Source organism: Takifugu flavidus, chromosome 13, assembly GCF_003711565.1.
Source record: "Takifugu flavidus isolate HTHZ2018 chromosome 13, ASM371156v2, whole genome shotgun sequence".
Taxonomy (NCBI): domain Eukaryota; kingdom Metazoa; phylum Chordata; class Actinopteri; order Tetraodontiformes; family Tetraodontidae; genus Takifugu; species Takifugu flavidus.
In genome coordinates this window covers 11,748,798-11,888,971 of record NC_079532.1, presented here as the reverse complement: position 1 = coordinate 11,888,971, position 140,174 = coordinate 11,748,798, and the positions used below count along the sequence as shown (strand labels likewise).

Below are 140,174 nucleotides of genomic sequence, written 5' to 3'. Positions count from 1 at the left end.
GAGCAGGAGTGAGTGAGTGAGGCGGCGAGAGAGCGAGATGTTGACTCCACTGTACGCCTTTGACTGATTATGCATTTTTTTTTCTTAAGCTATTCATAGAAGATAGATTCATCATTCCAATTTGTCAAGGTAGCAAAGATTTCAATTAATTATGTGCAGCCAAAGACTGGGTGTATTAGCCCTCTCTGTCAGCTCCAGTCTGAGCCCCCATTTACCGGACTCAAAATAAAGAGGTATCAGAGAGGTGCTTGGAACCACCAGTAATTAATTTGATGAATGCCTCGGCGGCACAAATAGTGGCAGCCGCGCATCTTTTCATCAGACACCAGCAGCAGCCGCCATGCTCAGTGCTAATTTGAAGGGGGTTGGGGGGGGTTGGAGCTCATCTGTGTAGTGGATGCATCTGCGGCTGGGTCTATTCTTCACCCCGTGTCCAGACAGTGTGCGGGGGTCTTATGTTTGCTGTCAACTTTGTCCTTGTGCCCAGCAACTCGCTCTACTTAGTGCCCAGTTTTTTGACTTTGTGGCCTGAACTAGATAATAGAGGTGGGGGGTGGATTGATGGTGGTGCAAGAGCGCTCCTTGTTTACCAGAACCATTCTTTTGTGGTAAGATGACCCAAAGCGCCGAATATTTTGAGTCAAAAATAGGCTGACGAGCTACCGATAATCCAGGGAAGGAATAAAAATCAGACCGGAATCTTCACAAAAAGAGCTGCGGACATCTAGTGACGAATGACGAAGGTAACGTGGACAGAGGGGCGACCGGGCTGGTCGAAAATGATGGATCATATTATTGTTATTAGGTGAAAGCCTATTTGTGATGCACGCCGTCAACGTCGACAGGAGTCTCTGCCGAACAAAGAAATAATTGGACTGTTGCCATGTAATTCCGGTTCATATTTTCACGAGTGGGGGGACCTCATTATAAATCAGGTCAGCCCCCGATACCAGACCATAAATCAAAGAAAGACATAGCTTGAACAATTAGATAATTACTTGACCGACATGTCACCGTGGCTGAGAGGCTTCCACGTGAAGTCAAGACGAAGTTGTTGCAGAGCCACAAAACAAATGAAAAGAACATCCAAACTCACCTAAACTGAAAATATAGAGGTGCGATTAAAAGGCAGAGCGATGTCAATCCTTTCAAATCAAAGGTTCAAGTTGTCTCTGGAGCGTGCATGTGATCGCACGGCCTGCCACTGACCCCTAGTGTTCCAAGGTGGTTTGGTTGCACTGCTGGCACAGTACGAAAGCCTGTTACTCTAATTACATCTGCGGCTCTTGATCACCCTTGGGGCAGAATCTGTCTGAAATCCAGGGGCAGGGGTCCAATTGACCCCAATTGAAAGTGTCATTTCAGTGCACGGGCGACGTGGAGATGCTGTTGCAGGCTGGGACGAGCGGATGCTAATTCAACGTCCGTCCTCAGGTTCATTGTTTGATATTCGAGCCGCATTTCCACTCCACCGACCTCTGCTCAGCTGGGCGGGTGCGTTGCGTTGAACCGGAGCGCAAGGAAGCTCCAACAGCACTCGAAAATTGAGGTCACGGTACAAGAGCGAACCAACTGGAACAGATTGTTTTGGAACCTCCAGGCTTTCACTGACACATGTTGAGCCCAGCACATCGTGTCTGGGCTCTTACCTCCACAACCACTTTGTGGGACCTGATGGATGATAAGAACTTTGCACCTTTAGCTGCAGAGCCAATACCTAATAATCAAGAACGGCCATGCGGGTTCAAGGCCGTCCTGACGTATTCCAAAACCTTCCAAAATTAGGTTTTGTCCCGGCATGACAAGTCCATCAGCAGAAGATTTACCGCTGCTTTCATCTACGCTTTCATCTCGGCTTTCTGAACAGTACAAAATGTAAACGTCTCATTGGATGAGTGTCTCTAAAGAGCTTTAAATAGGTTTCAGCACTGCTCTACATGAGCCCCATCTGTTACACCGCTCTCCCTATGGAGAGGAGCCAGTGTTTTAAGGCACAATTGATCCTTTTATAAAGTCATGACCAACGTATGACCCCGTAAGCTGGGGGGGGGCGGGTTGTCATAGGTGGTCGCGGCTCAGAAGAAGATGGACGCACATCACATTCGGCGATGCAAAAAGGCAAAAGTTGACGGGAGGGGGAGGTCAAAACGAGATGTGGAAACGTTGCTTAGCGTTTGCCTGACAACATCTGCGACATTATTGTCACTTTACATGAGAGCTGGGACAAAAAAGGGAGCGCGCTGACAGCAGATTGACCCCAGATGCTGTTCATTTGATTGATATCTCTATGGACAATGATCCTTTTTCCGCGCTACATTGGTGGTTACATGGGGAGGCGTCGAGAGGGGGCGAGTACAAGAGAAATGTCACACTAGTGAAATCAGCCAGGCGTAAGGCTCTGCCTGACGAGTGCAGGGTCACTGGCTCCTCTCTGCCCTCCTTGTGCCCCGGGTAAAATGATCTAAGTGGCTCTGGACCTCTGCCACCGATCTGCTGGAGTCAACCGTGTAGGCATAACGCAGTGGAAGCTGGCAAAGACGCCGCTAGTAAAGCTGTACAGTCCGTGCTATCGTCAGGAGGATCCTCTAATTGCTGCATTCCTGGTGGTTCTGTTATATCTTTCCAGCTTTGGGAATTTTTCTGATTATAGTTTCTCCCTATATTGTAAACCTCTAAAAAAACAGAACCATCATGTTCCACAAGATGCAGCAGTGAGGGTGTTTACTATATATGTCCATTGCTAAGATCAAATTTTCCCGCCAAAAATTGGTAGCTGGTTGATTTAGCTTCTTTGTGCGAACTTATGAGTGGAAATCTGCCGTCCTTTTTAGATTAAAGGCGATCAATTCGGGATATTTTTGAGACAGATCGACCATTCGCCTAAAATTCTTGTGTTGAGAGTCAGAGGGAGCAATTTCTGTGGCAACCTCGTCACTGTTTGGGGTAATAAGGTCAACGCAAAAAATAACCCTGAGGCGCGTTTGCCGGGAAACGTGCAGATTGCCCCCCCCCGACCCCACCACCGCCGCCGCCGCCACCACCACCACCCGATACACACGGACGTGCGTGCACACACCACTGTCCTGGCCGTATGTTGCAGAATCCAAACCAATCGAGTCAATTGCCAGAAAACATGACATGACCTTTCAGATTCACTGAGCATCAACTGTGAGTGGGACTGGCGTGCTTTCCGTTTCAGCGCACCCTCTGCCCCCCCCGCCCACTCCGTCACCCCCGGGGCCCTAAACCCTCTACAAATAATTACTCTCGGTGGAGTCTCCACTCTACAAGACAGAGCCAAAAAAGCTTGACTCTGATCTTGACCCGTACTTAGGGTACTCGCACTATTAAATCATCCCTCACAGGGGTAGAACTATTTGAACAATTCCGTCCCCATAAATTGAGAATGAGCGAGGTCAGGTTCATGTGTACGAGCATCCTGCTTTAAATATACGGGAAGATTTACACCATGTTTAATAAACAAGGCTGAGGTGCTTTAAAACCACACTTCCTCCACCGCTGATACCGGGAAAGATTCGCTGAGACCTTTGTCGCGGCTAAAGCGTGGACGTGCGCACACGCACTTCAAGCTTTACAAAAGAAATCACTTGTAAATTTTTGTTTTATGCTTCAAGTGTCTTAGCATCCCAGTACGCAAAATGCAAGCTAAAGAGATATTTGCTAAAGAAAAAAAAAGCTAGCAACGCTAACCAGCTCCAGCATGCATGATAAATAAGCTTTTTTTTTTACTTTCATCAGTGGTGCACAAGTAAATACACCAATGGATTGTGGGTAAAAAGCGGATGGTATTGATGCACAACACTCAAATCACACCAAATCTGATCGTAGTAGTAATTAATTAAAAATAGGCTAATCAAAAGATAAAATGTGAGATAAGCTGGTTTTGCTTTTATATTCTTTGCTTTTTTTATTTCTGATCTTTTCTCATCTAATCCCAAATGCAGCGGAACAAACTTGACGAAGGATTCTCCTCGTTAAAGAAGTCGACCATCGCCGGGTCAAATGATGAGACGTGATGAGCATCATATGATGAGAAAAAGGGAAATCCCTGAATCTAGACGTTCATTTATTCCTATAGGAAATTGCACCCCGTCACCTGTAGGAGGAGCACCACTGGGGCTTGACCACAAACACATCCTGTTATTAATTCGTCACAATAAAGTAAAAACCACCAAATCACCAATTAATTTTAATAATTCAACACACTGATGGTATATGTCATACACCACTTGCTCATTTGATGTAGCATCAACTCCAAGTGATTGAAAAGGGTTCATCCAATGTAGCGTATCTTATATTTGCTAAATACACCCATTCGTCTTTGCCGCCCTGACGAAATGTTGCGATGGGGAACGTGACGACCCCCCCCCCCCCCCCCCTTCCGGCTGTTGCAACTGATTCCGATTGTGCCGTGTCGCAAGGTCGAGCAAGTTTTACCGAAAATATTAGCCTTATTTCACTGTCACATCTGCATCATCAAATTAGCGTCAAGCTACAATCCACCCCCCCTTCCCCCTCAAAGGGCAAACCTCAGTGACACGCAGCGGGGAATGGGAGGGGGCTCGCTATTCATTTACCTCCAAATGAGGAAAGAAGAGCGACGAGGGGCCAAAAGTCTTAATAAAACAATCTTATTTCATGGGTGATGCTGGCCGCTCCCCCCCCTTTGTGCCTGTGAAGATGATTTGAAGTCACGCTCGGCCCTTTTGAGGCCGGGTCGCACCAATTTGCCACCTGGTGAGGAGAGGGAAACTGGAGAGGAAGAGGGGGGGGGGGCGTTTTTTAATTGTCAGGTCACTTGGTGCAGGGACAGACGATCCTTTGGGCGCATTGTCTGCCTTTGTGCGGGGGGCCGGCCGTCTGAAACTCCCCACCTCATTAAGAGAAAGCCAAGATTAATTGACAAGTTCAGTAACTGGCGGCCTGAAGACGGGATCAAGTCAGTGCTGAGACCCCCCCAATTAAGGCTGGACCACAGCACCTTCTCCTTATAGGAAAAGTAATCATTCCTGAGCTCCAGAGTCCTGCGAGGAAGATCAAGGCTCCGTCCTTCTTGGCCCAAGGCCCAACCCCCCCCCCCCCCCCCCATCTGCTTCATTTTAAAGAGGGAAGAAACATTTCAATTATGAGGTCCAAGATTCTCCGTCACCAACTGTAACAAAGAAGCTTCCACGTCGCATGGAAACTCTTTAAATCCTAAAACTGGGAACACCCCCCCGTGTTACAAGGATGATGTGTCCCGACCACAGAGGTGTCAGTAATCTGGTGCCAACACCTGCCGGTCCCACGGGAGATTACATCTCCAATAACAATACTCGCTCTGACACCAGGCACCACACACACACACACACACAGGGCAACACACACACACTCTCCGTTCTAGTTTTGTGCACATACAAATGCTTTGAGGGGGACCAGAGTGCTGACAAGATGTCATCATCACTCACTTCAGGAGGCCATTATAGAAAGGAAGCTAATACACTCGACAGATATGCCGGCATCCTTTTTTTCTCCCTCCGAGGGCTGCGCATCCCCGGTGGGTGATCGGTAAAATTGGTTGACATTTTCCTGGTTCCAATTAACCTTTGATTTGACTCTCTTTTTTTGGCTGTCTTCTCTTATTGTCTTCTACAAACAGAGGAAATGCAGACGCCGTTTCCTGTTTTTTCTCTTTTTATTTCCCTGCGGACGGCCGACAAAGGGGCAAAAGGTAAACGTCATGAGTCAACTGGAGGTGGCCAACGTGCTGTTTTTTCATAAAAATGGGGGGGGGGGCATTGTTTTTATGAGGCATCGTTAGCTATTTAAAAGTGTCCCGCCATTAGGAATAACGTTATTTTAAGAGACACATCGGCAGCATTGGAATGAACTTTTTCAGAAGGTTGGATAAAGTTTTATGGACAGCAGTGATTTTTTTGTTTGTTTTTTTACATCTAATTATCACACAACCACAGTTGAAGTCCCACAGGGTTCATGTCTCAGATCTGTTTCATTCATTTATTCAGTAGCTATTTTTCAAATTTTACTATTAAAAATTAAATTAAACCTCTGCTGTTGCTATACCAACTTTCTTACATTGCTAGCAGCTTATAGCTAAAACTGCTAGCTCCACTGTTATTTATACCCTAATCAATATTTCAATGCATGTGGTTCAGCCCATCGCCAGTGATTATTTAGGGGCAGGAAAGTTAAGGTTATGTAGAGTGTAGTAGGTCCCGCGAAGGCTTGAAGGTCCCTCTGTGCTGCCTGAATGCAACTGGTATCCATAATTAATGTCCACTGGTCACGTGGAACATCATATTCTATCCTGCAGTATTATTTAGCAAAGGTTTTGAAGCTTGAACTCAGGCAGAGGTCACAGATCCTGACAGGACGGTCCTGTGTAGATGCCCCTTTCCTCTCCCTCCACAAAGACCAGCAGAGACCAGTAACACGCACACTAAGTGCGTTTCCATGCGCGTCTAAATTCGTCTACACTTCTAGCTCGATTGGCATGAATAATTCACGCGACTGGACTTTCTGTCTACAAAGCGGTTTGTTAGTCAGATTATGGATCAAGTCAAGTTTTATTTTATTTTCTCTGGCCACGACGGTTGACCTTCTACATCCCACCACAACGATCCATAAAGGCGTTAGCAAGGTAGCAGCCACAGCTAAATTAGCGGCAGTGGGATGGTTACACGTCACTACGCATTATCATCAGCGGCGGTCTCCGAGTCGCTCCAGATAGGGGGTCTTAGTCCAAATAAAATAAAGGGAGTGTGGGACCTGATTAACGAAATTAAGAATTGGGGTCCTGATGTCCACATTTGTCCAGTCATGAATCTATAAATGGCGACCTTTAGCATTGTGTTGTCAGTTTGGCAGCAGACCGCTAAAGCGCGAGATGAGCTAGCAAGAGATAATGTCCGAGGCTTTGACACCATTGCTAATACAGGAAGAGCTTTGTCAAAGCCTGAAACACAACACCATGGGGTCAACAATACTACGTTTTCAGGCAGCTGATCAATGTGACAGTATTTGGCTACCGTGTTATCATATCTGATGATAAATGATAATTCAATACACTGACTGAAATATACTGGTTTAAAAAAAACTGTTGCAAATAAAACTGTTAACTCAAGTTACAATGCACATTCTTGAAAACACTTTCCTTTAAGTTCACGCACAGGTCCTAATTTGTCGTATTTCTAAATACCGTATTTTCTGGACTATATGTCGCTCCGGAGTTTAAGTCGCACTAGCCAAAAAAATGCATAATAAAGAAGAAAAACAGATATATAAGTCGCACTGGACAATAAGTCGCATTTTGGGAAAAATTTATTTGATAAAATCCGAGACCAAGAACATACATTTCATCTTGAAAGGCATTAGCATGGATTAGCAATCGCGTTACGGTATGCTAACGTAACAAATTCAGCTACATGTGGTTGTCAGTGTGAAAATAACGAACATGTGAAATTCTGTAATAATGTATTTATATAAGTCGCTCCGGAGTACAAGTCACACCCCCTGACAAACTATGAAAAAAAGTGCGACTTACAGTCCGGAAAATACGGTACATATTATTGATAGTATTTATTGTATTTACCATGTTACGTGAATGGCTAATCATGAGATGGTATTTTTTAACAGTTTCAGGTGATAACAACGGCTGCTGTTGCCATCCCACTCCAGCGCTATAGGGGGCGCAATAACATGGCGTGAAGCAGCGAAAAAGCCGACACAACCGCTGCACGCGGTGGGCAGACTGGCGTTACTGGTGGGACCATAAAAACGTAAATATAAATATCCTGATGGGAGGAAAAACACTTTAGACAAAATTTAGAAATTAGAAAAATCCCGCCATCCTGAATGTAAAGTCTTCCTGTGTGTCTGAAGCGCAACAGTTAACTCGTGCCCTTGTTCGGCATCGCAGACGTTTCCGTGCGCGCTTGTCTGACAGAGGCGCGAGCCAGGGGAGGCACAGATGGCGTCGGGGCCGGGCAGCGCACCCCGAACGTCCTCGCCCTGGTGCGTTGCTAGGGCGAGGTTATCCAGAGCCGCGGCTCTCGCAGGGCCGCCTCACCGTCAATCACAGTAATGTCGGCTGACACGCTGGCGAGGGTGGCGACAGGGCAAGGTCATGTGTCAATGTATGCTTATGGCCTGCATGAAGACCAGGACCACCGTGGGGGGGTGGGGGGGGGGTCACCCTCAGGGGTCGGGATGCAAATGAATTCATTGTGCCGATCAAAACCCAAAGTAAAACTCCCGAGACTCTTAAATCGGCCTTTTTGGACCCTTCAGTGGGATTTCTGGCCCCCTAAAGCCAGAACACGGCGCCGGTTCTGTTCCGCTCGCTTACGCTGAAGCTAAGTGGCTTTACGGGTCTTTATGGGTCCTGACTGTTGCTCACCTGAGCACCACCAGCCGGTACCGCCCACCGCCGCCGCAGGACCCCCCCCCCCAGCTGACTTCAGCGTCACAGGCGGGATGTTTTTACAGGACGGACACACAGAGGAAATTCACCCGTGTCCCGACTCCCCAGTCGTGTCTTTAGCGAGCTGTGAGGCGGCGTTGGCGGTGGCGGTGGCGTTGGCGGTGGCGTTGTTGTGGTGGTGGTGGTGGTGGCGGTGGCGTTGGCGTGGCGTTGGCGGTGGCGTTGTTGTGGTGGTGGTGGCGTTGGCGGTGGCGTTGGCGTTGGCGTTGGCGTTGGCGGTGGCGGTGGCGGTGGCGGTGGCGCTGGCGGTGGCGGTGGCGGCGCCCGTGCCTGTTTAGGGCCGGGCTCATGATATCATGTGGCCACAGCAGAGTTCACGCTCGTGTCATCCATGAATCTTTCACCTCCATCAATGTTTCAGTGCTGCTCTGAATCATTTACAGTGGAGCTTTTCCTGTTGTTCTCTCAGCGACGCCCAGGATTGGACACAGTTCTAGGCCCACTTCATCCCTCCATCTGTTCCCCTGCTCCCCCCTCTCTCTCACTCGCTCCCCCCCTTGTCCCTTTTTGGCCTCCTCTCTCATTCTCCCCTCTCTCTCCTTCTTTTGCTCTCGCTCTTCAACACCCCCTTTCCTCTCTGCCTCCCCCTCTTTCTCTCTCTTCCTTCTCTCCCTCTCTCCCTCTCTCCTTCAGCCTCCCTTTCCCCTCTGCCTCCCCCTTTTCTCTCTCTCTTCCTTCTCTCCCTCTCTCCTTCAGCCTCCCTTTCCTCTCTACCTCCCCCTCTTTCTCTCTCTCTTCCTTCTCTCCCTCTCTCCTTCAGCCTCCCTTTCCTCTCTGGCTCCCCCTCTTTCTCTCTCTTCCTTCTCTCCCTCTCTCCTTCTGCCTCCCTTTCCTCTCTGCCTCCCTCTTTTTCTCTCTCTTCTTCTCTCCCTCTCTCCTTCAGCCTCCCTTCCCCTCTGCCTCCCCCTTTTCTCTCTCTTCCTTCTCTCCCTCTGTCCTTCAGCCTCCCTTTCCCCTCTGCCTCCCCCTTTTCTCTCTCTCTTCCTTCTCTCCCTCTCTCCTTCAGCCTCCCTTTCCCCTCTGCCTCCCCCTTTTCTCTCTCTTCCTTCTCTCCCTCTGTCCTTCAGCCTCCCTTTCCCCTCTGCCTCCCCCTTTTCTCTCTCTCTTCCTTCTCTCCCTCTCCTTCCCCCTCTCCTTTCTCTCTTCCCTCCATACCCTCCTTATTTCCCTCTCCTGTCTCTCCCATTCTTTCTCTCCTCCTTTCTCTTCCCTCCCCCCCCCCCCCCCTGCTCAGTGGCCCTGAAACACGGCTCATCATGCCGCTCTGTTGCTCATTGCTCAGCGTTGCTGCCTGGATCCGAATGCGATGTAAATGATATGATGATTTCCTCAAAGGCAACGTTAACTTGAGTGTTCGGGAGGCTCCCCCAAAGCAGAGGTTGATTTTGGGAGACAAGGAGGCAAACAGCCAGGCGCTATCATCCAAGCCGAGGACAAACCTCCACAAGCATCCGACAGAGCGACTGGTTTCATGAAGGCTTCGGTTCTCTCGGTCTCGGGTGAGACGAGTCTTCACTGCTGACTTAAAGGAGTCAACTGGAGGTCATGTGTGATTTCCAGCTGAAGAGGGAGCACATGTGGACGGACCTGCTGGAAAGATGCATGAGCGAGGTCACCTCCATGTGCTCTGCTGGTCCTCTGAAAGTAGAACCAGACCTGGACCTGCCGGAAGCACCATCCAGACACACACCAGCTCCATGTTGCCAAAGGTCAAAGACACAAACGTGGTCCCACAGTCCCGTTTGCAGGCTGGTTTCAGGTGTTTCATGACACCAGTCATGTTATGCGCAGCCCAGTTTGCCCCCACTCAGGAAATACTGCTGTTGCACAGGAGTCCCACAGGTGGCGGGTTCACCCTTCCAGATGTTGGCTGACAACAGATGTGCCCGAGCTCCTGAAGCTGAAGTTATCTTCAGATGTTTGTGTGACCAGTCAGGAGTTTCCTCTCTGTCCCAACTGCAAAATGATACTTTTCTTTTCTGCCCGACATCGTTCACATCTTATATCACTAAATACATGTTTATTTGTAAATTGATGGACGACTTTTTCCTCCACCCTGACAGTAAATATCACATATTTGTAGTGAACTTGCCAAACCAGCTGTTTCCAAGATGAGTCTAAAGAGAATAAACTGGCTCATCAGTTCCAACATATCATGTTTATCTTCTAAAATGGTATATTTCTCATCGTGTTGTTAAAGGCAAATTTTCCACATTATCCGTCTGAAGTGGAACTACTGCACATGCAGTCATGTCCCAGGACCCAGTGACTCCTGCAAAAACAGTTTTCCTTTTTGTGACTGTTTCAGAAAATCTTCCGTCAACATTCGATCCAGCAAACAGCTTTTGCATCGGTTCATACAGATTTAGACCAGCAGGGGGCAGCAAATAGCATGAATAGGGCGGATCAATGGCCCCATCTAGTGGTCGGAGATGGTATCTGCAGTTATCCGGAGTAACGTGAAGTTACTGAGCAACTGTGTGTTCTCAGCCTATTTACAATTGTACAGTACCACATGTTTTTTAAAAATATACATATATACTAATTTTTATTCTTCATATCATAAAAAGAGTGTAAACATTAATGAATACAGTACGCTCATAGCTGTATATTTAATGCACAGATATACGCTCATAGCTATATATCTAATGCACAGATATACGCTCATAGCTGTATATTTAATGCACAGATATACAGTATATTCATTCATTTATTTATTATTTTATGGCTACGGTGGAAATAACGTGACGAGGGAAGGAGGAAAATAATTATGTATATGCACTAGTACATAAGCTTAATCGGTATACTCCGGTTTTGTTAAGAGATTTATTTAGTTCAGATAATTAGCGTATCTGATAAACATGGAAATCGAGTATTTAAATGTAAATGAGCATTTGTATTTATTATAGTATGCGTATTTGAGGATTTAGGAACAAAGACTAAAGTTTAAGACAAAGATTAAACACGGTATGCAACTGAATATGGCTTTATGATGAGGTATATGTCTTTATACATGTGTCCTCCTGCCCTCTAGGTGGCGACATAACGCGTTGAGTCATTTAATTGGCACAGTAGCAAAACACCGCGAAGAAGACAGTAGAAGCAAGAGAAGAAGAAAACGAAGGAAAACAATAACACAACTAAAATCCATGAATTAGAAAGCGATAGTCACGCTAATGTGTTAGAGAAGCGTGTTCGTGGAGGCGGCGGATGAGGTAAACACAAATAAACAGCGCATTTAGTCAAGACATCATTGTATCGAAGTGACGTCTGAGGCGCACGAGGTCGCCCACGCTTCGATTAGCTAATAGTTTTCTGACTTTAGCGTTGAAGTTTACAAGCTAGCATGTTAGCTTTAGCTGCCACCAGCCACTGAAGGATTTGTTAAAACTTGTTTATTGGTCGGTTCAAAGTAAGCCCTCAATCCATCAACCTCTTGCGTGCAATAAAAGTAACCTCGGATGTGGAGAAAACTGAATTTTAAACCAAATCTTAAGCCGTTAAATCTTTCAGGAGTGTCACTCGAGGATTATGGAGAGGTCCTGATTGCTGTCTGCACGATATGAAACTTGCTAAGATGCTCCGGTGTGACTTTTCCTTACCTGTCTGTTGGTCTTCTAAGGCTGGTGTGTCATGATGCGGCGGGTCGAGCACGGTTCCAGGGCTTTCCAGGCTCCTGTGGATGTTCACGCCAGTGCAGACGGCCAGATCTACCTGTTCAAGAGGAGGCAGAATGAATCTGCTGTCTCTTCAGACGACGAAGACCACGTTGTCATGGACAGAAAACCGCAGGTTTGCCAAAATCTGGAGAGAAATATTCAGTTTTTGGAGCGGGAGGTGTTAGACGGAGACACCCTGAATAAGCTTGCACTGCAATATGGCTGCAAGGTACATATATATGTTTAGATATTTGAATCTGTGTTGATCGCTGTGGCGTGTGAAATGTTGACTTCTCTGCCTGTTTCTGTCAACAGGTGGCGGATATAAAGCGGTTAAACAATCTTATGCAGGAACAAGATTTCTATGCACTGAAATCGGTCAGAATACCCGTTCAGAAACACAGCTTTTTAGGGGAGACCTCCACGATCCTACGTGACCATAAAGAAGATTTTCTTCATTCAGCTGCCAAACTGAAGCCTCTGGACACTTCTAGAACCCACAGACAACCAAAAGAGGTCTCAGACTTTGTAATGGACGTGGAACAAGACACAGAGAGGCTGATTCAGAGCGCGAATGATCCAGACGAGACGAAACAGCCGAGGTTCATCGTTAGGGAAGGATCCCTGAGCAAGGCGGACTGTGGCGCCCAGTGGTGGAACGTTGTGGTTGCTGTGCTCGTGATAGGCATCATACTGCCCGTCTTCTTTTTATTGTTTTTCAAAATGAAAAACAGCCACGTCCTCTCCTCGGCCGACACGACGACACAGCCGTCCGGCAGCTTTTCGAACGCCTCGACCCTCACCCCTGTGACAGCTGCTGGAGGAGACTGACCACGAAGAAAACCCCAACCCTGATCCTCTGTGAGACGCTACAACTGTACGAACTGAGCCCAAAAATGACGGCACACTGTTTAAGCAGCTTCTGGTTTTAATCTATAGCCTCGATGGTCTTGGTGTGTTTATTGGGAATACAGTTTCTCAGGTACTATAGGGGTGTTAAATGGGGGGTCAGCTGTGTGTGTGTGTGTGTGTGTCACAGCTTCCCTCCTGCAGAATGTTAGAATCACCTCCAAGTGAGTTTTGGTGAGTGTTTTATTGGTGACAGGCTGTTTTCTGTGTTCACTAATGGTTGTAATGACTATCAACCTGCAGTGTGATAGCGCGAAAAGCTACTTTTATTTTTCAAATGAATGTTTACGGCGGTACGAAATGACATCCCTGTATAAACTAAACCCTGTCCCTGTGGCAAAAAGGTGGGATTTATGAAGAGTCTTGAGTTGTCGGGACTGTTTGGGGCTTCTTCGGGCCTTTGGATCATGTTTTCACCCCTGTGGACATCATCACAGCGGCTTAAAGGGTTTTTACATTTACTGTTCCCAGAGAAAATGCACTTTGTTTCTAAAGTGGGAGGAGGAGAATCAGCGACACCACGGCGGGAAACTCTGCCAAAAACCCGTGTAAATTATTGATGTGGGCGTGAACTTTTGTGAGGAGCTAAAAAGAGCTGCTGATGTGTCATGTTGAGGTGTGTTTCTCAGGTTTGTGTGACTGGTTTTTTGTGTGTGTGGTGGCTGTTGGCTTCCTGGTAGCAAGAGTACTAGTGTGTGTTTACATAAAGATAACTTGGTGCCATTACTGTACAATGTTGTGTTTAAATTCAAGGTTCCTGCCTGAGCTGAGACAGTAAAGTGCCTTCAGATTGTCAGCTAAAACATTTATTACAAGCTCTGTTACCTTTGAGTCTTTTCTACTGCACTTTTTAATGTGAGACTTAAGTCAGGAAAAATATTTTGTGATTATTTTTTTCTGTATTTAATTACAATTTTAGATGGATAATTTGATAATGATTTCTTGTGCCAGGATGTTTTATGGGGTTCATATTGAAATAAAATCTTGTTGTGTTCCTTTTATGATTGATTTTATTTAATATAAAATCACATTTAACACCACTGTTCTATATATTAAGAAAAAACAATACAAAGTACTAAGGACTAATTTTACAAATATACATGTTAGGTTGTTAAAAGTCCATAATTTAATGGAAAACTAATTGTACACGCGTGTAATACTCACTCTCGCCAGAAGGTGGCAGCGTTACCCTGGATTTGACAAATCAATCCAGACTGATCACGTGACGGCCTCTGATTCAGTTTTCAGAATGGTACATTTTTAAAAATTATATTTTCCCAAGTACCCCCAGCTGCACACCGACAACGCGGAGTGACACATTAACAACATTAAACTGCTGCAAAACACCGTTGAGTAAGAACACGGTTGACTTAGAGAATGTCACACTAGTGGGAAAACTTTAGATTAATATTACGTCACACGGCTGAGATCTGATTTCCATTCAGTAGAACATCCATCTGCTCTGTTTTGCTTTTGGTATTGGACAGTTGGTATTTTGTTGATTTGGCGATAGCTAGTGGTGAGATGTATAGATGATAACATTTATCTTAAATCCACGTTTTGAATTTACAACTGCTGGTTTGTTTTTTTCCCTTACTTATGTGCCAACTTTTGTTGTTGGTATATTTAGAAATTAGCTCTGGGAGCTAAAAGTAGGCTTTTATTGTGTGGATAATTTTTTTTTAGAGATATTTATCTTGACTTTTACATCCACACGAGCTTGTGAGATGTGTTTCAAGGATTTCAGGGACGCGTTTGTGGAGGTGGGCGGCTGGAGCGGAGGGGTGGGGGGTGAGGGGGGGTTCAATCCTGCCATCTTGTGAGGGTAAACTGAGTGGAGAAGGATTCGGGGCTGAGCCGAAGCTCTGCAGCTTTAAGAAGTTTGCACACTTGAGCAGCTGGCAGCGGGCCACTTGGCCAACATAAACAGCCATAATCCTTTTTCCAAGGAGCTTTCAGCACTCATCTCTCCGGCACATTGGCCCCTGACTCACTCTCTGGGTCGGCGGGGCGGCCGCCAGGGGCCGCTGTTTCCGTTGATCGTTATTCACTGCCGAGGTATGCGCCTTCCTTTGATTCCCCCCCCCCCCCTCAAGCAAAACAGGTCTCAGCTTTCACTCTTCCAGTGGAGGCTTAGTTTCAACAATATCACATTATTACGTCTTATTTGTGCTGTTGACAAACTGGAAACCTTCATCTCTGTTCGTCACCTCCTGGCAGCTAATCACATGTTGAGGTCAAAGCTGTTTTTCCACCTTTGGTTCTACATAAAAACACAGATGGGGAGTCGAGCTGAAGTTCAGTGTGGAGCGACATCCAGCTCCCGGTGTGGGGGCAGGAAGGGCCAGGCGGCTGATTTGCTCTGCTCTCGGGGGGGATTTGCTACAGCCGGAGTAATTTGTAGTGAAATTTGCGGCGCAGTTTGTGTTGCAGGTGGTTGGGAGTGAAGACAGGGCGTGGCTGTGAATGTGCAGCATTGTTGCCTGGCCCAGAGTGTCACGCTGGGCAGCACGTTTCAACACAACCGCTTCATAAACGAAATTTACACTCTTGCTACGCTGAAAACGTGTTTGCAGATAAGCTGCAGCTAGCGTGCTGGGGGATTCTTCTGAAGCCTCGCGCCTGGACACATTTCAGCCTCACGGAGTTCTGAGTGGAGTCGATTAAAAGCTCCTCTCTTTGAATCCCCGGCCAGGACTCGATCCACGCCAGATGTGGCAGCGTCACTGAGAACACACAAGGTGTTGGGGGAAGAGCTCCGAATGCTAACGTAGCTCTGAGCGGCTCCATCTGGAGCCTCTGAGGAGCACATGTGGGGGTTTTCTGGTGTGGGATGAAACACGGAGCTCCTTTTAAAGCCTGTGTGTGTGTGTGTGTGTGTGTGTGTGTGTGTGTGTGTGTGTGTGTGTGTGTGTGTTGTGTGTGTGTGTGTGTGTGTGTGTGTGTGTGTGTGTGTGTGTGTGTGTTGGAGAATGTGATGTTCTGGGGCAGAGGTATCAATAAAGAGTGATTGTTTTCTACAATCACTATCACTATTTTAGTTTAGTCTTTAATCATTTATAATCTGTCTTTCTGTTCTCATTCTGTTCTTGAATCTCTCCATGTTTTATGGTTAGGTAGTTATTTGTGAGGACATATAGAATGTATTTGGTATGTATTTGGTATATGCATGTCTTCACAATGATAGAAGTACAAACGTGTGTGTGTGTGTGTGTGTACGTGTCCTGGGGTGTATTCCTGACTCTCACCCAGTGAATTCTGGGATAGATTCCAGCTTCCTGACTGGTAGAAGCTGCAGTGGATGGATGGATGGATGGATGGATGGATGGATGGATGGATGGATGGATGGATGGATGGATGGATGGATGATCAACACTCTCAGTGTTCTTCTTCTGTGGTAAAGCAGTTTGTTTTTAACTCCGTTGTTCCTCTGTTGTATGCGGAGAATAATGTCGACTGTTGGCAGGAAGAAGGAATCCGCTGAGAGGAGGAGGAGGAGGAGAGGAGGAGGAGGAGGAGATAAAGGCTCGGACACACTGGACACAGCTCCAGAACCTGCCGGGCTCAAACTAGCGCAGGGATGCTAACGGCAGGAGAACACTGGATCTCAGTGGTGCCACGGTGGTGAAATCTACACACACACACACACACACACACAGAGATAGACAATCTGTCCTCACTGAGAGTTCTGCTACTAAATATGGAGCAAATACAGGGCGCCGTGCACAAACAAAGGCTCCACAAATGTTCTGAGTCATTCTGAGTTTGATAGAAGAGCAAATCAGGTGAAAACTGCTTAATAAATGACAAGTGGGAAGGGGCCGGCGATAAGACCGGACCTCTGGTCCTGAGCTGCAGAGACCAGGTGCAGCCAGACTCTGGAATCATTTATTCACCACTCCCAGTTCGCTCTGCTGCCTCGGGAATGTTTCACAGTGTTCCTGGAACTCCGACTGGGACTCCGACTCCGACTCAGTTTTAGCCCTGTGGTTTAATGTGAGATGAAATGGAGTTTATTAAATAACGCGCCTTGATTCAGCTGAAGAATGATTGGGAATGGGAATGATTCCAGGAGCGTTTATTCCAGGAGTGCTGAGATCCGCTCCGATGGTGACGAGGCTAATGAGAACCACTCCACGCGTGACTTGGTCACATGACTCACTATTCTGCTCATGAATGACACGCTCACCAATGCAGAATTCCCTGCCGTTCCCAGATGCTGCGCAGATGAAAGAAGACGGTCAAAGGAAATGAGAGTGTCCCTCGTAACCCTCGTGCACATATCGTCTAAGACTCGTCAGGGGCAGCGCGGCCATTTTGGAACCGCGTCCAACCCCTGCTAGCGCTGTATGATTAGCATTAGCTTTCATCAGCGTGTTTTTGATCATAAATGACCCGAGCGTTTGCTAAAACAAACATTTTACAACATATAAAGGAGTTTTTCTCTGTAAACGTTCTCATGATGCGGCTCCGGCGAGTGTTAGCTAAGCTAGCGCAACGAGCCTAGTCAACAAAATAGGCTGTAACACAACGTGACGCTATGATGGAGAAATTATATTAATATTAAATTTGGAAGCAATAGTGACACATCTCGTTTATTATTATTATTATTGTTATTGTTATTATTATTAATGTTGTTATTGTTGTTATATTATATTATATTATATTATATTATATTAATTATATTATATTATATTATATTATATTATATTATATTATATTATATTAGCGTCCCATCAGGCGTGACAATAAAAGAAATTCACTGTTTCATATTTTACAGAAAAAAACCCTCTTTTTCTTCCGTACATTTTTTCTGAATAAATGAAATGCAGAGGCTTTCAGGGACTCTGCTCTTTTCTTTAATGTCCTGCTCAACAGCTACATCGTCTACATGAATTCAAATGCTGAATTATTCCATTTACTCTCCACTCATCTGCCGTTATGTCGACATCTCAGAAACCTTTGAACTTTCCCCGGCAACATCAAGCTCAGGCCGATCGTGTGGAATTTGCCCACATGGGCAGGTAATTTAACCCCGTTAGACACAAGAATAGCAAATGAGCAGACCTCCTCCTTCTCCTCCTTCTTCTTATTCTCCTTCTCCTCATTCTCCTCCTCCTCCTCTCTCCTCCTCCTTCTCCTTATTCTTCTCTTTCTCCTCCTCCTCCTTCATCTCCTTCTCCTTGTCCTCCTTCTCCTCCTTCTCATCCTCCTTCTCCTCCTTCTTTTCCTTCTCCTCCTTCTCCTTGTCCTCCTTCTCCTCCTTCTCATCCTCCTTCTCCTCCTTCTTTTCCTTCTCCTCCTTCTTTTTCTTTTCCTCCTTCTTCCTTCTCCTCCTTCTCCTCTCCTTCTCCTCATTCTTCTCCTCCTCCTTCTCCTCCTTCTCCTCCTTCTCCTCCTTCTCCTTCTCCTCATTCTCCTCCTCCTCCTTCATCTCCTTCTCCTTGTCCTCCTTCTTCTCCTTCTCCTCCTTCTTTTTCTTGTCCTCCTTCTTCTCCTCCTCTTCTCCTTCTTCTCCTCTCCTTCTTCTCCTTCTCCTCCTTCTCCTCCTCCTCCTTCCTCTCCTCCTCCTTCTCCTTCTTCTTCTCTTCTCCTCCTCCTCCTTCTCTCCTTCTCCTTTTCCTCCTTCTTCTCCTTCTCTCCTCCTTCTCCTCCTCTTTTCCTTCTCCTCCTTCTCCTTGTCCTTCTCCTCCTTCTTCTCCTCCTCCTTCTCCCCTTCTCCTCCTTCCTTCTCCTCCTTCTCCTCTCCTCCTTCCTCTCCTCCTCCTTCTCCTCCTTCTCTCCTTCTCCTTCTTCTTCTTCTCCTCCTTCTTCTCCTTCTTCTCCTCCTCCTCTTTCTTCTCTCCTCCTTCTCCTCCTCCTCCTCCTTCTCTCTCCTCCTTCTCCTCCTCCTCCTTCTCCTTTTCCTCCTTCTTCTCCTCCTTCTCTTCTCCTCCTCTCCTTCTTCTCCTTCTTCTCCTCCTCCTTCTCCCTCCTCCTTCCTCCTTCTCCTCCTCTTTCTTCTCTCCTCCTCCTCTTCTCCTTCTTCCTCCTCCTTCTCCTCCTCCTCCTCCTCTTCTTCTCCTCCTCCCCCTTCTCCTCCTTCTTCCTCCTCCTCCTCCTTCTCTCTCCTCCTTCTTCTCCTCCTCCTCCTTCTTCTCCTCCTCCTCCTTCTCCTTCTCCTTCTCTCCTCCTCCTCCTTCTCCTCCTTCTCCTCCTCCTTCTCCTCCTCCTCCTCCTTCTTCTTCTCCTCCTTCTTCTCCTCCTTCTCCTCCTTCTCCTCCTTCTTCTTCTTCTCCTCTCCTCCTCCTCCTTCTCCTCCTCCTTCTCTCTCCTCCTCCTCTCCTCCTCCTCCTCCTCCTCCTCCTCCTCCTCCTCCTCCTCCTGCCTCTGCGTTGCCGTGGCCTCCTCCTCCTCACCCTCTGGTCCTGAGGTGTCTGGGGAGCTTAATCAGGTGAGATCACTGAAGCCTCTCTCAGGCCAATGAGTGAGTGACAACAGCCCCCCCACATGAAAGAGAGACGCGCATGTGTGTGTGTGTGCGTGCACGCATGCAGTGATGAGTGGGGAGCAGGCTCGGGGGGGAATCACATCATCGCAGAGATAGCCGGCCATCGCCTAGCAACCTCAGCCCTGAGGCTCGGTGGCGGAAGTGCGAAGTGAAAGCTGATCCTGCTCAGAAATGTGCTAATAATGGAGCTTTCATCCGAGCCAGAACCTGATCCCGATCAACATGGGAGCTGGGCTGAGCTGGTGGGACTGGTGGCATGCTGGGGAGTAGCGGCACCAACAATGGGCCGGCCCGGGACCACAATGGAGCCACAGAGGGCGGAGTCAGCTGATTTTTTATCTTTTTAACGATTTAAAAAGAACATATATGCTCCCAGTGAACGCGTCCCAGCGTGGTTCATAAAGCCGGCTCGTCCCTCGGCCCCCCCACATCCGGACTCATTTCAGTCGTATTACTGGACAAATTATTGTCTTCCTGCCCGACGCCCCTGACGAGACACGTCAGCGCTGCAGGTGCAGCTGGGCCTGAAATTGCTCTGTTTAGACTTGTCAGGCTGGAATGAGGCTTTAAAAGGAGGCCGGCGGTGCACGACGCCGTGCAAACCTGCACAGGCGGATCCCACAAACTGCTGTCGGCCTTGGAGAAACAAACATCTGCGGAGTCTGAAAACTCATCGGAGCTTTATTTTAATGGCGCTTACTAATGATACCGACGTGTGTGTCCTTCGTTTGCAACATTTGGAGAATAAAAATAGCGCGAGGACAATAAAGTGAGGACATTTTAACTCATTGGACGGCTAGTTAGTTAGAGTGTGTGTGTGTGTGTGTGTGTGTGTGTGTGTGTGTAACTGGCTTAACAGTGCTTCGATCTTCCTGTTTTGTGTTCTAGATCGAGCACGACGGACACAGCGAGTCCCCGATAAGCAGATAACGCCGTTTGTGTTGCCTGTTTAAAAGGGACCGTTAGCTTAGCGCTAAAGGCTAACGGCAGGAAACGAAAGGCGCTCTTCAGAGGCCCGTTTCTCAGACGTAAAAATGCACGCGAGGAAAATAAAAGCCAAAGAAGGTGGCCCTGACCTAAAGACGGGCTGTATCTACCCACCAGCTGAAGGATGGAGGGGAGCTGCCGCCCCCGCACGGCCGCTCCCCTCCATCCTTCCATCCTTTCCATCAGACTGGGAGTGAGGCCTCGGCTCTGGTCTTCACCTCCTAACTGCATCCAGCCCCCCCCCCCCCCCCCGACTGCTGCCATCTGATTTACTTCAGCTCCCTTCAGAGTGATTTAAACTCATCTGCTAGGCGTCCCACCCCCCGAATATTTCCACGCACGTCTCCTTGACGCGTCGATTTGCTCCGCCGCTGGCGCGTCGGCCAACAACGACCCACATCCTTCGGCTCCAAACGTTCCTGGCATTTTCACAGGCGTCAAGATCGGGACGGACCGAGTTTGACTGCTGCTTGAAAAAGGAAAAATAACCTTTAACACGCGGATCAGGCCGGCCCGAGCAGCGTCCCCCCCCCCCACACACACACACAATTTGTTCGGAGGACAAAGGGCAATGATGCACATTCCTGAGAGCAGCCGTGGAGAAACATTCCATCCACTATTTGTAATTGTTCCCATCTGCCAGGAGTCTGCTTCACATTTGTCACATTCACGGGTCGAACTCTGCCGCGTTCTTCATAATCGCTCAAACGACGGGAGGAAAAGGACAAAAAACATGGTTTATGTGTGCTTTAACTGGAGAAAACTGTTAGCGTCTCACGCTAACGGGTGTCTCCCGCTACCATCGGCACGTCAGGACTAAACTGGAGTTTTAGCTAACGACGCGTTATCTGCTGATGTCAGGACGTTGGTCTGGAATTCCTGAATAATGCAGAAATTCGAGGAGCTTTTTGCCGGTAAGAGCGCTCTAATGCGGTTCAGCTGCTGCCGGAGCCGCGTAATTAAAATGTTTATTAAGACTGAGAGGACGCACGTTTGCACAGATCCAAGAAATTCCTCTCTGCCATTAATAAGTCTGCGTCTGCTTCACAGACACCAGGACGGCGTCTCCAGACGTGCAGTCGTGCATCGGCTGCAGCACGAAACTCTCACTCACCTCGTGCAGATTTCTCTGCCCGAGCCACAAAATTACAGCGTCTCGGTCTGCGGCCAGCGAAATGTGAGCGACGGCCTTTCTTGTGGACCTTGGCCTTGTTTCCCGTAACCACACGCAGGGCCGCCCTCCGCCTGTAGGGGGCGACATAGCTGCTGCAGCTCCAGGAAGCTTTAAAAAAAAAACAAGCTGTTGTCACCAGCTTAAATATAGAAAAGTACAGCGTTAGCCGCGCTCTGATACACCCGCTGGATCCAATCTTGGCGGCGGCGCCTCATCCATCGCGGGGCTTCGCCGAGCGACGATTCCGACGCACGATCGCAAACTCCAAACGATGTTGACTTTTATGGTCGTTTCTAATCTGCTCCATTGGGTTTAATGGCGTTTAATAATTTTCTGCACATCCTTCCTTTGAATTCCGTGCGTGTGTGACGAGCTGCAGCTCCGTGGTTTGCAGCGCTGCCCCCCCCCCCCCCACCCCACCACCCCTGCTGAACTGAAACAGCTGCCATGCCGCTCTGCCTCCAGCTGCCTCTAAAATTGCTCCGCCATTAAGCCATTATATGTTTACAACCGCAGCACCGGGCGAACCCGCAAGGTGCGAGAAATCCCGGTGATCCGTCTCTGCTGTAATGGATCATTATCCTGGTTTCTTATTGCCGCGGCTGTAATTAGCCTTGCCTGTGATGCAATTAGGCGCAGCATCGTGACAGAGCTCCGGAGGTATTGGGCGATACGTCGTGCCCTCTAATGGCCCCGGCTAGGTCATTTTGACCAGATTAAAGAGAACAAAGCTCTGATTGAGTTTGTCTAATCACTCATTACACCACTGGTCAGACATGAATTTGATAACTGACGTCCTGCTCGCACACCAGCACACACGGGGGGCCCAAACAAGCAGAACCGGAGAAGAACTGCAGCAGAGGACAAGCAGACAAGTCTGACGCAGTCTGGAAAGGTTCCAGAACGTTCGCCGCCTTCTTCTCCTCTTCCCAGCGCTAACATTTAGCATACATCTGCGCCGCCTCGCTCCGGCTAGCAGCGAGATCGTGCTATACTAAAAAAAAAAAAAATGAAAAAAACAGCCTGAAAATACATCTGGATTATGTTATGACAACGCCGCGCTCCAATGGACCCGGTTGGCAGCTTCCAAGAATCGGAGGAATTCGCATGTTTCTCATTAACTGCAAACACGGAAAAAATATTCGCCACATTCTTCTCTCGCGAGGGCTCGAACGCTTTACAAGGCAGGACGACAGGAAACGGAATGAAACGGACGCGCCGCGTCTGTTCGCCATTTCTGGGTTGCTGATTTAACGCCGCCTCGTGACTCCAGCTAAACGGGGAACGAGACCTCTGCGAGAGTCGTTAGCGTTCCTGACGTTGGTGGCCGATCCAAGCTGCTGATCCGGGGCTTCTGGCGTGGCTCCGCGGCGACTTTGCCCGTTTCCAAGGGCGACACGATGCCAAGTCGGCAGACGAATCCACAATCTGTCTATTTACAGCATTTTAGAAGAACACACAAAACAGATTATTGCGCTAGTCTGATTGAAATCAGGCTTTAAGAAGACGTCTAAAGCTAACAGACATTCCGATATTCAGACTAAAGTCAGACTAACAAAGAGTTGGAAGGCGAACGATGGAGCTGGAGCTCAGCTCCAGGCTGGTGAAGAAGAATTTCATCAGCATGAACAGGCCAAAGAGGAGGAGACCAGGACCAGAGCAGGAAAGAGGGAACAACCGATTCTGGACTAAAAGGAAGCCGAAGTTCCCCTTCGCCACCGTCTTTGCTGTAAAAAACCCTGAATATGCTGAAATAAATGCATCAAAATGGTGGCAAAGTTCTGTGTGTCACACTACGAAGGCTCCTTGTGTGATTCTCTTTGATTTTCTGCTCCACTTTAAAGGTTCACCTGCACAGGTGAATCCATGGAATTGTTGCCCTGCTGCTTCATGGGATCATTTAGGGCCCTCAGCTCCCCCTCCCCCAGGTAAAGGTGATTCTGGAGGCCGATTAACATCATTTATTAGTCCTCAGGGTCATGGACGGGGGCTGGAGCATCACCAGTCAGGGTGACACACACCATTCACACACACACCGTCAATGTGCACGCCCCAGCAGTCAGTCTGGGCAGACCCCGGTCTGGCTGGAGGGACTGCGTTTCCCATCAGCCCCTGGAGGAGGACGTTAGGCCGACGTTAATCTGGGTCTCATTAGTAAGAGACGCAGATGAGAAGACATAAAAATGAAAATTAGCCTTTGCAGCTGGCAGGTGCCCGTTTGGGTTTCCTCCACTAACTCCAGAAAAATTTAAAGCCGGAAAAATGTGATGGAAATTCACACCGTGGCACCTTACAACACGGACCTCGCGGTCCTTTGAGAGGGCTGAATCTGCCCCAGGAACAAACTGAAGCAACAAATAAAGGAAATAAATGATATGTGTGTGTGTGTGTGTGTGTGTGTGTGTGTGGTGTGTGTGTGTGTGTGTGTGTGTGTGTGTGTGTGTGTGTGTGTGTTAACGCTTTTCTACTGGATATTAAATTAGGTGACATCATGTGGAGCTCAAGGTCAGTGCTGCGTGCTACAAACGACCTTGTTTAAACGACCCGATGAGATCCGGATTTATTTAACCAAACTGCAAAGTTAATATCTGATATGGAACCGCATAAGGAATTGATCTGTTATTGCTCCCAAAGTTGTCAAGGACACACTGGGAACCAAAACAGGGTTCCAACAGACTCAGTGTTGTCATTGAGCCCAGCTGGTTTAGCAACCATTAGCGCCCAGGGAGGCATTTCTGTTATCATCTTTATTTTCCTGTTATAATCTTTATTTTTCTGTTATAATCTGCACCCGACCTAAACAGTGAAGCACTTCCACCGGTACGTGATCCATAAACCCCTTTTCTCCTCGTCTAACGTCTAAACAAAGGGAGAATTTTGGAGCTAAAAGTTGAAAACCGGTTGGAACCACTTGGGCGTGCCGTCATAACCATCCTGCTCAACCCAACCGGGGTGCGTTCGCCAGCCTCCCTTCCAAACATCTGGACCCGGAGACCCATTTATCTACGATGTGAGCGGTCAAAAGCGAACTAAAGGAGCTCTTTTTGCCGAATAATAAACGCGACTGTCTTGTGATGGCGAAGCCGTAATGACACCCAAGCGGATCGGGGCTGGGGGCCGGACAGAACGTGCGGCGAGCGTGGGTGGCTGCTGCGTGAAGGTCTGACATGTGTGTGGTATTTATGACTCCTCTCAGGCTAGACTTGTGCAGCGTTCAAAACTTTGACGCAGCCTTTTTTTCCCCTGTTTGTTCAACCGAGTGCTAAAATGTGCAGCAAAGCTGGAATATAACACATATGTTGGCACGTTTGAGTGTGTGTGTGTGTGTGTGTGTGTGTTGGGTTAACGTGTGTGATGTGGATTAATGGCTCTCTTGAGTGCGGTTGACGCCCTCGGTCGTGCCCAGAAAGCTTCTAAGTGGACGATATTCCTGCAGCGTCTTATGATGAGAATATCTAGAACATTTAAATGGTGTTTTCTTCTGCACAGACGTTGGCTCGGGACCGCTTGTTTAGAGTGTGAGCGCTCTCCTGTCTCCCCCAGAAATATCAGATGTTCTCCACCACCATCTCTGTCATCTGGCCAGAAAGATGCTAATCGGGCAGCTCGCGCTTTTCCTTTGTCACCGACTCTACTGTCGCTCTTTTCCCGTAGAGAAAAGCTCGTGTGTAACGCCTGTCACTACTGTGAGGAGCAGAGACAGGGCAGAAATGGTTCAGACAGAGAGAGACAGAGGGAGAGGGTGAGAGAGAGGGTGTGATTGGTGTGTGTGTTAGGGGGGGTTGTATTTGCTACACAGTGAGTTATAAATTACTCACTCTACTAGCAAAGTGGGGACATTTTTGCAGAGTGGGTCCATTTTGGCTGGGCCCCACAACTTCAACTGAGGACTAAGACACTGGTTTAAGGTTGAGGTTAGTATTAGGTTTAGGTCAGGATCAGGGCTCGGATTAGGGGGTTAGTTGGGTAATGTATGATGTCTATGCAGGTCCTCATAGAGTGATGAAAGCGAGGATGTGTGTGTGTGTGTGTGTGTGTGTGTGTGTGTGTGTGTGTGTGTGTGTTGTGTGTGTGTGTGTGTGTGTGTGTGATGGCCTCCTCTGCCTCCTGCAGTAGATTCCTAAAGACATTTTATTGGTTTTCAGGCTTTACAGCTTCACTCGGCTCTAAAGTCGAATTTGGGCTTCGTTCAGGAAACCGCTCTGGTCAAGTAGAGCGTGTCGTCCTTTAAATCGCCGAGCTTTATTGCTTGTTTGTCTCCGCGGTGATGGAGGAATCCATCACGCCTCTGTTTGCGTAGTTCCAGGCTGAGGCCACTCAGAGCCTGAGTGTGTGGAAGGCAAAAAAAAAAAATGTCCTCGTGATTTTATCAACGTGCCGCCACACTGTGTCGAAGATGGTGTGAAGAGCGAGGATGAGCGAACGATGTCGAACATGGCGGCTTGTTTAAAGCAGGTCTGATCTGGGATAACCAGCTGTTTCCAGCCGCCTGCTGACGACAAACAGGATGGCAAAGCTAGAAATGCTAATTGGCTCCGCGGTGCTTTCAGGACGTCCGACCTGCTTCTCTTTTTTGACCAAAATTGTGCATCCTGTTTCACGGAAGGTGCCCGAGCCTCAGGAGGGCTCAGCTTTACACACTGGTGTGTGTGACCTCAGACCTCAGACACTGAGCTGGATTATGAGATATCCCGTAACCATAACAACTGTGGGGCTTCTTTAAAAAAACAGGACGATGCGTGAGGTTTATCACCACTAACACTGAGGGGCAAACAACACCTATAGCCCAGAAATGCCCCAGTTTCAGCGCAGAGCAGCACAAAGGCGTCACCAGTATCCAGTATCGCCTCAGTCATGTATATCGAGCGTTTGCCAACAAAACGTCCTCAGTTCGAGCCTTCAGGCGGGAGGGTCCAAACCCAGACTGGTTTGGAAGAAATGAGTCAAAGTCGCCCTCAGAGAACAAGAGTGTGAAAGGAAAGAGGACAACAGCAGCGGCGCGTTTAGGTCTCAGATTCATTGGGCTCGTTTCCAGGATGAGACGGACTCGCTGTTTACGTTCTGGTTACGTGGCGGTCCAAGCGTCACTTGGCGGTTGGTGCAGTCTCTCTCTCCGACTGAGAGTACCCATTACCACAGGGTTTACAGTACGACATCATTTAGCTTCCCCGCTAGAATAAATATTCACGTAATCTTTATTGCTGCTAAAGCGAAACAGCTTAACGCGGGAGCGTAAAACCGTCCTCGCTAACACCTCCTGCGCGGTGGAAGACGCCTCAGTTTGAATCAAGCACCACGTACAGCAGCCAGTCGGACTCACAAACAATACATCACATTACTCCTGCATTGACCTGCACTATTTCTTACTATTTATGTATATACTGTATATATGTCTTATTTTATTTTATTTATCTTATTCTAGTGTTGTCTTCTTTATGTTGAATGTCGCAGCGTCACACCAAGACAAATTCCTAGCTTGTGTAATACTGTGTATTACATGAACAATGGCAATAAATCTGATTCAATTCAATTCAATTCAATCAGGTTTGGATTTCGGCTGAAGGGACGTCTGTACAAGTTGTTCCAGTCTGTCCACAAACACAATCCACATCGCTAAGCTAATCTAAACGTCAATAACAATAAGAAACTGGACTAAAGAGTGTAGATACTCACCTCCCGTGCTAGTAGGGTTCTTAAGACATGAGATGTGTAATATTACACATTGAGGTTAGAAATGGAAGGATTTTTGATTTAAATGCTTAATTCTGTCAGAATAAATATCAGGCACAAGGATAAAGAAGCAAACAAAAACATAGACTGAGCTCCCTGCAGTTTATGTTAATTAGCGCGCCAGAGAGCCGAGCCGGCTTCTCAAATGTCGTCGACGTTTGCCTCATTTGCTCCGCAGGCTCTTATCAAACGTGATAGACCCGGCAGGATCAAAGCGAAGCCTTGTGGTTTCCCCCCCCCCGGCACTTCTGGACGGGGCAGGCCAGCTTTTAAAAAGACCTGCGAGCACCACAATGCCTTTGAAGCGGCCGCGCATTGTTAGCGTCTCCTGTTGCACCGTAACAGCGTAGCGTCCCCAGAAGTTTACGCTCGCCGGCCGGCATGTGAAATATCTGTTCTCATATTTTCAAAGCAGCCCCCTGAGCCCTATCGAGGAACATTTTAATCATCATGAACGGCACCTCCACGGGCTCCGGGAAAGCTGCTGCTCACTGGCAGAGCTCGTCTCCAGTCCCCAAGGTTAGATTGATTGCACTAACAGCCTCTTAATATAAGTATATTGTCTCCCTGCAGTGATATAAAATGGCGCTCTGAAGAGCAGCTTCAGCGCTTCATCAATAGAAACCGGATCAGAGGCAACCCGAGACTGGAGGATGTTAAAAAAGTCCAGCAGCTCCAACATGCCTGACTAAAAAAACGCTTCCCCAGCGTGCATGTCATCACTGTAAGTGCTGCTCTGCACGGGGAGCAACTACTTCAGACAATAAACAAGCTCAAACAAGCCAGACTCAATTCAGTTTAGGCATTTTCTCTCCAATTAGTGCATATTAGTGCAGCGCTGATAGTTTTAGTATTAAGGGTGCTACAATTAAGGTTAATGTGTTGCTGGTTAAAATATTCATTTTCGTTCTTGCTAACTATGCTAATTTAGGTAACAAGTGTCCGTTTCCAGGATTTTTAATGAAGCTGAGGCACAATAGAAAAAAACAACGGAAAATCATTTAATAGCAGTTCTGGACAAAAGGTACATGGCAAGAATCGACTTGATAAGAGATCAGAGTGATCTCTGATAAGGTTGCTATTGTGAAGTCTAATTTGTCTTCTCAGAACTCTTTTCCCTCAGATATTATTCAATATGAAGCTCCGAAGGATGTCTGGGAAGCTTAAAAGTCGCCATTGCATCCGTAGATTCCCATCGGATTGATTCAAACCTCCTCTTTTCCAACAGAAAACCCCTTTAAGTTGGAGCACGGACACAATTAGATGGAGTTGAAATTGACGAATGAAGAGTCTCCGCGCGTCCCGGCACTTCGAAGCTCTGTGAGCGAGGCGGCGTCTAGGATTAACAAGGACAGGTTGAATTACAGCTTGAGTTTGGGGGCAATTCAATAGGAAGTGAATCAATCTGAGGATTAATTGTTGCACCACATCCTGAGCTGCAGACACTCGATACAGCCAGAGGGACCTGCTGCTATAATGGAGGTGAAACACAGACAGCTCAGCCCTCCGCGCCTCCCAGTGCTTGTTTAAGGTTTAGAGGGGGTTAAAAGTGAGCGGCTACAGTCTGACTGTGCAGGCCCACACATTTGTCTTTGTCTTGAAGTCCTGATGCTTTCAATTTGTTCTAATTAAGTGACTTATTAATGCTTATTTTAGCCACATCCGAGGCCCTCTTGGAACGGCTCCCTCGGTTTGCTGGGACCAGTCGGAGGAGCTTCTCCGGTTGCAGCATCCGTGATGACCTTCAGGCGTCTGGGGGGCCTCCCTAAAGGTCTTCTTGCATGGACATTCACAAATATCTCCATATATATTTGCTCATGATAGATTAAACTGACCAGGGATCTTTTCTCATCAGCCTTTTATCCTGGGTTTTTCAGGTTTTTCAGGACACTCGTGACCCCATCCACACGCTCCAGTCCTCGCACACTGATGAAATACCACCTCCTGTTAGCTTAGCATCTTTTAGCGGAGTGGATGTCTACGCCAACATTCATTCTGGTCCATCTATTTTTAATCCTCTTTTGATTTTGGTTGAATTTGTCCCTAATTTATCTTCTGTTTGCTGCATCGTCTCAGATTAAAGGGATTTGAACAAGCGTCCTCTTGAGCTCCTCCAGGTGCGCCTCATCAATATGGATGAATCCGAAGCGTATCATCCACTGCGGCGGGTCATTTGTCGCGCCCGCGTCCGAGCAGATCGGGATCTGTTTGAATGAAATCGCGCTGTAATCTCACACACAATTGCTCGGCTTTTTTCAAAGCGTGGGTGGATCCGACCATTGTCTGTCCGTGACAAAAGGTATCTCCGACAAGGCGTTGGGAAATATAGCCGTCTTATCTGGGCGCCTTTCAGATAAAGACAAATGGGTCAATTTATTATGTAATTAGCTTCCCTAAAACGGTGTGTGTTTCCTGAATACCTGCCTTTTATCACGGCGTGCGCGGGATCGTGCACTTGGCTTTTGTTCTCTGTAAAAGTGATTCTGTTTGGACACGGTGGGATTGATTGATTCGCAGGTTCAGCCATTACTGGAATAGCTGTTCCACATTAATATGGAGGCAACAATGGAGGGAGAGGATGGAGGAGGACAGACGGCTGTGTGAGGATCTAAATTACTGGAAGAATGCTTAAGAAGTAATGAGCCACAGCAAGTCTATAAAAGGACAGGACACACACACACACACACACACACACACACACACACAGTGGATGCTGGAAGATTAACGGACTTACTGCATCAGTTTGTACCCAAAGAAGAAGCTGGTGAGAAAAAGACTAGAATAACAGAATGCAGGAAGAATAAATCTTATATTTTTAAATTGTGCTGTTAGATGGCAGCTTACCTGTCCCAGGCAATCACCTGTAAGCAGGTTAAAAAGAGGCATTTCATTTATGTTGCTGTTTCTTTAAGGCCAATAACACCCCGGGCGCAAGATCAAATTAGCTGGAGAACTATAATTTGCCAGAGCAATAAATCTTTTATTTTATCAAGGTGTTTCACCGAGGAATCAGAGCTGATAACAATAGTAAGAGCAACAATAACGTACCTTTTATTCCCTATAATCAAGTCCGCTTGTGTGAACTGAGGGCTTGGCTAAATAACTTCTAAAGCGTGCAATTACCTGGGACATAATTACCAGCGCACGCATTGAAGGGAGTTGCTTTGAATCGCAATTATTGTTCATCTCCAGCGTCGACGAGGAACCCAGCCGAGAACCCGTGATTGCTCTGGAGTACAGATGGAGTGTTTGTTTCCTCTGAGTGGCGACCCGCTGCCGCCACCCGCGTCAGCCCTCGCGGAGAATCGCCCCTGATGAGATCCTGCCAGATGATTGCGTCTAAAAATCGGAAACAAGGTGTCGTCGGCGTACAGGCGCATCACAAACTCCAGCAAAGGTTGCACACCTGATGGGACTGTAAAGCCTTTATACTATAACAATTATCGTTAAGTATAGATAGAGGGATGTGCGTCACACGTACGTCCAGCTAGTTTTTCCTCCCCCTTTGAGTGGCCCTCGAGCGGCTCCCCAGCTTCCCGTAATCATCGGCTCGGCGTCCCCGCTGTCGGCCGGAGAGCACTCTAGAGAGATTACAGGAGGTTTTTTTCACCTGGGTGTCTAAAATGGCGCATTCACGACGTCCTGGGGAGCGTTTCAACGCACGCTGGGATGGATTTGATGCTCGGCTGGGTGAGATCTCGGCAGGCGTCCGAGCCAGATTCTGTGCGTTCACAGCGAACTTCCTGCAGAGTGAGAATTAAATCCCACCAAAGCCCTTTTACACTCGCTCCAGTGTCACTGTGACACCTCTATATACATCTATATACATCTAATCTCAACAGAATATGTTAAAAACAGGCGATTATCTCCACTTAGTCCTTGTAACATTCATTAAAAATTCCATGTTTTATTCTCAAAGACCGTTTGTTGCCTGGTTGAACGTGAACAGGAGGTTTGTGGCCCGTCTGTATTCCCACCAGCTGCATTTTACTGGTTAAAGAACTTTATTGTTCTCTTAAACAGTGACCTTTGACCTCTGCCTTTACCCCACCTCTGAAGAGCAGAGGGCATCTACCAGATCCTGGGTTGGGTTGCGGTTGGTTCAGCATATTGAGGCATATTGAGGTTTTCTTCTTGGTAGCCCTCTGCGTGGCCACAGGCGACCTTCTGTGAGCCATGAATGGACTCCACAGACCCCCTAAACCTGTAAGTTACTGATCTCACACACCAGCCAGTCCTGGAGATCTATAAAGCTCCTTCTCTTTACTTTCCATGTTTGATCATTTAGACCAACCCATCTCTGTTAACAGGAAACCCATAAGAGATCCGTCACCCTCTATAATTACTATATGGGCTTCATCACTACACATGGGGGCATTCGAATCCTCAACTCAGTCACATTAAATCAACTTAAATCAGATGGAGCTCCGTTTTCCTCCCCCTGCAGTCACAAACACACGGACGCCGACTCTTTAAAGCGGTAATCACTTCACATATTCAATCAACCCAGCGAGGCGTCGGCAGCTAAAGAGGTCATTAATGCCGTTAAGCGGCGTAAGGCGTCTCACCAAGGTGCAGCTCATGCAAATGAGGTTCCGGATGAACTGATATGCTCCAATGAAAGTGAGTTTATGGCTCGTTAGAATGATCGGAGGGGCGGACGAGTGATGGTTCAGCCTTTATTTTCAATTTTCTGCCTGTTTCATCAGCATATAATAAATCCCGCTCCCTTTTCTTACGCGACTATCGACCCTCGTTCAGGCGTGCTTGTGATTACCTGCCAAGTTAGTGCACGCAAACCGCATCAACCGGCTCATTTTGCATAGTTTTGATGTCACATTTGCTCCCCCACCCACTGCTGAGGCCCATTTAAGATTGCAAATCCTTTTTCTTTTTTTCTTTTTTAGAAAGACGAGACAATAATCAAACACAAAAGCAGCAGATTAATACGGTCAATTACGCCAGAGCAGACAGGAATTGGTCTTCCTTCTTGTGGAAAACAGTCACTTCTGACACTTCTAGCAGGATGAACAGGTCGTGGACCCCTACGCTCCCAAAGCCCATGAAGAATTCATGGCGCCCGTTTCCTTCTGACACAGTATCAGCCACTCTAGACTCCATCAATACAATGAAATTAATACCACTTTAAGTATCTTTAGAGCAATCTCTCTTTTTCAGAGGCAATTAGATTACACGTATCTGTATTGACTGGGTGTTATACAGTATGTAAGCGATCTATTTTAATGGGATTAAAGCTTGTTGTTTGAGCAGGATGGCTCTCAATGTGTCAGCAACAGTGTGTCCGCTGAGCTTTAACATCTGAACCCTCTGCTTTGGGATGCGATCGTGTCTCCGCGCCATCATCGCGGCTGAAGGCAAGCGCCAGGCAGCAGATCCAATCACACGGCGGTAATTAACTTCCCAGCCCGCGCAGGGTTGTTTCCCTGCAAATCCCTCTGTCGCCTATCTGCCGCCTTTCCGCCGTCGTCCCCTGGAAGATTTAAAACCAAATTGAGTTTGCGTGTAATCCACCTCAGCCGTCCGCAAATGCTAATTCACTGTCAAGGGGTGCAAACCAGCTGTGCAGCAGGGCCCAGCGGCGACGCCGGTGTGTGACGGAGACGGAGCAGCAGCCAGGTCGTGCGTGCGTGTAGATTTAGCATCTGAACGTCAACACTCGCCTCTTGAAATCTACACTTAAATCTATCACAGCGGCTCTGACTGGCGTGAGAGGACACGAGGGACAGAAAATATGCTAAAGAACTCATCCTAAATGCTTGGTGGTGGTGTTTACAATCCGGATATTAGGCGATCCTGGACTTAGGAGTCAGAAAAAGAAGATGGCCAGTGCACTTTAGCCGTTGCTTTGGCGACTGAGACAAGCTTTACTGCTCTCAAAGGCTCAGCTCTCCCCAAAAGAACAACATGCAGGTGCATAAAATCTGATACTCTGATACGCTCTGTGAATGGTGGGGGGCTGTCGGTGCGACGGCTCCTATGAATCCTTTAAAGAGATGCCTCATTTGCAGACAGATTAGCAGGGAGCAGGAATACGGCTGTTTTGGTTTCCCTTTAAAGCAGCAGGACAGTGTGACAGAGCATCCTGACCCCCGGTTAAGCAGCAGCGTCTGAAGACTTAATTAAGGTCACAGCACCGGAGCCCAGAACGTCCCGCCTCCCAGCCCATTAGCATTTCTCTCCACTCAATATGTTGATGTGAGCTAATGATTTATAATTAATCATGTTCCGAGGATAACATCTCTGAAATAAGGCTGGAATTGGATTTTCAATCGTATGAGCGAGCTCCACAAACAAACGGTAAAAGCCCCATCGCTGCCGCCTCCATATGAATTCGGGCTGCTTCCTCCGGCGTGCTTTTACCTGTAAGGAGAGGAGTGTGCTGCAGGGATCGTTTACCGACGCTGGCGTCTCCGGTTTTGGAGATCAGAGGGCGAATCCCGAGGGGGCGCTGATGCAGACTCACACTTTTGGTTTGAGGATATTACGTTGCCCCGTCATCCCCTCTTCCATCAAGTTCAGAGAAACAGAGCCCGCGTGTCATTGAATATTTATCATGTATCTGATTTGTGAGGGGGGGGGGGGATTCCTGAGAACCCACCACCCCCGAGGCCTGCAATTCAACACCCTGTAATAGAAGCCAGAAAATGTCTGTCATTTTCTGCCTCCGGGACATGGTTAATTAATTACAAGTTGGCCTGTGCGCTTAAGTCTGCGAAAACCTCTCTACATTACTTTACAAATGGATGCCAGCTCTGCCGGGATGGGGGGGGGGGGGGTACAGCACCAGACTGAGTTGCAGCTCGGATCCTTAGGAGGCAGCTCACTATCTTCTTTTGATCGTTTCTCTGCGGCATTCTTGTCTGCGTACACACTCCCATCACATCGAGACACACACCCACACTGGAAAAGGCTGGAAATATTGTGGTGGAACACAGCATATTGGAAAATGTGTGTAGCTAATTCAGCAGGTTGTTTGGGAGGTCCCTGTGACCCACCCATGACAGCATGTCTAGTTAGCAACACAAACGCTAAAATCAGATCAAGAGACGTTTGCTGCTGCTGCTGCTGATGATGATGATGACAGTGAGGAGGAGGAGGAGGATGGTGGTGGTGATCAGGCATTATTTACTTTAAGCCAGAAATTAGAGGTTTGCTCGCTGAGACGCTCCTGATCAAGCATCTTCGGCGGTGAGTGGTGGACTCTTCTGATAGGGAGTCTTTCATAAGACGACAAAGACGAACTGTAGCCAAAATAAAAATGCTGCTTAGGCTCTCGGTCTGGCCCTCAAGCTCCTCAGTCTATTGAAGCACAGACATCATCACCCAGGTCCTGGATGCACCCACTACAGATCACAGAGATTGTCTGTTTGGAAGCAAATACCAAAATGACCATTTGTGTTATTTACTACAAACCAAGCTAGTGTGTGTGCGTGTGTGTGTGTGTGTGTGTGTTCGATGTCTCCAATCTTCCCCACACAGCTCAGTTAGAACCACTCCAACGCAGAGGACATTGATTTTCTGCAACAGGAGCATTAGCGATCCTCGAGTCCAGGGTATTAAACTCAAATCACCGTGTTCTATTGTTTGGCATGTCGTATCGATTGTTTCCCAGGTTTCACCGTCAAGAGTGAAAATCTGTAGCCCCAACAACCTTACATGCACGGGAGTGGATCATTTGAAAACAAATGAGTTGTGCAAAGTGATACAAAATGGCTGTTTCCATTCCGCCTTCTGGTTTTTGGGGGGTTTAAACGTGAGATTTAAGCAGCTTCTATTACAGTCAAACCCAACTGTGGGTGAGAAGAACAGAAAAAAGTGGTTCAAAGGCTGAATTTCTGGTCATCATTGTGGAGGTTTGATCAAAACTGGAGTTTTAATTAATTAAAACATGATGGTGAGCGACTCACCTGCGGGAAACGATAAGCATGTAAGCTCCCGTCCTCTCTGGAAAAAAAAGAGGCTTTATTTAAAACAAAAGATAAAACAATAAGCTTTCTACACAATGCACCTATTGGTGGGGGTCACCTTGGCTCCGGTCATTTAACACGCTTTGTTTTTTGACTGACATTTACAAAACAGACCTCATCACACGACTCACATTGTTTCGAACCCAGGCGAGTTCACGCCCCCGATCGTGCGTATCCGACGGTCGACGTGGGATTTTCTCGGCGAGCTCCGAGCTGCGGGAGAGCGGCGAGGAAAATACGGTTATTTGCCCTCAATTCAACTGCGTGGCTAAGCCTTGTTTTGTTCCGCCTGTTGGATTCTACGCTGAAGAATGGAACCTACCATTATCCTCCGTTTCCCTGGCTGAGTTATTCATCGCACTCTCCCGCTGTGTGGACTAAATAAAAAGGCCTGCGGTGCCTGGATAACCTCCCCCTTCATCCACCGTAGGGTCCCTCGCAAAGCTAATGGTCACACTGAGGCCTGTCAGCCCCCTTCCAAGCCCGTCCTTTGTGCGGTCTCACCCCTGCTGCCCTGCACCATCCTACAAATGTCAAAGAATATTGATTTGGCTTGGAGTGACTTCTCTGCGACGCTGCCTTTGTGCTGCTGTCACAAAGAGAATATCCTGACCTTCATACCAGCCATCAGCTATCAATATTTGATTGCAAACCGCTAAAGTTCTGCTTGTGTCTTGCGTACGTAAAAACACCACAGCCGACCTTACCTGCAACAATACCACCCCCCTCCCTGTTTATCGTTTTAAGACAGGGCACGAATGTTCGCTTAAGACGTTGCTTTTCTGAGAGGAGCACATCGACATCGCTCCTATTTCAGGCCGATATTTGCTTCTTAGTGGCGAGACAAACCAGGGGAGGGACAAAGGAAGGACAGGCGTGTAGTGTTGTGGTGGCTACGCTGGCGGAGATCCTTTATGTGAAATCCTCGGCGCGAAAATGCGACACGGCGACCGATAAATTGCCCCATTATTCGCCGGCGCGAAACAACAACAGTGGCTTTTATCGGGAGTAATTGTTGCGCCGTCTCGCCGTGGCACGCTGCCCACCTTCGTGAGGTCTTGCATGGCTGGCATCTAATTGTTTCTGCAGAATAAAAAAAAAAAGTCATTAGGAGTCGGTTGACTGGAAAGACTTGGAGGAACGTGGCGGAAGACACTTGATAACCCCCACGTTCCCGTCAGGGGAGTTTATTTAGAATCCTCTTCCAGAGACAGCCAGAACATCAAGCCCCTTGATTTCCCCGAGGTGTAATGATATCAGCTCCCGTGATTATCTTCTCGCACAAATACACTGAGAGGAAGTGCACGTTTGCGACGTCTAAAGGAACAAACCAAAGGTGCCGATCAAATCGGAGGGCAGAAAACACCTCTTTCATATCTATCCGACAGTCATGGGTCTGAATCCAGGGGCGGTGTGGACCCTCTGCTCCTGCCCTGCTCACTCAGGGGAGCACTTCCCTGTCACTCCCGATCCATCCGTCGCATCTCCGTCCCTCATTCATTCCTGCTTCATGATCTTTGCTGGAGACAGGAGATGGTGGGCTCAGAGAGAGACGCTTGACTCTTCGCTCTGCTCAGACCAACCTCGGTTAGAGGGTCTTCCCCTTCTGAAGCCCCGCCCCACACGACTGCAACAACAGCCAGGTTTCATCCATGGGACCAGCGAGACTGGTCCTCTTCTAATGCAAATATTGAGAAAATGATAGGTTGCTCCAGCTCCAGCAGATTGGAAACTGCTTTTCTCGTGTTTTCCCTGCCGTCACATTCAGCATCTGTTTCAGCAGATGCATCGCAGCAGCATCATGGAGGAGGAAGGTTAAAATGAAACGGAAGCTCGGGTTTTATTCCCCACAAAGACCTCAGCATGTTTACTAAAGAAGGACAACACGAGAGAGACGAATCTCCTTGATCATCCTGTTTTGTGTGGCTGAAATACTCATTTGCTTTCTTAAATTAGAACATGTTACATTTAATCTTAGAAGGAGCTTACCAGATGCTGCTGGTAGCTCAGTCTGTTGGGAACTGAACACCCTCAGAGCACTGCCGAGGTTCCCTTGAGCAAGGTACCAAACCCACAAATGAGAAGAAGATGAGACGAGGTGCTGACCAAGTGGTTCCTGACTCATCTCAGGGACTTTAACAGGGTCAAACAGACAGACTCCGACTCCATCGAGACGCTTTGGGCTTTAACTTTTGTTTGTCTGGAGAAAGTGAGGCAACGTCGACCATCTCAGCAGCACATCGGGCGGAGCGTGCAGGATATTAGGTTACACAACCACCAAAATGATTAAAGCCTTTTGGAAACCTTTGCAAACGTTCTTTTAAACCTAAAACCAGATGCAGTCGAAGCTGCTTTTCTTACATCTACTTTAGCTACTGAGGGATCTGCTAATGTCTAAACCTCCAGCCTTTAGCTCTGTATTTTTTTTCAAATCCTCCCCCACTTTTCTCAGAAGCTTTCACTCCTCTGTGAGCCACTTTATTGCTTTTTCTGTTTCATTTAAGCTGAAAGGTGAATTAATTCTGCGTGTCTGTTCTATTAGGAGAGTGTTGAAAACTATAAATAAATGATCACACTTTGACAGATGATCCAGGATTATTCTGACAGAGCAGAATTATTTGCTCACTCAAATGAGTGCTGGTTTAACACAGGTGAGGATTAATCAAACCTCGGAAACAAGGAAAAGGAAACCGACGTCCGCATTAGATTGATGAGCGGTTTGTCCATTCATGTTCCTGTCAGAACTTCCCTTGGGGTCACATGACGACCTGTGAAAAACACCAAGTCATTTCCTGCTTTAGATTCAGCTGGCGTGTCACAGGATTTCCAGTCGTAACCCCAAAGGTTGCATCAGGTGGTTAAGCTGTGAGGTAAAAATCAATACAGCATTAAACAAATGACGTTAAACCAAAGGGGCGATAAATAAATGCCATCACGTGTGGCGTTAAAACGGGGCCTAATCTAAGCTGACGCACTCACCCTGCAGCTGACAAAAATGGACGAGCTACTGTGTCGCTAAAGCCTCGTGTTGTTCAGCACCTTCGTGTTTTTGATGCACACTGAGACAAAGGGTCTCTTTCTGAAACCGCGTGACCACCTTTCAAGACGGAAAGGCTGCAGGTTGGTCCCCCTTTTAGGCTGAAATGAGACCACGCTGGTCATCTGCCCTCCTGGACGGAGCTAAATCTGGCCGCCTGGTTGGTTTCCGCGCCCATTTCCTCTAGACAAGAGGTCAGCACACCACAGCACCATAATTACATTTCCCCCAACAAGATTAGGTCATTTTTGGCCGAGAGACTTTCAGAATTGCCCCCTGATTAGTCGTTGCCATCACGGTGTAGAAAAAAGGTCACCGAGGCTGCCATTTAGACGCCATTTGCGCTCGTAATCCCTCGACGCCCCACGTCGGTGTCGTCCCCGCACCTCTGAGAGCAGAGCAGGCGGATTGTCACCTCTGTCTCATATTGTCTGAATCCTAATTGTCCGTGTGTTCCCTTCAACGCACACCAAATTGAAAATCGCAAACAAAGAAACGGCGGCGCGTTTTACCTCCCTGCGCGGGTTTTTTCCTTTCAGCCTGCAGAGAAAAGGGGAAGCTAATTATCTGTGACTGAATAAATGTGACTTCATTTGCTGGGGAAGAAAAATAGACGCGGAGATGGTGCATTGTCTGGCAGCCATTGTGTCTTTCTCATTCTCACCTCTCATTAAGCTTCGAAGAGGCTTTAAGAAAAAATCCATCAAGCTCTGTCTCCCCCAACGGACGAATCCTCCTGCTGGTTTTTAGCTTTAGCTACTGCAGAAGCTGTTTGCTATCTTGAGAAGACATTTGAAAGCCTCATTGCAAAGATATTTTCACTCAATTGGAGTTTCTACCGTATATGCTGTTGGGGTAATAGTATATATTGCATGCATCTAATCTAATTTCTAATTTCAGCTGTTTCCACTGCAGGGACTTTTATCATTACCCGGGACTTTGAAAAACCTCGGCCTGTTTCGAGCAAAATTACCCAGAAATTAAAAAAAAAAAAACTTTCCCCCAACCACAAAATTTTCCTGAAAAAACTACCCAGTAGGAGGGGAGGACCTTATTAGGTGGACTAATGTTCTTGAGGGGCTGAGCTGTGCTGAGGAACATTGATTAGTGGAATGTTCTAGCAGAACCCCCCTACTTCATTGTTCGCCTGCCCTGTTAAAGCCAGTGTGGGGCTACAAACTTATTTGTATCATTTAAACAAGCTTTCTGAGGTATGAGCTAGGGGGGGTAGACAAGAAGGCGAGTCTATGGAAGAATAGCCAGGGACAAAAGTAACCACATTGATTGGAAGCAGTTTCTTTTGCTACTTCCCCCATTTGTCTTCAGCCTGTTTTAAATGCAGTGTTTTTTTTAACCCCAGGTAAATCAGTTTCTGTACGTTACTCTTCCTTGGAAATATTGGTAGAAAAGGGTCAGTAAATAGAATCTTACTCATGGCTAACACGAGGATCTTTGCTAAAATTTGTAGTCTTTTCACGAAGTCGCCCCGCTCATCTTTGATGAGTTTGTCCATGTTAAAGCAATTTAGCAGCTTTCGGATGGGGGCTTATTAAAGACTTATGTTAGAAAAGCGTCATCGAAGTATCGCAACATGTGTTTCATTGTTCTGTGCTATGCACGAGCCAACCCGCCCTGAGGTCTTTGACATTTCACATAACAGATGATGTGAATAACCCCGTGTGACTGTTGGTCCTCCAATTTGTTCTGCCGTTTCTCTGGTTCCAGAAGGTGCCTCTGGCCTGAAGCGGCGTGTGCTGTGGAGGTGGTTGAAGTAAGATTTACCCACGTCTGCAAGGCGTTCTGGTCATCACTCCGAACTCCCCTCACTCATCCTTTAAGCAGAAGCCTAGAACCGTGTTCAAACAAGTTCTTTTTCCAGGTTTTTTTTTTAAACCCTTCAATCCTAGCAGCGTTCTGTGTGATAAACAGTCAGGATAAAAAAGTCATTCAGCTATCAGCGCTTATACAGAATATCTTATTTACGTGGGCCCGAGTCCGAGACTATCGCAACAACTGCCACTCCACCTTCATTTCCTGTCCAGTCCCAGTGTTGGTTCTCCCTCAGACGACCTCTCACACAGTGAACCCCATGAATGGACAATAGTGCCCTTCAGCGGGGCCCCATGGCCACGGCAGAGGCCTGCAGCTGGAGCCCAGAGAGAGGCTCGGCTGGCCCGAGGCTGCGCCAGCAGCTGAGCGAGATCACCGGGCCGCCACGGGGAATTTTGGGAAGCGCTCAGGGAGTTCACAGATGTGAGGGATGAAATGTGGAGCCGGTGCCAACCGGGATGATCGGGATTTGGAGCTGTTTATTAGATGCAGCACAGAAGTGGCCTTTGACAGGTGCACAGGGGCCGGTCGGAGGATCCGGCGCTGACCGGTGTGAAGATGGACCACAGGAAAGCTCTGGGGTATCTTTCATCAAACAAAGGAAGCAGAGGATTAGACCAGCTGCTACGAAATCCTCTGGATTACTTCCCGGGTGTCCACAAAAGTTTCTAGATTTTAAGGTTTGGGGTGACATATTGACAAATAATATGGAGTCTAACAAGCCTCATGACTAGAAACAACTTCTCAGATTGGAGCGCTCATGCATGTCGAGGGATCTTTAAAAGAGAAAATAGCAGGTATTTGCTGCTGAGTCAGGAAAAATACAACTTCTGTTCCCCTATTGTTGCGACAGCTCCATGTTGTGAGTGTAATGACGTCCCCCCACTCACAACGCAGAAACCATACATGAAGAGGCTGTTTGGTCTTCTTTCAGTAAGATTTACAGTGAGCAGCACTGATTTAAAAAGCAGATGAGTTCCTCGCATGTACATCTGGGTATTTACCTGCTTTGTATCCATCTGAGACCTGCAAACGTCACATCTGGATACACATATATGCAGACTGTTAGCAGCTTCAGACGTACAGTGCAGGTTACAGCTTGTCGATGAAGGCTGCAGATTTTCGGTCCAAAGTGGAGCTTCAGTCCAATGTTCTCCCCACTTTTGTCGAGGTAATGTACTCCTGCAAGACGAAAAGTCAGTGAAGAACCAAGTCCGACTGAACTGAAACATCAAGGCGACTGAAGGAGGCTAGCTGACAGCAAGCACACGCTATGTAATTACAGTTATGTAAATGGGAATTATAGTGTTGTAATGTTGTTGGTATCGTTAGGCAACCGTCTTTCAGCAGGTCTTTATGGATAATCCACCACTTTTAAGATAACACATTAAATGAAAGAATGCTTGAAGCGTGCCTGGATTTAAAAATTCAGCTCAAACATCCCCAAAGCCCCCTCCCCCTGTTGGCAGGATCCGGTACTGGTGTTATATTCCCTTTTTTCCACAATATTCATAAAGTGAAATCTGAAACAGACAAACACTTTTCACAAGCTTGCTCTCCATCTTAAGTGCTGTGACAACGGACCTCTAAATTACTTGGTAACAAATTAGATGTGTGTTTTTAACATGACAGCATATCCGTGTGTTCCAAGAAGAAACAAGGAGCCACCAAAGCAAACAGCCACTTGGCATGTTTGACTTTGGTGTCTTCGTCTTTTTAATTAGAGGAGAAAATCAATTATGACTAAATCACTCCAAACGCATCTTATCTTTGCTTGCCAGGGAGATACTTAGTAGTCTGTATCTGCGGGGTGAGGGCGGGAAAATATATATGCTAATGAGAAGCTGGGAGGGAATAAATCTCAAGTTTCGCCATCATCTTCATCATCATCTGCTGTCCAGGACGTCATTTCCTTTCAGAGGTTTCACAGCAAAATCATCCAAGTACTGCTCCTCCAAACGAGAGGTTCATTAGCATAATGGTGCGTGCTCCTGCCCAGCAAGGTCTTTTAATCAACCGCAGAGTTGGTGTAATTAGAAACAGGCGACTAATGGGTTCTGATGGACCCTCTTGGCGTCCCGTGACTTACAGTTGGCTGGTCTGATAAAAACGAGGAATGTCAATAGCAGCTGCGGCTGACAAATGCGGCCCTGTCGCGGGATCGTGGAAAGCAAACGAAAATAGGTTGACATCAATTTTAAAGCAGCTGCCTGGTGATGAATTGAGGACATTTTGATCTCCGCTCGTACCTCTGCCAATGGCGCTCATCGCAAGCTGTCATCGGCTGGCGTTAGCTTCCTGGATGTCAGACAAAGGCCTAATCTTCAACCCTCTGGAGGAGGAAAAAGCCAACCGGAAGGAAATCAACATTCTGTCTGCTGTTTCCATCTCTAACGACGTCTCTGTATTTTTTTTTCCCCTCCACAGGACATGTGGTGATTGGAGTGCTGCAAGGTAATAGGAGGAATCACATCCTGCAGAGCAGAGACGCAAGTGATCGGCTCTTTGGTTCCACTGAATAGGGGGAGAAAGATGTTAAAATTCATAGGATGGGGAAAGAAATCAGCTCCGGAATATATTACGCGGCATCAACTGTTCCAAGGGCGGGAAAGGTCAGACTGCTCTTCTGGCACACGGTCAAGCAGTCAATGGCTCTGTTGGAGGCACATCGCAGGAGTAACATCAGGGATTATCGCTGCAGAATAACTCCAAATAACAAACCTGCGAAGGCTTTCCTGGCCCTCCCATCACATACCTACGCCACCACATCATGTGTGGGCTAGATTCTGAGGCACAGGGGGCCTTGTCCACCACAGCTGCTGACCCGTTCCCTCTGTCAAATTTACCAGCCGATGCTCACCCACATGCTCAGGACTTCGATCGAAAGGGGTTAGCAAGCGTGTACCCCGCAGACTCAACCCTAATCTGTCCTCAGGCTGAGATTAATGCAGCCCAAGGCTTAGGGAAGTTCAACACAGACATGTTCTTTCAAAGGAAATTCACCGGGATACGTCACGGCAGGACTGCGAACTGCCCGACTTGTTTAATCGTGGATTGATATGAACAATAGTATCCAAGGAGACTAAACTAACACGCGCTGGTATTCCAGACAGGCAACCTCCCAAACATCAATCTTTGACGTTCTGTTTGCTTATGGACCTTCTGCTCCTAAGACACGTGAAGATCCCTCACACCCACACACACAGGAACACGCACGGCCCAAACACGACTTTCCGCCCTTCGTCATTTCACCTCCTAGCTAACAGCTCAACTCACTTTTCGCCCTCCCTCTTCAAAGGACAGCAGATTAAATTAACACCGCCGCCCCACCCGATCAGGCTCCGCCTCCTCGCGAGACCGGTTTCCCCGTGATTCAGTGTTTCAACACGGTGCGGAAGGGTAGGAGCGCGTTAGCGCCACGCCCCGCAGCTGTGCACCTGGACCTGCTCCCATTCCTGAATGGCAGTGAACCCACACACCTGTTCACACCTGAGGCCTACACCTCTGCAGGGCAGGTCCCCTCGCCCGCTCTTGTTTCATCCATCACCTCCTTTGAGTGACAGGGGGGCGAGGTTCCCAGGCAGCTCATACAAAATAAATTTGTCAGGACCGTCGCGCCAGGAAAGGTTTGTTGTGTGAGGTCCTGGAAGGCTTGATCGGGCGTAGTAAGTGTACATGCAGTATATTTTTAGCAGTCAAAGAAGGAGGGGTCGCATGTGTCAGTGGTGCTTTTGGGAGGTCTGCAAAAATGCTAGGCTATAAATATCAATCGCACGACTGGACTGTCGCGACCTCGTTAAATCAAAGAAACATCGACAAAAGGAGGAATGCAAGTTGACGAAGGGTAGAAACGAAAGCGTATTTGACAGGCGTAAGAAATGAACCACTTTGGTTTTGTGAAAGAGTCCCTATGCTGAGCTCTCTCATCGAGACCACGTGGGTGTGTTTTAATTAAATTTGAGTGACAGCGTTATCTCCCGCCAGCATAAACAACAGAACCAACACATCTCCTCTGGGTTTTCCAGTGTTAAAAATGATCACATTATAAATACATCGGCTCGGCTTTTAAACAAGTCCGCACCTGCTTCCTGAACGAAGCAAACTGGTATTTGGATGGCAACATTTCCGTGCCTTCACTTTCAACACTCCAGACAAATGTGCTCAGGTCCTCTCCTTCGCTGGGATCACGTTACACTTCTTTGTTTTTCCTGTTTACCCCGGCAGAGTGAGAAGATTTCACAGGGAGCGCTGACATCTGGGACCACCAGCGTTCACTGAGGGCTCTTTTCAAACCGGGCCCGCCCACTTCCACTGGAACACTCGACATTAAAAATGCCTCGATTCCTCATAAACATCTGTACGTATAGTTTGTGAATGTCTGTGTGTCGGTATGAAATAGCCTTAAGTGTAAAATGGTGAGAGGTTATGCTCTCTATTGGGGGGGCTTCTAGGCCACGCCCACTAGCAAGGGCCCCATTAAAAGTTCCTGATCAGTTTACTACATGTCCCAGAATGCCTCTTCCTGTTGATTTAGAGGTTGAGCTGAAGGACTGAACACTGTAAATGTGTCTTTTCTTGGAAAAGATAGAGAAAATATTTATATTTTAGCTTTTTACCAAACCTGCAATGATACAACGTCTTCATAAAAGCTTCAATGAACGATCCAAGAACCCAATGCTAACGGCATTTGTTCTCTATTGTCTTCATTTTCCAAGGACACGCTGGTTTAATTATCACCTCGTTGTAAGTTTGTTGGCGAATAAAGCCCCGTGTCTGACGGGAAGGCCGAGTGAATGGGCTCTGTTGTCGCCAGTTTGTGCTGGGAAAAGATTTATCTTTCCAGTTTGGCCACAGTCCTATTGAAGTACCTCCAAAATAAGGCTACCTTTCACTCTCCTCAGTCTCTCAGAATAATAAACATTCTCCTTTTCTCTCCATTTGTGTCCAACCGGTGCTCAACATTTGTCAAGGCTGCCACTGCTGAGAGCCCAATTAGAGGCCTGAAACCGCCCAGAGGGCTTACTTTTGGCTCTGTGATTGGGGCGACGAGTTGCCAAGTGCTGCCATGTGTACTGAAATCATTAGCAGCGCCCTGGCGCGTCACTCTGGGGCTCTAAATACTTAAAATCTCGATGGTTGCCTTTAAATTGATTAATCAGTCGCCTCTTAAAGCTGCTAATAGTGGAAGCTTTGGTCCGATTTTTGAATAACAAGAGGTGATTGCGTCAGTGATGGCAGCATTTCTGCAGACAGCTGGACGGTCCAAAACAGCCCGGGAACGCTCCCGGCCTCCTGCAACAAGTGTTTACGGTGTACGGAAGACCACCCACATACCGTCGACAACCCAGAATCACACTTTTCCTATTATTCCAGTCCAAACACTTCCCAAACCGTTCAGAGAGGCGGGGAATCCTTCTCCGAGGTCAATAGTAAAAAAATATAGAACTCCCCGAGTATGAGCAACAAAATGTGCAACAAAAGCAGAGATATCGGAACTTTCGTGGGATTTTTTTTTGTCCCAGCAACGATTCGCTGATCAGGAAATGAGCGAATATGCAAACCGAGGCAGCAACGCATGAGCGAAATAGGTTCAACACATCAAGGGTATGAAGCACTGGGGGTGGAAACATATCAAGGGCCTCAGCCTTTAAGGCGGGGGGGGGCTGACCTTTAGTTAAAAAGCAGCCCCGGACTGCATCGCCTTTGAACCCGGCTCCTTCAGAGGTTTTCTCTGTGATGCGACCACCCTGAGCAGCTCACTGCAAACGCTGGCGTCGCCCAGGAAACCGCCCCTCTGTGCCTCTGCCAATGGGCTGTCGCTGCCGCTCTACCAGAACCCGAGTCATTCAGCCTGTCCTGTAGGCGCTCCGTTCATATGTAAAACACATGTTTATCTCTCTGTCTGTACACACAAGCACACACCAAACACAAGCGTCAGCCCCCCCCCCCCCCCCCCCCCCCCAACACACACACACACACTCGTCACTTCACATTTGCAACAGTTCTGTTTCTATTTCATTGATGCTGCAACAGAACTTCTACCAACTCATTTATGTATTTGGGTGGTCCTGACTAAATCTTCCAAAATTCCACCCTATTCCCTGTTTGACTGGATTCATCTATCATCGAAATGGCTTTAAACAGTTTAAAACTCTTATCTGCTGGCCGTGTTTGCCCAGCCTGTATCCTCCATCTTGGAAGCGGTCGGTGTTTTTGTGATTCCTATCAGGTGTGACAGTCTTTACGCTCCGTAATATCTTCGCTGCAGCTCCTCTTCGAGGAAAACGGAGATGAAAGGGATCGTATCTGCACGCTCGGTGGCAACAAAGGCTGATACGTCGTCCTCGCCGCCTCGGACGGCCCGATTAGGATCTCGCCACAGCACGTTTCCGCACTTTCATCCCGGACCTGCGCTGTTATTTCTCCGCTCCACTGGGGGAGGCAGAGCAGGGCTTGGTGTAAACACCTCGCGAGGGCTTTCACTCCCTCGCTCCCCGTGCAGGTGGAACGCTGCGCCCCCCTCCCCCCCACCCCGGTACGAGTGTCTTTTCAGCGGGTTCGGGGGGTCACCGTTTTCCCACCAGGGAAAATCTTGTTTCAGCACCTACATGATGATGCACGACGCGCTCTGGGCTTTCAGACCGGTGGCTTTCAATGAGAATTCCTCTGTTTCTGTTCTTCCAGAGGGCCAGTGAATACAAAATCAGCATCTCTATGAAACGCTCCCACCCTGCACAACACACACACACACACACACACACACACACACACACACACACACACACCCTAAGCTCCAAATAACCCCGGCTCCCTTCCCCCCACCCAGCCACTATTCTGTGAAGTTAGGAATCCATAGGAGGTTTATTTGAGATGCAGGCACAAGTGTGAGAACAGCGGGCTTGGGAAAAACCCCTTCCTCTGGCCTGAATGGAGAGGGCTTGAAAAACCGGACGTTTTCCAGGAACTCCTTCAGCGGCGGGGCCTCGTCCTCTGTCAGCCGCTTCCATTCGGGGTGGGGAGAAATAAAGCTTCATTATTGCCTTATTTGTCTGAGTTTCATTTAAAGTCCTCCCAATGCTCCAGTTTCCAACCAGAATAATAATGGTGACGGTCCAGTCTGCCCTCAGCTGGCGAGGTCACAGATCAGATGCTTCACCCACAGCCGAGGCTCTGCTTAGCTACTGCTGCTCCTAATTGAAAAGAAAAAGTCAGTCGCCGTGGTACCCAGCTGCTCCATTCAGCCCCGTTCCCATTTACGCCGCCTGAAAACATCAAAGCGGGTCACTGTCAGAACCCAGAAAGCCTTTAGACTGGGCTTCACCGGCAGCAGTTCAACCGTCAGGACATGAATAATTCATGGCATCGATGAATTACAGGCTCCTCATGTGGTTCCTCGTGTGAAAATATGTCACAGAGAAGACTTCCTCCTTTCCCTCCTCACCGAACGGAATTTAGCGGCTAACTCGCTCACGCGAACCTCACGTCCGTTCTTGTGTTGAGTTTGAAAAGTTGTGATTTTCCCACCACTGATGCAGAGAAGACGTTCTCAGAAGCTTGACGACCTGCATCATGAGGTCTCGCAGCTATTTTTCTTTAATTTTAAAACCCCTTGATCAAAAAGAGAAATTCCCTTCGGTGTCTTTGTTCTTCCGTCTGGTCCGACTGCACTCGAATAGGAGCCGATTTTGACAAGTAAACACTGAAAACGTGCTTGTGTTTTCCTTCCAAACCGACCTGGAGCGCTCGGCTGGCTCGTGGCGGAGTGGCGTGATTGATACCGTCTTGCGAGTGTTGTGGCTTTCTGGGAACAAAAATCCCCGGAGAGGACGCTGACGCAAGCGCAGCTCTGCAGAGACATTCCACATTTGTGTTCCATTCAGGCTGCTGCGCTTGATTTGTGTCTGCATGAGTGGGGGGGGGGGTTCGGCACGTTGGACTGGTGACATGAGAGGAAAATCCGTTCCATGATGGAACGACCTCGATGACAACATGAGCCACAGGCGCACACGTGCGATCCCATGTCCTCCAAGAGGACAAATCCCATGACGTTTGTGTCCGTAGGTGGTATTTGGAGTCAAGAAATGCATCAATAAGTCGGAGCAAATGATTTTCTAGTTAGCAGTCTAGCACTACTAGCACTACTACACCTGCGGGGATGTGGGGGAGGGGGGGGGCAGAAAGTTTGGGGTTCACACCTGCTCTGCTGCACATGCAATGATGTTTTGTAAAGTTTTACAGCATTTAATGTTTTGCATGTACAGATTTAGGAGCAAAAACAGGGAGATTATTACTACTTATATCACTGTAGATTATGCAACGCTATTAACTAGCTGCTGTCTAACACGTTTATATTATATATTATTATAATATATTTATTCTCTTATTTATAATAAAGCACTAATACACCTTATTCAATGTGATGGTTAATCAATATATGTTGCCTAAAGTGTTCCATGATATCACTCATATGTATCAATTAACATTATTCGACATGATAGAGTAAATATGATAATAATGTTTATAAGCGCATCAGGAATTATTTTATCCTCCTCCCTCGTCTCCTTTGTAGCTAATGAAAAACGAACCAGTTGGGGGAAACGGCTTTTTGGGAGGTCTGCGGCTTTAATTAACACCGAGTTTGGGGCGGACAGCTGTGATGGCGGCGGACGGGCCCGTCGCAGGTGCTGCGCCGGCGCGGGCGGGAATGCGCAGGGAGGGCTTGACAGAAGAGGCCATGTGCAAAAATAAAACGACAGGTGGTTGGTCTGAGCCGACGCCAGGCTGCCAAAAGGAGTTTGCCTTGGGGAACCTCGTGGAAGCGCGACGGCCTGAATGGAAATGGCAGCGTTTAAATCCGTTCGACGTCGGAAAACAAGGGGAGCTTCTTTACCTGTTCTGGGGCTTCATGAACGGGCTGAAAATGTGGGTGTGTGCAGACTTTAAAAGGGGGGTTTTAAGAGGCCTTCTCTCTGTGATGTTTTAAACACGTTAGCTGAAGATTGAAGCGAGTTTTAGAGAAGGGTCGGCTCCTTTGTGCAGCTGCGGGACACACAGGAGATTTTGTGTATTTTCTGTGTGCAGAAACGTGACATCGTCCGTGACTGTGGCAGCTGTGCTCTAAACCTCACAGCTTCCAGCTGAAGCAAACATCCCCAGGTGCGCCGCAGCGCTAACGCTGGAGCGCTTTTCTCTTGGAGGTGCCTGCAAGTTTAGGAGCAGAAACATATTTGATTTTACTCAGCCCGCTCACACACGAGTGTCAGCCAATGAAAACATGTTGGACGGAGCGTTCCTGCCAGGCTGGAGTGGTGGGAGAAGTGCAAGACGGCTCAAAATTAGCAGAAGAAGCACAATAATTCCTTTCATTTTGAGCGCTTAGCAAACGCTCAATGAGCGGAGAAGCCCTCTGCGACTGCGGTGCGTTTATTGTTTTATTACTGTACGGTAAAAAGAATGACACTTGGGTTTATTGTGGTTGAGGTGGGGGCATCTTTGGTGGTCTAGCTGTACTACTTTATTATTGTCTAGTTTGCGCTCGGTCGGTTCTTAAAACAATAAATCTACGGAATCAATACAACATTTCCTGAATTTTGCTGTGCTGGGCATTTTTAGGTTCACCTTTTTTGTCCAGTCAGGGCCTCCGTTGTGTAAAAACAGGGTGTCAGATCATGACAGGAAGAGAGTAGTTTGCAGTTTGCACCCAGAAATTTAAATCCAGACCCTTTTTTTCAGCTCAGTTCTGTATTTTTTGCCCCAATGTTTTAGTAAAGACAACGCTCCACAACAGGAACAGATGGAATGTGTGTTTGTCTTGTGGGTGTGTGCTCAGGTGCGTGTCTCGCTCCACTGCATCACGCCGGCCTTCCTCGGCGTTACAGCGACAGGTTTCCATCCCCGCGCCTCTGTGCGAGGAGCTCTGCGTGCCGGGGCCTGTTTCTTAAACCCACCATTCTGACGTACACAACGCGCTGTCAAAACTCATCCAGGCTTTGTGTTAAAGATTAGCAGAGCAGATACGGCGCAGCCACGGGGGGACGCGCTCACCCTCGCCTCCTCTGAGATGATTCTTTGGGTTCTGACGCGAGGTGGTCAGCAGCCGTGTCAGAGGAGGCGATGATGTCAGAGCTTAGGGGAAAAAGAATGAAATCTGCCCATAGCAGCTGTGATTAGCGAGTCGCCATGAGGGTTACAGCAATAACCTCAAGGGTTATTAGCAAACAAAGTAGCCTAATTTAACCAGCCTGACAGGTTAAGGGTTTGGGAACTGGGCTTAAACCACAGCACAATGGGCGCCCAGTTATTTCCAACTGTTTCTCAGCCTGAGAACTGCACGAGCCATCATGTCCAATTAGTGCTCCGCTCTTATGTCACAACCCAGAGGTTCAGAGCGGCGACTCGCAGCAGCATGAGGGTAGCGACGGCTCCTGGGGAGGAGGAAATGTGCTGCAGGAACGCATTCCTCTATCAGAGAACGCTCTTCTGTCTGCGATCCAGCTGCCATTGGCATTAAATAAGCCAGCTCTTAGCAGGTAACTACGTTTTTTTTTACAAAAAAAAAAACACTTTATGGCCAATGGATCATTTTTGGCTCCCTGGTTTTCAATGGAAAGATGGAATGTTTAATATCTGCACCAAATAAATCTGCTCTGAGACGCGTCTGCTCGTCTGCCGCCGGGTGACGCTCAGCTGCTCCATTTCATCTCCACGTTTGGACTGAAAGAGCATCAACGGTCCGAGTACTCGGCCATCCTTACTGTTGTTCCTCTGAGCGGTGGGTGGCATCACTATTTTCGCTCAACTCTAAATATAAAAGTTCCAAACCTCCCTTTAAGTTCTCCATACGCTCCTCTCCTCTCCGGGCCGGTCTGGTCTGGTCTGCTGGTGGTCCTCACAAGCCTGACCCATCAATCGGATTCTGCATTTACAGGACTGAGAAGCGCCTGGACCACCTGACGCTGGTCCACCTGACGCCTCGCCGTCCCTCCATCTATCACCTGCTAACTGCTGCTTGTTATTAAGGGGGGGGGGAACCTCCACCCTGGGCAGGTCAGAGGTTCATAGCAGGGCACACACTCACTCACACACTCCCAAGTAGGGGCAATTCAAGTGGAGAACCAGGAGAAAACCCACTCAGATTGTAAAGTAGGTTTGGATATTCAGTCAAACCCTCCGTGCTCTTCTGAAGAGAATTAGCAAGAATGTTCAGATGATCTGTTTGTTCTTGTGTACGAGCTGCATTCTTGGCTCTGGGACCTGGCACAAATGGACTTTCTTATCTGAGACGACAGAACGATTCCACTTTTCTCCTCCGCTGAGGCTTCCCAGCTTATACTGAAGGCACAGAAAAAGCACACAAAGGCTGATTTTTTAAAGGGGCAAAGGTGATCAGACTGAATCTTTGTCCTCCCGGCTCAGGATAAAGTCGGGTTTTCGGCTCACAATGCAGGTTTGACTGCTGCTGCTCTGGAATTTGCCGAGCTACAGCTGGGATCGTAAGTGCGGATCACCTTACTGTGAAAAAGAGACTGATAGCAGCTGGAAAACAAATGAGCATGTGTCAGCCATCTGGAAAAGTCACCCAAAAAAACACCATCCACCCCCTGTGCTCAGACAATGGCGCCGTTTTCCTGCCCTGAAAAGACTCGCTCCCCTTTTTTCTGCAGCAGATGAAGCAGAACGCTCCTGTTCCTACCTCGGATGTCACAAATTCGGGGCTTTGGTGCCCTTGAAAGTGGAACCTGTAATCACCCCACGTTCCATTTTCCGTGCAGTCTCGTCGTGCACCTGCTGGCGCTCGTGACGCACCCGCTAAATTTGTGGAAATGCTAAATGTGTCTACGGGTCCAACAACAAAGGGCTCTTAGATGGTGGAGCTGAGGAGCTTTTATGCAAATGTGTGGGAAAAGAAACGCAAGATGTGCTCTTCAAATGGTAGGAGTGGATGCAGCTCTTCAGAACGCCACGCTAGAAAGAGGGCTGCTATCAAGGGGAATGTTGTGGCGCGTTTATAGTGTTTTTTTGCGTCCACAGTGAGTTTATGTGTGATTTTATGGCCTCTTGATTGATAAAATCAGAGCAGAGACTCTAAGGTTGAAAGGGTTTGGACAGAAGGGAGGGATGAATAAACAACACATCATCTGAAGCTCTCTGAATACGTTAAATTAAATCTGCGGGCCAACGTTACGTATGGGATGGTTGATGTTTGCCCTTGATTTGAGCATTTAAGGGTGGAATTTAAGGTGAACTAAATAAACCTTATTCTCGAAGCTACCAACCTGATAGTGAGACCACAAGACCGCCGATTGGGTTTGGTTCTTTAGGACCTGAGACACAACAATCGACCTTTGTGAATTCCTGGAATGTCTGCGGGTGTCAGGTGCGCTGCACGCCATCGGAATTTACTGCTCCGCCTGGCAAAGCGCTGCACAAGAATAGACGGGACAGTTTGGGTGATCGGGCTGCTGCACAGTCTGCCGATTCCCCATTTATGGATCGTTTTTTTACAGCCGCCTCTTTTCCCAAAATTCCCGCCTAAATCCCGATGACGCCGCAGTCACCGACCAGACGTGAGAGATGGAACCGAACGGAGTGACCGACGGTGGATCAAACGATGCTTAAATGTCAAATCAACGTGCAGCTATGAAAAGGGAAGTCATTTTCATGTTCTTCCGCGGTTACAAAGTGGTCCTGTGGGCTAAAAATAGCAGCCCCGGCGACTCAGCGATTATTTATTCAAAAATTTCTGCTGTGTGTCACCAGCACCTGAACGAGTGAATCCATCCGAGGCTCCTCTGCTTTCTGTTTCCCCGTTTACAGAGCTGAGCTGATTTACATGTCCTGACAGCTGCAGAGAGATCTCTGTCAGGACATGTGATAGCTGCACGTCAATGTTTCCCTGCCGTGTGTCATTTATCATCTCATTCAGGGCTCATCACCCAGAGGTGCGCGGACAAGCAGCAGCACACCTCTGGTTGTGAAATCCACCGTTCATCCCAGCCTCAGAGAGGCCAGAGATGGTTTTCAGCACCATCTCGCCCCCCCCTCAGGAGCATCAACGGGGGCCCAGTCGCAGAATCATACCACATATTATGCTAAGGTTAAATATGCGGCGATTCCCGCTCAAACATTAATTTGAGTGAAGCGGGCTGCGTGTCGAGGCAGAGGAGGTAAAGTCAGAGTGCCCTGAAGGGAACGCGGCGTGCTGATGTTATTCTGGCTCATCCACTGGGGCTTGCTTTCTTTCTTTCTTTGTTTTGTTTTTTTTTTGTTTTCTTACTGGAGGGTGGGGGCGCGCTCTGCTCCAGTTTCACAGCCCTGCGAGAGCTGTCAGTTAAAGCTCAGCAGCTTCCATCGTCGTAGCGCTGCTCAGCAAACACCTGACCAAACACTCCTGTTGGACCCCTCACGCGTGCTGGCCTGGACCAGGAGCCCGAAAGCCCCCCCACCCCACCCCACCCCATCCCACCCCGTTCTGCTGAGCATTAATTAACCTCAATGCATATTAAGCACAGTCCTCCAGCGACGAGATCTCACGAATCAAACGGTGCGGTTTGTTCAGCTTCAGCCACGTGCTTTTGCTCCTGATCCAATTAACCCGCCCGGACTTCAGCAGACCAGACAGAGAAATTGCAGGATCATTTTCCCTGTTTCGATCGATAACGCCATCGTCAGGCCCGGGGGGGACCGCCGCAGCGCTCCGCCAGTCCTTTTCCTGTAATTAGACGTCTTCCTTGGCTTCAATTAATGCGGACCCAAAGCGGTGACATTTCCAGAGCTGGTTAATGAGCAACAGAACCGGTGTCGGCTACCAGCGTTGCCACTCGTCGTAGGTGGAAACTGGGACTCTGTTGTCTTCGGCAGCGACGCACGAAGCGTTTCCAAATGTTTGCGGGCGTCTAATGAAGAAGAGCTCAAAGATGGCGCGCGTCTCGATAATGAGTTTCAGACGAGTCGCTTCGAATTCCCGCTCTCCGTCCTTTTTGGAGAAGCTATAAATATTTCAGCGTAGAAACGATCTTTGTCTCTGCCCTAATTCTGGGGCTCCATTTCCCTCTGAGCTGGGGATAAGCCGGACGGGCTGTAGCAGGACGACTGAGCCTCGATGACGGTTCAGAACGCCAATTTATTTTGCAAGTCTAATCTGCTGCACTGCGCAGACCTTGAAAGAAACGACATCCCATCACATAAATGTCTGCGTTTCATCCCAGCAGTTGGGAAAAACAAGGGGAATGGAAGCAATAACTTGAGATGGGGGAGGGGGGGATCGCAGGTACGAGGTCAAAGCAAGAGAAGAAGAATCCTGCTCCGCTGTTGTTGTTTGCCGTCTCCATAGGAACTCATAATATGTTGCATCAACAGGTGGATTTTAGCTCTGTTCCGCTGAGCTGGACTGATTTATTGCGTAATAAACGGGCTGTTTGTGGGAGCTGGAAGCAAATGCGCGTCGCATTCCACGTACAGCTTGAAGAATTGGCCCAATTCTTCCTGCTCACAACTGGCAGAGCATAAAAGATTCAATCGGAGTCGAGGTTTCGCATAATTTGCTTGCACCTGCAAAAACTGGAGCTTTTTTCCCCCCTTCCTCTCGCTGTGGCTATTGTGGTAAGATGGGACAAAGGGAAGGGCAGGACGAGGTCCCCGCAGCTGTGCACACAGGACACCGAGGCCAGATGAAGCCAAGTCGTAGCGCGGCCAAGAATTTAGGATGGTCGAATTCAGGGGGAAAAAAAACACACATTGGAAACACGGTTTTGTTCCGTATTTACTGGGGTTTTACGCGGATCAAGGGTGGACGTTCGGAAGAAAGACAGGACAGGAGAGGACGGCAACAGTCGGAGCAGGTTTTCCTAAAACCAGCTGACAGGAGACAAAATGGTCGCACCCCCGATTCATTTCTCATTATTTCTAAATAAACGCTTATCTGAAGCTGAATATATACGGTCGATCTTCTGCTTTTTGCTCAGAATTTCAGACAGGAAATTAAAAAGGCAGCTGTTTGATTCAGATAAGCTTGGATCCATTTACGGCACGTTGCATACTAATGTAGCTCTAGCGTGTGTGTGTGTGTGTGTGTGTGTGTGTGTGTTTTACCCTGGAATCAAAACATTCCCTACGCTATTTGTCTCTATATGTGAGCTCTGTGCATTGTTCCCTGCACTGAGATGAGCTGTAAATACCATCAGAGCCAATTATGTGTCACACACTCCAGTCTGGATCGGACCATGCCTGGAATTAAACACTGTGCATTATTCTCGCTGGATTTCAGGCAGGCTTTTATAAAAAAAAGGGGTGAAAAGGAAGGAGCGCACCTTCTTTGGTGGAAATGAGAAAGGGGAGTCTGTAATGAGGCTTTCCACATTCAAGCCCATTCCTCTGTTTGCACGGATGGACCAATTTGCAAGCTCCAGGCATTGGGATTGTTCCCCGAGTGCGGGGCAGTAATTCCACGCAGCGTCTGAGCCCCACATATCACCTGTTAATAGAATTTTTTGAATTCATGCTCACACCTTATTACCACAGAATGAACTGGCCCCCTTTTGAAATGTCAGTCATGCTCCGAGGACACACATCTCAGTCCATTTGTTGGCACCACTGACGACCGAGTGGCTTTCTTCTGGTTAACTGGGCAACATTTTCTCATTTGACAGCCTTTAGAAGGAGAGAAGCGGGTTTTTTTTAACACCTAAACGCATCTATAAGGCCTCCTCATCTGGGTGTGTGTGAATTTGTGACACACAATCCATCTCAAACATAAAGATGGATTCTTTTTACACGATTATGGTGTGTAGGCAACACACGGCGTCGCTGTGACCTCATTCAGGAGTCGGTAATCAAAAGATGAGACGTTATTGTAGAAATTTGGATCGGATTTGAACTGGAGAGGAAAAAACCATTCATTTTAATCTGCCGATTAGGCGATCGGCTCGATCCTCTTTCCCTCTCTAATGTGCACGTTTCGACATTTGAAGGCAACACGGCGTGATCCATCTGGACAAGATGTTGAATCATCCCAGTCTAAAAGGATCCAGAGGTTTTAGGCTGAGTCTCTCCAGGTCAGGTGGTGCTGCTGCACGTCTATTCCTCTATTTTTAAAACTGTGTGTATTTTTTTTTAGAGCGCCAAGAGCTGCGGCATATGTGCATGTTGCCTGTCTGTTCGGGTTTTCGTCCTCGTGAGGACGTTTCTGAAAATGTAAAAGGGGAGTAAAAACACCTGCCTGGAAGAACGTGGTCCTCGGGGAGGCTTCTCAGATTAACGAGGCCTGATGCGATGCGACAGGCTCATTGCGATGCTGCGGGGCTCCAATAGCAAGAGGAAGGTCAATAACAACACGTGTCCCCGTCCCCGTGCGTCTCCTCCTCACGTCCCAAAGCTCGTCTGCTCCGAAACGTCCCTCAAACGCCTTGAGGGACAATCAACGTCTGTCGGAGCTTTGAACTCTGGGAATTGTCAGGGAGCCTCGGCCGTGTGGATCTTCGTGGTTTGTAAAGATGAACACACACACGTGTGTGTTTATGTGTGTGTGTGTGTGTGTGGGGGGGGGGAGTGTGTGTTATAGCTCTGATATGTAAAGATCATAACGTCCCAACGAGGCAGCGAACGCAGCAGCTGTGTTTGAAACGGGCCCGGCATCCGGCACCTCTAAGCCCGCTCCTCTCACTCCGGGGTGTCCCGCTTTCATGTTCTAACGTTACATGGGTGTAAAATGTGCTGCCTCTCGGCGGCCATCTGGGAGGGGGCAGGTCTGGGGGCAGGATGGTAATCGGGGTGGATTACGGGGGTCAGTCTCTGGATCCACAAAGGGGTCGCGACTGTCGCTCCTGCGACATCTCCGGCATCGATCACCGGCTCGTCAGGAACTGGTCCTGTCAGCTCCGCGCTTGTGCCCCCACCCCCCCCCCCCCCAACCCCACTCTGTTGAGGAGTCCGGGGCAGCTATGATGTAAAGGCTTGGCGGGGGTGGGGAGATGTAGGAAGAGGTCTGGGTGGGTTTCGAGCTGGTGGGGGCGGTGGCCATATTTTCCTGCATGCACTCTGATCCTCGAACACAGGTGCAGCCCCCGCTCTCTGTGGCGGGTTTCTCCAATAAGTTCTGACCCCCCACCCCACCCCCCATCCAAATTTTGCATGAAGAAGAGGCTGATCCTCTTCCTCATCTTCAGGCGGATCAAGGAAACTTTTATTCCTGACCTTGATGCATCCCAATAAAACCCGAAGTTGAAAGTCAACTGCTGCCTCTAATCTGAGGGGTGCATCAGGGGGAAGTTGGGGGGGGGGGGGGCTTCACAGCTGAGATGCTGGGCTCCCAGTGGCGTCACGCAGAGCCGATCATTGTCTCTCTCACACTTTGTAACGAGGCATTTCACCACATCCAGAGAGCGGATCAGGCTGTGCGCAGCGGCGGCGCAGCAGCATCGCCCCCGGGCTCCTTTCCCCCCCTCTCACTCCCGTCCCACATTTAACCAGAGTAGTTACTGGACCTACCCGCTCAGAATGTTTCCCTGTCCGGCGGGTTTGATAGTCAGGGGGAGGCGAGCGGTGGTCGCCCTGCGGGTGCGAGGAGCGCCCGTTTAGATGAGTCCCGGTGGCGTGAAGACGCGCTTCGATCGCACAGAGGAGCAGATCTCTGGACACCACGCGCGGATCCGCGACCTCTCCGAGGGCGTTGGGATTTGGGATTACTGTGGAACCGCAGCTGTTTGAAAGGACTGGTGGGGGATATATTTTTGGAGTCTTCTCTCTTTTTTTTCTGTCATTCGCCGTCCGGGTTCCTGCAGGACTCCAGAGCCGCGGAGAGCTCATGCATTCGCCAAGGTATGTTCAAGACTCCTCTGCGTTTATGCCGTGCGTGGTCAATCTATCCTCCGGGGGATGCAGGTTGTTGGGAACTTCGCACATGATGTGTTCCACGCACAACCTCGCGCTGTCACTGCCTGAGCGCGCCCAAAGCCGCCGGAGAGGTCGGCTGTCTGCAGAGCCTCGCCTCTTCCGAAAACCCCACGTTGCATGACAATTAGTGCACCGACCGGGCGGTGCGCGGGGCTCGCGTTTAATGACAGGTTTGGTTGTCCTGGTCGTGCCATGTGCGTGTGCGTCATGACGGGAGGCTTCGCGATCACGGCCCAGAGCAAGCGCCATCTGTTGGAACACCACGCCGAATAAAAACAGGGAATAACGTGGGATAAAGCCCAATATGCGTGAATGTGACACTTGACAAAGGAGGCCACGTTCCTGACATTATGTAATGCGGGCAAATGGCCTCCGATGACAGCTAATTACGTTTCAAAGAGAAGCACCATAAAATGTGACTGGATGTGATGGATTGTGGATTATTGTTGGTGTATGATCTTTATTGCCTAATTTAATAAGCAGTAAAGGTTTGCAGACGTTTAAGTGACTGCTGACCAATTTTTTTGATTTATTAATGAAATCTATCCCCTCCCGCCCTCCAAAAAATATAAATACATTTTTAAAAAACAGTCCATGTTTTTTTTCGTTTATTTTTTTTAAAATAGCTCCTGATTTAGGTTTGCTAATTAGAGCTGATAAAATGAATACAAAAAGATTGAAATTTGAAAAACAATGCATGATTATGGTGCCATTTTTCCTTATCTAGTTAGCTGTCTGTAGCTATTAGCTACCCATCTTTATTTTTTTGTGAAAGACTGAATCAGGCAGTCTTGGGTGTTAAATGCCCGCATCAGAGCAGAAATTCTCCCGTATTGACCCAGATTCATGTCTTTGCTTAAATGACACACTGCACACATCTCTATATTTAAAAAAAAAAAAAGAATTATCATAACCAGAAATGAACAAATGTGTCAGACATCTTTAACTGAAGGCATATTTCTCAGTCATTTGAGGCAGAAACAGCTTAAATAAACGAATGGCTAAAGCGCCGCCTGTCAAATCGGAGCGGGTTTGCATGCTAACGGTGTCTGCTTCGCGGTCATGTTTCACCTTCATGCACATCTAATTGTCACGTGTGATCTGCAGTCTAGAAACAGGGACAGATCCCAGTTAATGGAAGAATATCGTCTGTGGATCCAGAGGCCAGTATCAACTCCATCAGCAGCGCCGCCAAAGCCAAACCGAGCCCATTTAAACGTATCTCTGACCACCTCTCAGCCCATTTAAACGTATCTCTGACCACCTCTCAGCCCATTTAAACGTATCTCCGACCACCTCTTAGCAGCCATTCTCCTCAGACATGGACCAGTGTAAATATGTTCCAGCTGTGGGCTCACCCTTGTGGAAAACATGCAGGCTCAGACCTCATTCGGCACCAAGCATCCATCATGCCGGAGAGAGACAGCCGTCACAAAGACGCCCTCTGCTCTGTGGAAAAATACTGTACAACCACCCAAAACCCGCGCTCGCATGCTGCCTGGGCTCAAAGATAACATTTTAAACATCCCAACTGGAGGATTTTGGTGCTTGATGGCCTCGTCTGCGTATTGGGGTTTAAAATCTAGCGCTTCTCCATGTTTAATTCATGTGATCGGTGCTGCTTTACTGATCAATATTTTCTTGGAAGGGCTCAATAAGGAGCAGCTCGCGGTTTCATCTCTCCTCTGGGAATTTGGGTTGACTAGCAACAGGAGGGTGCACGAGGTTACGTTTGTCTCTCTACACTGGGTGGTAAATGATTGATTTTTTAAAAAAAATCCATTTATCTTAAGTTTAGTGTTTTCTTTTTTACTGAAATTTATTTATATTGTTTTTATTTTTTATTTTAGAGATATTCGCTCCTTCCCAGAAGTACATCCGACACCTGACATTTAATTATCTTTTTTAGTTCACTAATTTTTACTTAAATGATTGGACAGTTCCGTATATATTAGATAAACCGAGGTTAAAATAGGAGGCAGAAAAAATGTAAATAAGGTATTTATTATTTGTGGTTCTGGCCCTGACAGTTGGGGGGGTCTAAAGATGACTTGTTAATGAATTTGGCTGGCAAATTTAACCTTCTCTAGTTCCTCTCTAGTTCCTCTCTAGTTCCTCTGAGATGCTGGTGCTGTTCACTAGACCAAAACTAGTCAGCAGATCAGTCAGCCGTGGATAGACAGCACCATTAAAACAATAATTAAAATAAAACCAAAGCTCTGTATGGTGTGTAAATGTCACATAATATCGCACAAATTAATTCAACGTTTTTAGTTTTTTAGGGGGCAGAAGAGTGTTTGGTGGATTGTGATGCGTTCACGGACAGGGTTCTCACCGCGTTCCTAGTGAGGCGTTCACGGACGGAGCGAGCCACCGCCGGTGAGGCGTTCACGGACGGAGCGACCCACCGCCGCCCGGCGGCTCCCCCCAGAACAATCGCGCACCACTGAGGTGTAATTTGAAGCGTCGGGAGGGGGCGTTCAGGGTCGGGCTGGCCGCCGCGATTGGCTCCGTGTGTCGGCCGGGTCTCGGAGGCTGCGCCTCCTCGACACTCCCCTAAAAGGAAGAGTAAATGGTCCCGCACTCTCAGCTCGTTAAGTCCGCCGCAGTGAGCACCGCCCGGCCAAAACCACCACGTCCCCCCCGAACAACCAGGCGTTCGTTATGAGTAAACGGGAGCCACTTCAGACCTCTTTTATGGACTTTTTTGTGTTTTATCCAGAAGGACTCAAAGGCTCTAACTGCTTCTGTTCTTCCTTAATCCGGGTTTGACCAGGGAGAGGAGTAAAGTGCTTCCCCGAGCTGGATGGATGGTTATGGGGGTAAGAGGAAGACCCTCGGCGCTTGAAGTGTGCAGAGTCCTCGCCGTGTTTCTGCTGCTCTTCCCCGGCGGTAAGAAGTGTCTTTTTTACCCTTTAAACCAGTTGTGAAGCCCTAAATCGGTGGTTTGTGTCGGTTTTTCCGATGACGGAGTTTGGAAGCCAGCACAGCTAAACTGGCTCCGGGTGCGGAGTCGCCACGTTTCTTTTTAAATTATTAACCCACAATCACGTAAAGTTCGACTATTAGATGTGGAGTTACTAAGACCTGTTGAGCAAACGTGCACAAATGTTTAAATTTGCTGCGACGTGCGTGCTGGAATCCCCCCCAAAACCCAGCGCAGAACAAATGGACCCCCTTAATATCCAGGACTAACAAAGATGTCAAGTCTTGATGGATGGAACATCAGCTCCTGCCTTTGGCCGGTTTGAGGCTCCACACCGAGGTATTGATGTGTTTGGGGGATGGGGCCCAGCTCAGAATCTCCCATTATTCCTTTTCTTCTCCAGCCTCCTGCAAAGAATTCCCAGTGCGTGTCTTGGAAGTTCTCTGCCTTATCTTGGGATGATTTAAAGGCCACCGTTCTTTCCAGTTCTTTCCATCCCATAAACTCCTCGTGAATATTAACAACGACCTATACGTGCGAGCCAAGACGGCAGGACGCCTGTTCTGGGTCCTGCTTTGGAGCGAGCTCCTTCCACGTTTGCCAGATTCTTATCGGGCGCCCTCGTGTGTCACGCCAACAATCGGGATAAAACGCGGATACTCGAGATCCAGACGGGAGCAGGCGTGGGGGTCGTTTTAAGGTTAACTAGGGCCGATGTGGCGCGAGAGGAGTCGAGGCCCTTTCAAACGAGTGGATCCTGACCATTTATCCCTCTCTCTCCTGACAGCGAGCCGGCCGTGCAAGATCCTCCGGTGCAACTCCGAGTTTTGGGCCTCCACCTCCAGCTCTGGTCAGGAGGAGGAGTTCTGCACGGCGCTGCGCGCCTACAACGGCTGCGTCCGCCGCACGGCGCGCACCTGCCGGGGCGACCTGGCGTACCACTCCGCCCAGCATGGCATCGAGGACCTCATGAGCCAGCACAACTGCTCCAAAGAGGGGCCCACGTCGCCGCCGCGCGCCCGCACGCCGCCGCCGCCCCTCCCCCCGCCGCTCCAGCCCGACAGCCAGGAGCGCTCCGACAGCCCCGAGGCGTGCCACTACGAGCGCAGCCCGCCGCGCGGCGCCGCCCAGCCCAACTACACCCACTGCGGCTTCTTCGGGGACCCGCACCTGCGGACCTTCGGGGACGACTTCCAGACGTGCAAGGTGGAGGGGGCGTGGCCGCTCATCCACAACAGATACCTGTCCGTGCAGGTGACCAACACCCCCGTGGTGCCGGGATCTCTGGCCACCGCCCCCAGCAAGGTGAGGGTCCTCCGCTAGCGTCGGTGGAAGCTAGCCTCAGCGAGGCTAATCCGCGGACCAACGAGGCTCTCGGCGAAGCAGACGGCGCCGCGTCGCTCCAGTTTGTAGTCTTGTGTGCGTTCGCCCGACGGCGAGTTGTTCTGTCGGACCGGTTCGGCTTTGGAGGCGTTCCATGGCGACGGATACGGGAGCCAAACCCCCGCTCAGCTGCAGAGATCTGGATAAGCTACGTCAATAGCGTGCTAGCGCCGCCGACAGCCGCTTCCTGCATTATGGGATGCTTTGGGTTCTGGCTCCTCGTGGCGCTGCCGGGTCGCCAGCGGATAAAATCGCCGCTGCCGATTTTCTTTTCCATCTTCGGCAAAAGTTCTCCAAACAATAACCGGACCACTTAGCGGACAATCCGGACCGGAGCATAAGAGCACTTTGTCCTTAATGACGCTGGTAGAAAACGTAATTTTCTGTAATCAGGCATTCTTAATGGGAGCCTATTAAGTATTTTTGCTCTATTGGGCTTTTAAAGTAATGGCATTTTTTACGTCGCTGTTCTTGGAATCAAAAGAAACGGCTCTTTTTTTCCCCGTCTTTATTTCGGGACAAAGGCAGAAGGAGGCCGGGGCCGGTTCCACCTGTGTAAACAGGGCTCTTCTGGTAACGGATCCACATTAGCGCAGCTCTGCCTCTGGTATGTTGCTCTTGTGAGAACAAATAAGACCGTCTGGTTATTTCCACCGTCTTTGTGAAGGACGATAATGTAGTGGGGGGGGGGGGGGGGGTTCAGAAGCAGGACAGAAATAGAACTCAATGTAGGTGGGGGGGGGGCACCGGCGAGGGGGTTGGACTGTTAAGCTAATGGTGTATTTTGTCTGTCCCGGGCTAGCGAGCAGGAGGGTCCGCGCTGGTATCGGGGGGGTGACAATGGCCCATTGGTGGGGGGGGGGCAGCGTCCAGAGTTCTGACCAGCCTCATTTAATTAGCCCGGCGTATATCGCTGCGTCCTGGCCCGCCGCCACTCCCCGGAGCAGAGTTCAGGGGTTCACGGGCAGGTTTTCCAGCGCCATGAATGGATCTTCTTTGTGTCTGCGCACTGAGGGCCGGTTTCACACGGCGGGGGCTCGTGTTTTCGGAGGGCGTTTACCTCGGCCTCCCCCCGCGCGGAGCCCAAACGGGACACGGAGCGAGCCGGCGGATCCCACTGGCGTGTTTTACCGCCGATATTTAGCGTGTTCATAGGAGCAGCGCCTCCACGCTGGGAATCTCTGGGTCTAATTAAAGGTGCCCCCCTCCCCCCCCCCCTTGTCTTTCTGCAGCTGACAATCATCTTTAAGAACTTCCAGGAATGCGTGGACCAGAAGATGTACCACGCGGAGACGGACGAGCTGCCCTCGGCCTTCGCGGACGGCTCCAAGAACGGCGGCGAGCGCCACGGCGCCAACGCCCTGCGCGTGGTGGAGCAGGTTCCCGGGCAGCACGTGGTGATCCAGGCCCGGTACATCGGGACCACCGTGGTGGTGCGGCAGGTGGGCCGCTACCTGACCTTCGCCGTGCGGATGCCGGAGGAGGTGGTGAACTCGGTGGAGGAAGGCGACGACCAGGACTTGTACCTCTGCCTCCACGGTTGCCCCGCCAACCAGCGCATCCACTTCAGGGACTTCAGGGCCCGGGCGGCCGAGGCCCAGGGCCCGGGCCGGGGCAGGAGCGGCGCCGGGGGGCGCGGCTTCACCTACCAGTCGGCCAGAGCCACGTGCAAGGAGCGTCTCCCGGTGGAGGACCTGTACTTCCAGTCCTGCGTGTTTGACCTCCTGTCCTCGGGGGACATCAACTTCACCATGGCGGCCTACTACGCCTTCGAGGACGTCAAGATGCTCCACTCCAACAGCAAGATGTACCACCTCTTCGAGAAGGACGCGTTTAAGAGCCGCGCGGCACCGAGGGACGGCGGGTCGGTGCCCCTCCTGGGCGTCCTGGCCGTCTTGTTCTGGACCCAGTGTTCCCCCCCCCGTCTTTAGTGGCCGCGTCCGTCCGTCTGTCCAGCAGCGACTCGCACCCCGCATCTCATTTCAACCACGTCGCCGCGTCCTGACCTCAGCCTGAGAACAAGCCCCGCCCCCCCCCACCTCTCATCGCACCTATTTAGCCGATGTCCTGACGACCGGGGCCACAGTGGAGCTTTGGACGTCCCCCTGGGATTAAATCCCACATTCCCAGTGGGGTCGCATGCCGATGGGAAACTGAACAAGATGATCTTTTGCAGAAAGAGGAGTTGGCTGATCCCCCCCCCCCCACACACACACACACCCCCCCCACCGGGGGGCGAGCCAGTGAATTTGCGGCTCATGCGGCGAAGCAGGAGGACCTGACGGGGGCTTTTGTTAACCAGCTCCGGGACCGTAGGATGTTAGAGGGACGTCTCCATTTGTGCTGCTGCCTAGATCCATCAGAGTGTGTGTGAGTGTGTGTGTGAGAGTGTGTGTGAGTGAGTGTGTGTGTGTGTGTGTGTGAGTGTGTGTGTGTCCCCGGTCTTTGACGCTCCAGGGTCGGATCAGTGCAGCGACTCCCAGAAGGAGCCGACAGAACCAGGAACCAGGGTTTAATCAGTAGTTTGCTCCTTCAGCCATCGTCTGAGCCGTCGCCCGGTTCTGGCGGCGTTTTAACGAACGCCCGTCCGGCGCCGGCACCTGCGTTGGCGTCTGTGCTGTGCCGGGCCGGGCAGAACCTCTGGACCCGGCATTCCTGACCATTACGGTCATTATGGGACCGGCGAGGCCGCAGTGACGCAACAGGAAGTGGTTGGGCAACGCTGCACTTAAGGCGGCGTTTATGACTCCACCTGTGCCTCGGTTCTGGGATAACGATCCGGGGGAGTTCTGTTCCGATGTCCTGGGCGTTTGTGTCTGGATAATGAGCGGGCGGTTTACGCCGGGGCGCCGTCGTTCGCTCAACTGCCGTTCCCGAGTAACCGCGCCGACATGAACGCAGCGTCTATCTGTTGCTCCTGAAGGTGCGTTTGGGTCCTCCTCGCTGCGATCTGGCCGTTGCCGTGGTTACCGTCGCCCCTCCATTCGATGGTTTACACTGAAGTATTCGGGCAGGCCTTACTACTGCTACAAGGAACAAGTATCGGTGCGACCCAGGCGATATCCGGACGATTGTACCGATGGTTCTCGTGTTCATCCGTGTGCTTTGTATCGTGACTTTTGCAGTATCCGGTTCTACGTGTTACACGTGAGATGGTTTCGTGAGCTGTTGAGTTTCAATTTGTACAGTAACAGCTGTGTTTTTTTGAATTTGTTGGGGTTTTTTTTTGTGCATCTTATGTGAATGTGAAGCGTTTGGTTGTTTTTTTTCCTGAAAAGGGACTTTTACAAGAACGTGAAGGCCGCAGGAGGACCTGGCACACATCTGTCACGCAGCCCGTCCTGTCCAGAAAAGGGGACGGAGGAACTTCTGGGGCGTTCGCGTTTTTGAGTCTGAAGCACTTTATGTTTTTTGGGGTTTTTTTAATTTGGTTTGACATTACGTCAGGATTGTCGGTTCGAAATAAAAGGGGGAAAAAATGGAAAAAACGTACCCAAGAGCTCAAAATTGTCTGTAGCAAAAGAGCAAATGTCATACAACAGCTGTTTATAATGTAAATTATTTATTGAATAAAAGAAAATGTCTTGGTGATGGCGTGTTTGAGTCATTGACCGCGGACGAAGCGCTTTTGAAAAGTCACGTGATCGCGACTGAATTACAGTGCTCGACTGCCACCTGCTGGGCAGATCAGGAACTGACTAAAGACGCCAACAACCGTGTTAATTAACAATTTGGGTTCAAGTTTTTGAATTTATGCCAAATTAATTTTGCAAATGCGTATATTTGGAAAAAAAAATTAAGGGTATTTGCAAAATTGTGGACAATTACCTGTCTGATCAGACTCAATTCAACCATCAGAAGGGTGTTCAAAGCAAATAAAGACAACGTGTCTGTAACAAAGTTTATTACATATGTCCAAACATATGTACAACACGTTTCTTTGAAGTGGTTTTGTCACAAATATAAATTAGACTTTTTTTTTTTTTTTTAAAGAACATATAATACAGGAACTGTAGCTTGATTAAGTGGAAGAAAATGTGTACTGGCATCTCTGTTGGGACACACAGGCCTTCTGTACACGTTTCCATCATATGTTCTCATCATTAATACCAGAATTTATGATCCCTTCACCCGTTCGTTTCCCGAACATGTCTCAGTAATACTACACATCCTCTCAGTACTGTCCATGGAGCAAATATGCAAGTATGAAGATACAGACAAATAAGGCACAAATGAGTAAAAGGAACATAAAAAACAACAACAACAGGGTGGGGAAAAGGAAGTTTTGGCACATAACAGTGGAAAAAAAGGCAATGGAATTTCACGAGCAACTTCAGTCCCAGCAAACAGTTCCCAGGCTTCCGGCAACAGCGCGACCTCTGAATCATCCAAAGGTCAGGAAAAGGTTTCCAACCGCGCCATCGATGTCAGACATGATCCAGTAACACGCAGGAGACGGATGGAAACGAACGCGATGCCGCTTAATACTGAGCGGTAAGAATGAAGGAGCGTTCGTGCTGTGAACCCGCGCCAGCTTTTCCAAGATAAATACAAAGTTTTCCTTTTCATTAAGTCGGTGGGGAGGAGAAATAGCTAAAACCTTCGCCGACTTCCTGTTGAACGTGTGGAGGCAACAGGCCGGCGCCGCTGATCGTTCAAGTCCAGAGAAAGAGGCCGTGGCAGCTCAGCTACGTGGCCAAAGGTGCGGATGATAACACGTCACAAACGCTTCTACTCAACTCATTTAGAAGACGCCACTGGCAACACTTAACGCTGACACAAACAGAAATGGGAAAGTCCGCGCACATTTACATTTAGCAGTGAAAAAGGCTGAATTCTTCAGGCACTTTCAGTATCGGGATGAGTCGCCAGTGTGAGCGCGTGTCCGGAAGTCTTTAAAGGTAATAGTCCATGGGACTAAGCATCCATCGGGGTTCCACTGACTGAGAAACGCTTTTTAAATAAAGAAGCTTGTCTGTCATTGTTTTTATTTGGAGCACAACCGGAACAAAGACTTTACCTCAGGGTACAAACTGCTTTCAGTCTCTCTCACCGGGGGAAGAGTTCTGCTGGTAAAAGGGTACGAGTTCGTTCCTTTTCCAACTGCTAGCTTATGATTGGCTAGTCCGGACTTGTCAATCATGCGGCTTTTGACACTGGTCACGACCCAGCACGGGTGCCGGTTTAGGTTTTCCTGCTGTTCCAGCTGGGATCTGCTGCAGCGTTCTCCTCCACTGGACGCTCGGGGGGAGAGCGGGAGTCCTGCGGAGACTTCTGGGCCTGAGAGGAGCGAGGGTCCAACAGTGGTACGGGTTTATCCGAGTGGAAAGGTCTGCTGTAAGGGTCCGGGCCGGATGCACCTCCCCCTGACCGATGCTCTGGAATCCTTCTGAAGTCCTGGAGTGGTCCTTCTCTTCCCTGATGGTAGTTGGGATAAAATTCATCCCGTCTCCTTTTATTATCTGAATGCCTGAAATCCCAATTAGAAGATTAAAAGCAGGTAAAGCAGATATGAGCAGGGGCTCGGGGGGGGGGGGAGCTCACCTGTCATAGTACGGCCTGTGGCCCCTGTGGTCCCGGTCATTGTTGTACTCGTACGAGCGTTTTCGGGGGGAGATGTTGTTGCGGTAACCACCGGAGCTGCGGTACATGTCTCCGTGGGAGCGGCGATCGTAGTGGTCCTTGTAGCGATGCTGTTCGTACTGGTGGTGTCGGTCTCCTTGCCAGGACTGGTGGCTGTTGCCTGGATACGGGTATTTACGGTCCCTCGGCCAGTCCCCCCTCTCTGTAATGAGACGGGAGGCAATTATCCAATCAAATGCTCATTGCGACCCAGCGCGCTCGTTATGTCCCGCCTACCGTCGCTGCCAAAATGGCGTTTATTGGCTGCGTTATAAGGCTCTCGGTGGTGCCCGTGGGGGCCGGGCTGGCCGGAGTGCGATGCAGATTTGGAGGATAACTGAGTACCGGTGGAGTCTCGGCTGGAGCCGGACGGCTCCGGTCTGAAGGCTTTGGCCCTCCCCGCAGGATCCTCCTTCCTCCTCTGCTCCCTCTAGAAACACGACAGGGCGGTTTAAAGGGCCGCCGCTAACGTATGGTCACGCACGCGCTTCCTAAACTTGCCTCTTCCTCGTGGGACCGTTTCTTCTGGGCCATTTTGTAGAGCTTGTGAAGCTTCCTGGCTCCGAACTCCGTAAACTTGGACACGAATATCCACAGGTTTCTGCCGAGGGAAAAGGTCAGAAGCGGCATTAGGACGGGACTGGCCGCGGATCTGACGGCGCCGTGGGCGAGTCAACCCACCTTCGCCACAGTTTGACCTCTTCGGGGTCACTGTAGGCTTTAAGGCACTCTGTGATCCGGTCTCCGATCTTCAGCAGGCACGTGCGCGTGTGCTGAAGCTGCTCCTGGTCGGACAGACCCTCGTCGGGTTTATCCAGCTGCTTCAGGGCCTTTTTCACCGGTCTCATATGCTCCTTGCACTGCACACAGACATCAGAGCGGCGATAAACCCACGCGCCTGCGTTAGGAGGGTCGTTGCCATAGCGACAGAGGCAGCCACTCACAAAGCTGAAAGTCTCCTGGTCGAGGTAATCGTCCTCCTTTCCTTCGATGGGAACGGGCTCGGAACCAGCAGTGATGTGAACGGGACCCTGGCTCTTCTTCTTTTTGACTCCTTTAGCCTGAGGGGTGTGATTATTATATGGATGATTAGGATCTTCGTTACACAGGCAACACGTTAGAAAAGAAAGATAAAACGACCTGTGAATTTCTTTATATTCTCTAACGCCATTAAAAAAGAGGATTACCTTTTCTTTCCTGGTTTTGGTACTCTGTTTGTCCCCGTCCTTGTCCTTTTTAGGAGTTCCCTGTTTTTCTTTGTTCTCTTTGTTGTCCTTCTTTGGTCTTTTCCTGTTGGGAGACTTCTCTCTTCCATCGTCCTGATCAAATAATCCAAAACAAATGGTTGTATTTACCATTAGTCTGAAGCTAAGCGGCTAAAACAGCTAAATCTTGTGTGAAAAGTGGTGAAACCAACAGTTTAAGGCCCGCCCCCGGTAATTTCGGGACTGTTTTTATGGTTTCACTCACCACACCACTAAAACTCAGCGATCCAAGACAAATTTTAAGCAGCGACACCAACTCGTGGTTTTTGTAAATGTAACCCCTGTTTACTAGTAACACCCAGAAAAACCGCTGTGTTTCTATATGCTGCGGTGGCTCCAGACCTTGACCTCGCCCTCCTCAGACGGGTTATCTGAAAGGCGAGGGGAGGCAACGTCATTGCCCTGCTCATCCTTCAGGATCTTCTCCTTTTTTACCGGACGTTTCCTCTTCTTAACTTTAGTCTTTAAAGAAAGAAATGCTTCATGAGTAACGGGTTCCTTTGTGCAGATTTCAGGGGAAAGATCATAAGGGAGTACCTCCTCTCCTGTTTTGGACGGCTCGCTGCTCTCCTGCTCCTTTTTCAGCAGCTTGAGGAGATACTCAGCTCTTGCCTGCAGCTGCTTGGATTGAGGCTTCTTGCTCGGATCGTCTGGTAGAATCTGAACACAGACATGTTGTTAAAAACAGACATTTTCTCCTCCGTTTATTCCTGAAACCAAGAAAGGCATTTGCCTTATCAGCCAGTTTGAGGTCGGGATCTGTCTTGATCAGATCCCAGTTTCCGAAGCCGTGCTCGTAAACCCCGAGCAAGAGGTGGACGTCGTCCTGCAAATCCCAGTCCACGTCGAAGTGCGCTATCTTGACCCTGCATGTCAACGTGAACCTGCGGGGGGCCGATGGACAGCGGTTAATCTCCACCCTCAAACACGTAAACGTAGGCTTTTGTTGGCTTACTTGTTTCTCTCTGCGGCGTTGGAGGGCACGACTTTGTGCAGCGGCTCAAACTCTTCTTCATGTTGGATGATGGACTTTGCGTTGACTTGGACACCAGAGATTTTGATATTGATTCCTCGCCGTTTCCCAGGACCTTTGGCTGAATCCGTGATACGCACGATTCATGAGGAAGACGCTTGTTTACAGACGTTCAGGATAAGAACTCAACAATACCTTCCACCGGCTTCTCCTTGAGCTCCTCCTCGTGCTCCTGCACTGCAGTCACACAGCTGCTGTGAATCAGCTCCCCAAGTCTCTTTAGATCTGCTATAGATTTGTCCACCAGCTCTGCGTCTCGGGCGATGGCCTCCAACCTGGGCGCCGTGGCCGAAAACACTGGGTTGGTCACGTGGGACTAATCAAAAGGCTTCGATGCTCGAGTCGTTTACTAGCTTACCTTTCGAGCGGAGCGCCAAATTTTTTGTAGGCTTTAATGAACCTGTTAATGATATTGTCATTAGTACGGTCCCGCTTGACTCCGCCCTGAGCGGATGAAGGGCGAGTGGGTGGCTCACCTGCGGATCTCAGCATCGGTGAAACCCTCCACGTTGTTTTTGCGTGCCCTCGGGCGGCCTCGCTTCTTCGGCTTCTTGTCGTCGTCGCTGTCGTCCGTCTCGCTCTCCGAGCCGGACGTGCGGTGCTTCTGCTTAGAGGCGTCGCTGTCGCTGTCGTTGGCCCGAGCCTGAAGGGAGCCGACGTGGGAGCGTTAAGATCTTCGCTGCTCAGGATGGGCAAAGGTTCCCCCTCCCTCCCTCCCCCACGTACCCGCTTGTTTGAACTTCTGCTTCTGGGCAGCATGAAGATGTCCTCCATTTCCCTCTGCTTCTCCGCTTCTTCTATTTTGCGTCGTTGGTCTTCGGGGATGATGTTGTCCCACTCGCGCACGGACTTCTCCTCCAGCTCGGGGGTGCTCTCTTCCATGGTGGAGAAGTTTGCTACCTGCACCAATAAACACAGACTTGTTTAAAGGGTTTAAAGGTTCCAACCATTGTGAGACGAGAGGCTTCTATCAGAGCCGACCTTAAACTGAGACAGGAGCTCGTCCGTAGCACTTGAGCCTGGGTCGCTTTCACGGGTCTCGGCCAACCTCAGGATCTCGTCGATATCCATTTCCTGCAGAAATGAAGAGTTTCTGGTTTCATTTTCTGACACTAAAGTGAAAGACAGATATTTTGGTGTTGTTACCTGTGGCTCAGACTCTTCTCCTTCGGCCTCTTTGAAGAGCTCCTCTGCACCAAACTTGAGGATGGCGGTCAGTTCTTCTTTATTAAATGGGTTTGAGCTGAAGTGAAGAAACGGCTGTTTTCACTGTGTCGCGATTACATTTAACAGCTTCTCGCTTTTCAGACATCTTACTTAGTGTTTCTGGAGCTGCTGTCTAGAACGGTTCGACCGGTCGTGTCCATTCTCTGAATGACGAGATGATCTAAAACCATCTTCTTCTTCGCCCTCTCGATGATGTCTTCCTCCACTGTTCCCTTGGTGACCAATCGATAAATGTTGACCTGTGAAGTAAAAAGAGATTCCTTTCAGTCCGAGGACCCTGTGGGCCTGAGATTCAGCCGTCTAGTAGATTACCTGTTTCTTCTGGCCAATGCGGTGAGCTCTGGCCTGGGCTTGCAGGTCATTCTGAGGGTTCCAGTCAGAGTCGAAGATGACAACAGTGTCTGCCGAGGCCAGGTTGATCCCCAAACCTCCAGCTCTGGTGGACAGCAGGAAGCAGAAGTCCTGCCACACAGATGACAGGATTCATACACATCTGACACATGGAAACACTTCAAAAGTATCTCATCTGCTAGTGGCAGCCATGCGACTTAATAATGAAAGTGATTTGCTAAATATTCTGCATTGGCATTGAATTAGCAACTATTAATGTGCCGGTACAAACCTCCGAGCCTTCAGCATTGAAGTGGTCCAGAGCTTGCTTTCGGATTTCTCCCTTTATGGAACCATCCAATCGCTGGAAAAGACAATCAGATGACGAGGCGATTAGATTCTGTCCCTGTGGCCCCAGGCCAGACGCTTAGAGCTTTCACAAGCGTCTCCAGACCAGGTTTGCAAAAACAACCCGGGGCATGTGATTAACAGTTCAGCTGGGCATCGGGAAGAAAATAACCACGATATAAATAACCACTCGAAGACTGGGCCAGGCAGGACATGTAGGCAGCAACAACCGACATTCGATCTGGGGCAGGAACCTAATAAAGCTGGGCAACTAGCCAAAAAGGTGCCAATAAAGGCAAGAGTGCAGTGCAGACGGGCACTTTCTGCAGGAAACTGCACGGTCAGGCCCATTTAATGCTGCAGTATTTGGACATTTTAATCTAACCTCTCAATGGTCAATCACAAAAATACGCAGGGTTTCTGCATGTGAAGTGGGGCAGAAGCACGGACGTGTTATCGTCACCTGGAACGGGTAGCGTTTCCTGGTGAGGTACTCGGCCAGAATGTCCAACATCCGGACCATCTGAGAGAAGATCAAGACCCTGTTGCCTCTCTCTCTGAGCCTGGTCAACAGCTTGTCCAGCAACACCAGCTTCCCGCTGCCTCTTACGACGCCCTAAAACGTACAAGTTGGATTGTAAAAGTCAAAAGCACTGGATCAGATGTGGGAACCGTTGCGGTTCATCCCAGATATCCTGCAGGGTAGCTGGGAGCTGGAGATACTCCCTACCTGCAGTTGCTCTTGGTAGGTTTCGGTTTCTCCATCATCCGGCTGTTTAATGAGGAAACTGTGGTTGCAGCATTTTTTCAGCTCCATAACGATGTTTAGGAAGCCAGAGGAGCTGCCTCTTGTGCCTTTAGATAGCGCTTTGTAGTTCCTCGTTAAAATCCACCTAGAAAGGTTGAGACAGATTTTAAATAGCGTGTACAGGCAGCCTAATATAAGTAGTGAGCTTCACTTTATGAACCAAAGATTATGATCAAAGCCAACATCTTTTACAGTTCAAAGGAAAAGTTTCACCCGTAAAATCCACAAGCTAAAAGAGGAACCTAGTTGGACTCACTTGTAGAACTGCTTCTGCTGTGCAGACATATCAACACGGAGGATCTGTTCCACCTTGGCGGGAAGAGATTTTTCCACGTCTTTCTTGACGCGCCGCAACAGGAAGGGTTCAAGGACTTTGTGAAGACTGTGATAACCATTATCCCTTCCCTTCCCGTGATCGTCCTCAAAATCCTCCCAGGAGTCAAACCTGCGAGCAGAGTTAACAGACATCCCCTTTAAAAGGCGCCGCTGTCACGCGTTCACCTTAAATCTCCCCAGTAGGACATACTTGTCAGGCATGAGGAAGTGCAGCAGCGACCAGAGCTCTTTGAGGGAGTTCTGTAGCGGAGTGCCAGTGATGAGGAGTCTATGATTGGATCTGAACTCCATTAGTGTTTTATAAAGCAAAGAGTCATCATTCTTTAGTCTGTGGGCTTCATCGACACCCAGGAAGGCCCAGTTGATGTTCCCAAGCACGCCCTGCAGACAAGATAGAACACAATCAAACTAAAGCTAACTACTTGTAGCCTCTTATAACATCTAAGTGAAGCTACCAAATAATAACCAGCGTGCACTTGAGAGTTGGACTAATCAAATACCAACCTTGTCTTTAAGCAAGATTTCATAAGTGGTCAAGAGAGCGTTAAAGCGGATTCGTTTTGTTTGATGGTTCACCCACTCGTAGTCCCGGATCTGGACAGAGTAGAAGCGCCGGTGTGAAAGTATGTTACTCTGGACATCCCATCACCGCACACGGAGAGACCTTTACAGACTGGGCCTACCGTTTTCCGGCTCATGACGTCACCGAGATAGACGACCACGTTCATGTCTGGGGCCCAGGTCTCAAACTCCCTCTGCCAGGAGGTGAGCGTGGACAGAGGCACCACCAGGAGGAACGGCCCGTACAGCTGGTGCTGGTGAAACAGGTAGGACAGAAAGGAGATGGTCTGAATGGTCTTTCCCAGCCCCATCTCATCGGCGAGGATAACGCTGTTGCACCTGAAGGAGAAAGCAGACAAATGCGTTTCAAACAACGTCCACATCACATTTCATGGGACAAAACCAACAAGGAGTCCAGGTGATGACCTCACCTGCACCAGGAGTGAGCCAACCAGTTCAGGCCGTCCAGCTGATAGTCTCTCAATTGCAAGTTGTCGTCTCCAATGAAAGACGGTTGTTTCTTGAGAGCCACAAACCTCGGCCTCTGCTTCAACACCTACAGTAATGGAATAAATGCTGGTTTCACCATTACCACACATCCGACGTATAGAAAGACCCAGCAACATGATACTTTCCATGCTCCTACCTTGCAGTCTTTAGAGGGGACGGTTTTACTGGAGTTTCTGTTCATGAAACTATCTATACAAAGCTGGAACTTCTTCTTGACCAAAGAATCGTCCTCCCAGCTGCACTCAGAATATGGCAGGCCCATCCACTTGCATAGGTACTCCGGCTCGTTGGACGATGTGTTCTTGTGACTATGAGCTGTTTTTTTAGAGCAGACAGATCAGGAATTTACATTTCACCATTTGGCATTGTGAGAATGACAATATAACAAATACTAAACTAAAAAAACCTACAAGGGAAGTCAGAGGATCCTGATGCCTTTCCTGTCCGTGTTGCTGAAACATAACGCAAGGTGTTCAGTAGGCATGCAAATGGAACTCACGGTAATCTGGATGTAAATAAGGATAATCAAAGAAAGATCTCACCAATAACACGCTCCACAACCTGAAACTGTTTGCTGAGTTCAGCCGTGAGCTCCTGTTGGCAATTATGGAACTCAACATCCTCTGGGGAGGCTTTCCTCAACCTACAGGCAAGGTTAGAATGAACAATGAGGACGCTTGAAGGATGTACTGAAATGTAAAAGTAAAGAAAGAATTTCACCATGAATCGAGTTCCTCGTGTTTCCTTTTATAGTTGTCCAGTTTCTTTAGCCCCTTGACCTTCTGCTGCATCAGAGAAGCCATACTCTCCCAGGTATTGTGGATGTAGGACCAGTCTTTCCACTTGATCAGATACTGAGTCTCACCTTCGTCTTTCTCTGGGTCAAAGCCTTCATTTGGGTCACCATTTTCCTCCACTGCATACATGGTAGTTGAAGCCCCAGTGGCTGAGAAGGCAGAGAAAACAACTGTCCGCCTGTGTTGATCGTGATGGATTTTCATCGGGGCGACTTACCTCCTTTCTTGCCGGTCCTGGTCTCCATAACCCTCTCGATCGTCTCGCTGTCGTCATCCTGCTGCTCCTCGCCCGCATCCCCCGTCATTTCAATCAGGTCGTCGGAGTCCGTTTCAAAGTCATGTTGGTCCTCTTTGTAACTGCAAACCAACAGAGTCCACGTAAGGGACGGAGTCCAAAAGCAAATCTGAATTACCCATCGAGACAACAGTTCCTCGGCGAGGCACCTTTTGACCTTGGTCGCTCCTCTTCTCCGGCTCTGTCTTTTAGGAGTGTCCTCTTCATTGGTGTCGTCGTCATCGTCGTCCTCTTCTTCATCCTCTTCGGCGGAAGTGTCCTGTTTCCTGGATTTCCTTCCCTTTTGGGACAGCTGCTTTTTGGAGGTTGACTTTGTGTGTGATCTGCCAAACACACAGTCAAGCACAGAAACACACCAAAGACTTAGATTGAAGCAATCAGCCTCCAGGTTGGTGGTTACAGTGACTCAATGATGGTCACAGTTACGCAACAGCTTCAAAGCAGATCTCCAGAATGCCTCAGAGAAGAGGACAGAAGGGTCCAAAGAGCTCCGGATATTCTCCCATAACAACAGCCCACCGTTCTTTTTAAAGTTGCCCGTTAAGTTACGTCAACTCTAATCCATCTGTGGAACGCAATCAAAGGAACGTCCACAACTATTGTGTAAAAGCAACTTGACTTCAAAGTGGCATTTTGGTATGTGGTCGCAAAAGGAGAAATTATTATTTTGAAAAAGAAATATGGAAAAAATGAAAAGTAGACATACACAGACAATATGAAATTGTTGGACCCGTGGGTAGCTGTCTGATGGCCAGGCCTCGCTACACTCTTACCTTCTAACAGGAAGCCGTCTGGATCTAACTTTTTTCTCTTCCTGTTCACTGTCTGAAATCTCGGACTCCTCCTCGTCCTCCTCTTCATAATTTGAGTCATCTTTCCAGATATTTCTTTCAACAAAGAAATATCACAAGTTCACCCTCAAGGCCCATCACTTCCATAACCAATTCAAATTGTCATAACCAATTCAAAATGCAATGGAATGTTGGCCAAAGGGGTGATCGCCACAAGCCAATCTGATCAGGGACAGACCGCTGATCCGACCAATTCGATTTGATCACCTGGCTGACTGAATCCACGCTCATTCTGAGCAGACGCCACCGTCACAATGACCAACAGATGAAGATGCTGTATGAACTGAATAACGCTGCTATAAAAAAAGGCTTTAAAAGGAATGTGGTGGTATATAAGAAATAAATTAAAGAAAATGTGTCACTTATCCTTATCTTCTATCGCTTATCCTACTTACTCTTTCTTCTTTGAGCGGGATATTTTCCTTTTGGGACTTTCACCCTCCGAGTCACTGCTACCCTGTGAAAGTGCAATGCAGAACCCGTGAATAGCCACTAGAGGGCGGATGAAACTAAAGAGAGATTCCTCAATCCGGCTTGTGGCACTCATGTGTATCATTTTCTCTTAATATTTGTTCTAAATTCTTACCTCTGCTCCGATATTCAAGCGAGCTGGCTCCTGTCTACTGCGATTCGACCTTCTGACCCCGTACACATCCGGGTGTTCATCCCACATCTGTAAGCACAGACAGACTTTCTGCACTGTCCCATTTTTAGGATTCATTTTCTGTTTAGATTAGGCATTTATTTAAAGATTTCTAAATTCTAACATTATTTTTGCTGGTCTAGCTATGAGTCAACATGCACTTCCCTGTTGTAAAGGGAAAAAGACTGCCAGAGAGCATTTTAAAAACTATACAAGTTCAGTAGTCGTTACCTTCTTAACATCTGCCAAACGTTCCTTCTTTCTAACTGGTTTGTTTTTGACTTCTGATGTTTGCTGCTGTGATTTGGACCCCGCAGACTCGCACTCGGACTCAGAGTGGCTCTCTGACTCGGAGGAACTGTTAGACTCAGAATTGTGAGATCTCCCCCTCTCGCTGCCATGCTCGCTCTCTGACTGACTCCCAGACTCCGACACAGAGTGGTTGGATTCTTCTGTGGCTGAATTGCTACAGGAACAAGAACAGGTTTAATCTTACTGTTGTAGTTGCGTGAAGACTTCTGACAAATATGTAGTAAGGAGGGAAACACAGTTGGTAGCATTTTGAAGCTGATTATAACTAAACCACATTATGCAGTGTGTTCCCTTTTTTTAAGCCATAAGCTTTGCCTTAAAAAAACTGCATTCTCTTTGGAGTATTCTAATCTGCTTATAGCTGTTTTTAAAAGGCCTATGATCAGCTTTCATCTCTAGCATAAAACTGTATTTGTCCACTTGCACTGTAGGTGAAGAGTTACACACGCTATTGTTATAACTTGGGCACAATTTAAAAAAAGATGGAAAAGAAACCGCAACATGAACAGCAAATTAAAAGAAAATAAGTCAACAATAGAAATTCAATGAACACCTGAGTTTATTTTCAAACGAAAGCACGTTAATGAAAATACATTTAAACGACTTCTTGCTGTATGAGCAATACTCAATCGAGACACATGGGGGCGCTCTACGCCGATAACCACCAGGCGTGATAAAATAGAGGACACAGAGGTCGATTGTCTTTCAATCGTAACGAAAACGATACTTATTCTAGTTCTTTTAAAATAGCCTGTAATTATGTTTAAACTAGTGGCAAAATGTAATACGGTTTGTCTGCCATTCATATTACACTGACAATCAGAAACAAACATCATATTTAATAAACTCAGCATATTCGCGCATGAGTTATTAAAAAAACGTAGGAGGAATGTTTGGTCTTGTGTCTTCTTGAGTATTTATCCAGCACTGCACACGAATGCGAACAGGGCCTTCCGCATTTAGTGAGGTCAAAGTGGGCGGTGCTTGTGAATTTTTTCTCGAATTGTGATTGGTTGGCGTGTTGCTAGGTCTCAGTCTAGCCAATAGGAGCGCACTACGCAACACTTCCGCGGTCTCAACGCTTCCTGTTCCTCCTCCGTGTAGTTCTGAGCTGAGTTTTAATACATATAAGTGAGCAGGCCGGGGACACAAAGCAAGGGCCATTTTGTGGTGTAGAACTCAGCTGGTATTTCAATGACATTTGACATTTAAAGGCCAATTTTTTGGTTCATCATGGTGCAGCATAACAGCAGGTTTATATCAATAATTACAAAGTTGAGCTGTCATCAGTAACAGGGGACTTGTTACACTCATGTCTGAAAATACTAAGATGGCTGCCACAAAAAGAGGCAAGAAAACTACAAATGTGATGTAACTCTGCTGCAGTGCATGATTTGCAGTACAAAAAGCTACTGACTTGTTTGATTACCTGCTATTAAATGTGTCCCTCAAAGAAAAATTAAAAAAAATAAGTATGCAGCTGAATTTCTTGGGAAAATATGAGCAGATAAGTGTAAGTTTTTTTAAAAAAAAACATTCATGAAATAAAAAATGGAACCCTTTCAATCAGCCACTTGCAATTCTGTGGTGCGACACCATGCACACATGGTATTGTTTTCAAATCATCTTTATTAAAATGAAATTTCATCTCTGTTTTGATATTTCAGATACTCACATGAAATAGTTTCTAAGCACTTTTCAGCTTCAAATATGTATATATGCCATTGTTAAAAACTCCATTTAAGGAAAACAGACCATCATCCACAAGCCTCTAAATCCAAACTGAAATGATAACAATGATGGATTCAAAGAACTGTTAGCTTTAGCAACCACAGGCATCAGACATGTTTCAGGTAACACATTGATAATTAATATACATATACAGTGACCTCTTGTATGCTTCAAATTAACTGTAAACGTGGTTATCAATGGGATCTAATGATTTTTTTTAACCCCCAGATTTTCTAAATCGATCAATTCTGATCTATAATTCTTGGAAAATCTTTGGGAAATGGTTGGATTAACTGTATCCAATGCAGCAAAGCCCCAAAGTTAATATTGTCCTTGAAGTGGTTTGAGGATAGAAGACGTTAAAAATCACTGTCAAGGTGAAAGTGAGTTATTAAAGATGAGACCATTAAATGTACGAAAGGCAAGACAAAAAAAGTCAAAATGATTTAGTCCTCAAATTCTTTGAAGAACAGACAAAAACTAATGAAAAGCTTCTTTTTTTTTTTCCAAAGAATTATATAAAGTTTACAAGGTATGGACAGAAAAAAATCAAACTGTATCTGCATAAAAAGCCCAGGTGAAGATCAATAAGGTCAACGCATGTCACAGGATGCTAAAAGAGAAACTCTACAGGTAATAGTTTCTTAAACTGGAAAACAGATCAAAACAATGTTCATAAAATGGTGCAATGCAGTCTTAACTAGTCAGACAAGGTCACATTACTTTGTATGGATGGGACATCAAACATTTGGGACAGATTTTATAGTGACTTTTCCCTCTGGTGTAACACACATAAACCCTGCAGACAATCAAACATCAGGCCCGAAACCTCAGCATTCTGTCCGAGAAATGATACGAAAACCAGGGTGTGGCTATTAAACAATAGCAAGGTCATCCATGACAGTGATCCACTGTCTACAAATCGACGGTGCTCACATTGACACAGGTGATCCACCAAGCTTGACAAGGTAAACAATCAAGGGAGGAAGAAAACAATAATAAAAAGGAATAGGATCATACCTTGATGCATTGCTTTGTGTCGATCCTTCATCTTCTTTTTTACTCTTATTCTTCATCGTATAATCCTGATAATGAGAATAATCCTTTTCCTCAATATTTTCTGTCAAAAAGTTGGAGGCAGCATGAACTATGATAGAAGTCCCCCAAGACTGCCTTAGCTAATGTGGCAGTTAAGGCGATGCGACACGAGTGAAGGAGAAAAAAGGCATTTAATCGACAGAATTATGGGCCATTCTTTACATATCTAATGTAAATGTAGCCTGGTATCATGACAGGTGCCTATAGTTTTAAGTTCAAGATCCAACTTCTTTCACTTTAGTCCAGGGATCAAGCCGCATGCAATAAATTTTAACTGCGTCATCACATGAACGTTTAGTAAAATAAGGTTTAACGTTTAGAAAAACAAAAAATTATGCGCTATACCATGTAAACATACCAATTAAATGGTAAGGAAAGGTCGTAACCTATAAACGAATTATTTGATTGACGTTGACGGCAACAGAATTTACCGTAAGGAAAATATGACCCGTAAATACAATAACGTAACCAAAATTTGCCAAAAAGTGCCTTAATCCTGAAAGATTGCAGGCCTTTTGAGTCTTCTTCTACTGTCACAGCCGGAGCGACAGACGCGAGCAGCACTCTAAAAATGGAGGCGCGCCATGGCTGCCGGAGCCCTGTATGGAAAACAACGACGAGCACAACCCAGCACAGACGACTCGCATCGGCTCGGAAATCAGCACAAAAACGCCACAAAAATGCCCCGATTTGCGCTAAAACAGCGATCGGATCGCACTACGCGTCAGTTAGGACACAAAAACGAGCGGTTTCGGTCAGAAAAAACAACAAACGAAAACGTCGACGAAAGCCCATAGCAGCTTTCCCAAGGCTCAGCCGCCATCTAGAGCTCCTTCCTAGCTCTGAAAGCTTTGCCTTTGATTGACGTTATTTCCATTTACACCACACTCAGGTGATGTGGAAGTCCCACCCCTTTTGATACGTTTAAGTGGCATTTCTGGAGATATTTACACGCTTCGAACCCATCGACGCAATCTTTAACCCGAAGTGCCTATTGTAATTTCACGAGATGGAATATTAGACGTTAGGGAATTATTTTTCTTAAGCGAATGACATCACTTCCTGTTTAGACAGGAAGAAGACAACAAGTAGAGGCCATTTTGTTGAAGGTTTGGTCACCACTTTATGCTGGGGTCAAGACAATTGCTAAGAGAATTCATTAGCAAAAGACTTAATTAAGGTGTTATTAAATAACCAATGATTTTCATCCACGTTGTTAATCCAACAAATTGAATAGTTAGAAAGAAAAGAAAAGAAAAACATTTGTGGGATATTCCAATGACATTTGAGATCGATCTAATGTTTTGGGATTTTAAATGAATGCCTAATAAAAACCATTTTAACAATAAAACCGCCAAGTGAATGCTTCTTATGCTAAATGAAACTTAGCTAATGAAACAACGCCAAGAAAAATGCGATAATAAAGTTTATTTAAAACAGCATTGGAATATCAAATACACAAGGGAAATGTGGCTTTTCCCCAGACATTTTCAGTTTTCAATTCCACTTCCAGTGTCCATGTTTCCGTTTTGGGGGGGAAAAAATATCCGTATTATGTCCAGACAGAAAAAAAGGTTGTCAAAAACTTTGCTAAAATGGCAAACGACTTGCAATCTTCACGTTAAACAACGCAATCTTCGCATTAAGCAACGCTCCACTTCAGTTATATCCAGTTGCATGGGTTCTTGATAGATAAAAAGAAGGAAAGTTGTAAGGCCTCAATAGCTGAAATGGGTAATAAATGACTGTCCAGCAGTTAAAGACCAACATGCAAAGTAGGACTAAATCAGGTGTTGCATAAAAAACACAACGGACTTTAAGTTGCATTAGCTAGCCTTGTAATACGCCGAGCTCAGGTGTCATGAAGAAAAATAATCAATCAAATTCAGTATAGATTAATTAAAGATGCCGGGATCATTATATCTTCAACGTGCATGTCAGACCTCTGGAAAAAGGGTGGCAACAATTGATCGTGGCAACTGCACTGCTGAAAAACACAGTGTCTGGTGGAGATTTTAAAAAATAAAAATCATTTTAAATAAACAAACATCGGTCGGCTATAGAAATCGAAACAGTGTTCAAGTGTAACTAATTACACCGATGATGCAATTGGTTGTAAAATATGTCTTTGCATCTGGACCGATAGTTTGGAGACTTAAGATAAACGAGGAATAAAATCGGAGTCCAATAAAGGTTCCGAACTTTTGCATATAAATTCCTTAAATGACCACCAGCAACAAACAAGGACAGCAAACAAGGAGCCAATAAAGACCCACTAAGACAATGACAATGTCAGTCCCAATTGATGTAAATACACTTTATAATTATGGTGTCCTTCAATGTCCATTTCCATTTATCTGTGGCTTAGCTGTGTCTCATATCTTTTGAAATGGCAAAGCTTGAAATCAATAAAATGATAAAGGATTTAGCACACATAGCCGTGTAGCTTAGAATTAGCATTGCTACTATTGCTGCTACTATTTCAGATTTACTTCATTTTAAGAACTTGCAAATGGTCGGAAGGAAAACTCTAAATAAATGGATTTAAAGCCGAAGGAGATTATGGAATATGTTCCACCTCTCAAACTTAGACTGGGAACATGCATATTTTCAGAACATGCATTTGAATAAATATTTCAATTAACTTACAAAGACGTCTTCTTCTGCACATTCTTTTATCTTCCCACCAGGCTGGAGCTGTAAGTGAAAAGGCAAAGATGAATAAAGTGTAAAGGACAGATTCTTCACCATATTTAGGAGTGGCCTTCAACCGATTACAAAGGTGAAAGATTTTTTTTCCCCCCCAAATAATAATAATAAAATTAGAAAAGCCCAATTTTTTTAATAATCCTCCAAGCAGCATTGATATTGCTAGAAACTGGGATAAGGAGAAACCAATGTTAAACACGTCTGTTCTTTCAGGAGCCTTTTCAAACAACACTTATCTCCCCGTGTTACTTGATAAATCTTTGGGAGCGCCATCAGAGTTATTAAAAAAACTCTACAGCCATCTTTACTTTTTGAATATTGCCACAGTTAAACCATTCTAAAATGGCATTACAAGGACCAAAAAAAACATATTTAAAATCAAAGTGGACATGCTTTGTTTTATTCTTAACAAATAAGCACAACAACCAGTGGGTGTAAATGTTTTAGGGTGCATTATGCTTCTACATTATATGCTGCATGTTATTTCTGATGGACACAAATGATGAACAAGGCTTCTCTCATTTGACCAGATATCTGTCTGAGATCCAAACATGTTTCTCTGTACATTTCCTTGGAAGCCAAACAAGTTTTATTCATGTAATTTAAGTCCCTTAATTATTCCTTTTAGTAACAAATTAATTATAGTTAGGATCTAAAATTCTCCATTTTTTCCTGTACCCTCAACTCAGATTTACAGATTAAGTGAATTTGATTCCAAGTCTGGAAAAACCAGATTATTATTCATTATTCATACATTTTGGGATAAAACCTCTAATATGGCACATTACTCTCCCAGCAAGGCTGGTAGGCACAACAGCGAGAGTCAGCCAACAAGTCCCGTGACCAAATATTAATCAACATCGTGGTCAAAGATCAAATATTCTCACTGGGGCTGCACCATGCTGACCATCATGTGTCTGGTTAACCAGCAGTTAACCCATGATACACCTGAGCTGTACTAAAGAACACAAAGATTAGACTGGCAACTAACAAATGTTACATCTCCCTCAAACGTTAAGTTAGTCAAATGGAAACAGTCATCACGACACAATGGAGGGGGTGTTATAACATGTTACAGCACCGACATGAAGACACCCTGCTGTGTCAGCTCGTCTTATGTGCCAGTAGTAAACAATGGTGCACATGATGCATAAAGTTAAACCCAACAATGTTCATATGTTCTAAGGTTGTCCAACAGGCAATAACTCCATACCAGGATTTGGAGAAATCAAGAGTAACTACAGGCGACTCTGGACCCAGTGGACGAAAAAAGTAACAAATCCATCTGCTTACTAGTCACTTAGACTTTGACTGGGTTTCATTTAAGGCCATGAATGGAGGACGGAAATGGGGCTCATATCATTGGCGCAGGGCCTAGCGGTCACTGCTCGTTAGTTGCATTTCAATGCTTCCGATTTCAACAATGCTCGTTAGCTAATTAATGATATTCTTCAATTAGTGAGTATATTTACATGACCAGCTTAAAGTCATGTGCTCGGAGTTGGCATTGGCGGCTCCATGTCCAAGTTTCCAAGCAACGGAGAAAGTTGGATAACTGAGGGGAAGATTTCCTTGTCTCCAAAACCACCGCTTGATATGCTTCTTATTAAATCTATATATATATCAAATCACACAATAGAACTGGAGTCTGGTCCGGTGTTTCAAGCAAGAGAGAGGCGGATAATCGCACAGCTTTGTTAATCTCTAATGTAACGTGCCCTTTACTTGTAGTGCAGATAAAATGCACCGCCCTTGTGGCCATGTTGTTTTCGAGAGGCAGGCAAGAACGCTAGCGCCTTGAATGATTTTGTTCCTTGGGTCATACACCAGCATACGCACACGCACTGTCTATTTTAACTCCGATTAAGGCGCATACATGCCAGAGCATATCGGTTTCCCATCGCATTACTGGCATGTCCCAGTCGGGTACAGAGAGCACCGGTATCTGTTTGACCAATGCATTTACGTGCATTTCAGTTGTCTGCTTACAGTCGGATTGAGGTAAAGATTTTTTTTCATTGGTGACGTGTAAATGCAGTGAAAGTATAGATAGATAACAGCCAACAAACTTGGTCGAGGGACTTGCCACTACCAATTGGAGTTATGGGCCTCGTTACTGACCGTTTAACCCAAGGCAGTCTAATGTCTCCATAGTCAACTATTGTGGTGAATTCATAATTATGGCAGCGGTGTTTCCACCGTGCAACACAGAGCTGCAGTATGGTAACGCCTGTGCTATGGCACCAAGTCATGTGCAATAATTGGTGATGGCTGCACACAGCATCATTAACATCTAGAGTGGTGGTGCAGCCCAATCTTAAATTTAGTGACGAAAGAAGGGAAAATAATAGTTCTCACATACAGAGGAATTACGATGCACTTGACAAGCCGTTGCATTTCACGGGTTACAAATGATAAGGATAGCCATGTTAAACAATGGCGATAATTAGCTGTTGGCCAATCATCAGACTACAATGTGTCTAGTCCCACCCACAGCTAACCACGTCACTGTTTCAAACTCCTAATGCAAGAGTAGACCCAAACTCATGTGCATTTATATTAATTTACTACAATAAAAAAAGAAGGTGCTAGGATGGGTGTAAATGTTTGAAGATGTCATCGATTAATTGACTTTGCTTAAAGAAATGTGTATGTGTTTAGCATTACGAGACCAAACGTAGTAGTGCCAGGATCCTCGTCTAAAAAAAGCTGTGCCTTATTTTTAATGTGGGGCGTGTGCTGAGGTTTAAGTACAGTTTAATATCTATTCATAGTTACAGTACATCACCTTTTCTTAAACCTTAAAAAACTAAGCGATACATACATTTCATGTCAAGAACCTCCCTGCCACAGGGGGCATCATATTTACATTTTCTGTGGTGGGCTATGTTACGACGACAAGTTTTAGAAAATGTCGTGGAATATCTTGACAAAATGTACGCAAACGTGTCCCGATTAAACACTAGATGGCAGTAGTAGACTTTCGTCACGGTTTGCCATTAAAACGGCACTAACACATAGCACGGTACGTAAATCTTTACGTTTTTAAACGATGAGGCAAACCTGTTTTAAAACATAACTGCGTCTAGCAATGTGTAAGAAGTCAGTGATAATGGACGATATAATATAATCACACACACTTACTTATCTGACTTGTGCCAGTCTTAAATAGTGGCTTGATGGAAGTTCCGACTCAATCCTGCAAAACAAAAAATACAATTTAGACATGACGTGAGACAACAGCACTCCCCTCTGGTGACATATGAGGCGTAGAGCATACAAAGATAACGCTAACAAGGCGTAACGTTTTAAACACGATTCTAGGTTAAAAAATACATACCATGATAGAAGGCTCAGGCGACTTCCTTTTCCTTTATCATGACAGGTAGAATATCACAGGAATCCCTGCAAAATACAAAAATATATTTTAGAAGATACATTTGTAAAAACAAAGGGATGAAATCAAAAATACCCAAAGTTCAAGAAAATGATGTATAGTTCATTAACATACCAAATTCCACTTAATTTGTTGTTTGATTGCGAAAATCTTTACAGAATTGCCGTAGTCTAAAAGGTAGCCAAAATCAGAAACGCTCCATTTCGAATACCTTTAGGGAGACGTATTGTTACATGAAGGGGCTACTATTCCTTTGGGATTTGAGAATATATGTTGAGATGCAAAACCATACCAGTTGGTAAAAACACAAGTTACCACCTTTATGACAAAGTATATTACCTCCATTTATCTCACAACTGGTCAACAACACAGTGGTTAGACTGTGATAAGGTTATTTCTTCATTTAATCCTTATTATGAATTTTAAGTTTTCTCCAATTCCAATGATTAAACTGAAGCTTTTCTACCTACAATTATCTATACATGTGTCACAGGTGTAATGTAGGATTTAAAAGTAAATTACATGGAGATTATTTGTTCAATCAGTCCATCAAAGGGTTAAAAGCCAACACCCTATTTTGTATTTTCCAAGTATATCTAGTATTTTCCAACATACAGAACATTTTATAAAGCAAATCAAGTACAGTTTGTGTATGATGGCTACATATACCAATTTGAATTACACATTTCAGTTTTTAATTTTTGGATGACTTTAATTATCTATTTAAAAGTATTTCTTTAATATTAAAGTACTAAGCATCTCACAATAACTTCAATGTTATAGCCCACGTCTGTCAAGCAAGTTGTGGAGAAAATGTATTTTGCAAATGTAAAATGTGTGTTTTTTTAAAACATTTAGTTGTAAGAGAAACATCCAAAAACTACCAAAAATGAAAATAAACAAAACCTGTTTAACCTCGAACAGTTTCCATCCACCAGTCTCAGTATAGTGTTTTAAAGGCACATTGTTGCTTGATTTCGATATTTTTGTCGAACAAATTCACACAAGGGCATTTGTCCTTTCAAGGACAAAGCCAATTTTAACTGCGTAGGTTGAAATAACTCCGAATAATTCGAGAATAAATAGACTTGAAGCAATGTAAACTAGTTTCAGTTAAAACAGACCAGGTATCCGAGCAAAACCCGTCAAATAAGGCACGATTTATTCCATTTTATGCTGAATATCGTCGTCTTTAATCTGAGCTGGCAACACACCATGGCCATTTTTACAACACAGCATCTACCAGTCGTCCTTTCCACCATATTGCCAGACACCGCGGCTCCGTGTTTTACAGCTTTAAATGAGCATTTTCGCAACGGTTCTTACCCAGTTCCCGAATCATGTCTACCCCCCAGCATCTGCCCAGCGAGGATCGGCATTTTCGGACGGTTTTCGTCGTTTTAGCGGGTCTTTCAGTCGCATCGTTCCGCCCTCAGTGCGCTCCGCTCTCGACAGCGCTCTCCTCTGTTGTGTGTCCTCACTCCTCCTCCTCTCTGCCTCCGCCTGAGCTCCTTCAGCGGCTCTGCCCACTTTCAGCGCACGTAAGCCTGATTCCACTTCCTCTCCAGCCCGAGCTAATATGAGCTAACGTGAGCTAACACCCCCATATTTGTTACTACTGTACAAATTAAATCAACATTAAGCCTTTTGGTTCTGGAGAAACGTGAACATCACCAAGTTCTAACAAACACCATTGCTGTAATTGATCAACAAATGTGTTTAAATCATCTGTCGTATTTTATTAATGGGACGAAAGCACATCTGTCTTGTCTGTTTTCTTCCTTCCAATAGTGCCCCTTTCCCCTGATAGAAACGTTGAATAGTATGTGTTCAAAGTTAATAATACAAGAGCAATCATTTGTTTGGATGTTTATTTATGTACAAACATGACAACCGCAAAGGAAAGGGTAGGATTGGGGCCATTTTTCTTGTAACAATTACTGAATCTTTTCATTTGAGCTTTAAATTGGTGTATTAACAGTCCCGGTAAGGAAGAAAAATAAACTACCAATCGCTGCCAACATCCTTGGTTCCTTTAATGGACAGTCCGCGAGCCTGTGGCTTCCGCTCCACCCCCACCGCTAGCCAATCAGGAGCGAGGCTCTACTGCGCAGACTCCCTGCGAGGGCAGATTTCTATAAATAGATCTCTAGCCCAGCAACAGAAATGTCCTTCAAGATCATTGCGTCCTCAAGGTTCTAAATGAACGAGCAGCCGGAGATTGACAAACTGCTTCAATGGGTTTGACAAGGATTGACTCCAAGCCCCTAGACGCCCTAATCTTAAAAAAAAAAATTAAAAAAAATACACATGCCTCCAACTATATATTTGCAACTAATCTCAATGTTGCATTATTTATTTCAGTTGTTGAAGTTGAAAGGGATCTTGATCAGCAGAATATCCCCTCTGAATATAAAGTAATGCAACTAATCTAACCTTATTTCTATGCATGACCACATCATATCTTTTGACCAATTGTTCAAACTTGGGAAATTCCAGACCTGGTGATGATGATAGTGATGATGACGACGACACCAAGGCTTGTGCAACATATTACAAACAAAATTATTATTATAAACAAAATGTGGCAATGCAGTCATCAAATTCAAATTTAAAAACACTTGCTTTCTCCCCTAGGACACACAAAGAACAATGGTATGCTGATAAGAAGCTAACTTACTGCATTTACATGCAATAGCACTTTAAGATGAGGGGCAGAAATGGCAGAAAGCTCAGGGTCAAAGGTTACTTTCCCGTGGCTGGCAGCTAAACGGAGCTGCTGTCCTGATAGGGGATACTTAAAGTCAGCATTTTAAAGGTCATCTGAAGCTCTCAGATCAAGTAAAGTGATATAAATCAAATCCAGCAAGGTGATCATGACAAGTATTGAAAATAAACATATCACCATCCTGACATTTGACATAATAATAAAAAAACTGTGCTGGAAATATGATTAACTTGTAAAAGACCTAAAGGGGGACCTTGTTTAGACTGTCAGGCTTTTATTCTATGCTGCCATCTTGTGGCCTGTGATTATATTGAATCCTTACGTCCCTACAGGGCCTATAAATCTTGCAGGGAAAAATTAAATAACACCTCTCATTTTTACTATTTAATAAAAATGCACAGAGCTCACAAACATCAAACAAAAAGCATCTTGAACGATTTGTAAGTTGTACGTAGTTTGCACGTAGTTTTACATTGGAACTGCTCTGTCTCTCTCTTTCACACACGCGCACGCATGATAATATTGGGTTTTTTTTAAATGTTGGCCATGACTTCTTGTTCTCCAAGGTTTTTTCCTGGAATCTGCGGTCGTGACCCAGCAGTCTGCTGCTTCTGTCTTTATTGGTGAATAAGGAAATGATGCATTCACTTGCTGTCTGAGATCGGTCGAATCATTAGGCGCACCTGTTTGACATGTGACTCTCAGGTTTAATTGGAAATGTATTGAAATCTGATGAGCATTCTCATCCGCAACATAAATTCCTTACTCGGTTTGCTGTATATTTTCCCACAATGTCAGAAACAACCATTTGAAAATACGTGATACAATGATAACAATGATTCAAACTCACCGCTCTTAAAAATAAATAGAAAGTCGACTATAATAAGCAATTGAATATAATTCAGTTGGATAATAAAAATGAAAAGTAGATTCGAGATTGGTTAATATCCTGTTTTACACAGTTTTGTTTACAGTCCCTGAAGCTGCCATTATTTTTTTTATCATTTCAGAGCAGGTCAGGTAGATTGACTAAAATACGAGGGTGCCGTGAAGGCAGCACAAACGCGCATTCCCGTCCAGCAGCGCCAGCGCTGCGGAGTCTTTCTGGAGGCGGATAATCCTCCTATCCACACAAGTCCTAATGCAATCAGGAGGGAATCGCTGTAAAGGACACACGTTCGTGGAAACTAATTTCCCAAAACCGCTTGATAACGATTTGTAGGAGAAGCTCGGACACACTCACAGCTGGATATTTGCGCAGCGCATTGACGTTATCGTTATCGGCGCTCAGTAATATGACAGCTGCTTTTGCGTTCCAGCTACTGTGTTTTGGGAGAAAAACAACGCAACAACATTCTGTGTAATATTTTAATTCCGCAGCATCATGGGGGCGCACAGTCTGGCCTTGACTTTGGCGCTCGCATTTCTTTGGCGGGTCAGCGCGGAGCCACAAACTCTTTCATCACCCTCAACAACACCCTTAAATTCTACCACACCGTCGGTCGTCATCGGCGAGGATGAACGGGCGCAAAACATGACAGAGGCCACAGCTGGATCCCGGATTTCATCTCTCATGACGCACCTTCCAACTCTGAAAAACGCCGTCATCGTCGTGTGCGCGCTAACAGCTGTTCTCGTCGTGTGCCTGGTCATCAAAGTGGTCAGGTAGGATGATCGATGGGACCAATAAAGGCAACTGATCCATTTGTGGTTGTGCGTGGAGGGTTTTGGTCAGAGATGTTCCCACAGGGAGTTGAAACTGGAGGCATTAAATGAATGAACAACCATTAGTTCTACAATAATCTATTTAACTAAGATCATATCTTAGACCTGTAAACAGCTGTCACATAGAATTTATTGCGGCCTGGCTATAAATAACAATAGGATGCATGTTTTTATGCATTCATGGCATAAGCTTTACAGTTTCATTATTTACATCTAATAATAAAATGTTTAAAAGGTCTTATTTTGAGCTGATAGATCTTATAAAAGGGTGCCATATGAAAACAAAAATGAAATCATGCATTCAAAATCTGGATATTTGGAATTGCTCTTTCCCCCCACAGATCAGGACGGCGGATCAGGAAAACACGCAAATATGATATCATAACAACCCCCGCAGAGCGCGTAGAGATGGCCCCCCTCAATGAGGAAAATGACGATGAGGATGACTCAACCCTCTTCGACGTTAAATACAGGTTTGAGGCTTCAAAATGACCTCAGTTCATGTGGCAACAAATAGATTTGATTTTCACTTTGGTCCTGTCCAAACGCTGTTCCATCGACCTCTGTAAAGCTGATTCTGTCCATGCGGTGTTGACATTGGGCTTCACCCTTCCGCCCTTTTCCATTGTCTTTTGACACACAACCACTTCCTTAAAGGACCACAGTGTCCTGTTTACCTGCATTCCGACATGTTTACTGGTGCCTCCAGCTCAAACTCCCCTTTCCTTTTGCAGGTGAACTCAACATAGACGACTCCGGTTTTTCCAGCAGACAACCCCAGTGTGGCTGCGTCTGCTGCGTGTGCATGGCTTCTTTCTGTTTAAATGACGGCTGCAGACTGAGAGAAACGTTACCAAACAGAACCAGCCAAACTTGCTAGGTTAAATCGATGTGTCTTTTTGAACAATAGTCCCTGAAAAAAGAACACTGCTTGAATCAGACAATATTACGTGAAATCTGATACAGAATGCAGATATTTTCTATGTCAACTTTGATACCAGAAATATATTTGTGTCTACTAACCACTTTATTGTGCAGGAACACTGAAAACCTTTTGTGGATTCATCTCATTTATCTGTGCTGTTTAAGATACTTCTGTCATGCTGCTATATCTGTTGTAGTTTGATTCTTTTTATGAAGACCAGATAAGCACATTTACTGAACTAAAACTATTAACTGATATTATTTGCTGTGAATTTGAATGCTTTGTTGTGGTCACTGCATTGAATCAAGGAAGTGCCCAAAATATCCACCACAGACAAAACAGTCTTGCATTATGTAACAAGCCCAGCAGGATATTTCCATTAATGGTTCACCAATTCTGTTAATGTCTAACTCAAGGAGGAGTCAAAAAAGACGCGTCCTGGTTCCATTGCACGGTTTAACTCCCAGACAGACAAAGCATTTATCACCAAATGGCTGCTTACGCAAAAGGTCCTCATATGACTTAATGAGAAGCACAACCAGCCTGTTAGATTTGTTACATAATAAAATCTCTAAGATGATCAGCAGTGGGGTTATTATTCCGGCTCTGCCCTGTAGATGTGATTACAGCACCTCGAGGTTTCTGCTCCGTCTGGCTGTTGTTTCCGACCTTGTGTTTTCATCCAGGATGTTATCTGATAGCTCAGTGTGGCTCCAGGTGCAGCCGTTCCCGGACCACCTCTGAAGCTGCTGAGGTCAAGGTGAAACTGTTCATCTGTATTCTTTCCTGGAGAAAGAACTTTGATTTTACATGGACGTTATTGAGGTATTTTTTGTTTTTAGGTTCGACTGCTCATTAGATGTCATTAATTTAGGTATTTCCTTGTGTTTCCAGACTCTTTTATGTGCTGTTACTTATCTCCTTTGATGTTGATAATATGTTTTTTTCTTTATTGTGAGAAAGGAAAAACTATTAAATGCTAATTCTGGATTTTTATTGGAATGGAGTCATTTAACTGCACTGATGAAACGAGTACAGGCCACTGAGGTGGTGTTTGAAATGCTCGCTAACCACCACGTTCCCACATTTAAGCTAAAAAAATAAATAAAAAGACTTTTGAGAGTTTATTGAAGACATTCTCCTGTTCTCTTCAGAGCTGTTTTGTGTAACCAAGGCGGTTTCCTCAGTTTCCACTTGTTTGAATACACTACGGAAAGAAACCGCTTCCTGATGACATTTGTTGAGGAAGGTTTCATGTGTTATTCTTTCCAGACATCTATCTTAAATGCACAAGAAAGTAAACTAGGTTTGTAAAGTATTTATGCACTGTATTTACACAAACATACAAAGGCTACATTTTAAAAACCAATTAATTGGCGCAGCACAATCACAAGAGCAACTGTGGGTCGCACTGTTTCTATGGTTTTTTTATCATCCCACCTGCACTAATAAAATCTTTCATCGCTTTCAAACTGCTGACGTCTCTGGGACCGTTTCTATGGCCTCACTGTCTGAGGGTCAACAGAGCATCCTGCAGCAACGGAAACCAGGAAGCACATAACATGGATTTTCTGACCTACCCGAGAATAGAAAAACAAAGCCGCTTCAGGAATGATTCATTCAAATCCAAACGGCAGATACACAAGTAATCAAGAAATCACAAAAAGCGATATTTTATTTGACAATGTGGAATCATTTCCCGCGGCGTTTGTAGGAATTTCACCACTACATTCATTGAAAACGACAACTGCTACAGTCCCAAGCCGACGGTCGGATGTTTCCAGAGCAACAGCAACTGCTTTTTCGCTGGGAAAAGTTTACAGACTGTTTTAGCCATTGGCAAAATCTGCATGTGCAAACATTCTTGTGTGATCAGCTGCCGCACCCCTCTGTCTCGACCATGTCTGTCAGATAAAAATGCGGTATTACACATGGCAAGACTATTAGCCCAATTAAAAGGGTTTGTAACCAGAGACAGATTATTTCAAATCACCTTCTCCCTGAATATTAAGTGCTTCCCTGTTGCGGCTGAACCAGTGACTCACAGCAGATTTTAGCTAAATGGCTCTTCACACTGTCGTTGACACGCTGTTTAAATTACAACACGTTACTCAGGCAGCTCTGCCACCTAAATGAGGATTTTGAGTCCCATTGTTCATTTACAAAATGTGTGTTCTGAGTCATTAATCTATGGAAAGCTGGATCCGGCTGAGGTCGTTTAGAGTCAGCTGTGTAATAAAGAGAAAAGGATGCGATGGCCTTGACAGCATCGCCACGAACACTGGAATAAGACTAACACTACCAAACGAGTCTCATTATTTTAAAGGTTGCCGTGGAGATCTCGTTGTAAGATGAAAGATCCAGCTTCAGCTTGCCTGAAGTAGAAAAAAGGTCATTCCAATTACAAAAAAACAGTTCCACAAAAGCAGAACGATGACAAAATAGTTTGGGGAGGATTCTCAACAGCATCTGGCACCTTAAAGACGGCCATCTATTCGTGTGGTTGATCCTGTGGTTGTCTCCCAGTATCACAGGGTCCGGTGTGGAGCTGGAGCGCCCCCTGTCTGTGCAATGAGCTCAGAGTTCTGAACTCCAGAGGCATGGTGTGAGGACTGGAGCTGGAGGTGTACTCGTACTTCAGAGTGTCGTAGTAGTGGTACTTGACTGGTCTGCCGTGTGGGTCGCTTGGGAAGGGCCAGAAGCCGTACAGATGGATCTCCTCGCAGAAGCGGGTGGCCATGGTGTACATGAGCAGACCCGTGGTTGGACGTTTGATGTGGACATTGTTGGTCAGCCAATACCTGCAGACAGAGGCATGGTATACATGTATAAGTATTTGACTTGGGCATAGACTGAAAAAGAAAAATACCCTATAGCCACTGTTGCAGGAGCATATCGATATCAGGAGCTTATTAATAGACAGATCGTGCATGTAGTGTACATACACTGAGTTAAATGATGTAAAACTGAGCACAGTTACGCTGTCATTGTTAATGAAGTGTGAATATAGGGAGAGAAAATACTCCCAGGGGAGGAAGGATTGGTCTCCAGAGTCCAGAACGTGTGCAGGCCCACCACAGAAAGTGCTGAAGTCTCACTGAGACTTGCTTCACATCCTGCTTCCTGTTATACAGGAAGTTTCTAAACAACCCTGCATAAGCCCTGCATAGCGGGAGGACATTAACTTGCAGCAAAACCTAAAAAACTGTCCTGAATACCTCCCATCGCACTGAAGCTATAGCTTGGAACTTTCTTGATATATTTACCCCGGTAAAGACCATCTACCCCCTCAAGAGCTGTCTCTTCACAATCAATAACAGCTTCAGTGGAAGTGGCCTTTTGTTTTCCACGTCTCTTTGGATGAAGTGGAAAAACGAAGAGGCTGAAAATCATTAACTTCAGGCAAAAGGAGCTCACAGTCCAACAGTAAATCAATCCTGTGGAGAACATTACATCATTTATAACGCATACTCTGCGAGCCGAACATTCTGAGAACTGTCTTTTCTCTAATCTCTGTGAAATCTTTTTAATTTAGTCCCTTCTGCTTGCGATGCAGTTACTTTTTTATAGAGATGTTCCCTCTGTTTAGAGTGAAAGTCCATTAAAATGTAGAAAATGTACTATTTCAAGATGCTGATGTGGGCTGAAGAGGAAACAGTGGGCACCGCTGATCTTCAAACCCAGGGATAAATCTCTGAATGTATGCCAAGAAATCAATTTTTTATTAAAAAGGTAAATTTTTGAGCTCCAAATCTGACAGCGCAGGCAAAATATTGAATCTTTTTAAAGATCTTGGGGAGTGCCTAGCATTTCAAAAAAAGGTAAGGCAACGGAGGCTAAAACTTTCATCAGTTATTCCTCATCCAGTATTTTTTTTAGAAGATCTCTGTCACTGCTGTGTTGACGTGTGTGTAACGGTGTGTCACGGTTACACTCTGAGTCGTACTTGTAGATTCTTCATTAAAGATGGGTGACGTCATTGCTCTCAGGAACAGATCATAAGGGTATTTCCACCAAGAACTGTTTTCCTCTGATCTTTTCCGGTCGCATTTCAGAAGTGAATTTGCTACATCTTGTAGCACGATGGCAAAGTCAATATGCCTTTTAATGAAATGGTGGCAACTGTTCTAAACACAATCAACACGGAGTCCTGACGCTACAGCTCTGGAAGGTCACAGCTGAATTGGCCCAGCTGTTTTAACACAAGACCGAAATTAATCTCCATTTCCAAGTGAAGACGGTCAAAGTTCAGGTGCTGTTTTTTAAAAGATTTATCGAACCACTTTCCAATGAAAACAGCCCAGAGCCACAGCAGCTATTCCAGTATATTAACGGTTCCTCCGGGGGTCTTAATGAGCAGACCACTCATTGAAATGATGTCAATTAGGTGGCAGCAACTTTCTCTGTTTTAAGACCTCCACTTTTGGACAGATGTGTTTGTTCCAGCATGGTGCTCTTGCTCTAATTACTCCAGTTGATCAGCTCTAATACTTCCCCTAAATTAGCCGCCTGGACTCCAGATTAGAGTTGGCTAATCCCTTTCTTATGCTGCCAGCAGGTGTTTTATATTGTTGAAGTGTGGCGCCCGAGTGGCATCTTACCCTCTAACAGCATGGAGAAGCCTCAGCGAGGGGAAGGCGGTGCGCACGTCTACAGTGTGCAGCAAGATGAGGCGGAGGGTCCACTCCACCCGCTCCTCTCCCCCTTTGGCCATGAAGGCTGGGATCCACAGGACGCTGCCACTGAGGCTCTGCAGCCGCCTCAGGAAACGAGCCCTCCACTCTTCACTGGCCAGATCCCGGAAGGCCCGCTGCACCACGGAGGGGTTCATGGTCACCAAATTAGTCCTCCACCCAACATCTTTGTAGTAATCCTCCACTGGTGCCAAGTTACACCTACAAAAGACACACAGGGTTTCTATATTCTCATCCTCCGAAACACAACAATACAACAAGCGTCCAAAATACAAGTGTCTTTTTCATCTGAAGGGGCTCTGACAAAGGTTCACTATACAGCGTTGGCATCCTCCCTTCTCATATTTTCTTGTAACTTATACACACTGAGGCTTGAAGACTTTCTGAGTGCTTTGTCAATATGCCCGGGCTGCCTTAATCGCAGGAAAAAAATAATTAAAATTTAATTAAAAAGGCAGTCAAACATGGCAACCGCTTGCATGACAAACATGCAAATAGATTATGGATAGTCTATACCTCCATCCTCACCCAGAGAGTAGCAGCTTTTCAGATTCCTTGGCTAGGTGCTGTGACTTTAAGTGATTTGACTTCAGTTAGAAGGCATGCTGAAGTGTTTTCACAATACAATCCTTCACAAGCCTCCGCTGAATAATTCCTATTCTTTTCCACTATTATCCCTGAAGAAATGCCTCAACCAGGAGTCGAAATGGAAAGGGAAATTCGGTAGAAAAAGAAGTGGATGTTAACGTCAAAGCGCGTTTTATGAGCACATCCCACACTGTAATTGAAATCCCCACAAAAACACATTGTGAAAACACCCAGTGACCCCTGCCGTGTTTAGAGATAATGTCCCCAGCTAATGCCCCCACACAGGTGAATCAGCCCATTATGTTTTCCTAAACCTGGGCTGAAATCCTCCTTTCAGAGCCCTCCAACAATGACAAGCTGAGGTATCCGAGCCTGATATTTATCTCTGTACGGTTCCAGCACGGACGCCGTCTCTAAAAATCCGCCAGTGCTCCTAAGTGGAGAACACAGGACGGCTCACGGAAGCACTGCAGCACTTTGTGTTTTCATTTAGTAACCAAGATGGCTGGGACTCCCTGCTCCATTTTCAGTCTCTGATTTATGAGACTGGCAGCAGAAAGTGCAGGGTTTGTCCAATATTTGCTTTAATTGCTTTTCGCTGTACACACACAATTACACATCCTCATTTATAGTAGGAATCTGGAGTCTGGACACTTTTTAACAAAAAAATAACACATGTAAAAGAGCAGGCTGTGGATTTTACAAACATTCCAATGTTTCATTAAAATGAAAATGCCTGAGTCTGTGTGTGTGTGTGTGCGTGTGTGTGTACACATGTTTGTTTCTTTGACAAACATGGCTGCTTTTTATCAGATGATTGATCTTCTAGAAATGCCTAGTTAATGTGTAATTGCATTTAAACGGCGCTAATGTGTCTGGAAGCTTGACATCAGGACGGCAACCACCTTGGACAACTGTTTCCATGGTGAAATAAATATGTTTGCAGCTGTGGAACACATGTGCTTTCAAAAATAGACACACACCTACAAGTGCTGCCACTATGCTCATCTATTTCAGCTCATTAATTTTGTGCAGAGTGTCTCCAGTATAAAAAAGGAACCTGATAACGAAGTCGTGGGAGTCGATCTCCGGCCCGCAGCTGCTGTTCAACAGGATGCCAGAGTTCCCCACTATGGCGCAGCGTCGGTGATGCTGGTTCTTCATGGGAGACACGGTTGGAAGAAAGTGGTAGAGCGTCTCGGAGACGTTTGTGGTGCTGTGGCGGTCGAAGACATAGTGGACGATGTCTCCCGGCTTCAGCGTGCCCTTCAGGATCGAGATGTCTCTCTCTGGATCAAGAAATCTGAGAATACTCTTTCTGAAAGGAGATAAAACCAGTTAGTGTTTTAGGCCAGATTGTTGCGAGGTCGACTGTAAAAATGCTTCTGGAGGGTGGTGAGTCTGCCTGATGAGCATGGAGAGGGTCTTGTTGAAGGTCCAGTTGCTGGACTGGATCTTGGCGGCATTGCTGAAGCTCGGAACAAGATGGTTAACAGCTTTGTTGGATTTTGTCAAAGCGGTGGGGTTCAGCTGGGGTTCCGTCTCTCTATAATGAGACAGAGACAAACGCAAATGCCATTTTAGGCTGTCTGGCCACACTGACATCATACAGGCACGAGACAGTCCCCAGCCTGTCACCCCAGCCCAAACCATCACAATTAAATGCTCAACACAAAGCTTGAAACCAAGTCTTGGCCATCAACACCAGCGAGGATCCCCTCACTTCCCAAAAGTGTCCCCACTTTGCAGATAAACTCAATCAATCGAAGGCAGGTGAGATATGAACCTATCAGAAACAATCATTTGATATTATCGCATCGATAAATGCTTCATGGTGGCCGTTGAGCATTTTCTCCTGATGCCTTTGAATAATATTTGCTGGCGCAGATAAAATAATGCTCAGGACAATGAAAGGAACCCTTTTGTCTCCTGTTCAAAGCAGGTTACACACGTTTGTCTTGCAAATTTGACTATGAACAGGTGAAATGCTGCAGTCGTTTGGAAACAGTCTTCTCATTCTACTGTATGGTGAGTTCAGATAAGTGGTGAGGCACTCGGTACAGGAAGTGTGTGTGTCTGCGTGTGTGTGTGTGTGTGTGTTTGAGACCTACAGCTTTGGCAGGAGCGGGCACAGGTTCAATTTCTTTGAATGTCCATTATTTCTGGGGGAGATTTATATTGAGTTATGAATCATATTGCAACTCCAAGTGTTGGATAATAATGGAGGAGGAGGAGGAGGGGGGGGCTCTGAATCCTTCCTGTAATCACATCATGCACAGGGAGCCAGTGTATTGGATACCAGACGTGCTGAATGTCTTATAAAGCCGGATGAAGGTGAAATAGCATCAGCGTATTTTTAGAGCCCTCCACCGCGGCCTGTTTATGACGAGATCCGCGGGCCTAATGGGGCCCCCATTATACTGAAAGGTGAGGGACTGAATATGCAAGCAGAGCTGCAGGAAGACTTTTGTATTTTACAGTCTTGACCTTGGTCCGATGTGATGTGAATGGTGACAGCAGCTGCATAAATGAGGGAGTACTGGAAGAGATGTTCAGCTCCGCGTGCACTCATTTTAAAGCCTGGCTGGAGTTAAATATATCGTTGTATTAAACTGCCTCTGTGACCAAGAGGGATTTGGTTCTGTTGTCTTCGTCCCAAGGCTACTCACGGACCAACATGACCCCATTATGTGAGGCCTAGTAATTGCATCCAAAACAACAAGTTTTTTCCCCTCCGAATTAGAAACATGTGATAACAAAAGAGCTTTTTTTTTTGCTTCAGGCATCTTTATGCCTGCGGGCTGGATGGTTTTCCTTGAATTTGAAGCGTCTCCACACGGGACAAATGTGCCGATTTCTGTTGCTCCAGCTCAACATGTCAAAGTGTTTCTGTGGTACAGAACAAAAAGAAGAGGAGGGTGTTCTTTTGTTTCCAATCTATTGCCCCCCTGACACGCAACCACCCACCCACCCACACACACACACACACACACACACACACACACACACACACACACACACTATCCTGTAGTTACTCTTATCATGCACACTGCTGCAAAACAAACAGGCAAATCTCCAGAGACCCCGGCTGCTGCCAGGACAGCTGCTCCTGCACTCAAGTGTCCCAAATGTGCAAAAAGAAGACCCCCCCCCCACACACACACACACCACACACACACACACACACACACACACACACACACGCACACACACACACACAAAAGAAGACACGCTTTTATCTCAAAACTCTAAAAAACACACGAATTCACTCTGGTTCCCCCCGCGCACCCCTCCACAAGATGACCACCCCAGACCCGATTGTGGAGGAGACAATGGGCCACTCTCAGACACGCACGCGCCGGGCGTGAACAAATACTTACGCGGCTTCTTCCTCCACTTGTGCAATATCATCTATGATCAGCACCACGGCCGCCAGCGTTACAAAGCCGAAGAGCAGCGCGCGGAAGCCGAGCGGCATGATGCGCGGCTGCAGCCGGACGGTCCAGCTCTCACCAAGCACCGCCGTCCACGCACCCGCCGTCCTTCCCCATCTGGAAATCCAAAATGAGCGCAGTCGGTTCCCCCTATTGTTCCTGTCGCCGGAGAGCCTCTCTTTCCTCTCCAGAGACGGCACTGATCATGAGGATGATGATGATGATGCCGCTGATGGGGTTTCGGGGTCCCGGCGGGACGATGCTGCTGCCGTCTGCGCTCTCACCTTCCTCCCCCCCACTCAAAGTTTGAGAGCTTGCACCCACAGAGCTCTGCCGTAGATCAGAGAGACGCGGACCACCTGCAGCCTTAAAGGCGCCGGAGCACCGGTTCTGAGGGACTCGCAGAGGACACAGGTGGACTCAGGTGAACACGGGTGGCTTTGGGGATTTGAACCGTCGAGTCCTGCTTTTCTGCTTCATATGACTCACTTCACTGAGGGTTTGAGTCATTCCCGAGCAGGTGACTATTATGGAAGGATGAAATAAATATTCCCTCCCCATTTTAAAGGCATCAGGCGCTTTAGCTGCGTGACTCTTGCGTTGCTCTGGATGATTTCCCTGCAGACACCACTGCTGATATTGTTAAAACCAAACGCGCCAGGCCCTTTTTGCTCTGCACCAGTGTTGCCACCACCCACCACCTGCAACTACAGACACTTTATCTAGTCCAATCTGGACCTGCTCCCTCTGACGTAGGAGGAAATGTTGACATGTTTCACCTCCAGCATCAGCAAATACCGCATCCACAGGTCAGACATACAGTAGCTGCTCCAATGATCACGAAGTTCAAAAGAAAAACCTGCGTCATTTTAATTATCTGGAGGCTCCAAGTGTTTGTGCGAGGCGTCCACTTGAGTTATATGGGGCCACATTTATTGTACTGGAAGCTTTGGCTGTAATTAACACACTGAAGTGGCAGCAGGATGAATTATGTATTTAAAACACATCTTCAGATCACTAGAAGAGTAGCTGCTGGAAGGGATACAAACAGGTGTTCTATTGTAAATTAATCAGACAAATGTGAAGCTTTTTCATTTAAATAAGTGTTATCTGCATAAAAAAAAGATACTTGTGGATCATAACATGACTAATAATCATAATGGTAAAATAATGAACCCCATTATAAAACCTGGCCGAGATAATAAAGTGAAAATGTGCACACATGAACATGAAACCAAAAAAGCCCACACAAAATTATCAATATTTCTTGAAACCTATGCATGCATGTGACAATTTAAAGCTGTTTGTACCAGTTTTCTTGGGAAACTAACATGGTAAATTCAGCTTTAAGCAAAGTCTTCTGATGATTGATAGAGCTGCACCCTTAATTCAAGCCATTTAAAGAACCCTTCAGATCAACATGAATTATACGGGTCCAACGTTGCTGCTAAAACCAGGCCAGTCAGGCGGGAACAGCCAGCATTAAAGCCAATTTCCTCAGCTTAAGAATGGCCGAAAGGCTAAACTGGAAGCTTTTATTCCGTTGTGTGAAGGACTGGCTGACTTCTCTGCGTGAGCCATTAAATTCTCTGCATGGTTCTCCAGATCGGAACCAGCGCTCAGAACACATGATGAGCTGCAAATAAATCCCTGAAAACCGGCTTCTCCATTTAAGATAAGATAAGGGACCAAAAGGTTCATCATAAAGCAACATATAAGTGGAAAAAAGCATTTTTATTTTAATGCAAGGCTAAAACCAAAGTAAGAGAAGCACAAGGTGAAATGCAGCACCAAAAGAATGAAATTAAACAGGCTTTAATATTGTTATGAAAATAATTTATTTCCAGGGTAAAATAAAAGATATATATATTGCCATACAAAAAAAGTGTAAGAAAGGGGACAATTGCAAAGCTGCAGCTACAGAGATGATCGGCGCCAACATCGGCCTCGTGTTGATTCAGAGCCAGACCGACGTACACAGTCTCCCGTGACAACGTTGGAAGATGTTTCAGATATTTATTGAGCCAAAAAAAAATAGGAACGTACAACTTTTACCAGTGTAAAACGGTCTACGGTCTGAGACACACATCTGGCGATTATGTTCTATATAATTTACACTTTATTGTCAATTACAGCGTAACACACTCTGGGCCTAATGATAGAAATATATTATCTCTTTTACAGACTTGTCACAAAACACAAAGAAGTAGAACTCTTGAATTTCTTTCTGGCTTTTCCACTATGTGAACGGGTCCAAACAAATATAAACATTCTTATTTTATCATCCCTTATTAAGACATAACAGGCTGAATGAACTGCAGATAGAAAACCCACCCCGGATCCCCGCTAAGCCCGACGCCCGACGCTGAAGGAGGAAGAAAACTGACGTATCAGACGTGAATTGCACATTTGCCATAAGACGAGACTCGACAGCAGCTGTGTTAGAACCTGGCCGGGGATCCAGCAAAGGGAACATTTACATAAGTAGACCTTTGACACCAAGCGGGCTGGTCCGGGCAGGCAACCGCGGTCACCTTTCGACCATTCTTACCCCCTAAGACGCGGCGGATCGTGTAAAGCGTCAGGAATTCTTTCCTGAATTTCCAGCCCCGACAGTTCGGCATCCCTCTGCAGTTTTCAAGTTATTTTTGGTAGATGCAGCAGATGCGAAGCTAAACCGCAGCCCCTCGTCCCGAGTGCGTCCAGTATCGGAAATCCTTGGCGGGTATTTTAACAGATGACGGTGACGATGAACCTACTTTACGCTTCAATAGAAAGAAAATGAATTTGGGATCGCTGGGATTCCTCTGCGATACATGTGTACAGGGCCTACAAGTGTTTTTGGCAGTCCTGTTTGATACTGGTCCTCAGTTGGGAACTCAAACCCCCCCCAATCTGTGCAAACATACTGTGTCTCTACGGAGGATCGAGTCTAGAGCCTAGACACCTAAATTAAACAACCGCTTCGTTCTCTTTCAATACAGCTCTCCAGGCGAGCTGTATGACTGAGCTGCTGCCGTTTGCCGCGCACAGTTGCAGTAATAATAATAAAAAAGACAGTTAAACAGTACTAAAGTCGTCCTTTAGCGCCAAGGTCACAGACTTTCATCAGAAACTCTGGACGACACCTCGCTGATATGTAAACGACCAAAACCGACTCTAACAGGCTTAGAGGAGGGCTACAGTAATATAGACGGCCTTTATCAAAACATTATTCCTTTTAAGCAAGGAACATTTGACAGAATATTAAAGTAACAAACTATAAAACCGACTCCATGTTTTCACAAAACTCGTGGTCCTCGAGGTTATATATAAACTTTGTCCTGTCCACTAGTTTGGGGCCTTCCGTTAGAGACGGGTAAAACTCAGCCTGTGACGTGTGGCCCTCGTGGCTCTTGATGTACTTCCTGTAGTTCCTGCGTAAGCAGTACCACGTGGTGGTGTAGAGGAGGAAGGCCACGCCCTTCAGGATGATGGCCAGGCTCACATACAGGTGCCTGTAAGATACGTTGTTGTAGAGGACGCACGCGCCCCGCTTGCCGCAGTCCGAACTCCAGAAAAGGCAGGTCGAGTCGATCGCAGCGCCGAAGATCAACGGAGGGGGGATGAATCCTGCAAAACGGAAACAAAGTTGTCTGTAGCCTGTCGTCAACCGCAGGAACCTTACGGGGAACCTTTGGAGGCAGCAGCCCTGTGAACCCAGAGTAGCCTGTTGTCAGGCTGTGGGATTGTCCAGAGATGGACCATCGCAGGACCCAGTATCGTACTGGAAATGGCGACATGGAATCAGAAATGGAAAAAGCCTACGGCAGGATTGGAAAGAAATGAAAGAAACTAATCCGACTGTGACTTTTGGAACCTCTCTGGCAAGATTTGCATAATCTTCCTGGGACTTTAGGCTGCAGAAGTGCACAACACCGGACCACAATAATCACTCTAATACGTTCCACAACCTTCTGAATTCAGGTTTTGTGGTACCGGTCCCCGTTTGGGGCTGCAGTTACACGCTCTTTAGCCAGATGCTGGCTAAGCAGGAGGCCATTCGGAGGTACTGCTTCGCTTAATTAAGATGTAAACTCTATAATTTTTCAGTTCAACCAACTCAAGTTCTTCATCTTCCCGGAAAAAACAGCCGGGAGGGAGATTAGGTCGCTGATGTTCCCTGCGGGGCGATCGTACAATAACCATCAGAATGCCAACTGTTACGCAGATATCGAATACTTAATACTTTTTTCCCATATGTGCACGCTGCATTTAGCACAAGATAAATGACGCAATCACCAAATTAGGTCTCTGCAGCTCCAGTAACCTTCTTATGCTGCATTATCCAGACTCGAGCTATCAAACACAAACGTGTTATCTGATGAAAAAAGTTCTTACCAAGCAGTCGCAGCAAAAGGAACAACACTCCCAGCGCGTATGATTTCAGCTCAGGGCTCACAGTCCTGAAAGAAAAGCAGAGATGGGAATAATGTGTCGGGCTCTTACTGAATCCTAAATGGATCCACGGGTGCAGAGAAAAGAATACCTGATCAGGATGATGACTGAGGGAGTCTGGGCCATGGCTCCCACCAGGCTGCACACACACACCACACACAGGAAGATGAGGAAGGCCTCCTGGCAGCCTGGCATCGGACATTTCCCTGGGAACGCTGTGGCGAATTCACCCTCGGCCAATACGCAGGAACATCCACTCAGGTTCTATGTAGAGGAAAGACAGTGACCAGGAGGAAGCCTGTCAGCTCTGCTGTTGAAACATAAACCAAATGTGTCGCCTCGATGAGTTTAACCGAAACTTTAACCCGGGTTTTACGTCCTCGGGTTATAAAAAGAAACCTGATAGCAATGCTTAAACCTCTACGCAGCAAATGCCGCGTTGGTACCATGCTGGGAATAAAGCGACATTCGTCTTCTGAGGCTGAGACTTTTGTTCTCTGGATGATGAAACAAACCTCAAGAAGCAAAAGTGGCAGCGTGATGTTGAGCTCGTGTGCTGCTGAGCTCAGAGGAGGATTTAACATGAAGGAAAAGTACCCAGAACTAAAGGAAAACAAAGGAATGGCAAGACCAGGATGACAAGGCCAGCACTGACCTGAGTGATAGTGGATCCAGATCTGCCTGTGGGTTCCTGAGAGTTCCTGCTGGTGCAGCCGGCGAAGCAGGCGGACAGGTAGGTGACTCCGTTGGAGCCACACACGGGGCTAATGGAGGAGTTCAAGCAGTTGCAGTGGCTGATGCACTGGGCCTCTGGGATCCTTCCTGCCTGCAGGGTTCTGGTCAGAAGGGCGAACAAAGTGAACACAATGGCTTTCTGATCCCATTCAAACATCTCCATGGAAACAGCAGCGGCTCACGTGTGCACTCAGGCTAGTCAAGAGCTAAAGCTAGTCTGATAAAGGATATATGCAGCTGATCTCCATCTGGGACTAAAATTATCATTAAAGGATGCCAGATGCTGTTGTCGGCGTTTCATACGGGCGACGTTGAAACAACCAGGATTTTACTGGCTGAACCTAAAGCAGAGGACGTTTGCCTGTTTTGCAAAAACAAATGTTTTCTTTTTCCCCAGCTACACAGAGAGCGGGACGCAAAGCCCCGCCGCACATTAATAACTAACTTTGTGCTGCAATCAAATTGGCTCTGGGCACCCAGAGGAGCTGAGGGTCACTGCAAATGGGATTTTTATTTGCACGTTTAAAAGCTCGGAACGGTCCTCTCACTCCTGCAGCCTGGTTATTAGCGACCCACCTGCGCACTGCTGGTACGCAGAGCCGTTACCTGTTGTCGTAGCTGATCGTCACCCCGGCGACGGGGCCAGTGTCGCATCCCAGGAACAGGAAGGAGACGTAGCAGGCGGTGGAGATCAGGTTGACCAGCATGGCCATGCGGATGGCTCCCAGCGCCGACAAGTTGAGCTTCTTTACCAGCAGGCCGCCCATGAAGATCCCCAGACAGGCGCACGGAATGGCCGTCATGCCTGGAAAAGGGAGCACAAACCGGGTCGGTTACGATGGAGACGTGTCGGAGCGAAGGGGACCGCAGCGGCGGCAGACCTAAGAGCTGGTTGGCCGAGGTGGTGGTGAGGTTGAACTGCTGCTCCAGGTATTTCCCCAGGAAGGCCGCGAAGCCCGCCACGACCGCGATCTCCATGCAGGCAGCCAGGATGATGCAGGTGAACACCGGGTTGGACAGGAGGTGCTTCGTCACCTTGGGGATCACTAGCGGAAAGCGAAAACACGGTTACACACTTGGGCAGCAGCGCCGCTGGAGTTGGGAGTGTTATAAAGATGGCGGCGCGCCTGGTCGCTCTCATTTAGCCAATGAATATCAGGCCCGGATCATTTTAGCAGCTAATCCTGTTGCTGTAATTGCATTTTTACAGTTGGACAAACACGTCCACCAGCTTCAAGTAAACGGTAATAAAAATAATAAATCAATTAGGCTGTTTAATCCGTGTAGTAGTTCACATTTAGACACTGTGTTTCCTGCACTCACCTCTGAGCTGCTGACAGCAGGTGGGGCTGTTGGCTGGCTCGTGGCTCCGGAGGATCCCGTTGCTGCTCGGCGTCTCGTTGTCCGAACTGAGAGAAGGAGGAAGCATAACGTGCTCGCTGTCCTCCCCCTCCTCCTTGTCCTTTGTCGGCAACGAGTGGGGGAAGCCGAACATGAAGAGAGCCGAGCAGAAGAGTAAGGCACCGCACAGCAGGAAGCCGACCCACCAGGCCCCGATCCACCGCGGGTCGTCGGGAGTGATGCCCAGTTTACCTGCGGAGAGGCCGGTGGAAATCAGTGCTCGGCAGGCACAGAGGATCAAAGGAGGCCAAAGCAACGTCAGGACTCACTGGTGTCGATGAAGATGGCGTCCACGTAGAACTTTGTGCAGAGGGAGCCCAGGATAAAGCCGCAGGCAGGTCCAAACACCAGCGTAGAAAAGAGGATCCCTGCACACAAGCATTCACCAACTTTAGCTTCACCACTCAACACAGTATGTTGTCCAACGAGCCTTTAAATGCTTCAAAACATCTAAATGCAAAGTGAATCTTCAACGGTTCACTTAAAAGAAGAGACGTGAGCAGAGGACGGCGGCAAAGGTGGGCGATATAAGAGTTTGGACAGTGCTAATGAGGAGTTGCCTCAAACAGAGGCCCAGAGACCGTAGAGTCCCCCCAGGGACAGGGTCCCGCCTCTGGGGCACAAAGGCCGAGCAGATGCATTTATCAAAGACAACAAACAGGCCTGTTTCAATTCAGACTCCAAATGAGATCAAATCATCCTCCGACTTCCTCTCAACTGCTTCCTCCGGTCCTCCGGCAGCATTAAAAGCCTCCCTTTATTGGCTGCAGGTTGGCCCGCACATACAGTGCCTTGCGAAAGTATTCGGCCCCCTTGAACCTTGCAAACTTTCGCCACATTTCAGGCTTCAAACATAAAGATATCAAATTTAAATTTTTTGTCAAGAAACAACAACAAGTGGGACACAATCGTGAAGTGGAACGAAATTTATTGAATAATTTAAACTTTTTTAACAAATAAAAAACTGAAAAGTGGGGCGTGCAATATTATTCGGCCCCTTTACTTTCAGTGCAGCAAACTCACTCCAGAAGTTCAGTGAGGATCTCTGAATGATCCAATGTTGTCCTAAATGACTGATGATGATAAATAGAATTCACCTGCTCTGTGATAGTCTCAGGCTTCTGTTTAAAGCGCAGAGAGCATCATGAAGACCAAGGAACACACCAGGCAGGTCCGAGATACTGTTGTGGAGAAGTTTAAAGCCAGATTTGGATACAAAAAGATTTCCCAAGCTTTAAACATCTCAAGGAGCACTGTGCAAGCAATCATATTGAAATGGAAGGAGTGTCAGACCACTGCAAATCTACCAAGACCTGGCCGTCCCTCCAAACTTTCATCTCGAACAAGGAGAAAACTGATCAGAGATGCAGCCAAGAGGCCCATGATCACTCTGGATGAACTGCAGAGATCTACAGCTGAGGTGGGAGAGTCTGTCCAGAGGACAACAATCAGTCGTACACTGCACAAATCTGGCCTTTATGGAAGAGTGGCAAGAAGAAAGCCATTTCTCAAAGATATCCATAAAAAGTCTCGTTTAAAGTTTGCCACAAGCCACCTGGGAGACACACCAAACATGCTCTGGTCAGATGAAACCAAAATCGAGCTTTTTGGCCACAATGCAAAACGATATGTTTGGCGTAAAAGCAACACAGCTCATCACCCTGAACACACCATCCCCACTGTCAAACATGGTGGTGGCAGCATCATGGTTTGGGCCTGCTTTTCTTCAGCAGGGACAGGGAAGATGGTTAAGATTGATGGGAAGATGGATGGAGCCAAATACAGGACCATTCTGGAAGAAAACCTGTTGGAGTCTGCACAAGACCTGAGACTGGGACAGAGATTTATCTTCCAACAGGACAATGATCCAAAACATAAAGCCGATAGAAACATACCCCAAGCGACTTGCAGCTGTAATTGGAGCAAAAGGTGGCGCTACAAAGTATTAACGCAAGGGGGCCGAATAATATTGCACGCCCCACTTTTCAGTTTTTTTATTTGTTAAAAAAGTTTAAATTATTCAATAAATTTTGTTCCACTTCACGATTGTGTCCCACTTGTTGTTGTTTCTTGACAAAAAATTTAAATTTGATATCTTTATGTTTGAAGCCGTAAATGTGGCGAAAGGTTGCAAGGTTCAAGGGGGCCGAATACTTTCGCAAGGCACTGTGTGAGCATGGCGTCTGCACTTTTGTCGTTCTAATGCCAGGAGCTGCCACTTCATGAACGAACGTGGAGGCTGCGACTAAGCGATCGGCATCGCAGGAGTGCGGGCTGCCTCCCCGACCCCCCGCGCGTGGAGGGAGTCCACACACGGGGGCCGTCTCTCTCACACCGCTCGGGAAGATGCCTCGTTTGGGCGCGGCCGGCGGCTAGAATGCGACATAAGCTAAAATATTTAAGACTGAAACAAAAGGAAAAGGGGGCTTTCGTGTTTCCTGTCATGTCGCTCTTCAGGAGGAAGCGGTTGAAAGGTCCACGTGATGACAGTTGGAGACTGGAGCTTCACCTCTTCCTTCTTCAGTTGGTTTCGCAAAAGCTGCTGAAATCTCACGTCAGAACAAGCTGGAGTGATGGGCCCAAACTAGGTCTGAACTGTTAACAGCACAGGAAAGAGCTGCGGTGGCCATTTTCCATTAAAACCGCCAGATCAATCATACTTTTGCTGGTGGAGAAACGCTGCAGAAAAACATGTTTGAGTGTTGTCTTCTCGTAGCAACAACGTCGCGCCGCCTTCACCACAGGAAACCGCAGAACGTGGTGATTCAGTGTGTGAAATGATCTTTCAAGGGAGATGACGACTCACCGAGGAGATGTTTATGTGGAAAAGATTACTGGTGTTTCAGAGAACACGGCTGCTTATCAACCTGCTGCTTCTGAGAGCACGGAGGAGGAAATTCGGAACGTGCCGCTAATGCCCACATGAAAGATGCAACTTTTTTGGGCTAGAGCTCTGCGGAAGGAAGAGCCCGCAGCAAGATCTGCTTCTTGTAACAGGATTAAGCTAGAACGGACATGAACTGGATGCCGTAGTCAAAACAATTAAGAAGCGGCGCGAATCATCAAGTCCGGCGTTGCTATGGTGAAATTCTCCTCTATTTGTTGACCCGTTACCAACCAGGCTTAAACTTCTTAAAGTAAACGTATAAACACTTCCACAAAAAACAGAAAAAAAGTGGGCAAATACATTTATTTAAAGCTATTTTCAAGGAATACAAAAGTGGTAAAAAAAAAAAAAATCTTTTGCCATTTAGGTGCAAACGCATATGTGATAAGATGAGTTAGCTTGTTGCTAATCTGCGCGATACAAACCGACCAGATAAACAGGCCTCACCGATGTGCTACTGATTGCAAAGATGAAGCAACTGTTCAATATTTTACATTTCTATCCTCTCATCTGCGTCCGTAAGCAAATAAATCATTTCGCCAGTTAGATTCTTTTAGCGGAGACAAACAGAGGAGATAGCATAAATGTCATGCGGCCATAAATTAGAGCCGATTTGGGCGAGATCAGGTGGAGGATTCCCCCGGGCACATATCAGCTTTCCCCATCCATCTCAGCGTTACAGTGATGTTCGTCCAAAGTATATCCCACATGCCCGACCCCTGCCCTCAGCTCAAAGATGAAGCTAATCCTGCCTGTTAAAGATCAGGCCCGAGTTTCACATGTCAAAACAGCGACGCCACAATAAAAAGATGATTATTTTAAAAGGGGCAAAGCTTAAAAAGCAACATGGTCGTTGCAGTTCTTGTTCCAGAATCTGTCCGAGCCTCTTAGCGTCCCCTAAATTGCCGTGTCCAGGAGCATGCCAGATCTAATCCAATAACATAGGACCATCGTTGCTGTTGTCTCCTGCTAATTTGTTTAGAGCCCAACAGAAAAGTGCTGCTGCCGAGCCTTGTCCTTTTCCAGATGCATTAGCCCAGGGGTTGTCAGCCCTGCCCCACAAGCTCGCTCATCCGGGGTCCCGCTTTTCTTTGTGAACTCTGGTGTCTACCTGGTAGAACCGGAAACTAATCCACAGAACCGACCTGTATGCATGAATATCCTCAAAATCTTCCTCTAAAGGAAGCAAAGAAATATGATATAGTATCTTTCCATCTTATTTCCTTGTCTCCGCCCTGGTGGCTGAATGGAATCACAGCGACCTCATTCTATTGACCTTCCTCACTTTTCGCTTGGAATTCCTTCTCCCAGATAATCCCCCTCAAATTGGTGTAATAATCTCCATCACTCTGAGAGCAGGGAGCCGGGGTGATGATGGGGCACCAGGGTGGCGAGTGTGAGCGGCCTAAACGGATCAAACACAGTCCACTGCCCCCCCGTGAGACCTGCCGCTGAGATCGGGTCAAATGATGAAAGCATGACCTGCCATAGCGTTGACAGGTGAAGGCTTTGATGATCAAGAACCATAACATCACTTCCTGCTAACTAGCTTAGCCTGAGCCGACTTTCTAATGAGGACCGCCGCCCTGCCTGCTTGTTTTCCAGTGGAACGCCGTTCAGCAAAGCTGTTTGGAACACTACACACGCCGACACCATTTCTCAAGGTCAGACAAAGTCAGAGGCGCTGGGAAGGTTATTTGACGACTTTGAATGGAGGCAGGCAATTAATTTGCTGCCAGAGTTTCAGCAGTGTTTGTTCTCAATCTTCAGACCTCAGGCACCAAGCAGGGGCGACGCTTGAAATATATCAAAAGGAAGGAAATTGTTTTGCTACCTTTAACGAGCTTCAGACGTAGAAGATGGTGTATTTATGTGGCTTTAAGTGAAGGCGTTAACCACCAGTATTACCAGTAGTTGAGCTAAGCTAATTGTTGACGTAGAGCTGTCTCTTTATTGTTACGATCATCAGTCCATCCCGACTCTCCAATTATGTAAATTCAGCTCTGCTCACGCTGACAGGATTAATTAGAAACAGGTAGCAGTTGAGCTTTTAAGGTGAAGTCTAATTGGACGGGATAGCGAGGTTATTACAGGCCACTAAATCTTCCGTGATCCGTAAGAACGAACAGCATTAGACATCAGGCCTCGCCACAGGAAGCAGCACCAGCTTTCACGATTTTCAGTTTTAACGTCAGCATCATCACAAAATGCATTTGCCAACAGAACAAGCTGCAATAAACAGAAATTTATGGCTAAGTGGGTTTTTTTTATTTGTTTTTAAAACAGTGCTTATTTCCCAAAACCAAATGGTGCTTAAACCGTAAGAATTCCAGCCAAAACCACCTCAATATCACCCAGTAAATAGGAGATTCTGGTCGTCTGATCGTTCGGACTCGGGTCAAATCATTGTTAGCGTTGCAGATTAATTAGTGGAGGAAGAAAAGGGCTGATTGGTTGATAAGCTGTGCTCTGCAGTGACCCGGCTGCCGTGACCTAAAAACCCGGCCAAAGCTTAAAGTAGGCTCTCAACTCACAGTTAAATGCCATTACATCAGGATCATCCCTCTCGCCCTTACGTCAAATCACCGCCATATTTGAAGCCACGCCTCTGCACGTGCACGCCGTATGGATGGGGTATAAAAATGACACGCCAGCTTAACGATACGTTTAAAACTATTAGGATTTGGGGGGGTTTTGGACTGGGGATGAGCAAGCGGATGGGCTGGTGGACACACCAGCTTTTTTAGCCCCTCCACCCCCCCCTCATGTTGCATTAAGCTGGGCTTCGGTCTAAGCCTATGAGGTCATGGCCCGAAACAGGAAGTCAACGCGATAACTTCATTTCTCTGTAAAGTTGAAACACTTTAGATAAGAGTGTAGCCTGCTGAGAAGATTAATCGTTTGGAATGTGTCGCCATACACCATTATTAACACCCAGAATCAAAGCAGAAAATGGCACGATGTTGACATGCTTTTGCCGATTGATTTATCTGATTTGCTCCAGCTTCACATCGTCAAGAGAACTAAAAAAAAAAAAGCACATTAATGAGGCTGGTTAGCTGCCATGCTAAACCTGTGGGTTAGCTAAAGTGCCCCAAAAAAAGCAGTGGGAAATAACTGACCTTAACCTTAATAAGAGTCTAAATTCACAGCCTTCTGTCATCAGATTATAAAAATAATGGGCTGTAATGTGATCCAGATGCTAATGTTGGTATGCACTGCTCACAGGTTGTGGCTAAGCTGGATTGATCCGGGCCATTTTTCCTCTGTTAACATCAATGCAGAGTATTCTTTATTTCCCTTAAAGGGTGCTTGGGCTGCCTGGATCCCAGAGTTCATATACACGCCCTATTGCATCTGCAATTTCGCGTTTCTTGCTTTAGCAAGGTTTCGATCAGCTGTGAGCTAGAAAACTTGTCAAAAGGGACGAAGCACGCCACAGTTTTGAAGAAGGAAATGAGGCCTGAGCGGTTTTGCTCATTTCCTTCACCGCCAACAGCAAATCCAACATGTAGAAAGTATTAGAGAGTTTTGGCTGAGCTCAAGCTGCCTATAAGCAGGCTCTTCATGCACCTTGTAGGTCAATGGCATTAGGCTGCAATAACCTGCCACGCAGTCACTTAATCTTTGGTCCAATTAACCTTGTGTCAACACTCTCCAACTATTCCTGGAAGCAGAAAAAGCTCTAATTAACCTAAATGACACCCTCACAGAAGGCCATTTGTTTTCATTTCATACGTGAGGGATTCAAACCCGGACTGCCAGTTAATGGAACGGGACTTGTTACTGGGACTGGTTGTAAATGACAGTCATGGGATAACAGTATTTCAGCGGGGTTGGTTAACTGGGGGTCAGCAGAGGAGGAAACAGAGGGACAAACTGATGGCACGACGTGCGTGGGACTTCATGTAATAAATCGAAGCCTTGTCAGCCAGCTCCACCACAGCGCTCTGTTTGTATTCCTGCCTCAGATGTTTTCTTTCAGCCCGGAGCGACCCAGAGTCTCCATTGTCGGGCGGCCGGGTGGTAGGATGGCGGCCTGAAAGGGGCCGAAAGCGTTTACGTTTGGAGACACAGCTGCTCCATTCAACCCCAGCGGCCTGGAGAGGTTTGGAACTCATTGACAGCTGCTGGATGCTGCTCCTTTGGTGGATGACGTGGCCTAATTATCAAGGCACAGACGCCAACGTCCCATTTCCTCTATGATGATAAACGTCTGCTTCTGCCACGAGATTTAATGGCGCGACAACTGCGCCGCATCCTGAGGAAGGAGGTCAGATAACTGCCAAATTCAATTGAAAATCTCCCACAGAATCAATAACGGAGCACATGGATCACATGACTCACGTGACATGGCAGGTTTGAACTGGAGCATTTGACAACTCCACGAGCAGATACGGTTGTTAGCATCGCTAATAAACGAGATGAAATCTAACTTGGAGATTGTGTAGAACAGGATTTTGCAGGGCGTTATGGGAACGCTACGGGAAGAGTTGGGAGAGCAGGTGAGAGCAGCTTTTACCCACTAGCACCTACTCCAATCTCCTCCTTTTTAGGGTCTTCCATTACATGCTACAGGGTCCCGTGTCAGTACCGACTCAGCAGGAATTTCAAGCGAACGGAGTTGAGTTTCAAACATGACAGAGGGCAGGACATCGATGGACCAGGGGGTGGGGGTCACTGGGTGACACCCTTCACAAGAGTCATCCAGGCCGTGTGTTTTAATAATTTTTCTGTGAACCTGGTAAATAACCACATGATGGCCCCACCCATGCTGCCGATGTACTCAAGTGGAATAGAAAATGAGCAGCGGTGAGCAGCGCTAAAACTGAGTAATGAAAAAGGGCTATTAGCTTTGAGAGTTTCCTAATTCCCTATCTATACATCTATCACAGTTTTGCTATCTATTTTTTTAAAAAAAAGCTGTAATGTGACGTCAGCACGTTGATGACCACTTGTGGCCGCTGGGGGCAGCATAGAGCATTACAGTCCTGCTCTTTATGCTGAGATGTTACGCAGGGATCCTGTTTCACTGTTTTTAATGAAACACAAAGGCACTGAAACCTTCCCACACAAGGAGGGCTCCTTTTTACAGCTCCTTAAGGTGACAAACATACATGAACCCTAAAGTTGTAGGACAAAAAGGCTTTGAGAATGAAATTAAGACCTAAAAACCATTGCACTACTCCATGTGCCTCTATGCCCACAGCACAAGATGGAGGCCTTAATTGTTGATTAGTGCCTCCCCAAATTGATCAGAGTCTATTTAATAAGGCACCATTAACCCTCCCGCTCTGCCATAGCTGATATGGGGATTAAGTGCTGTAAACACTCTTGAGTAATCCTGGGAGCCAGGAGAGCAACCACTCCCGCTCAATCAATGACGCTTCGGATTTGTGGTAAAGAGCGAAGACCTTGTCCAAGGTTGCGTGCCACATACGCAACTGCTCTTTTTTTTTTTTTTTTACAAAGAGAATATGATCACTGACCGTCTCCATTCATGTCAACAAGAACAACAAAAATCCCCTTTTTAATCAGGAGCGGCGGATCCTGACCCAGATAGCACAGGAGAGGCCGCGTGGCTCTCGGGATCCGAGGGAGTTGAAAAGGGGACACATGCCCGTCCAGGTCAGAACCTCGGGGTGCAGCCGTCCCGCTGTAATCACAAGGGGCTTGATCAGATGGCACGGCGGCGTCTGGAGCGGCCCGATATCTTACATCTAACACACTGGGCCAGTTCCTGCAGAGGTGTGACCCATTTCATGGCTTCAGAACCCAATTTTCAGCTGCCGCGTGCTCCGGAAGGAGGGGCGAGCCCTTGATGAGGACACCAGAAAAAAAAGGATACCACGTTTCGTGCAGCGGTAGAAATCTGAGGGGCTGAGCTCAGTGAGACGACCGTTTATCTTCTTGTCCCTTAATGGTCATTTTCTTCGCTGAAGAAACAGACTTTAAGTAGCTCTTCAATAATAATTAGAGCTGTCTAAAGTCCTCTGCTGCCTGTTGGTGTCCACAGGTGTGACCCACAAGCCCCTGGCAGCAGGTGAGAGACACACACACGAGCCAATGAGCATCGGGTGCCTTGCTCATAGGCTCCCCGGCCTTGTTGACAGCAAAAACAAACTAATCCAAACTAGAAAATCCCACCCCAGCAGCGGAAGCAGCTTACGACGACAACAACAACACAGATACACGAGTGCATTTTATCCATAATTTAGTAGAAAGGAAAACTCGGCAATAACAGGAGACGGTGGATATCCTGTAGACACAAGGAAGAGCAGCTGCGAATACTGCAGATCTGAGGAGAGGGGGGGACGACAGGCAGCCCAACGGTACCGAGATTAGCGCACCACACGGGGGTAAAGCTACATCAAAGTCTGATGAGCAAACTGATGAAAAACGGAGCATCATTTATACGTCCTTTTGTTTTAAAACGCCTGAGATTTAGACTGCTTCTTCCTGAACATGTGCACGGTTTCATGGGTGCCGACCGTGTGCTGATAAAACCTGCTACTTTATCGAGACGTTAGCGTAGCCTGCCTGCAACACTATCCCTCAAACCCTGCGGAGCGACCGGAAGAGGTGACTCACTTCAAACAGCCAAATGACCAACCGCCACCTCGCCTGACGTGGAGCAGAGCACACCACACCAGGTCCACACCTCCGGAAACCTCCCCATCCAATCAGAACCATGTGTGCTAAGCATGTGCGGCTAACAGATGGCTGGACTACAACGGGAATAAAAAAAACAGGGAGGGATGAGGCAAACTTTGACCCAGGATACTCTCTAAAGGATCACACCGACTTTGCGCTGTCAACCGCAGCGCCGTTAAGGGCGAAGCCTTTTTCTGGCTCTTGTAATTGCCCCTCAGACCTTTTAGCGATGAGCGCTGATTAGCTTACAGCCCACTGTCTGCTGTGGGCCAAGTGGACACAAGTTAATCTCATGTTTATTGCCCTCCCCGGGCCTGCGGGCTAGGGCAGCAGGCGTCGGTGAGCTGCAGCAGACTGTGGAGCGCCACCGTGTCACACACGCCGCGCGCCGTCCGCTACGGCGCTGATGGAACATTTACCAAAACGCCGTTTGTCATCTTGAGATAAAACACACCGGCGTTGCTAGGCAAACCCAGCGCGCAGCTTATGGCGGGGAAGGAAAAACCCATTTAGAATCTAATCCTTCAAGATGACATTAACATGCACCGAGTTTAAGTAGCTTATATAAACGCCCTGCTGCAGTAGTCGTTTGCAGGAATGTTGACAAGTCTCTCCAAGATCCGTCCGAGACCTTTGTCACCGTGACAGGGGCAATTATGAGCAGCCGGAGAAGAAATATATCCCCATAGAAGATGTAATGAAACGCAGCAAAACGCTAGCATGTAAAATCTGGCGGAAAATTACAGCAAGGCATTCCATTGGCAAACAGGAAAAGAGTTGGTAATAAGAATGGCAAATATTTTAATACTTAAGCTCTTCAGGTATCTGGTCACAGGCCATGGCAGAAGAAAGGGGCCTTTGTTCTTCCCTACAGCTAGCTTGCGTTTCCTTGTCTTTGTATAAGGGAGGGAGAGAGACACAGCGACACAGAGAGAGAGAGAGATGTCGCCACAGCTGTTCTGCCAGGCTTGTGTCCACCATTAAATACGAAGGGCACTTCAAACTCGGCTGTTCCACAGCTGCAAGTTCAACTGTTGTCTGTCAGAGCAGCATTTTATGCTATACTCTTTCTCACCACTGCATCAGAAAGGTCACTGATTCCTTGTTGCACATCTAGGAACGTAATCTTGGAGTTTTTGTGCTTATCTACTCAATACTTGATTAAACTGTATTTTCATGTCCTTGGCAAAATAAAAATACATTAAAATAACATTTCCCTGATGAATTTATGAGCATTATATATAACAATTAACGTTAAACAATGAGCCATTTAAACAGCTCTGAAACCTGCAGGTTCCAACGCACAACAACAGCCTCCCCAGTACGTTAGTACAGTATATTTACGCAGGCAGGGGTCCTGTGGGAAGAGCCAGAATTAGCAGTGGACAGTAAAGGTCACGGAGCAGTGGGAACAGTTTCTGTTAGCGCAACGTCTGTCCAATCACATTCCTGCTCTTTGGCCTGATGGACGCAGAGATTAGAAAGCAAACCAAAACAACGCGCGTCATCCGGCGCATAGTTTTGCTTGGCTGGCCTTTAAAAAGTCTCTGGTTGGGTTTTAACTCGGTCCTTTGCAACAGTGACTCGTCATAGACCCACACAGGAAGGTCTGGGAAGCTTCGGACCGCGTGTTTCGCTGCAGGTCTGCAGTAAAAACAGCCAAAGCTGCCGGGGGAGTTGCCTTTCACATGCCTGTGTGGTATGTCTGCAGGTCCCCGCCCACTCCGACCCACCTCATGGCTGACTGGTTGGCATTCCTTCCCCGCTGTGTAATTATGGCTCTTCCCCAGGCGTCTCAGTTCTGCTCTGGCACAAAGGGAAGGGACTTACCCGTAACGCAGGCTAACACTTTTCACCTGGCCATTCAGCGCTGGCTCTAATTTTAACCCCCAACGCATCACAGGGCAAAAATGTGCACCGGCAACGGCAGAAAGCAACACTGACGGAGGGAAGGAGGAGCAATTACATGGGGTGGTTTTGTTTTCCAGCTCAGCCTAGACCTAAAATTAAAGAATATAAAAGCCTTGTAAAACTCCGTCCCCTACTGGGGGTGAGAAGACGGTTCGAGAAATTAAAGCTGCCAAATAGGCCCCATGCACGGTGGCAACCCGACGCAGTTTCACTCCGCTGCCGTTGGGCCCGTAAACTGTTCCTGTTCTCAGGTTCTAAAGGCGAGCCGCACCTGCGACGGCAGCAGGAGGACACAAGTGACGCGTCGGGGTTTTCCCCAGGTCCAGCTCGGATCCATTCTGACTCATAACAACGTCGGGCTTGTTTTGTGCTTGTGGATTTACAATTAATGACCAATAATCTGGGACCGAACGCCCACAGCAAACAGCTTAAGACTTTAAGCAACGCGTCCTCGTGAAGCTAAACTGAGGAATGATCCGAGTTTCTTTTTTTTCAGTCGGTGGAAGGAAATCTCGGGCGAATTCTCACAATCTGCTCCATTCATGCGGCCGGGTCACATGACCGGCTGGCAGCGGCAGGATTAGTGCGATCAGCTGGGCGCGACTCAATACCACATTGTTCCTCATGCGGCTTATCGGAGGAAGACAGAAGTAGCCACCACCCGTCCGACGCATGCCAAACGCCTCCATCCTTCGCCATCCACTTCCTACTTTAAGCTGTGTGCCACCTCGGTGGCGCCGTGATGTCAACGCCGCCTGTTGCACTTGCAAAGCCCCCCCCACCCCCACGCACACACGCACAATAGCAATTAAACATCAGTTTGAGGCTACAGAGGCTACGTTTGCAGGTCACATCTGTGTCGGAGTGACAAAAGGTGGACGCCCGACGTGCTCCTGAGGGAACTGATCGCTGGATTTACTCCACTTGGTGTCTCTGCACAGGGGCAATTAGAGAAGGAAACGCCACAGGGCAACAGGAACCCCCACCACGAGGAAACAGACCGTTGAATCTATTTGTAATTTTTTTTTAAATGGATGAAAAATCAACCTGGTCTGTTTATGAGGCGCTGGACTGACCAATAAAAAGACAAATAATGCGATTAAAAACGTGGTTTTGACGGGGTCAGGCCCCTTCTCCGCCTTTATCATCGATGCCACAGCTGCATTTACCCCGCGAGGGGCAGCTCGGGGGCATCTATGCTTCCATCATCATTTACAGGAAAACACAACCGGACCCAAATCCTCTCGCTCAAACTCAAACTCACTCAAAACGCAGCAGAAACATCCAACCGACGTCCGCCCTCTTTCCTACCGACGCCGCCGTTGCGGAGATTAAAAAAAGCTCGGACCCCGTCGACCTGCCGCGCCGGCGAGAAGCCCTTTGCCACGGCGTGCAGCGGAGGAGCGCACAAATATGCTGCGACGACACTTTTTCCGGTTTCTCTGGCCTAGAGAGATCGAGTCGGCCTGGTGAATAATGCATTTTCATCAGCTGTGCTATGTCCTACCTATATAGAGCGACGAGTCTTTCTTCTTCACGTGATCGTCGATATAGGACACGCCCAGGGGCTGCACCGGCGTGGCGCCGATGCCCAGCAAGACTTGGGCTCCGATTAGCAGCAGGTACATCATGTTGGTGTTGGGCTTGTTGGCGCAGCCCGCTTCCTCGACCAGCTGGGCCTCCCTGCTGGTCATGTTCGAGCAAACGTCCCAGCCAGCGTCAGTCCTCCACATATCCACAATCTCGTACTGGTTCGTCAGAAACTCGGGCAGCGCCGAGAGGAGGGCGCCGAGCGCCATGATGACGCCGCCGCATCCGATCAGGCGGGGTCGGTGGGCCTTGGCCCCGAAGTAGCTGACGAACAGGATCAGCACCAGGTTGCCGATCTCAAAGCTGCTAGCGATCACGCCCACGTCGGCGCTCTGCAGATTGAACCGCCGCTCCAGGGTGGTCAGCACGCTCACCTGGAAAACAGGAACAGGAACAAAATCAGACAAACAGGCATGACGCTAAAAGGGCTACGCTAACTCCAGCTTTATAAATGTTGTGTTTTTCTGATCCCGCTGACAGGATTTGGCATTTGGAGGGTTAAACCCTCGCGTTCCCACAGTCCGCAGTTTTCATCCAAGTATCCGACAGAAACTGGTATGAAACCAAAAAGCCTCCACATCACTTTCAAGCTTCAAAACAGACATTTTCATAAACTAGCTCCCTTCTGGTGGCTTGATAATGTGTTCAGATGTTCCACACTGCGGCTCCTCCCTGGAAACAGGCCTGTTTCTGATTAACTGCACCCTGCAGCATTCAGTGGCTTCCGAAGAACAGTTTATCACAACCATGTTCAGCAGCCGGCGTCCTCGCCGGGGCTCCACGCCACCAGCGGCTCCCAGCTGCAGGGAACGCAGCGCTTTCCTGTCCAGCTTAATCATCAGGCTGCATGTGGTCAAATCCATAAAATGCCATTTGAATGAGCTGGTCGTGGCGGCGAAGGGGTGCGTGGGAACAGATTTCCTGTCCCGTGTGAACCACGTTGCGGATATTTTCAGATCGGTCCCGAACTGGCCTCTGAAAGGGCACCTCCATTTTCCACTTCCAATATGGGCCCAGTTGAAGAATTCCGCACAAACATCCCGTTCTGGGACTCTGTGGCAAAAATGGATCAACATGTGGCTTCGCCACTTGAGGGCTTTTTCCGTCAGATGTGCAAATAAAGCCGAAGCCTCTCAGACCGGTGTAACAGCAGGGCGAGGGTGGGTGTGGCCGGCTGTGGCGGTAATAACGGCTGCAGGAGGAATACGCGCAACGCACTTTTGAGGCCTGTAACCTTTGAGCCTGGCTCCGAGCCTGGGTCCAGGGTGGCCCCCGTCGTCGTATCCCGGCATTGCTGTGCGAGAAAGGTTCGTTTTTCTTTCTCTTGCTCGCCTAAATTGGATTCACAGCAACAGAAAGTGAAAGCGTTTCATGATTTTTTTTCGGTTTTGCTGGGACCGGGGACACGCCCCCGCACCCTGAGAACACCCTCGCCCTTTCGAGGTTTGACACCCCCGTCCTCTCATTTCCTGGACCCGACTTTCCTGCGCGAACAACGCCTGCCCCACCAGTGTTGCGCTCCCCCTGTGGTTATTTTCCTCTGGATTTTCTAGGAAACACAAGCGACTTCTGCTCTATTTCCGCAGCTGCTTTGAAGCTTCAGCGAGTGTTTGGAGAAGAGATTCCCGGCGTGGCTGAAGGGACGGAACACTTGACAATGAGTCACGACTCCTCTGTCCTTTGGGTGTCTCCTCACAAACGCGAGGGCCACGTTTACGCCCCGGCCGGCTCCACCCGGCTGTGGTGTCTCATTTAGTTCTTAAAAACGATGCCAAGTGCCAACAAACTGCTGACACGTCGGCTCGGGCTCCACACACACACGGCAACGCTGCCCCAAAGCGGAGTCGCTCCCATCTAATCCGAACCCTGCAGGAGGCTGATTGAGCTGCTTAACTCTCAGATCCTTCGCGCTCATCAGCGGTGGAAGCACAAGATGTTTTTAAACCTGCACGAGGCGGCCAGAGAGGTGGCCAGAAGGCTGGTCAACTCCAGAGCAGGTCACAGATTCTCCGTTTTCCTGGGGCCGCGTGACGTAACGCTCGGGAGAACAGGTTTAGCGCCAGGAATGCCGACCAGGGCGCAGCCGAGCGCGGACGCTCGCTCCTGTGAGTCGGGATGTTTTAGTGATGAACTGGCGCTTCGCGTGAAGAGACGGCAGAGGTTAATAAGTGATTTAGCAACCTTTTTGCACAGCTTCACGGGATATAGCATGCTAACGATTGACTAGAGGCTCGCTGAGGCTCTTTAATCATCCATGATCTGTTTTTAAGTTCTGGGAAGCTATTTTAGATCAAATCGTGCATATCGACACATTTCGCCAACCTTTTTTTCATTGAAGCTAACACATTTATCAACAAAGGGTTGTTTTTTTTTTTAAATTGAGCCAGTTTGAACGCACGTTGGCAGGTTCAGCCCAGGTGTTGGCTCACTTCACAGCTCCAGCTCTGAAGCATCAGATTTGGCTCTCAGCGCAGAGGTGTCGGTGGCACTATAGCCGAGAGATCTGGCGCGCTCGGGCGCTGATGGATGCACTCGCGAGCGGCTTATTCAAATTTCGAGGTCATATCGTTCCCGCCGACGACTGCGCGAACCAATAAGAGCAGAAAAACGCGTCTGCCGGGAGTCTCACCAACATATGGATCACATGATTTATCCTGCAAACCTCTGGTGTAAAAGAGAACCACGCTGCTCCTCTTGTGACTAAACTTATGATGTTAAAAATCTGCAATCAGTCTATTCCCATTTTAAATATTGGTGCAGATTAAAGCTCTGTTGTGTGTGTGTGTGTGTGTGGGGGGGGGGGTATTTCAGAAGTGATGTACCCTCTCTGTTTACATGCGGTCAAGCTGCTAATCCAGGACGCCCAACAAGTGTCTTGTAATAAGCAGCTCAGAGAAAGCGAGAGGAACCCGAGACTCCAGTTCTGGCCTCCCTCTGCCAGCGAACACCTTTAAGTCCCATCATCCAATCATCAATCCAATCATGTAGCTTCCTAGCTCGTTGCTAAACTCGGCAGCAAATGTCCCGACCGTGCAAATTAGCCTGAAGGTAGATGATCTGACCCCCGCGGGCACGCGAGTCAGACCTGGACGACGGCGAATGCAAACCCCACTGCACACTGCGGATTTATGGCCATGACTGTTTGAACAGGTGCTCCACGCCGCAGCGGCAGAACAACGGCAGCACCTGGTCTATCAAAAAAAACAAAACAGAGGAACAAGACACTCAGTTTCCCCTGATGTCTGCTGTAGGAGGCTGGATGCTCTGCAGGTCCTCTTCGGGAGAAGATAAGATGTTCCACTCCAAATATGGCCGAGGACTTCGGAGTTTAGTCTGTTAATTGAGGGTGACGCTCGGAGAATAAACAGCACTCGTGACAAAAACGAAATAGTCCCGGCAGATGCTCCAGGCGGTGCAACTTCCCTGGAACGCTTTAAAGACTGTCTGGGAGCGACTCGGGGAATTCAGGGAGCTTTATCCTTCAAAATATTGCGGTTAAAGTTGGCACAATGATGAAGAGAAACAGAAACAGGTAGAATATTAAAGCAGGATATTGGAAACACACGGTGTCCTTGACCTTGAGTGACAAGTGTGGCTCAAATCAGCCAATTGGTGCCCCAAACTAAGACAATTATAAGAATACAAGAGACTTTAAGCCCGCTAATGATGAATTAACACATGATGCCAGGAAGACAAGCTGCACAAAGCCTCCGCACATCAATTAACCCGGGATCAGAGTCAATCCTGAAGGGTTTGCGCCACCAGAGAGGACGTTTCTGCCTGGCGTCCCGTTCCGCTGCAAAACTGCCACATGCACAAACACAAGTCCGCCTCTGACCTCCAGGGTCTCGGTCCTCAACAGTCAGCAGCCCCGAATTAGTTGCACTTACCAGGTAAGCTCCGACGGTCCCCTGTGCCAGCATGAGGGCGCATTCCGATATCAAGAATATCTTGATATTTGAGAAGCAGGATGGGTTTCTACGCAGCGCGTCTCCCTCCAGCCCGTCCCCGGAGCTCTGCTCCGGGTCCCGGTGCTTCTTCACCTGCATCCTCTGTCACTTTTTACCCGCACAGCACTGCGAGAGAGCGGAACACACTCGCTATACGCTCCCCCCCCCTCTCTCTCTCAAGGCTGCGACCGCGGCGTCATTGTCGTCGCGGCCCCCCCGTCCGTGCGATTTATGGCGCTCACACCTGACGAGCTACGAGACGCACATCCGAACTCCGCGGGGCTCCGTCGCTCGACTGCGCCTGAACATTGCCTCCCCGCCGCGAACACGTGAACTCTGTCAGCGTGCGTGTGAGGACGCGCAAGAGGGACGGACGCGCGGTCCGCCGGCGCGTCGCATGTTCCTCCCCGCGGTGGGTTTGGTGAGTTTGTTGGGAGTCTGGCGGCTGGAATCCACTTCTCTTGCTCTAAGTCCCGTCCTTCCTGACTGCCCTGTACACGCACAATGACTGTCATCGCTCTCTCTCCCTCTCTCTCTCTCTCTCATACACACACACACACATACACACACACACGGGCCCTAGAGGCGCCGTGCAGCAGTTGCAAGTCTGTTCAACTTGCTTAGACTTGGAGAGAAGCGCTCCAGCAGTCCCCTGGGACCCTGGGCACGTCTGCTAGTCTCAGCTGATCCATGAAAATCTTTATAATGTGCCTCCAAATATCAGCAGCAGCGATTAAAAGATCCCTTCTGTTGGTAGTCCTTCAAACGTATTCTTATTTGGAATTTCTTTCATTTTTTGGATCGTTTTTAATAGTCCATCTTATAAAAACATGACTTCATTCAGCCAGTTTGAACATGCGAGTGTATTTAACAGCAACAGGAAAATCCCAACATCTTTATTGTTACCTTTCATTTTCACTTCTGCTGTTAATGGTTGTCTGGAGATGATCACTGACACAACCTCTCCAGGGTTTCATTGATCTAAAGAGGATGATTGAGGATTTAAGTGGAGGCTGGCTTCAGGTTTCACAACAAGACTACCTTCCTCCGTTCCCTTGAGAAGCAAATGTGCGGTAATTTAGGCAACGTTGAAAACCCACAGCGACGTAATTCATGGGCGGGATCCGTCTTAGGTGTGGAAATATTTTCTTTCTCATGTTTCCTTTCTTTGTTAATGTTCTTGGCCTCGGACATTTGCCGCCTTGGAGCCACTGAAGTGGATTTTTCAGGTCTTTTTGGAGTCTCCAGTCAAGCTGCTGTTCATGTCTATGGACTCTGGGAAGAGGAGTGCATGGTCCACATGGAGACCATGCAAAAAGGCAGATCTTTTACACGGGCGCTCGCACGTAGATGCAAATAGAAAGACAGACATCAGACACTGACACCAGCTGGACGCGCGATAAATGGAAGGGGAAGTCGTGCTTTTCTTCAGAGCAAGCGATAAGATAACGGAGCAAATCGTCATTTTAGAGATGCAGAAACACTCGGTGACGCTGAAGAAAAACTGGCTCCACGGCCGATTTCTGTGCTGTTTGAGCCACTGTTGCTGAAACCATAGCAGGGCCCAGTGGGGGTGCTCGGCGCCCCCCCCACATTTATTAACAGATTATCGTGTTGTCATCGTGTCTGGAGAAGAGAGGCCGCGGCTGCGATGATGTCATGCAGCCACAGAATGTGATAATGACAGGGTGGAACTCGGCAGGGTGAGAAACCCAGCGAGGGGGGGGGGGGGGGGTCCGCAGTCAGCACGCAAAGGTCAAGAAGATGAGCTGGTTTATTTGGTGAACTGGGAAATATGTCGCCAAAAAAAACCCACGACTCCGTGGTCACGTGAGAGGATTTGTGTGTCCGGGTTTATGTGTTTTGGATCGATGCTTTTAGAGCTGAATTGATTGGTCGTTAGGGTCAGGGTTGGCTGAACGAGCACTTGCAGCTGTTTCAGTCAAGCGCGTCTACAGAATAATCCCCACGGTTCCACCGCAGCGACGGGAAGGTTTGATATGGGAGTGTGTTATAATGCTAATGCTAACTCTGCATTATTGATCGGCCTGTAAGCTCGTCAACTATCTAGGTTAAAACTATTGAGTTTAAAGTCCCACGTGGATTAAAGCTGTCACAGTTTAAGGATTGTTCACGCGTCCACACTGTGTTCGGGGCTGACCGGCGGGTCCCTGAACACCACACCAAGGTCAGTGTTTTAGCTCGCTACGCCGTGGTCGGCGTGCGCTCTCAGACCGGCCAATCAGAGCAGCACAAACAAAAGGAAAGCAGGAAAATGAACACGAGGAAAAGCATCAAATGTGTGCAAGTGTTCAGCAGCAGGGAGGGCCTGCCCCCCCCCAACAGGCCAGCGCCACCGTAGCCGAGGAGAAGATGACAGTTGAGAATTTCTGCCGTGTCTCGATAATCCACCAGCGAAAATCTCAGAGAGCCGAGGTCAGGCAGCCGGTAAAGATGATATCCAGATATAGTGGAGCAATTTTGACGAGGATTATCGTTTGTGCCTCGGACATGTTTGGAGGGGGTGTGTGCCGTGTTGCACAACGACCGTCATGAAACGGAGATTTGTTGTCCCGTGAAATGAAAACAGAAGTCCGTCATTTGGGGTGAAATGTAAATGCGTTGTTGTGTTTTTCCTGCTGGAATTCAAATTCCTTGATTCTTGGAGCGTTAGCTGGCCCCCATCCCCCAGCAGTTCTGTCAAAATATGAGAGAAAATGGGCTTTCCTGCACAATTAATGCTTAAACTAACGACACTGAGGCAAAAATGACCCTTTTTGAAGCCAGTAGGCCTAAACCAGAGGGAGAGGCCGCTATTGATCGGCAGTATTGGGATCACCCCCCTCCTCGATCCGAGCTGTCTGCCTCAAAGTGAGGATCAATAGGATAGAAGCGATTCCCCTCTCAGAGACCCTGTTTCACACGTCTGCGTCTTTCTTTCCAGGCGAATCTTTACCATTTGGGTTCGACCCCCCCAACGGATCCAACCAGTAGAAGCTGCTTTTAAAAGGCCCCCGCTCAGAGGGCCACGGCCACAGTATTTGTGTTATGATGAACCATGTGACACCACCGGTGATGATGTCATGCCTCTATAATTCCATAATCAGACAAAATAACTGTTTTCACAGTCCAGCCTGGATTTAAGAGCGGCAACAAACCAGAGAGGCAGTAAATTAAAGGGCCAAAAGGTCATTAAGAGGTCTGAGTGGGAGACCAACACGCCAGCCCCACACGCCCACTTTTCAATCTTAAAAAGTCAATATTTTTCGCCATGGCGTGTACGTAACACGTTTATCAGGCAGTTCTCTCCGTCCCCGCATCCCATCCCATCCATTATGAGAAGGTACGACATCACTTCCTGGTATAACAAAAACAATACAGTGGAAAACAATGTAGAAATGTGTGTGAGTGTGTACGTACTCACACATGCAGCACTGTTTACATACACGGGCCTGCGGAGACATGAGTCAGGTAGTAAAAAGGGGTGGGTGGAGACGGCTCGGCCCTGCGCCAGGAATGCGTGAATGGAAACGCGGAGACTATTGTTCTGCCCTCTGATACAGCGGCTATATTTATTTTTTGTCTGGAACAAAAAACGCAGCCCAGTCTGCACGCGGGGAGACGCTGGGGGAAAGGGAAAAGTCCCAGTACAAAGTTAGAGGAGAAACAATGGTCATTTATGCTAACGTTTCCTGTTGAAACTTTTGAGGATGTGCATCATTCACTTTGTTCACCTCTGCGATACCACGGGGATGGTGCCGCGAAGGAACACGTGACAGAATCCAGGGATCTCGTAAACATGCTGAGAGTGGCTGCATCCGCCCAAACAAAGATCCGAATAAGAATGCGTAGCCGATGCCTTAGCAGACGTTCACGAGGCCGATCGGGGAAGTTTAGCCGAGGTCAATCTCCACTTTCTTCATGTAAAGGTCACATTCTGTCAGAGAGAAACCCCAAAATGCTGTTAACTAGTCTCGTGCACCTTCTGTGATTTTCCACGCGTGCCCGTTCCCCTGCTGCGTTCCTTGGCAGTTTCCATTTCCAGCTACTCCTTTTCCTCTTCACGGCGGCCCTGAGAGCCACGGGAATGTTTAATCCAGCCTGTCAAACAGTTCCTGTACGTACATAAAATGTACCGTGTAATGTAAATGTTTACGCCAGTTCTGCAAGAGTCTGTCACAGCCGGAAAACCCGATTTATGGCGCCGCTTTGTTCCAAAAGAAACGGCGATGAAGGGAAGTAAACGGTACGTCAGCATGGCTGCTCCACGCAAATGCTTGATGGGGGCTTCGTTCCCGTGCTTTAATATGCTAAACTGGATGTTTAACAGCGTTTACAAGGCTACATTCTGAGCCAGACAGAACCACAAGTTCAGCTGTGAATGAGCTACTGTCCAATTGGCCCATTCCACCCTGACGCGTGGATCTGGTTTCAGACGTTGTGAAGGAGGCAAAACAGAATTTCATGGTAAATGATTTGCCAAAGGCCTGTATGCCGTGCGTGTGTCATCAGGATGCTAGCATTGCTATTTACCGAGCTAACCACCTACCTGCTCCTTACCGAACTTCATTTTTTTGCTGTCGTAAAGGCGTTCAGAGGTCTCCTGTTGCATCAGGAGAGGCTGGCAGGAGAACTAATTACTCGGCTCCACCAACATCTGGGATTGTTCCCCTCTGAGGAGACACACGGTGACGCTACTGACTTCAGAAACTAGCAACTGTCAGAGGCCTCCCCACTGAGGCCGGGTCCCTGCCACTGCATCTAAAGGTGGGGCTGTGATTTACAGCGAGTATTAATAATGTCCCTCAAGCTGGAGCTGGTGGTTGAACTGTCAGAGAGAACCTCCTGGCAAGTCTGGGCCTGTTCTGAGGTTGTGTGGCAGACCCTGAAATCTTCCTTTAACCTCCTGTTTTTCCAGGGAATAAAAAGCTCTAACGCATCATTTGAAGTTTAGATCTGTTTTTTTCTTTGTTGACCTTGAAGGGAGCAGCTATAGAGACAGATTTAATGGCACATTTACGCTTTTTTCCATGAGGTTTAGGTTTGAACGTCCGGAAACAACAGCAAATATTAAAACCATCAACTCCCTTCTGGTGGGTGTGAGACCTGCGGTCCATATAAAGAGACTTATCTGCAGTCATATTAATCAGCTTTACGTGGACTCCTCTGGCTATGGCTGCTCATTTGTGAGGAAAAAGGAAAGGGGGGTGGGGGGGGGAGGAAAAGTCGGATTGATCTGTTGCCAGTGAAATTCTGGAAATGGAGTTTCAGCACGTTTCAGTTATGTAACCCGAAGAGTCACTTTCACTAATGCGAAACCAGAAATGATGGTGAATCCTTTTTTTCCGACTGTACGGGAACAAAACCACTTCTCCATTATTGCAGCCGTTGCCAACGGTCAGACCGCAGGAGCCACCCAGTGCAAATGGGGTGTCATCCAAAGTGCCCTCTGCTGTGGAGGGTGCCTAATACTGAGCACCCACCTCACCAAACCCAACTATGAGGATCCAGTCAGAGCTTATTTATTTATTTTAATAGATGGCTGAAGGGGCACTCACGTCTGATTAAATGGTCTTTGACAAATGTGAGATTTGGCGCCAACTAGTGGTGAGAATACGAACTGCAATAATCAATTACCTTAGTGACCCCAGCCCTTCTGAAAGGAACAAACCGGATGTGCCCCCCCCCCCCCCCCGACCATCTCATTAGCTGCAGATGGTAGATTAGCATAGAACCCAGCGCGACAGTTAGCATGCTGAGGTGCTTATACGTTATTAAAAAACAATCGGTGTTTGTGTCAGACCGAAGATGGAAGCTCTCCGGCGTTTAGATGGCGCTGTTGGGACGACATCTGTAATCTCCTCGTGCTGCATCTGCTGCTGCGATAAAGCTTTGTAATTAGAAGCCATCTGTGTGGAGCCGCTGATTTATTTTTAACTGTCTCTTTGCAACCACCGAACGCCAACTGTGGCAGTTTGTCCCTCAATACGAGATCAAGTTTGTCACTGACCCAACGGCACCCGCATGTTTGCTGGTGCTAATTTACGGATGCAGGATCCAGCCAGCCGTTTTCTTCCATTATGAGGTGCTTTCAGAAGGTTCCTCACATGAGTGAAGGTCTGCGGGGCACATAAATACTGCAGGAATGTATGGACTGTGAAAGGGCATCTTAAGCCTCAATAGGGAGCTGCTAAAATGTCCCCAGGCCCTTTTTTGATAGTGTCTTGTCTAAATATAGCAGCCTGCCGTCTGTGCTACATTTTAAACCATTTCAGGCCGTCCCTCCGCTGTCTATTTTTACTCTCGTATCAACGAAAGGGGCCTCAAAAATAGAATAATAGTGTTTGTGCCGCTAAAAGAGGGCTTCAAACGTAGCATCGCATGAAGCAACCAGGTCCAGCCTCATAAATAAAAGCAGATAAGCTCACGTTGGATTCGAGTGTCCACCCGACGGACGCGTTTTTAACTCAATCAGTCCGACGTGAAAAAAGGCAGACAAATTTTCCAGCCGCAAGATTAGCATCGCAAAGAGACAAAACATGTGGTTTGATCTGTAATGGGATGCAAAGTAAGGAAGGAGGGGGGGGGATGCAAATTGGTTAAAACCAGAAGGACAAGTTAGATTAAAGAGTCAGCAGAGAACAAATGCTGGGGGGGAGGGGCGGGGGGGGGGGGGGGGGGGGGCAGAGGGTTGTGTTTCAAGGTGGAAACAATGGCAGGAAAGAATATACGGTAGTAACCCCACCACACCCATCATAGTTTTACCTTCATGGGGACTCTCATACATTACCCAGGGTTTCCCCCCCGCCCTTCCCCCCCATAACTATAACTCAATTCTAAGCTCGACCTTCAAAGCAACTTTTCTCATAGAATGAGTGTCTTAAGCCGTATTTGACGTCAACACGATGTCAACACCTGGAGCAGCGGCGCTGTGTTGACTCATGATAAAACCTCGGTGACATCATCAGCCTGAGGTGAGACCACACACAGATATTTGCAGTGAAGAAGCAGCGGACTTTAATTCTCTCAGAAAATATTTGGACGACGCTGACGTAAGGCTGAACCTCAAGCTGATGGGATCTGGAATATTCATGCGTCTCCTAGGAAAGATGCCAAATGTACACATCTCACACAGGGTCACATGTGCTAGTGTTGTTCTTAAGAACTAGCCTAGCATGTATTAGCAACAGGTTGGAAAGGAGTTTGGGTCACCTGGGTAAAAAAAAAAAGCTATCATGTGGCCAAGTGGCCCTGTTTTTCTACCTGAATGGGGGATTTTATTTTAATGTTTTGCATTAATTGGTAGAAAAGTGTCTTAACGGTCGCTATTTTTCACATCACTGGAGCACATAACAATGACAACAAGCTACTCAGGCTCTGGTAAACCACTTGTAATCTCTCCCTCTGTTCCTGACCCCTGTCGAAAGCGGTCCACCCTTACTCATGCTGGCGCCGTGTCTGTGCGTCAGAACCCTACGGGAGCAGCACAAGATCTTCACGTGGCTTCCCCCGGACCGACGTGGCTCCAAACATCTGACTCCGGTCCCACGTCTCTGCCTCCCGCTATATAAAGACAGGGAACACAGAAGCTGTGTGAGGGGGGAAAAAATGGGATGTTCCCATTATGTGAAATTCTGAAGAATCTCCAGGGACCATTACAAACCACTTACCATATTTACAGCATTAAAAATTCAAGCAGCCATTTTCCCAGTAAACCCACCAGCGTGCACGAGGCTGGCTGCAAGAGGAGGGTCACATGTGCGCATCTGGTGGCCTGACATGCTCGTCCGTGGAGGGCTGGGAAAATAAAAGTGGGAGCGGCGTCAAGTCGCGTTTGACTCGGTAATAAAGACTGTGTTGGTTTCTTTTTCCAGAGGAGTCCGTTTCCAAGCAAGAGTCTTTATCAGCCCAGGTGGCACGCTCTGTTCTCCTCCTCATCCCATAATTCTGAAAGCTTCCTTCCTGTCTGCTAAATGACATGCTAATGGCCCGCTCTTCCCCCTCCTGCGCTCCTCCATCACAGCTGTCGGGTGAAAGCGTTGGAGTGGCTGCTGCTGATGGACTCTTATCAGCTGCGTGGAACTGATCAGTCCGGAAGCAAACGATGCCTCTGGTGTCACAACTTACACTGATATCCACCTTTAAAGCTGCCATTCCGTGGCACCAATGAATCATTTTGAACAGTTTTGGCCTCAGTTACTTCAGAACCTCACACACCCAGTCTTGTTTCACATGCACCATGTTGTAATAATAACAAACGGGGTTACTTTTAGAATCACAGAGGCCAGTACATTACAGTACATTACTGTACATTGCCAGCAGGGGGCGGTATGGACACAAATAAAGCCAAACCCGCATTTTATGAGATGTAAATACACAATAACGTTAAAACAATAAGATTAGTTTAGTTTTCCCGCGTTCCATGTCTGTTTCCGACATATTTTAAAAGGAAACAGCAGAACCATCAGTAGAACCATCAAGACAATCATCAATAACTGCAAATAACAGCCGATCTGCTTAGAAATCTACGCTTTATTTGTGCAATTTACAAAATCCTTTGTACTGTGACACCACTGCAGAGCTCTGGAAAGAGCTGGTTCACCCACCCGCACCAGCCCACCCACAGGAAACCAATAAGGTCAACATAAACAAGACTTCATGTTCCGATGCGGTGCCCCAGAGAGGCCAAAACACTAACTTCACAATAGCCGAACAAATAAATAAATACATTTGTATTTCACCCCCCCATTTTCATGTATGCAGACCAAACATCCAACTTCAGCCCTCTGATCCTGAAATGTCACATGAACGCTTCGGGGTTTAATTTAATCCTTCTCTATTTCAAGTGGCACATCTAAAAAAGGAGTAAAGAAGGAAGTAAATTCAAACGGGGTCTAATGTCTCACGTCCTCTGTGGAGAGGGAACATTCCCATTTATTTCCTTGCTGCAGCCTGGAATGGGGGAGTTTAGGCACACAATACGCGTGTGTTTGTTAAGTCAGTATAAGAAGATTTATTTGCATAAGCACACACAGATGAAGCAGCTTCCTCTGAAACTGGGATGACAAGAGAATAGAAATACTGCATATGAGAGTAAATATGAATTTTAATGCATTCATACACATTTGGTGTTGATGGAAGCAATATTTCTTTTTTAAAAAGTCGATGGTAAAGATCTTTTTTTTAAAAAAAATGTCTACTTTAAAGACAGGGTTAGGGTTAGGGTTAGGGTTGATGCTGCATCATCCATTTACATAAAGGTTTTATACACTTTAAACGTGTCTTCTGTCGTCCCTCGCAGAGGAATTTGTTTCCATGAATGTTGCACCTTCGATGCTGAGGATGTTCATTTCACACACGGCCGTACTGACAGGATGCTGAAGCTAACTGATGCTGGCAGCTTTACAAATGGGATGATTGTCTTTGTGCCACTCAAAATGTGTGTGTGTGTGTTTAAATAAAATACAAACACTATGGTTCACACGGTAATATGATAATTTAAATGGTGTTACTCATCACGCATGGCCTATTTTCAGTGTTTAATAGACATGCTGCGTAGTTTTGTGAGTGTTTGCAGACTTATTTGTAAAAAATTGTCCTTTTCAAACAGTGTTCACGCAGCCAAAAGAAGGCAAACTAAAAAAGAACGTTCTTCACATACGAAATCTGAGAGATTATGCAGTTGTCAGAGAGGCTGAGACATGATTAATTAATGTTCATCTCTTCACCCAAACATTGCTGCCTGCAGATGCCAAATTCTGTTAGATATTTATTGACACCTGCTGCCCCCGTGTGGCCACGGTTATATGCGCACCGACGAAGATCCTGCAGAACTTATCACTGATCCTCTGTGGTTGTAGACTTCCTTAGATCCTTCTCCATCTCCATGTTATCCCAGACAGACTCTATAATGTGAAGATCAGGTGCCACACTATTACTCCCTATTCTTCTATAGATGGTTTTTATTTACATTTTTATGCTGCTGCAGAATGAATCTAGGGCCAGTCATGCGCCCCTGGTACTGGTAACTAGAAATGATCCTAAACCTGACTGGCCACAGGAGGAAGGCGCACGAAGAAAGTGTGCTCGTCTTCGTGCACCCGTGGCTCCGCCCACCTCTCTGTTATAACAGCAGCATCACCCTCCCTCCGCTACACATGGATCTGACAATGGATGCCAACATTGCTGTGTTGGGGAAAGAAAGTGTGGGCAAATCAGGTAAAGACAGTGGAAGTTGCATTTTTTTGTACGAGCTTATTTCCGTGCGTCTGTTGCACGTGGTGATGTTGCGTTCCTTGTGCAGCTCTGACCGTGCGCCTCCTCACCCGGAGGTTCATCGGAGAGTACGGAGACATTCGTAAGTGTCCAGTTTCAACGTGCAGACTTCTCATGCCTGCAGGCCATAACTGTAATTATTATTGTTATTATTTTGCCCGGCAGAATCCGTCTACAGCCACAGTTTGGCGGTGGACGGGAGGGAAATCACTCTGAATATTTGGGACTCGCCTTATTCGCAGGTAACAGACAGACACTGTCCCCCTGACATCTGCTAGTTTAGGATCACGTGATAGTTCAAGAAAAACCTGTAAGCTTTGTAAACAATCGAAGCTTGTGTCTGAGAGAATTTGTGGAAAGTTGAAAGATTTCCCAGAGTTATCCGGGATTTAAAGGGAGCTCCTTTTCTGGTCTGACAGGACTTTTGCGTGGAGACGTCGCTCTTCGCCAAGAAGGTGCGGTGGGCGGATGGTTACGTTCTTGTCTACAGCATCTGTGACCGGGCCAGCTTCAACACCGTCTGCAGGCTGGTCCACGCCATCAAGTCCGCCAGAGACTACCTGGATGCAGGGAAGGCTCCCATAATTATCGTGGGCAACAAAAGGGACCTCCACCACAGGCGGACTGTGCCGAGCGAGGAGGGCCGGCTGCTGGCCCTCAAGACGGACTGCCCCTTTTACGAGGTGTCAGCGGCGGAGAACTACCACGGCGTGCTCATGGTGTTTCACGGGCTGGTGGGGAGGATGAGGGACGCTAAGCCGCACGCCAAGCGGCCGCTGGGCTTCCGGGGCATCGTGAAAAGCATGTCCGCGGTGTTCACCAGGAGACGGATGGACTCCTTTTAGGAGGATGCCCGCCCGAGGGGTCAGAGGTCACCGTTCCAAAGGTGACGTCTGAAAGGAGAGCAGAGGAAGAGAAGAGACGGACCTTTAGGCACGATGTACATACAAAGACGTGTAAATACAGTTGTGCACGGTGAAATATGCAATAACAAAACGTCAGAATGAAAACAAATGATCTATGCATATGACCTGTGACATTATCTTGTGATTTATATATTTATACCAGTGGCCAAAGATTGAGGCTTATTTAAATTAAAGAGACAAAAGTGTCATTTTTCAAGTATTAAACTGTATTTATTCGCATTTCGTCGCTGCAAAGCCAAACATCTTTTCTATGTTCGTGAGTCCGACCCATAAGTGTGTCACTGTCTACTGTACACTGTTTTATTAATTATGGTGATGTAAATAAAGCGTAAAATGCACAAACGAGTGCCGCCTTTGAAAGCATCAACGCAGGTCGGAATATTTGGCTTCCTGTTTTCCCAATGAGCCGACCCCCCGCAGGCGTGTAGCTAGATAATCTATGCTGGCATCATGGTTTTGGTGGGAAATGATTCACCCCCATTACCTTTGTTTCATTATTTACTCTCAGCCAGAGACTCGCGCACGTGTAAAGGTCATTTGTCCAACGCAATTGTTGCCTCTAAATAAGAATAAAGAAGAATCAAAACAGGCTGATCAGGTAACCTGACTGAACTTTGTACATAGACAATAAATTCCTCAGTCGGACAACAGCTGGGAAAAGACTGAATATCGAACCAAAAGGTTGTGGGTTCAATCCCGGCTGCGTGAGGTTTTCTCCAGGTATTTCTGTCTCGGTCCACGTTTAAACTCGTGATTAAACCTGTGATGAGTGGGACATGACTAAAGCAGGGTGGAAGTCTCCGCGTTGGACAAGGTGGGTCGAGATCCCAGCTCCTCTGTGTTCGCCGTTCAGCCTCTGGGCTGCATGTGCAGCCGACCCGATCCTGTAAACTCAGGGTGACCTTCAGCGTTGAGTGGGGAACGTTATTAAACCCTGTCAATTCTGAAGTCACCTCCACTGACACAGCAGCAGGATGGCGCGGGCGTCCCCCCCGGGCGTCCCCCCCCCCCCCATCTTTCCTGCTCTCACGTGCACGCGTCACGTGCAGCGTGAAAACTGCCTGTCGCATGTCTGCAAACCAGAGATTTCAGCCGGAACACTGACACAGTCAGAGAAACATCTGCACGAACGTCATAATTTAAGGCTCCTTCACGCTCGCATTCACCGTTTTACTGTTGCTGCTTGTTTGAACGGGTCTTAAAGGCTTTTGTTTGATACCCCGGGACAGTTATCAGTTCTCATCCCCACCGTGCACGATGTGAAGTGCCCCAGAGCTCGCTACGAGGCTCATTTTCCTTTCCCTTCATTTGGGTTGTGTTACAGGACTGGAGATATTTTAATCATCATCTTTCCCCTCCTTTACTCTGGTTTCATATTGACCCCTGTTTAACTGTAAACTCCACTGGTGGATTATTTTCATTGGATAAAGGTAATAAAATCATTGCGGGGGGTTGATAGTGCAGGTCAGCAGCACGTTGCTGGTGCGGCTGCGCCTTTTAGAACGGAACAGTTTTATTAAATCTGGCTGAAAATCCAGAAAAGCTTTTGCAAATTCATATAATTTATAAGACGTCTTCGTAAGACTTTATGATTATATACAATCTCCTATTTTCCACCCCCACTAACCCAATTTGGGAAAAGTCCTCCATGACATCCTGCATCATCCCTCCTCCTTTTTACAGGTTCCTTCTTCAAACAGAAACTGTGGTTATTCCCATCTGGTAAATCACCTTTATACCATTATAACTCACTGGTGAAACAGTAACTAACCCACTGGAGCCTGACTGGACTTTGGAAGAATGAGATAAGCAAACCAGAATAGTCTCCCGCAAAGTTTGACAATGTTTTATTTACCAGAAAGAAATATTGAAGGAATAAGCCATCGAGGGGGGAGGAATTCTGCTACATTAGTGACGAGGAGCTCTGCCCCACAGTGACGACCTCAGGGCAGCGTTGTGTACGTCATTTCATTTTTTTTAGATGTGGAATTAAACAGGAAGTGAAATGTCATCGTCCGTTTGCTCCCACAGCTGCCGACATGCAGGCTGGCAGCTTGTTTCAAGGGATCGGCTCCTGGTGCTGAACGCAGTCAGTCAACGAGGTTTTCTTTCACCTTATTAAATACAAGCCGGCTTTATTTCATTACAGCTTTGGCAGGGAAGGGGTCAGCAAGTCCAGAGCAGGACCAAGAAACAAACCATGGGGCCTTTTTTTCCCACTTTTTAAATCACATTAGAGAAGAACTCGTCACAAAAACTCACTAAACTGATCTTTATGATGGAGAGGGAATATTTTACCCACTTATGAGCAGGAAGGAAACAGGATCTAAATGTTTCCCTGAGCTACACTTTCCAGTGTGTCTTTGCTTCCAGTCTGGATAAAACCTTTACATTTAAGCTCCCAAATAAAGTTTTGTTGGTTCTTAAATGATTAACAGCGCAGCTGATGAGAAAAGATGATGTCAGTTCTCATAAGTCGGAATGTTTCTGGCTCACTTGGACTCTGGACTCTCTTTTCCCTGCCGACAGGCTGATTTTCAGCATTCTATAAAAAGATTTGAGGGGGGTCTGGAATGTGTGGATGGTAAAACAAACTTGGGCGCTCAATGAGCCTTTTCCTTTAATAAGAAGTGTGTTAACTGTGCAAAAATGCCAATTATCCTGCTGCTTATGCCATTTTGCCTTTGCTAAGCTCCCCTGCAAAGACTTAAGGACCCCCTGCAGAGCTCCACAGCTCCCCGAGAAGGACTCACCAATGCCCGCAGTAACAATTATTCCACCAACGGTCGCGTCAGAAGTTCAGCAACCCTCAGAAATCTTTCACATTATCATCTTGAAAACGTGTTTTTTGTAATAAACCCTCCTATAAGAAATTCACAAGTTGAAGAAGAAAATAAACTTTCAGCCGTATTCTCTCTACTCGGCATGTCAGGAGGTGACTTGTTGGCCGGTGGGATGCAGGCGGGGGGGGTGTCTTATCTGGAGGGCACCGGTGATTACACCTTTATCTAATAGAATGGGCGATTGAGTTGGGGAAAGGTTTCTTCTCACATGATGGCGTCACGTGAAGGGGAAAGTGAGGCAGATTATCACGCGTGAGTCGATAAATTCAATCAGCCGTGGGGGATGACCGACTCAATGTACGCTAACGGGGGCAGTGAGGTCGAAGTGTAGCAAGCACTGAAGGCCATGCTGCTATTTAAAGCAAATGATGGCATTTTAACACAATCATGAAAAAATGATCTGCATTCAGAAGACGTGAACAACGTGAGAGCGTTGCGGGCCTCAAACAAGCATTTGCTGGTGTAAGAACACGTTTTTTAAAGAATATCCACAGCGTTCTGAGGCTCTTTGGATCGGAGGTACACGCTCACCCCTCTCAGAAGCCATTCAGCAATGGGTGCGGATGCTAATACCACCGTCAGCCCACCGGTGACCTCGCTGCAGAGGATGTTGGGTAGCAGAGTTATTCTGAGGAGGGGGAGGTTTAGGGTGCGAGGGAAATGCTGCAAATGCTCTACCCACTGCCGGATAAGTCCGTTTTAATTCTAACTGTTCAGCTTTGTGTGTTACTTTTGTGTAGCTGAAGGTGCAGAGGAGCCCTCGCTGGTCGGCCAGGTGAGGACGAGGTGTCGGAGTTGTGGTAGGTGGGGGGGGGGGGGGTTGCTAACCAGTATGACCACAGGGGTCCGGAGTTTTGTGAAGTCCCTGCGACTGCGTGGGCTTTTCTCTAGCTACAACTAAATAGCCCAGATGTGAGTCTAATTATATCAATAATTATAATAATCACCCCATAATTCATTCACTTACTTTCTGTTACTCACCAATTAGTCCTCATCATGGACACTGGGGGTGCTGGAGTCTGTCCCAGGGTCACTGAGTGAGAAGCAGCGATACCCCTGACACACACACACACACACACACACACACACACACACACACACACACACACACACACACACACACACACCTTGGGTGGTTAGATTCTCCCATTAGCCTAATAATAATAAATAATTAGTCCATGCTTTTAGAGCGTGGGGGGACATTTGACATAGAATTACCCCCCACAGCCTAATCACAGTTAATAGATGATTCACAAATCTGTTCAGGAGCAACATGGCAGCGGTTTTTCCACTATGAGGATATTCAATATTAAAGATGCCACTGCTGGGGCTGGTTGATCAATATGAAGTGATTATATCCACAGCATCATGCAAGCAGATTCAGGTTTTTTTGTCTAATGAAGCATTTTAGATATATATATATATATATATAAAGTTTAATTGGTATTATAGTGCATAACCTACACAGGCTAGAGAAGTCTGCACTAAATATTGTGACAAATATTCATTTTGACAATCACATTGACATGAGGGTCCCAGGTGAATTGGGGCCGAACTATCTCAATGGGAACGCTGGTTTAATCAGTTGTTTGGGCGATTTGAAATTCCATCAACGTCAGCAGGCTCTATAACCAATTTCTCTGGTGGGTGATTTAATCAAATTCTGTGTTTCATCAGCTAAAACTCATTTTCTAAGTGAGTGACCCGAATACAATCCTCAAAAGCCCCCCAAATTTTTAAACATTTGTTAAAACGGCACTTGGGAGAAACTGGGAAGTCATCAGTCAGGATGAGGGGAAGGAGATGCATTTAATGACCTGTGAAACCTGAATAAAATCTTCCCCATTAGATGAATGCTCTTAATTTGGGTGATCAACTTTTGAACATCATAATTCCACTAATTTAATTTTCCCTTCTGGTTAAATCCTGTCAGATGTGTAGCTCTGAATGTTAGCATCAGCATATTTGGCAGTACATCAACACTTTGAGTATCATATAAAGTCTATATATATGCGATTAAATTAAACCTGACCTGCTCAGATGTATCCATACATTACAGGGTTTATAGGCAGGTTATGGTTGATCATGATGGT

The 140,174-nt window shown here is 47.2% G+C and overlaps 7 protein-coding genes and 1 long non-coding RNA gene across 32 annotated transcripts; 4 read left to right on the top strand and 4 right to left on the bottom strand.

Moving 5' to 3' along the window:
* The first annotated feature begins 12,133 nt into the window (after nt 1-12,133).
* Nucleotides 12,134-14,072, top strand: lysmd4 (LysM, putative peptidoglycan-binding, domain containing 4). 2 transcript variants are annotated; one of them, XM_057052656.1, is made up of 2 exons: nt 12,134-12,391; nt 12,478-14,072. In XM_057052656.1, the coding sequence occupies exons 1-2, from the start codon at nt 12,137-12,139 to the stop codon at nt 12,991-12,993; spliced, it is 771 nt and encodes a 256-aa protein (XP_056908636.1). In that variant the 5' UTR covers nt 12,134-12,136; the 3' UTR covers nt 12,994-14,072. The 2 variants fall into 2 exon arrangements, with proteins under 2 accessions (XP_056908636.1, XP_056908637.1); XM_057052657.1 differs by having other exon boundaries at nt 12,137-12,295.
* Nucleotides 14,073-28,439: 14,367 nt separating this feature from the next.
* LOC130536522 (uncharacterized) lies at nt 28,440-47,036 on the bottom strand. Of its 20 annotated transcripts, none has more exons than XR_008953385.1 (6): nt 41,312-47,036; nt 38,449-40,892; nt 30,576-38,303; nt 30,297-30,313; nt 30,187-30,213; nt 28,440-29,656 (listed from the first exon to the last, which is right to left on the bottom strand). It is a non-coding gene; the product is annotated as an uncharacterized LOC130536522 (long non-coding RNA). The 20 variants fall into 20 exon arrangements; XR_008953386.1 differs by having other exon boundaries at nt 28,440-28,788; XR_008953376.1 differs by having other exon boundaries at nt 28,440-28,788; nt 30,187-30,791; nt 30,934-31,033; nt 35,381-38,303.
* Nucleotides 47,037-57,599: 10,563 nt separating this feature from the next.
* Nucleotides 57,600-66,096, top strand: rgma (repulsive guidance molecule BMP co-receptor a). Of its 2 annotated transcripts, none has more exons than XM_057052519.1 (4): nt 57,600-58,121; nt 60,973-61,088; nt 61,910-62,427; nt 63,738-66,096. In XM_057052519.1, exons 1-4 carry the CDS (start codon nt 58,108-58,110, stop codon nt 64,434-64,436), a joined length of 1,347 nt encoding a protein of 448 aa, XP_056908499.1. In that variant the 5' UTR covers nt 57,600-58,107; the 3' UTR covers nt 64,437-66,096. The 2 variants fall into 2 exon arrangements, with proteins under 2 accessions (XP_056908499.1, XP_056908500.1); XM_057052520.1 differs by having other exon boundaries at nt 60,919-61,088.
* Nucleotides 66,097-66,392: 296 nt separating this feature from the next.
* Nucleotides 66,393-87,915, bottom strand: chd2 (chromodomain helicase DNA binding protein 2). Of its 3 annotated transcripts, none has more exons than XM_057052516.1 (42): nt 87,705-87,915; nt 86,322-86,386; nt 86,122-86,180; nt 82,922-82,969; nt 80,195-81,956; nt 77,363-77,597; nt 77,075-77,161; nt 76,884-76,945; nt 76,411-76,524; nt 75,787-75,960; nt 75,560-75,699; nt 75,266-75,491; nt 75,088-75,188; nt 74,956-74,997; nt 74,682-74,860; nt 74,467-74,591; nt 74,158-74,374; nt 73,979-74,068; nt 73,665-73,855; nt 73,395-73,583; nt 73,061-73,223; nt 72,794-72,946; nt 72,275-72,346; nt 71,965-72,114; nt 71,743-71,891; nt 71,572-71,668; nt 71,407-71,499; nt 71,152-71,325; nt 70,902-71,068; nt 70,784-70,825; nt 70,561-70,700; nt 70,348-70,486; nt 70,126-70,276; nt 69,930-70,052; nt 69,735-69,854; nt 69,315-69,446; nt 69,072-69,188; nt 68,809-68,987; nt 68,629-68,728; nt 68,365-68,557; nt 68,050-68,290; nt 66,393-67,975 (listed from the first exon to the last, which is right to left on the bottom strand). In XM_057052516.1, the coding sequence occupies exons 5-42, from the start codon at nt 80,248-80,250 to the stop codon at nt 67,690-67,692; spliced, it is 5,409 nt and encodes a 1,802-aa protein (XP_056908496.1). In that variant the 5' UTR covers nt 80,251-81,956; nt 82,922-82,969; nt 86,122-86,180; nt 86,322-86,386; nt 87,705-87,915; the 3' UTR covers nt 66,393-67,689. The 3 variants fall into 3 exon arrangements, with proteins under 3 accessions (XP_056908496.1, XP_056908495.1, XP_056908497.1); XM_057052515.1 differs by having other exon boundaries at nt 86,126-86,180; nt 87,705-87,909; XM_057052517.1 differs by lacking the exon at nt 76,411-76,524 and having other exon boundaries at nt 86,126-86,180; nt 87,705-87,909.
* Nucleotides 87,916-90,163: 2,248 nt separating this feature from the next.
* On the top strand, nt 90,164-92,752 carry fam174b (family with sequence similarity 174 member B). The gene is made up of 3 exons (XM_057052523.1): nt 90,164-90,771; nt 91,173-91,304; nt 91,566-92,752. The coding sequence occupies exons 1-3, from the start codon at nt 90,491-90,493 to the stop codon at nt 91,567-91,569; spliced, it is 417 nt and encodes a 138-aa protein (XP_056908503.1). The 5' UTR covers nt 90,164-90,490; the 3' UTR covers nt 91,570-92,752.
* A 657-nt stretch (nt 92,753-93,409) lies between these two features.
* Nucleotides 93,410-101,134, bottom strand: st8sia2 (ST8 alpha-N-acetyl-neuraminide alpha-2,8-sialyltransferase 2). Of its 2 annotated transcripts, XM_057052522.1 has the most exons (6): nt 100,419-101,134; nt 98,444-98,584; nt 98,099-98,356; nt 96,358-96,651; nt 94,233-94,557; nt 93,410-93,660 (listed from the first exon to the last, which is right to left on the bottom strand). In XM_057052522.1, the coding sequence occupies exons 1-5, from the start codon at nt 100,514-100,516 to the stop codon at nt 94,248-94,250; spliced, it is 1,101 nt and encodes a 366-aa protein (XP_056908502.1). In that variant the 5' UTR covers nt 100,517-101,134; the 3' UTR covers nt 93,410-93,660; nt 94,233-94,247. The 2 variants fall into 2 exon arrangements, with proteins under 2 accessions (XP_056908502.1, XP_056908501.1); XM_057052521.1 differs by having other exon boundaries at nt 93,410-94,557; nt 100,419-101,131.
* Nucleotides 101,135-102,286: 1,152 nt separating this feature from the next.
* slco3a1a (solute carrier organic anion transporter family member 3A1a) lies at nt 102,287-124,542 on the bottom strand. Its single transcript, XM_057052518.1, has 10 exons — nt 123,978-124,542; nt 120,005-120,461; nt 107,315-107,413; nt 106,968-107,237; nt 106,526-106,690; nt 106,251-106,449; nt 105,565-105,745; nt 105,001-105,173; nt 104,853-104,917; nt 102,287-104,084 (listed from the first exon to the last, which is right to left on the bottom strand). Exons 1-10 carry the CDS (start codon nt 124,134-124,136, stop codon nt 103,732-103,734), a joined length of 2,121 nt encoding a protein of 706 aa, XP_056908498.1. The 5' UTR covers nt 124,137-124,542; the 3' UTR covers nt 102,287-103,731.
* Nucleotides 124,543-133,960: 9,418 nt separating this feature from the next.
* Nucleotides 133,961-135,832, top strand: si:dkeyp-59c12.1 (Ras-related and estrogen-regulated growth inhibitor-like protein). The gene is made up of 4 exons (XM_057052976.1): nt 133,961-134,255; nt 134,341-134,394; nt 134,478-134,554; nt 134,732-135,832. The coding sequence occupies exons 1-4, from the start codon at nt 134,072-134,074 to the stop codon at nt 135,155-135,157; spliced, it is 741 nt and encodes a 246-aa protein (XP_056908956.1). The 5' UTR covers nt 133,961-134,071; the 3' UTR covers nt 135,158-135,832.
* The last annotated feature ends 4,342 nt before the right edge of the window (nt 135,833-140,174 follow it).

Excerpts from the sequence above, each read along its gene's own strand:
- lysmd4 (XM_057052656.1), top strand. The coding sequence starts at position 12,137 with ATGATGCGGCGGGTCGAGCACGGTTCCAGGGCTTTCCAGGCTCCTGTG. Across the intron at positions 12,392-12,477 it reads CACTGCAATATGGCTGCAAG|GTGGCGGATATAAAGCGGTT; the intron begins GTACATATATAT and ends TTCTGTCAACAG.
- rgma (XM_057052519.1), top strand. Across the intron at positions 61,089-61,909 it reads TCTGCTGCTCTTCCCCGGCG|CGAGCCGGCCGTGCAAGATC; the intron begins GTAAGAAGTGTC and ends CTCTCCTGACAG. Across the intron at positions 62,428-63,737 it reads TGGCCACCGCCCCCAGCAAG|CTGACAATCATCTTTAAGAA; the intron begins GTGAGGGTCCTC and ends GTCTTTCTGCAG.
- chd2 (XM_057052516.1), bottom strand. The coding sequence starts at position 80,250 with ATGAAGAATAAGAGTAAAAAAGAAGATGAAGGATCGACACAAAGCAAT. Across the intron at positions 71,326-71,406 it reads AGCTCCTGTCTCAGTTTAAG|GTAGCAAACTTCTCCACCAT; the intron begins GTCGGCTCTGAT and ends TTATTGGTGCAG. Across the intron at positions 69,447-69,734 it reads CTGAGGAGGGCGAGGTCAAG|GACGATGGAAGAGAGAAGTC; the intron begins GTCTGGAGCCAC and ends TTATTTGATCAG.
- fam174b (XM_057052523.1), top strand. The coding sequence starts at position 90,491 with ATGGGGGCGCACAGTCTGGCCTTGACTTTGGCGCTCGCATTTCTTTGG. Across the intron at positions 90,772-91,172 it reads CTGGTCATCAAAGTGGTCAG|ATCAGGACGGCGGATCAGGA; the intron begins GTAGGATGATCG and ends TTCCCCCCACAG.
- st8sia2 (XM_057052522.1), bottom strand. The coding sequence starts at position 100,516 with ATGCCGCTCGGCTTCCGCGCGCTGCTCTTCGGCTTTGTAACGCTGGCG. Across the intron at positions 98,357-98,443 it reads ACCCTCTCCATGCTCATCAG|AAAGAGTATTCTCAGATTTC; the intron begins GCAGACTCACCA and ends ATCTCCTTTCAG. Across the intron at positions 94,558-96,357 it reads CTTCTCCATGCTGTTAGAGG|GTATTGGCTGACCAACAATG; the intron begins GTAAGATGCCAC and ends CTCTGTCTGCAG.
- slco3a1a (XM_057052518.1), bottom strand. The coding sequence starts at position 124,136 with ATGCAGGTGAAGAAGCACCGGGACCCGGAGCAGAGCTCCGGGGACGGG. Across the intron at positions 107,414-120,004 it reads AGACTCGTCGCTCTATATAG|GGATCCTCTTTTCTACGCTG; the intron begins GTAGGACATAGC and ends GCTTGTGTGCAG. Across the intron at positions 105,746-106,250 it reads ACGATCAGCTACGACAACAG|AACCCTGCAGGCAGGAAGGA; the intron begins GTAACGGCTCTG and ends CCTTCTGACCAG.
- si:dkeyp-59c12.1 (XM_057052976.1), top strand. The coding sequence starts at position 134,072 with ATGATCCTAAACCTGACTGGCCACAGGAGGAAGGCGCACGAAGAAAGT. Across the intron at positions 134,256-134,340 it reads AGAAAGTGTGGGCAAATCAG|CTCTGACCGTGCGCCTCCTC; the intron begins GTAAAGACAGTG and ends TTCCTTGTGCAG. Across the intron at positions 134,395-134,477 it reads CGGAGAGTACGGAGACATTC|AATCCGTCTACAGCCACAGT; the intron begins GTAAGTGTCCAG and ends TTTGCCCGGCAG.